The 121,896-nt window shown below is 39.4% G+C and overlaps 1 protein-coding gene and 2 long non-coding RNA genes across 9 annotated transcripts; 2 read left to right on the top strand and 1 right to left on the bottom strand.

The window, feature by feature from the left end:
• The first annotated feature begins 501 nt into the window (after window positions 1-501).
• Window positions 502-48,994, top strand: LOC130540763 (uncharacterized). Of its 6 annotated transcripts, none has more exons than XR_010109672.1 (7): window positions 502-706; window positions 5,961-8,040; window positions 8,590-21,823; window positions 26,298-26,399; window positions 32,576-32,676; window positions 37,164-37,281; window positions 39,429-48,994. It is a non-coding gene; the product is annotated as an uncharacterized LOC130540763 (long non-coding RNA). The 6 variants fall into 6 exon arrangements; XR_010109674.1 differs by having other exon boundaries at window positions 32,554-32,676; XR_010109675.1 differs by having other exon boundaries at window positions 26,801-32,676.
• On the bottom strand, window positions 31,496-38,923 carry FAM216B (family with sequence similarity 216 member B). Of its 2 annotated transcripts, none has more exons than XM_003805931.5 (4): window positions 38,800-38,923; window positions 36,296-36,402; window positions 33,581-33,701; window positions 31,496-31,873 (listed from the first exon to the last, which is right to left on the bottom strand). In XM_003805931.5, the coding sequence occupies exons 2-4, from the start codon at window positions 36,392-36,394 to the stop codon at window positions 31,674-31,676; spliced, it is 420 nt and encodes a 139-aa protein (XP_003805979.4). In that variant the 5' UTR covers window positions 36,395-36,402; window positions 38,800-38,923; the 3' UTR covers window positions 31,496-31,673. The 2 variants fall into 2 exon arrangements, with proteins under 2 accessions (XP_003805979.4, XP_008975094.4); XM_008976846.6 differs by having other exon boundaries at window positions 36,296-36,408; window positions 38,800-38,880.
• Window positions 48,995-49,675: 681 nt separating the features above from the next.
• On the top strand, window positions 49,676-67,707 carry LOC134728834 (uncharacterized). Its single transcript, XR_010109671.1, has 3 exons — window positions 49,676-57,550; window positions 66,048-66,179; window positions 67,451-67,707. It is a non-coding gene; the product is annotated as an uncharacterized LOC134728834 (long non-coding RNA).
• The last annotated feature ends 54,189 nt before the right edge of the window (window positions 67,708-121,896 follow it).

The raw sequence follows: 121,896 nt of genomic DNA, 5'->3' as shown, positions 1-121,896 counted from the left end.
TGAGTTTTTCCCCAAGAATATGATAATGATGATGATGACACCATGAGGATAACAACAACATCTACAACCACTTATTAGAAACATATTAAATAGCAGGCACTGTGCTGTATGCTATCTATACACTGCTTAATTTAGCCCCCTCAAAAATCTTATAGCAAAGTTTCATCCGTCTTTATAATTGAAAAAATTGAGCCTTAGAGAGTGAGTAACTTGCCTATGGATTATGTAGTTAGTAAGTAGCAGTGTTAGTATTTTACCATTGTAAGAGTCTTCCCTTTTTATTACTCTCATACTTTCAGATGAAAATCATGTACAAATGTTCTGATAAAGAATTATCTATTTATGTACTTATTTTTGAAATAATCCTTACAAAGTTGTTAAAAATAAATCACATTTAGTATTATATTTAACTAATCATTTAAAGACTCTCCATGTCTCCACCCAAATCTCATCTTGAATTGTAACTCCCACAGTTCTCACATGTTGTGGGAGGAACCCAGTGGGAGGTAATTGAATCATGGGACTGGGTCTTTCCTGTGCTGTTCTTGTGATAGTGAATAAGTCTCATGAGATCTGACAGTTTTAAAAATGGGAGTTTTCCTGCACAAGCTCTCTCTCTTTGCCTACTGCCATCCAGGAAGATGTGACTTGCTTCTTCTTGCCTTCCACTATGATTGTGGGAAGGCCTCCCCAGTCATGAGGAACTGTAAGTCCATTAAACCTCTTTTTCTTCCCAGTCTCAGGTATGTCTTTATCAGCAGCATGAAAATGGACTAATACAGTAAATTGGTACCAGTAGAGGGGGGTGCTGCTGGAAAGATACCTGAAAATGTGGAAGCAACTTTGGAACTGGGTAACAGGCAGAGATTGGAACAGTTTGGAGGGTTCAGAAGAAGAAAGGAATATGTGGAAAAGTTTGGAACTTCCTAGAGGCTTGTTGAATGGCTTTGCCCAAAATGCTGATAGTGATATGGACAATAAAGTCCAGACTGAGGTGGTTTCAGATGGAAATGAGGAACTTGTTGGAAACTGGAGCAAAGGTGACTCTCGTTATGTTTTAGCAAAGAGACTGGTGGCATTTTGCCCCTGCTCTAGAGACTTGTGGAACTTTGAACTTGAGAGAGATGATTTAGGGAATCTGGTGGAAGAAATTTCTAAGCAGTAAAGCATTCAAAAGGTGACTTGGGTGCTGTTAAAGGCATTCAGGTTTATAAGGGAAGCAGAGCATAAAAGTTTGGAAAATTTGCAGCCTGACAATGTGATAGAAAACAAAATCCCATTTTTCTGAGAAGAAATTCAAGCTGGTTGCAGAAATTTGCATAAGTAATGAGAAGTCGAATGTTAATCCTCAAGACAATGGGGAAAATGTCCTCAGGGCATGTCAGAGTTCTTCACAGCAGCCCCTCCCATCACAGGCCCAGAGGCCTAGGAGGAAAAAGTGGTTTTGTTGGCTGGGTCCAGGGTCCCCATGCTGTGTGCCGCCTAGGGACTTGGTGCCCTGCATCCCAGCTGCTTCAGCCATGGCTGAAAGGGGCGAATGTAGAACTTGGGTTGTGGCTTCAGAGGGTGCAAGCCTTGGCAGCTTCCACATGGTATTAAGCCTGCCAGTCCACAGAAGTCAGGAATTAGAGTTTGGAAACCTCTGCCTAGATTTCAAAGGATGTATGGAAATGCCTGGATGTCCAGGCAAAAGTTTGCAGCAGGGGCAGGGATCTCATGGAGACCCTCTGCTAGAGCAGTGCAGAAGGGAAATCTGGGGTCAGAGCTCCCACACAGAGTCCCTACTGGGGCACTGCCTAGTGGAGTGGGCACTGTGAGAAGAGGGCCACTATCTTCCAGACCCCAGAATGGTAGATCCACTGACAGCTTGCACCATGTGACTGGAAAAGCCACAGACTATCAACGCCAGCCTGTGAAAGCAGCTGGGAGAGAGGCTGTACCCTGCAAAACCACAGGGGCGGAGCTACCCAAGACCATGGGAACCCATCTCTTGCATCAGTGTGACCTGGAAATGAGACACAGACTCAAAGGAGATCATTTTGGAGCATTAAGATTTGAGTGCCCTGCTGGATTTCAGGTTTGCATGGGGCCTGTAGCCCCTTTGTTTGGGCCAATTTCTCCCAGTTGGAATATCTGTATGTAACCAATACCTGTACCCTCATTGTATCTAGGAAGTAACTAAGTTGCTTTTGGTTCTACAGGCTCATAGGTGGAAGGGACTTGCCTTGTCTTGAGTGAGACTTTGGACTGTCGACTCTTAAGTTAATGCTGACATGAGTTAAGACTTTGGGGGACTGTTGGGAAGGCATGATTGGTTTTGAAATGTGAGGACATGAGATTTGGAGGGGCCAGGGGTGGAATTATATGGTTTGGCTGTGTCCTCACCCAAATCTCATCTTGAATTCCCACATGTTGTGGGAGTGACCCAGTGGGAGGTAATTGAATCATGGGACTGGGTCTTTCCCATGCTGTTCTTGTGATAGTGAATAAGTCTCATGAGATCTGACAGTTTTAAAAATGGGAGTTTCCCCTGCAGAAGCTCTCTCTTCTCTTTGCCTGCTGCCATCCATGTAAGATGGGACTTGCTCTTCCTTGCCTTCCACCATGATTGTGAGTCCTGCCCAGCCATGTGGATCCATGAATCCATCAAACCTCTTTTTCTTCCCAGTCTTGGGTATGTCTTTATCAGCAGCATGAAAACTACTATTATTTACCTATTTTTCAGACTCAAAGTCTAAAATGTAAAGATATTCTTGAAAATTTGCCATCCATTATTGCAAGACTTTTAATTTCTTTCCTGCCACTACTTAACTGTAGAAACTTGAGAAAATTACATGACATTTCTATAGGTCTCAGTCTCTCAACTGTGCCATGAAAGAGTTGGCTTAGATTACCTCTAGGCCTCCTTGAGATTAAAGATGGTTTTGCATTATTAAAAACATTATATAAATCAAATGATTTTTTTTTTTTTTGAAATGAAGTCTCTCTCTTGTCGCCCAGTCTGGAATGCAGTGGCACGATCTTGGTTTAATGCCAGCTCCGTTTCCTGGGTTCAAGCAATTCTCCTGCCTCAGCCTCCCGAGTAGCTGGGATCACAGGAGCCTGTTTTGTAAACTCTTTATTTAAGTAGAATTGCCCCCTCTATTTTTAAATCAAATTGTCATTTTTAAAAAATCTATGTGGTTTGCTTTAAACATGATATACGTTTTCTTACATAGATAAAGGTAGATTTCAGATGTTGGGAAAAATGTGTGTGGCAGACACTATTAGCTGCTCTCCTTCTGTCTGTCCATTTCCTCTCAATCTCATTAATAGAAACTAATTTAGTTCAGCATGGCCATGTGCCCAGCTGAAAATTATAGCTTCATCATCACACATCAGAAAGATGAGCATGTGGCACAGTCCTGGCCAGTGAAATATAAAGTGACAGCTTCTGGGAAGTGTTTGCTTTCCTGATTTAAATACCACCCCTTCCTCCCTGCCCACTGTTCCTTCTTCCTCCCTGGACAAATGGTTTAGGGGACTGGCTGCCATCTTGTAACAAAGCAGACAAAAGCTACACGCAAAGGATGGCAGAGCAGAAAGAAGACCTTGATGGTATCACTGACAGTCTGGAGAGTCTACTTCTAGATTTTTCTGTCATGATTGAATAAACTGCCATATTTTCTGTCACCAGTAGGGGTTTTGTTACCAATACGTTCATAACTGATTCAGCAGGTATTGATTTTAGTCCACAACAGTAGAGTGAGATAAAAGCACGTTTCCCTTTTTGTTCTCAATCAAATTTAATCTTCCTGACTGTCCATATATTTGGTTGGTGGGACATTCATCCTCTGTCATTTCTGTGCTTTTCTGTCTTCTCAAGATTTCTAGATTTGGGGGTGGGGGAGGTTGCTTAAAAACACAATAATGGAGAAAATGCCAGATATTTGGTTCACAGTGGCTGCACTCACTCAACATTTATTTATGAATTTTCCAGGGGCAGTATAAAGAATGGGAATACACAATGAAAATACCTTTAGCTCCAAGTGTGTGGTCAAGGCTTGATCCTCTGGCTTTGGCTGGGCTGCAGACAAACTCAGACACGACCCACCAGGGCCATCAGCTCCATCAACTACAAACCTACCCCTGGAATTCTAGGCCCCTGGGTTCCTAACCTGAGTCCCAGGTTCAGGCATCCTGTAGTCTCCCATCTGGGTACCACTTGGTCTCTCCTACTGGTGGAAACCTGCAAAATCCCATCCCCACTCTTGGTCTTAGGACTCTTAACTTTCGCTGGGGTCCAGGAGCGCCTGCTTTATCTACTTTGAACAGTCCCTGCAACTCCTCCCTTTATGAAGGGATCTGTCTTACTTTTCAAGATCACAGCCAGTACTTTTATTCTATCTCAGTTATACAGATGAGAAAACTGAGGCACAGAGACCAAGGGTAAAGTCACCCAGCTAGTAAGTAGCAGAGACAGGATTTGGGTGCAGATGGCTTGGCTCCAGACCCAGTTGCTAACCACTGTATTGTGCTACTCTCTGCCTGCAACACAAAAGCTCCTTACTTTCTGCTTGGGTATGGGTAAACACATCGCAACTTATAAAAATACAGTGCTGACCTTTTTCTGGGTGAGATGTGGGAAGGGGTGTTAACTCCCAGTTGGTACTTTCCTTGATAACTCACTCTGTTTTGTATCCAATGAAGAAAAATACGTTGCTTTTAAACAATGCACTAACTTAAGCTTCCTATGTCTCAGTTTTCTCATATTAAATTGGGAATAGACATTTCTATGATGACTTTTCCTCTGTATTTTACCTCATCAAGATTCAGTGATAGGAAAAATAGGGTATTAACTAAGAAGGTTTTTGAAATCTTCAGGTAAAAAAATGTGGTATTTTAACAAGAAAATTGATACAACAGCAGATACTATAACTGGTAAAATGAATTTTAACTTTGGTGTCCCTAGATGCTCCCTATTCAGTTCTTAGTAAATATATTTCAATCTAGAAGAAAATAGGGACCCTGCCAACTAGTATTAATGCTTGCTTGCCTATTAATTGAAGCACACTTTTGGAAAATGTTGTATGTATCTGGGGAAATATAATGCATTCAGCATAAGAATAAATCTTTTTTTGAGAGAGCTAGACCTAGAGATTTTCCTCACTTTTCAGTCATGCCACAATCTTTCTGGTTTATCAGCTCCTTTTTCTCTGCTAAGCAGTGATGGTAATGCATACATTTGCCTTTTTCAGTAAATCATCCTTTTATAATTTGGCTTTCTTTCAATCTTAGATTCCCATCAGAAGGGTTTTACCTCAAGGCATATTGCAACCAATTTCCCCCATAATTAATGCCATATCTGCCTCAGAGTCCATTTCAATTCCCAAATGAAAATTGATGAGGCAGCCAACCGCAAATAAGGATCACATAGCACTGATTAAACTATCAGACTAGTTTCCAGGCTATCATGTTACAGTGCTGAATCATAACCAGAGGGTGAGTTTTCTGGTCTTTTGCAATGTATATTGCTCATAGTAAGTGTCCATAAATTGCTCTTAGCAGATGAAGAGAAGCATTTTATATGGCCCCTATCAAATTCTACCAGAAAGACTAATGATTAAAGAGGTTTGTGTTACAGGAACCAAGACTTCATAGCACATGAAAGAAAATTGTATCTAGACTTGATAAAAATGAGCCACAAACTGCTACAAAAATCACCAGGACAAGAAAAACTCACTTAGGTGTTTTTATCCCATCCACATGGAGTGTGAATGGTTAAGTCAGGTAACTGCATTTTGCCTAGGAAGACCAAATCCTCTCTCCACCAGCCTTCAATTTCAGACTCCAGCAGGGAGCTGAATTGGAGGTGGATGTGTGTGGCAACTATGCACCAGTCAGTAGCAAGAATTCATTCCTTCATCCCATTCATTCATTCATTCATTCACTCACTTAATATTTATTTACCTATTTTCCAGGTGCTGTGTGAAGAATGGAAATATGCAACAATAAAGACACCAGTCCCGGTGGACCTGATGGCCTATGTCTGGTGTGGCGGGGGACAGATAAGTAAACAGATCGTCCTATACGGGGTAGCCAACGCTATCATCTGATAGAAGTAAGCATGAGGTACCAGTCAAGTATGCAAGTATCTGTGCATGAAATGCTAGTCAAGTATTTGTGTGTGCATGTTTGAAGGCTTCCTGGAAGAGATCACTGAAACTCTAAGAGTAGGTAGCCAGGTTAAGAATGGGGGCAGAGCAGGATATCTGAGGCAGTGGAAGCAATTTGAGCAATGTGTGGAGTGGAGAGAGAACCTGACTTGTTTGATAAGCTTGGAAGGTTAAGCATAGCTAGAACAGGGTATTGGAAGAGTTTTATAGAGGAAAAGATGGCTAGAGGTAGGTTGCCAGATGTTCTCTCCCAAAATATTTGACCATCAGTGTGAGCAGGGCAGATATTAGTGTGATTATGAAAACATATATGTGTGTGTATATATATATATGTATGTATATTTAAATGCATTACATATTTCAATCAGTGATATGTGTTTTTCTAGGTATCTTTTTGGCATATTTTTAAGAAACACATTTCGAAAATTAAATGTAGGTGTGAACCCTTCGCCACACCCAAAGAACCATTCTTGACGCTCATGCAGAACATTTTATGCCCCAGTTTGAATATCTGACTTTGGTTTATCTCACTGATACCTGTAGCCCCTCCAAAGTAGTGGTAGACAGAGCTGAGACAAGAAATTTCACAGCTTTTTCCTATTGTGGAACAAACAATCTGAGTTTAAAACATATTGACTTACTGAATTAAAGTAAGTCACTCCACCTCTTAAAGACTCAGTCACACATCCAATTTTCCAGGGGCCTGTGGCCACTGAGTGTCACAGAGTGTGGAAGGCTGTAGGGGCCAGTCCAGAGGAGAGACCACATGGCCTGATTGCCCAGTAGAAATTGATATTCACAAAAGAATGCTGGCTCAAAAAAATAAATTGGAAAAAAAAAAAAAAACCCCAGCAACACAGTGAACAGGTGGCTTAGTATGGCTGGCCGTGCTTGCACTTTTTAATGACCTGATTTGTTTCCAAAATTTGTTTTAGGTAATGTATTAGTCTGTTCTCACGCTGCTGTAAAGAACTACCCAAGACTGGGTAATTTATAAAGAAAAGAGGTTGGATTGACTCACTGTTCCACAGGCTGTACAGGAGGCATGGCTTGGGAAGCCTCGAGAAATTTACAATCATGGCGGAAGGCAAAGGGGAAGCTAGCATGTCTCACATGGCAGGAGCAGGAGGAATAGAGAGCAGGAGGTGATACACATTTCAAAAAGCCAGATCTCATGAGAACTCACTCACTACCATGAGAACAGCAAGGGGGAAGTCCGCCCCCATGATCCAGTCACCTCCCACCAGACCCCTCCTCCAACACTGGGATTACAATTTGACATGTGATTTGGGTGGGGACACAGGGTCAAACCATATCAGGTAACAAAACTCCAGTCTCAAAAATGGTAAGTCAATTTTATTGCTATTATAATTCTTAAAACTGGTGTTGATGATGATGATGATAGCAGTTATTTGTACAGTAACATGCCCAAGACAAATCCCAAGAGAGGAACATAAACAAAATCAAGTGGGGAGATTTGACTTTGCCCAAGTTCTTCTCAACTAGAAATTTCTAAAGGTGTTTTGTGTGGAGTGCTGCGCTATGTGCAGTTTTCAGCTATTTAACCTCAAGGATGTCAAACTGTTGGAAGAGATTCAAAGAAGGATAATCAAACTTGGATGGAGCTGACTTAAAGAAATGGGCTAACCTCCAGAAAGAATGCCATTGAATCCAGAGAGAGGTGCCGTTGAATCAGCCCTTGCTGATGAAGCCTCTTCACTGTACTGCTCAGACCTCTCCATCCTGGTGGCAAGGGCTTAGACCATTATTCATGGTCTGACTGGCCTCGAGGTGGCTGTCTCGCCTTTGAAAAAGGGCAGACACAGAGCATGTTCAGAGCATGGAGCCATACTGTGCGATTTCTTCAAAGAGAGCTTAACCACAGGTTTGTCACAGACTCCTCTTGCTCCTTCCTTCCAATTTAGTCCTTAAATGTGGTCCAACTACAACAAGAGGGAAGTCTCACAATCTAGAATATTGGGGGTTTTGTCACTATTCATTTTTATTAATAGAAAACAAATCTTTATTCCAAATTTGTTATACTTGAAATTGCTATTTTAAAAAAATGAATTTAGGGCTGAGGTGGGAGGATCATTTGAGGCCAGGAGTTCGAGACCAGTCTGGACAACATAGTGAGACCCTGTCTCTAAAAACACTGGAAAAACCGTTAGCTGGGTATGGTGGCAGGTGCCTGTAGTCCCAGCTACTCAGGAGGCTGAGGCAGGAGGATCACTTGAGCCTAGGAGTTGAAGGCTGCAGTGAGCTATGATAGTGCCTCTGCACTCCAGCCTGGGTGACAGAGCAAGAAACTGTCTCCAAAACAAATATATTGAATTGAAAATAATCACGTAATAATCTTGCTTTGACTAAGACAATGAAACTGTGGCTTTTAAAAAAAAAGTATTTTAGCACCATATGCTCATTTGTCTTTCAGAATTTGGATTAATGAATGACGTAACTGCTTCAGGGCAACACACCCTCACTGCAGCTGCTTAGCCCAGGAAGCAGCAAGGTCAATACAAGGAGAGCCACAGGCCTGGGGAGACGCATGCCTTCCTTCCTGGCCACGTGGATCTCACTACTTAGCCCAGATGGCCTGCGAGAAGGACAAAGCCAAGCACTTCACAACACTGTCAGTTGCTGTCCTGAAGAAGGTGGCCAGGAGCTCTAGAAGGATTCAAAGCCCCAGGGATTTTTGGTTTTTATGTATACACTTCTCTATACATACTTGTTCCTCAACATCCAATCAGCCTTGCAGGTTTGTCCCCACTCCTAGCATTCAGAAACACTCAAGAGCAGAGTGGGTCAGAGCTCCCCACCACATACACAGCAGAGTGAAAGAAGCTGCCCTGCAGGACAGCTCCAGGCTCATGGCCACCCCTCCTCACATGCATACCTCCTCCTCTTCCACCAAACAACAACAAACTCCTTCACGTAGCATTCACGCCCTCCTCTTGTGGCCTCTACCTGCCATCCCACACCAATCCCTCTTTATGTCCCCACAGGTACCCAGGAGTCTCCCCTAACTAAATTCCCCACTGCTTCTCCAAATCACCCCAATCCTACTTCCCACTGAAACTAACAAGAAGGGAAGGAAGGTGTTAACAAATGAAGTCTTTGAAGGAAGTCACCCCAAGAATCTGGGCCTACTAGTCATTCCCTAAGGCTCAGCTCTTGGCATTTGCTTCGTTCCCTGGGCCATTATTTTCATACTGTGAAGAAATTTCACCCTAGTCCCATTTTGGAGAGCAAGTGTTGGTACAGTGCTGGGTAAAGACCCTGACACCAGGTCCTGGTCCCTGCCCCAGAGCAGGGGATATGAAGGGAAGCCCCACTCACTGTGTGCTCCCTCACTGACTCCTCAAAGGAATTCCAGGAAGGGTGCTTTAGTGACCCTTTGGCTCACAGAGTTAGAGTGACCTGCCCAAGGCCACCCAGAGAATGAATGGTGGGACTGAGATCACACCTGGGCCTGCCTGGCTTCCAAACCTTTTGCTATTTTCATTATTCCACATTTCTTTCCAAGGATACAGAAAGCAGGGATAGGGAGTGCTGTGGAAACAAGCAAAAAGCCTTATCCATAGTCGGTATCCAAAAAGTACTGTACCTTCTCTGACCCCTGCTTTATTTATTTGTTTATTTTCAGGGAGGATATAATAGCCAGAAAAATAAGTGAACAGAAGATTCCGGGTTCTACTTTATGCCAATTTTTCTTAAATATCTCAGTCACTAGAAAAAGATTTATTTGAAAATCTTGCTCTGAGCAGTTTCTGTCTTGGGCCCAGTTGTTTGAGGAGCCTGTTGAATTTTTAAATTTATTAGTGTTCCCATGCTTCATTCATTGGCATATATGTATATTCTCTATACTTTATAATTACAAGTAAGCTCTTGATAATAAAAAGTAACTGTCATTCTGTGAAGCTCTTTAATGCACCCAAAGATAATTTCAGGGGGCAATTGGCAGTCTAAGTTCTTGCTTTCTCTCATTTTAAAGGAGAACCAAATCAACTTAGAGTGAATTTGTTCAAATGTGGGTAAGATTTAACAGGCACTTCAGCTGCCCAGGGTACTTTTCCATGTCTCTCCAACCAACCCCACCCAAATAGCTTAGGATTGGCATTTTCTGATGAGCACAGGGATAGAGAATGAGAACGGAGTCAGGTCCTCAGGTATTCAAGGTTAGAATTCCTTCTTAACCTTGCCCACGATGCCCTATGTGGAGACATGCTACAGCAGAGATCACTTGAGAATTATCCTGTGGCTCACACTGCCATAATTAGTTATCTGTTCGGCACCTCTCAACTAATCAGAACAATGGCACATCCAGAAGTAAAAGGAGAAGAGAGGAGACAAGAATACAGCGACTGAATAATAAAATGGGTGAATCAGTTAGCAGAGCAAAAGACAGCACAGTCATAGGCTGGCTAAGGTTATAATTTTTGTTTTTTATTTTATTTTTTAGGCAGAGCAAGACAGTCTTGCTCTGTCACCCAGGCATAAGTGCAGTGGCATGATCTCTGCTCATTGCAACCTCTGCCTCCCGAGTTCAAGTGATTCTCATGCTTCAACCTCCTGAGTAGCTGGGATTACAGGTGTGTGTAACCATGCCTGGCTAATTTTTGAATTTTTAGTAGAGACGGGGTTTCACCATGTTAACCACGCTGGTCTCGAACTCCTGACCTCAAGTGATCCACCCGCCTCAGCCTCTGAAAGTGCTGGGATTACAGGCATGAGCCACTTCACTTGGCTAGCTTTATTATTAAGCCCTGTCAGCACCCACAAAGAGAAGTACTAGGATGGCACAGACAGCGGAGACGGTGACAAAGACCAAGGTTAAGGCTGGAGTTATGTGGAAAAAGAAAATGGAATGAGACCAAGCAATTGGGGATGAAGAATAAAAAGCAGAACCAGTGACAGCAGGGAGCAGAGATCAGAAGGAACAAGAAGATACTCTGGAAGAATGCAACCAAACAAGAAAAAGAATGAATTGTATGTGAACATTGAGTTTAGGGGCAAGCTGACTGTCTTAGCCAGTTCAGGCTGCTGTAACAAAACACCAAAAACTGGGTAGCTTTTAAAACAGAAATGTATTGCTCACAGTTCTGGGGGCTGGGAAGGTTAAGATGAAGCTGCTAGCACATTCAGCATCCGTTGAAGACCTGGTTCACTGATGGCGCCTTCTAGCTGTGTCCTCACATAATGAAAGGGGGTGAATGAGCTCCATTGGGCCTCTTTTATTAGGACAATAATCCCACTCATGAAGGTTCATGATCTTATCACCTCCCCCAAAGCCCCACCTCCTAATACCATCGCTTGGGACTTGAGGATTTCAACGTATGAATTTTGGGAAGGACACAAACATTTAGATTATAGCACCAGCTTACAAATCTCAATGGCTCCTGAGGTTGGCATCACGGGATTATAGAAAAGCACCATAACTGAGGCTTAGCATGAGGCTGAGTCATAAAGAGCATTTTAAGTCATGAATGTGTTATATATGGAAGACCACAGAGATGTGTCATAAGTTTTAGATGGATTTTGATACAGTATAGTTGAAATTTAGATTTTATCAGTAAAAGCCTAAGCATTGAGCTATTTGCAAGGATAACCAGTTTCCAACCATCCCAGGTAACTAAAGGATAGTCAAAAAATCACTATCCAAAGGCTATTGTTGTTTCCAAAGACACAGAGATGTAAAAGTGGGGCCACCTTAAGAAAAAGATATGGATTCCTATTGCTGGATCAGAGGGTCCATGGGGAGGGGTGGAGGTGGTGTGGAATCGCAAAGCTCGGGAGACACTGAATGCATTGAAACAAGGGTGTGTCTTGAGCTACTTACGTTTTAGAAATACAATACTGGCAGGATACTATAGGAGACTGCAGTGGGAGAAAAATTGGCCGCAGGACCAAGAATAAGGTAAGGCAAGTGAGGTGCTTATCTCTGATGTAAAATTTAAAGAGTGCTAAAACCCCAAGTTATTAATAATAAATAATATTTTAATGCAATATTTTTAGAAATAAATATGTGTGCACAAAATACATGATGAACAAAATATCAAAAAAATTTTATTATTAAAATATCAAAAATTTAAATCAAGACAGACCCAGCAGTGACAAAGGCAATATCCAGGAGAGGCTGGATGACTCAGAGAGATGTTTAAGAGGAAGGATTAAGTAACTGATCAAATGTTGCTGGAACAGTGAAAATGGGGAGTCATGGGAGTCAAGGACAAAGCCCTAGTTTATGACTCAGGGGGACCTGCCAGTCACCAGCGTAGGGCAGTGAGAGAAGAGGTAGATTTACAGGAGGATGCAGGTGAGATCTGCCGTGAGTTTGTCACATTTGAGGTGTGCATGGGATATCAAAGGGGAGGAAATCTAGCCAGTGACAGGGAATATGGACCTAGCACTCAGTAGAGAAGTCTGGGCTGGCCATAAAGGGTGGGGATTTCTCACATGTAGGTGCTGCTGGGAGCTGTGTGTGTAGGTGAGCCTGATCAAAGAGCGGGTGTGTAGAGAAAAGACAACGGTACCGAACATAATAAAAAGTAGTAATAACATTGATTGAGGCTTACTCTGCACTAGCCATTCTGCTGAGTAGTTTATAAACATTAACTAATGATCCTCACAACAACTTAAAAGGTCTGTGTTATCATTAGCCCCATTTTCCAGATGAGGAAATGGGCAGTTAGAGAGGTTAAGTAAGCCAGGGTTTGAGCTCAGCAAATAAATAACAAAACCAAGCTACAAACTCAGGAAGCCTGAAGAGAGGAGGGAGGCAGCCGGGCTCTGGAGAGTGAGGCCCAGGATGTGGATTCTAGCTTCGTGGTTTATGGGGTGTGTGGTCTTGGCCAGCACTCATGTTCTTCTGGAGACTCTGTGTCTTCATCTGTAAGATGAGGAGGAGATACAAATCTTACAGGATTGTTGTGAGGTTGAGATGGGAAAGGTGAAGTGTCTGATGCATGGTAGGTGCTCAAGATGAGCTGGTACCTAGTGCAATCATTAGGAACGCCCCAGTGTCATGCAAACATTTAAAGGGACTGAGTGAAGAGGACATTGGGAAAGAGAATATGATGGAGAGGTAAGAGGAGACCCTCTCTGAGAGATGGAATCAAAGGAAGGAAGGGGGGTGGGCACAGCAGTTTGGTTTCCTTGCTAGCTAGTGATGTCCTTAGCAGAAGCACCGGAAATGCAGTGGAGCAGTGGGGCATGAATTGATGGTTAGGAAGGAGAGCTAATGAGTGCTAACAATGCTTCCCAAAAGCTTGGCTCAGAAGGGAAAGAAAGGGAGGGATGTTGCTTGAGGGAGACACAGAGGTCAGGCAGAGCTCTCTTTTCACCCACAAATGCTCCACAATGGGAGAACTTACAACATTTTTTCCTCCCTGAGAGAAGTTCATGGAGAGTGAAAAAAAAAAAAAAAAAACACCTGATCTAAAAATAATGATGACTTGCCACTTACAATAATTTAACATATTTTAAAGTACTTTTACATCTAATGTGACGTGGAGCCTTCAGAACAATCTTATGGAGTAGACTAGGCAGGTAGCATCCCCAATTCATAGATACTGAAATGAAGACTCAGGAGAAGATTGGAGATTCAAAGATGATCAATGTGGAAAGATTAAGAGACTCCCCCCTCACTGCAGCTGGTGTGCAGAGTTGAGGTAATGGGCAGATTCCAGAATAGCCATGAAGGGGCTGTGTCTGCAAGAGAGAGTTACTAGCGGAGGAAAAGGCAAGCTGCCTGTAGGTAAGAATGTGTGGGAGGAAGTGAGTGGGACAGAGAAGGGACTTTGACTCCTCCCTGACAAAGTCTAAACCATGAAAGAGATGTCTGAAAAGGGTTGTAAAGTTTAATTTTGTATTATGAATGTTATGAAGACTTTGAAATTTCTTAAAACATTGAGATAGGAGTGGAAATGTTTGCAGTGTTTTGGCTTTTCAGAAGCCCTGGGTACATGGGTGTATTAGTTAGCATTCTATAAACAGACAGAACCAATAGGACATATATAGAGAGATATGAGAGGGCTTTTATTAGGGGAATTGGCTCACATAATTATGGAGGCTGAGAAGTCCCACGGCAAGCCATCTGCAAGCTGGAGACTCTGGGATGCTGGTAGCATGGTCAGTCCATGTTCAAAATCCTTAGAACTGTGGAGGCCAGTGGTGTAATTCTCAGGCTGAGTTCACAGACCTGAAAAGCTGAGAAGGCAAAGGTGGGGAGGGGGACAACTGTGTAAGTCCTGGATTCCTAAGGCCAAAGAGCCTGAAGTCTTGATGTCAGGAAGAGAATAGTGTACATGTCCCAGTTCCAGGAGAAAGCGAAAGGGAATCCTTTTCTCTCCTTTGTAATTCTCTCTGGGCCCTCAGCCTGACTACATACATTGAAGGCAGATCTTTCCCCACTTAGTCCACTCAGGCTCACACACTAATTGCCTCTGGAAACAGCCTCATAGACACACCCCAAAATAATGCTTCACCAGTTCTCTCGGTATTCCTTAATCCAGTCAAATTGACATCTGAAATTAGCTATCACATGGACATGGTGATATTTGGATTATATGTGGCTGGCAGTTGGGTAGCACCAGACTTGATCCCAGGTCTTCGGATGTAGAACTATCACGCTATCCACCAACCACATTGCTTTTGTTTGCAAGCAGAATTTTTGCTTTCCAGAAGTGTAGTAAAAACAAATTTTTTTTGGTTTTCATTGTGAGGATTCCAACCTTAACTCCACTGAGGATCATGAACAATGCTTCCAGAGAGGCAAAAGATTAGGGATAATTTGCATAATGCTAGTTAGTTCAATTTCATTAGATTTATTTAATAATCATTGAAGGCTGGATGTCATGCAGAACTTAGAGGGGATTGTGCAGAGAAATTAAAAGCAGGCTAAACTTAAATTGTTCATTGACGTCCCAAACCTGAAGCTATTAATGCTAGAACAGAATTAGATTCACCAGCATGTACCTGACGTGCCCTTTGGAAAGCATGTTAACCGTTTTATGTAAGAAGTGGCATTTCATCCAGGTTTACTCATTTGCATACTTGTGATTTCATTTGCATATATTTTACTGTGCAGTGCTCTGGAAATATATTCACTTATTTTATTCCCTCCTTTAAGTTCCTTACACCCTCTACAGTACCAAAGGACTTACATGACCAAATATTGAGGAAAATATTCTTGTTAGAAAGGATGACAACTATGGAGCTTCCCTATCCACCAATCTGCCATCAACATTCTCTTTGATTCTTTTAAATATCTAGTGGGCATGTTTTCCTATTTTCTATTTCCACTGCATCATCCTAGAACAGGACTTACTTACCTCCTAAACAGCCTCCTGGCTTCCAGCCAAAACCATCCAATTCAATCTATCTCCTGCTTTCTGCATACCTTCCCTAAAACACCACTTACCTAATACTCAGTGGCCTTCATAGCGATCTAATGGCATTTTTATATTAGGTTCATCACATTTCAAATTCTTAACGTCTGCCATGGTCACACTTCCAAAAATTTATAGCTGTTAGTATTTACAGCCATCTTCACTTTACCATTAAAGAGAAGTAAGACTTTTCTGACTTTGCTTTTCCCCTTCTTACATCCTCTAAGAAGGATTGTGTCCTTGCCTGCTCAGTTCCTCATGGGGGCAATGAGGAAAGAAAAGCAGAAAAGTATGAATAAGGACTGCATCAGAAGGGCTGGAAATTTCCTTTTCTTTCCTTATTATTTTTGGAACAGAAGAATATAGAGGTAGAAAGAAAAGGGGAGGGACTGGAAAGATGAGGGCTTTAAGAAAGGGTGAGATTTCAGGGAAAGACTTAGAGTTTAGAAAGAGTGGTTGGAAGTGAAACTTCTGCATAGCTTTCTAACTTGAGAGTGGCTAAGATAAAAAGTAGAGCTCTGCTGAGGTCAGATAGAGGGAGAGGACATCTAAGTATTAAAGGAAAAACAAGACATGGAGAGAGAAGTTAAGTGAAAAGTTAGGATATTGGTTTGGCCATTGTGACAATTATTGAAATAATAGTAGTATAAAAGAGATGAAAGCTTTATTTCTCTTACAAAAATGTCTGGTTTGAGGGTAGTCCAGGAGGTTAAGAGTGCTCTGTGAGATGAAAAAGGAGCCCAGGTTTCCTCTATCTTGTTGCTCTTGAAGGCATTGTCCTTGTCTATATGATCAGGGTTGGTCATCCCCTCCACATTCATATTCCAACCCAAAGAGGGAGGAGAGAGGAAGTAGAGCAAGTCTTCTTTTAAGGGCAGAAACTCTGAATTGCACACATCACTCTGTTGACATTCCGTTTGCCTGAACATCCTCAGATGGTGAAACCTACTTGCAAGGGAGGCAGGGCAGGATATTCTCTAGGTGGGCAGTTCAGTGCCACGCAAAACTCAGGAGAGTATATTACTAAAATAAATCAGGGAAGACTAAACAGAGGAACAATTAGCAGTCTCTGCACTTATAGATAGATAAACAAAAGAGCCTAAATCTCAATAAGCTTGAGTTGGCTGCAGGGAGTTTGAAAGCTAATATGGTTTCAGATTGCAGAGATGTGTGTGTTGGTTTTACAGGGGAGCAAGGCAGTAGAAAAGGAAAGCTTATAGAGTAAATCTGTATATTTAGTGTAATTGACATTGTAATATAGCAGGACACACTCTGGGGTTCATGACTCTAGCTCATAAGTATGTCTTCAGTTCAGGGGTGAGCCAACATTTTCTGTGAAGGGACAAATAATAAATATTTCAGCGTTTGTGAGCCATGCAATCTCTGTCAAATATATTCAACTCTGCCATTGAATTACAAAGGCAGCCCTAACAATATGTAAGCAAATAGGCATGGTTATTTTCCAAGAAAGTGTTATTTATGAAAACAGGCAGTGGTTCAGGTTTGACCTGTGGGCCTTAGTTTGCTGCCCCCTGCTTTAGTCTATTGCTTTTGAATCTAGTATCTGGCCCCATCTAATATAAACCTGCCATCTACTACTTACTTATCAATTTATTTAACTGAGGATGCATTCTATGCTAGGCCCTGAGATACAAAAGTGAGACATAGTACCTTAAAACAGGGAGGTATTGTCTAGAAAGGAGATGTACGAGGAAGTAATTTCAAAGCACCCTGGTAATTTCTACAATAGACGTATGGGCCAGAATCTGTAGGAACATGAGGGAAGGTATGCCAAAGCTTGCCTGAATGTCAGGGAACGCTTCTCAGAGGTAAGGTATGCAGGGACCTGAAGACAAATGGAAGTAGCCCTTTCCAAGGAGGAAAGAAATTTAAGGGGAAGAAATGGCATGTGTGTGAAAATGAAAGAGTTTGGCATGTTTCTAGCACCATAAGTGTTCAAGGAGCAGAGGTGAAGGCCTAGGAGTTCAGACTATAAAGGTCATTTAAGATCATTCTAAAGAATTTTGCTTTTTCTTATAGATAATGAGGATTATTGAGAAAACATTCAATCAGGCAGTGATGGTTTCACATCTGAGTGTTAGAGTGATGCCTCCTGAAGGAGTGTGTGCCATGGATGGAAGGGGTGGAAGACTAGAGCAGGGATGCCAGTGAGGGTTAGCATGTGTTTAGGAGAAAGAGGGCAGGGGGCTGAAACTAGTGGCCAGCGACAGGCCGGTACGTTAGTCCATTCTCACACTGCTATAAAAAGCTACCTGAGACTGGGTAATTTATAAAGAAATTATAAAGAAATTTATAAACAAAATATGTTTAATTGACTCACAGTTCTACAGGCTGTACAGGAGGCATGGCTGGGGAGGCCTTAGGAAACTCACAATCATGGTGGAAGGGCAAAGGGGAAGCAGACATGTCTTCACATGGCGGCAGGAGAGAAAGAGTGAAGGGGGAAGTGCTACACACTTTCAAACAACCCGGTCTTGTGAGAATTCACTCACTATCATGAGAACAGCAAGGGGGAAACCACCACCATGATGTAATCACCTCCCATCAAGTCCCTCCCCCAACATTGAGAATTACAATTCAACATGAGACTTGGGTGGGGACACAGAGACAAACCCTATCAGGAAGTAAATTTAAAAAATTGATTCAAGAGATTTTTGGGAGTTTGAGGTGATATAAACTCTTGCAAATTGTATAGGGAGAAGAAAAATCAAGAATGACACCCAGAATACTGACTTGAGTAACCAAGTGCATGGTGGCACTTATCAAGACAGAGTAGAGGACACAGAAGGACTAGGTTTTGGGAATTTGATATGTATTTGATATGCTTATGGAAAATCTAGGTGGAGTCTATCATGCAGTTGTCAGTTTCTTGGGAGACTAGACCTAATCAACTAAGAGGCTTCAGTGTGGGGGTGGGGAAATGCAATTTCTTACACTCCATTACATTCTGGAAAATGCAACTTACATGATCAAAATGAGCAAATACAGAAGTCCAGGGAAAATCAAAATATGGATATAAGATATAAAATCAAACCAAAGTCTGCCCATGTTTATAATAGACTTCAAATTTTGCACTACAATTCCTTATAACCAATGCAAAAAATGAGGCAGTCGCTTGAATCACTGTATCTGTAGGACAAACATCAGTTATTTAGGGGAAGCCAGTTGGTCTTGGTACTGAGACTTTCCAATGTGATGTGATGAGGAAATACCCCAACAATATCCTCACAGAAAATAAAATGTTTCATTGGACTTTATCTTTGGCTCTCAAAAGGGTCAAACTAAAGCAAAGTTGTACCAGACCACTTTTATATGGGTTCAGTCATTCTCAATTCATTCATCTTCTTCATAAAGTGCCTAGGTCAATAACCCTTCAAGGGTGTTGTGATAGAGAGAGAACAGAACCAGGTGGGATCCATATGACCTTCTGGTTCCCACCATAGCAATATCAAGAAAACAATATAGCCTTACAGACTGTTGTCGTAAAGAGGACGGTTTTCTTCTCTCATCTTATGGATTTTACTTAACTATATTTCTTTATATTTATACATTTAAATTGTTTCTCTGAAGAAGGTCAACATTACAGGGCAGATAGTTTCAAAGTCACTAGTTTTAGGCCAGAAAAACTTTTCTTGTTTAAAATGTTACAAATGGATCAGTAGAATAGCTGTTGCTATGAGCCATTAACTGGAACATGAGAATGGACTTGTACTGAATCATTATTATCCAGCACTTTTTCCTATTTCTGTAAAAAGGTTAGCTGAGTAAACTTAGAGTCTGAAATAGAAGAGGAGCAGATTATCTAAATTAGAACATATGTTCATCACTTTTCTCCTCAAAAAAGAGCATCTCTCAACAATATGTTTCATCATCTTGATTATCCAGGTTTTGTTCTTCCTATCTAAGCAGAATCAGATCCCTCATGTGCACTGTGAGAATATCCTTAGTGCTTGTTGCAGTAATCTGCATTTATTTATAATTATCCTTCAACCTTTTATGATTGGAAGATGTTGGGAATTGAGTTGGTGAAGACACACGGAGAGATATGTGGAAAAATGGGGCATATGGATATAACAAAGAGATTTACTCCACTTGCTTTTAGCTTAGGTTTCTGATACCTTTCCTCATAAACTGTTTATTCTCATTTTAAAAATTATAAACTTACATCTGGAATTAAAGACTTTTTGTAAACTATAATACATGAAAAGAAAATGATCAAAGTGTAAATACACAGCATTAAAAATTGTTATGTGCAAATACTCAGGTAGCTATCATATAGACCAAGAAATATGATTTTGGCAGAATTCCAGAAATATCCCCCACCACACCCACATGTCTCTTCCCATCATCAGTTCCTCCATGCCACAGGAATCACGACTCACTTTTATGATCATCACTATGCATGCCTAAATATTGACTTTTTGAACTTTCTGTAAATGGAATCATTGAATATATATCTTTTGTGTCTGATTTCTTTTATTCAATCTTATGTTTTTAGAATTCATCCATGGTGTTGTGTGCTATGATGCATTCATTTTCATTGCTGTGTTAAATTTCACTGTTTGAATAAATCCCAATTACTTATTCATTTTATTATGTATGGACATCTGAGTGCTTTCCAGTGTGGAGCTCCCCTGCCCCTCACTTCTTCAATCAGTCTTGTTGCTCTTTGGTAATACGATTTCCACAATAAAAAAGGGTTGGAAAGAGGAGATGAGGAGGTTTACTTACTGTCAGCCGTTACAAACCTTTTCTGGAAAACTATCTTCTATGAAGTCATTTGACCACACTTATCTTTTAAAAAATACATAATTTTAACTTTTATTTCAGATTCAAGGGGTACATGTGCAGGTTTGTTACATGGGCATATTGTGTGATGGTTTAGAGTACAATGGATCCCGTCACCCAAATAGTGAGTATAGTATGCAATAGTTAGCTTTTCAACCCTTGTCCCCCTCCTACTCTCCATCCATCCCCCCTCTAGGAATCCTCAGTGTCTGTTGTTCCCATCTTTATGTCCATGTGTACCCAATGTTTAGCTCCCATTTATAAATGAGAACATGCAGTATTTAGTTTTCTGTACCTGTGTTAATTTGCTTAGGATAATGGCCTCCAGCTGCATTCATGTTGCTGCAAAAGACATGATTTAATTATTTTTAATGGCCGTATAGTATTCCATGATGTATATGTACCACATTTTCTTTATCCAGGCCTTACCTTTTGATCATACGTGATACATAAAAAAGTGCCATGCAAAATGGTAAAACACTGAACATACTGAGTATTAGTTATTCTGTTATCACAATTTTTACACTTTTAAAACTAAGATTAACTAGTTAGCTAGCATTAATGAATGTGCACAATATCAGGTATTGGGTGCTAATCCTCCCAAAGCTCTACAAAGTAGAAACTATAATTATCCCCATTTTACAGATGAGAAACTGAGGCACAGCGGTGGAATCACTTACATGCAATCACACAGCTATTAAATACTGCATTTAGAATTCAGCCTAGATAATCAGATTTCATATTATTTTCTTAACTATTGCACTAAGTACCCTAACTAAGAACAAGCATGAGGAGAAAAGGTAGAACTTTTACTTCTGATCAGGTTACATTTGTAAGATCATATGATACTTAGTTCTTTCTTTTTTTTTTTTTCTTTTTTCTTTTGTTTTTGAGATGGTCTCGCTCTGTTGCCCAGGCTGGAGTGGAGTGGCACAGTCTCAGCTCACTGCAACCTCGGCCTCTCAGGTTCAAGTGATCCTCCCACCTCCACCTCCCGAGTATCTGGGATTACAGGTGTGCACCACCACACCCAGATAATTTTTGTATTTTTAGTAGAGATGGGGTTTCGCTATGTTGGCCAGGCTGATATTGAACTCCTGGGCTCAAATGATCCACCAGCCTTGGCCTCCTAAAGTGCTGGGATTACAGGCATGAGCCACTGCACCCAGCCAGATAAGATACTTAGTTCTGATTTAAAAACAAAACAAAACAAAACAAAACAAAACAAACAACCTTCTCACCTATACAACCACAATGACCTATGTTAGGGCAGAAGAAGGATTTGTAGGTAGGGTCCCCTGCAGCTTGTTAGGACTTCATTTTTCTCTCCCACCAGACCGAGTCCTGCAAACGTAGAAGGTCTCAAGAAAACCACTTCATCAATACTCACACAGGAGCAGATCCTATCGTCTACAGCCACAGCTTCCCAGCATTGGTGGAAAACGTCAGCTTGCAATCAGTCAGCCCGTGGTAGGTAGTCTGGGCCACAAGGTTATAAGGTAAACAGCAATGACAATCTAAGCAGAGGCATTTCATTCCACACAAAATTTGCAATGCCTTCTGTAGGACCTGCCTGCTCATCAGCACTCAATAAATGTCTGGTGAATGAGCTAGAAGAAAAAAAATATAAAACTGGCTTGACTGATTTTATGAAACTGAATCCTTTTGCTGTTATTGAGAATCATTAGAAGGTCATTCTGAGCAAAGCTCTGATCTCCATGCTTTCCCCCTCTTTGGAAATGTGTTATTCTTTGGGACCTGCTGTGGGCGTGCTCATAAACAGTGCCGCACATGGTGCTTCCTGGCAAAGCATTTGTTTGCGGTTGTGTAGACATAGCCATAAATGTGTGGCATTGTGTTCTGGCATCCAAAAGCAAAAGCAGTGAATTAAAATCCTGATTTATTTATATGTCTCCTCTCTTCAGTTGAATATCTCGTTCAGAAGAGTTATATTAATATGATTTATCACAATAAACAGCATGGTTCCTGCTTTAATTGATTTATCTTTTTCTTCATATAAAAATTCCCTATATCTGTTCTGCACCAACTTTAAATGTCTTTTTCACCCCATAGATCTTTGTTGGCACTGATAATTTCTACAGAGATCAGATTTTTTTTAATACAGTCTGCATCTTAAATCATTCATTTTCTCATTTTCTAAGTGCTGACTATAATCATCCTTACATTTACTGAAATTAGCATGAGTTTTAAACAATTAATCAAAAAAGAAGTGGAGTGGGTTTTTTTCTTTTTTAAAAAGGCTTTGCTGTTCTTTGTGGATGAAACAGTTGGTAGTTTGTTAAGAGATTTTTATCTGAGTTTAATTCCCTAGCTTTAATGTATTCTTAACTGTTCTAAATGAAATGGTTTGTCTTAAATGAAAGTGTATCTGTGGTAGCATAGTTATATCCAGTCTTTAAAATGGATCATTTCATTTCATACATGCTATAGAATCTTGAATTTCACCTTTACTCAGCTCAATTTCTTTACTAAAAATGACTCTGTTGCTCCAAATTCCTACATCAATGGATTGGCTATATCAAATTGTAGCAGTGATTGTTCATAAGTACATATTTTATAACATGTACTAATAGAGTAATAAAATATATTGCAATAACAATATGCTCTGCCTGATAGAATTTCATCATGAGACTCCATTAACACATTCAGCTGGTATCAGCTTGTGAAAATGCCTTCCATTGTGGTGGAAGGGAAATACTCTGTATGAGTGAATGGAGAAAATGGGCTTGAGAGAGGAATTTCTAGGAAGCCTAGGTAGAATGAAAGAATCAGAACCATGAATGGATGCTGAGCAAACATCCTGGACATTCATTGTGCTGCGCCTGCACTTTCCTACCCCTTAATCCTCACCCTTCACAGTCCAGAGGCTGCCCTCAAACCTGAATAGAGCTGCTCTCCTAAGCTCACCAACCAGGCTCCTACCCCCAATGGCTTAACTTACTCTATCCTACTTTCCGCATGCAAGCATTAACCCTTTCTTCTTTGATTTTCCTCTTCCCTTGACCTCTGTGAGGCTAGCTCTCCTCCTACTTTTCTAAATATTCACTCTGGCTCCTCTTGGGCTCCATGCTGCAACCCTGCCTGTACCCAGGTCCTCTCCCTAGTTCTGTTCTCTCCTGTCTGCTCTCCTTCCCTGGTTTGCTCCCCTCCGTTCACCTCAACACCACTCCCAGGGCTGACCTCTCTCCTGTGTTGTGGCACCCATGTGAGTGCCTGTGAAATGCAGGGACCTTCAACTCAACTTGTCCCAAACCAGACGATGTTTCACTGTCCCCCACATCAGCTTTTCTTCTGAGGGCCGTTTTCCCTGTGCTTTTTACTCTGGTCTCCTGTGATCCCCTTGGTCTCTTTTAGTAGGAGTTTGGCCTCAGAATATGTTAGGATATATTCCACCCACTTGAGTTGGGTTCTTCTGGCACCAGGCCTTTTGTTTGTTTTCCCTGTATTTCATCTCCAAGTTCAGTCCTCCTCATTTCAGCTCCTGGAATGTTGGGGTACACCCCTGAAATGTTTCCCTGATTTCTTTTTTTTAAAATCTGACTTATCCTGCCCAGTATTGGAAATCAGTCCTCATAACGTGTTCTCCTACTAACCTCCTACTAAAACAACTCCAGTGTTTTAGTAGGCCAACCTCCTACTAAAAACAACTCCAGTGACTCCCTATTTTCTTCCAACTAAAGTTAGTGCAGTTTCTCCATGACTAAGCCATAATTTCTTCCTAGACTTGTTTCCCACTACTTGCGTATATGTGTTCTCTGTACTTCAGCAAAAGTTAATTGCTTGTAAACATCATAGTTAATGAACATTATTCCTGCTGTCTCTCAGGTTTTGCAAATATGTGAACATATAAAATGACCAAACCACATAAGAACCACATAATATACCCCATTTCGCCACGAGATACTTAATCAAAAACTTATAATTTTGAAAAAAAGTAAACTTTTGTATTTTTACTTCTTTTAATTATGTAAATTCTCTGAAGAATTATGCTAAATTCTAAAATGACTTTCTTTTTCTGCATATTCTCTTCTTTTTGTGGAAAAGAATCTGATGGCTTAAACCTTAAAGCCTGACTCTCTCTTCCATGAATTAAAAGCTGTTTAACTTGCATGGATTATACACATATTCTTTTGATCTTAATTCCCTGACTGCATTTTCAGCTCTCTAGTCCTTCAGTTAGAAAATGAAGCCACATTCAACACCTGCTCTACACCTTTTACACACCATGTGACCCCCCAGCATGCCTCCCAGCCCCCAACCAGCCCCAGCCCCTCCCTCCCTGCCTGACCTTAAATTTTGTGTTTCAAAGACACCTCCTGAAACATGGAGCTTTGCCTTCTGATCTTTACTTTCTTACATAAATGCACAATGCAACACATATTACCTTACTAAATTTAAATAAGTTATATATTTACAAGAATGTGATTTTTTTCTTAAAGAAAGCCAGACTTCTGAAATATCACCGACTTTCAATGATACCTTGTCAAGTCATTTTGATTGTCCTTCTGGAAAATCAGATATCCAAATATCCTGCATTACATTATTATTATTATTTATTATTACTATTATTTTGAGATGGAGTCTCACTCTGTTGCCCAGTCTGGAGTGCAGTGGCATAATCATGATCTCAGCTCGGTACAACCTCCATCTCCCGGGTTCAAGCGATTCTCATGCCTCAGCCTCCCAAGTTGCTGGGACTACAGGTGTGAGTCACCACGCCCGGCTAATTTTTGCATTTTTAGTAGAGGTGGGGTTTCACCATGTTGGCCAGGCTGATCTCAAACTCCTGACCTCAGGTGATCCTCCCACCTCAGCTTCACAAAGTTTTGGGATTACAGGTGTAAGCCACCTCGCCCAGCCCATTACGTTATTCTTAAAGTAGGAAATTTCTTTCTTTAGGACTCTCCATTTATAATCAGGTACTTGGTTGCCCTCAGGTCTCCCATGATCTATGAGCCAGGAGGATGCTAAGGAACTCACACCACATAACATCTGAGTGTTTGATTCCATTGCAGTTGGGTAATTGCCTGTGACCCTGCACCTAATCTGTGATTTTCAATAGCGACAGGGATTTCTTCTACTTCTGACTTGGCTGAATCCATTGTGTAACTGGTGTGGTGTGATAGCTCTAATACGGAGAAAAATGAGTGATAATTCTCTAGAGGCAGACACAGGATTGATTTTCAACGCAGGGATTGATTACATTTCAGGCAACTGACTGTAATTTAGTGGGGGAAAGCAGAGTCAATGAGGCTGATATAATGGTTTCCTCTACAAGCACCGATGCAATTAGCAACTCATTTTAATTGAAAAGGTACAGGAACTCTTGAACACATTCCTGTGGCCTTCATCACAAAACACAGGCTGCTAGGAAAAGCCAAGGATTCATTTGGTAACACTGTAATGCATATTTAGTAATACCAAGGAAAAAGAAACCATTTTAGTAGGTTCAGATATTGCTTTAAAAGATATCATCAGTTCAACCAGCTTTTAAGTAAGAATAATAAGTAGTTTATCTACATGAGATATTGAGGGTTATCAAGGAGATATTTCCCCTACCCAAAAAAAGACTCTAATCACACAGCTCTTGCCCCTAAATTTTTGCCAAATTTTCCAAATAGAAATTTATTTTTTTAGGGTTAAGGCATATGGCTAATGAAGTCACTCCATAAATGCAAAAGGCCATTATGTTTTAGCAAACTTAAGTCACCTGGGATACTATCTCTCAGACTCTGATCCTGATTCACTGGGTCTAGAATGGGACACAGGAATGGAATTTGCATTTTCATTAAGTATCCTCAGTGAGTTGGGTATGTGGATTGTATTCTAATAAATACTGCTCTAAATATATAGATTATGTAATAATCCTAGGTATTAATTATTAAATATTTGAGACTTATTTCATATCATTTTTCCCCAACAGCATACTGGAAAATTGGAATTAAAAACAACTAAGATTCAGGAGAGGGTCATGGAGGAAAGAAAATGAGCACCATGGAACAGTTGCCTGAGAAGACAGGCTCAGGTTAGTGTCTCTGCAGGGAGCACTAATTGGGTAGGCAGAAATCAGAATAGGTGTGTTAGGGGCATGTGGTAGTCAACAGGGTCAGGACTAGGGTAAGGTGAATGAGGTTCTGATGGGATTCACTCTCAGGGCTGTGCTAGAATAAGTGTTACCTTCAATTTTGCACCCCTGGCATGTCACTCACTTCACCCTAGTCCTGGCTTTGGTAGATGCTTCTGAAATGGCTCCCAAAGAGCCCACCTTCTGTATTCATACCTTTGACCATGTACCTTTGTGTGGGACTGGACCTAGTGACTTGTTTCTATTGAATCGAACTTAGTGAAGGTGATAGGTTAAGTTATAAAAGATCGTGACTTCCACCTTACACACACTCTCTGTGTGGTTTTCCAATTCTGATGAAGCAAGTTGCACAGGTGAGATGCCCTGTTGAGTGGCCTATGTGGCAGGGCCTATGAGAGCAGCCTCCAGCCAACAGCCAGTAAGGAACTGAGGCCCTGAGTCCACCAGGCCCCAGGGAACTGAATTCTGCCATCAGTTACCTGAGTGAACTTGGAAGTGGAGCCTTCCCTGGTTGAATCTTCAGATGAGATCACAGCCTCAGTAGACACTTTGATTTCAGCATTGCGTAGGACCCTGAGCCAGCAGCCTCAGCTAAGCCATGCTTAGATGCCTGACTACAGAATCTCTGAGGTAGTAAATATTGTTGTTTTAAGACATGAAATTTTAGAGTAATTTACTATGCAGCAATCAATAACTAATACAGTGCATAAAGATTTTGGTAGTGGTGATAGGGTGTTGATTTCTGAACCTGAAGAACAATACAAACAAGGAAAGGTAAGAAGTTAATGAGTACACACTGAATCCACACCACAGTTTTTTCCAGGATGATCCTTCCTGCAGGGGTTACTTTTTCCTTTTCCTCACTTCCTCTAATCCCTGTCTTTCCTCCCAAAAGTAAACTGGAGAGTTATCAGCATTCACTGCTAAACTTTGAAATTTCTTCTATTAAATCTCCAAGATTATCACTATCATCACCCCCATATCTATCATGATCCTCTTTCCTGAAATTTGTCACAGTTACCAGTAAGAGGGTGACTGTAACTAGTAGTCACAATGCTTGTATTTTCCACATATACAAATTCTCCTCTACCCAGCAGCCACAGTCACTAGAACACAAAAATTAAAATGTTGGACATTGTAAGAATGTGGTGCAATTAGGGCTCTTATTCATTGCTAGTGGGAATACAAAATGGTACAGCCACTTTGGAAAGCACTATGGTAGTGTCTTATAAAATTAAGCCTAAATCTGCCATGTGACTTAGTAATTGTGCTCCTAGGAAACTATCCAGGAGAAATAAAAATTTATGTTCATGCAAACGCCCACATTTAAAATTTATAGAAGTTTTATGCCTAATAGTCCAAAGTTAGAAAAACTCCAAATGCTCATCAACCAGTGACTGGATAAGCAAATTGTGGTGTATCCGTACAATGGAATGCAATTAGGCAAAGAAAAGGAACAAACTGCGGACAAATGCAACATGAGGACCCTCGATAGCATCATGCTAGTGAGAGAAGCCAGGTGTAAAACACTATATACTCTGACTCCAGTTATGTGAAATTCTAGAAAAGGCAAAACTAGAGTGATAGAGAGCAGCTCAGTGATTTCCATGGGCCAGACTTTAGGGGAGGAGATTGACTGCAAAACGTTAGGGGGACATTTGGGGTAGTGAAAACGGTCTATGTCGATTGTGGTGGTGGTTATGTGACTGTATGCATTTGTCAAAATTCATTGAACTTTTAACCTCTATGGAAAACAGTATGGAGATTTCTCAAAGAAATAAAAATAGAACTACTAGTTCATCTAGCAATGCTACTGCTGGGCATCTACCCAAAGAAAAAGAAATTATTTTCTCAAAAAGACATCTGCATTCATATGTTTATGATAGCACTATTCATCATAGCAAAGTCGCAGTATCAACCTAAGTGTCCATCAACAGTGGACTGGATTTAAAAAATGTAATACACACACACACACACACACACACCATGGAATACTACGCAGCCATAAAAAGGAATAAAACATGTCCTTTGCAGCAACATGAATGCAGCCGGAGGCCATTATCCAAAATCAATTAATGCAGAAACAGACAACCACATATTCTCACTTATAAGTGAAAAGTAAACAAAGGGTACTTTTGGACATAAAAATGGAAATAATAGACACTGATGACTCCAACAGAGAGGAGAGAGGGATGGGGGCAAGGGTCAAAAAATGACCTATTGGGTACTATGTTTACTATTTGGGTGATGGGTTCTATAGAAGCCCAAACCCCAGCATTATGAAATATACCCATGTAACACACCTGCATTTGTACCCCCTGATTCTATATTATTTTTTAAAAAGAGGGAATACATATACAAGCAAAAATAGACTATAAAGCTGATTACAAAAAAGATTTATAATAAAATTACATAGATCTTCTTGAAATTAAAATATAGTAATTGAAATGAAGAAAAATTCATTGAACTTTGAGGGCATTTATTGCATATAAATTATACATAAAAATTGTTTTAAAAAACTCTAAACTGCCACATAGAATCAAAAATTGAAGTATTTCAGGTTCTGTTTCTTATCTTTACAATCATGGTATAATCATTGTTTATTTCAAATCCATCATTTAAATGCAATAATATATAGTACTACAGGGGCTGGAGACACATGAGCTGACACCGTGTGTACTGAGAGCCGACTATATAGCAGGATATTCCCTGAATTAGTTTCCATGTGGAGTAAAATGATTATTGAAGAAAAACAATACAAATGTGCTACTTTGAAGCTTACATATATGTATTATTTAAAACTCAACAGTAACCTCAGAAATTGTTTAGAACCTAGTTCAATAAAATATTTTGGGGGATGAATATTTTATCACTGATATTATTTAGAATTGCTGGCTCATGGTGGTAATAAAAAATAGACCAACTTGTAGTCAGCTTTATTATTGTTTTAAAATTCTTTCCAGTGTACCCTCTATTCCCTGCCCTTTGCGGGATAGACTTGTTGTCTCATCACCTGTCCTTGATATTCTACTGCTACTCCTCATCAACAATTGTGGGTTACTGGGACTCCAGAATAATATCACAAAGCCAGAGGCCAGTCTGACTTGAAGAATCTTTGAAAACCTCATTATTATTCAAAGAGTATTATTGATTGCCTACCGCAACCGGGGGCCATTCTAGGTGCTAGCAATTTCAGGTGAAACAGTCTCTGATCTCCAGGACTTAAGTTCTGATAATGTATATTGACATCGTGAGTGCAAGCAATAGCATTTTCTCCAACAGTTAAAAGTAGTAGCCTTTTCTAAAAGTTACAGGTTGTCCTCTCTTCCTTCCCCTTTGTTTATCTTTCTCAGTGTCCTCCCAGGTGCACCCCTTTCTCCCAGCACCATAACCAATCACATTTCTTTAAGTTTCAAGTAAGGTCTCAAGTGCAGGGGCATATTATCATCTTAGAAGGGAGAACCAACAAATAGAATCTTTTGCCCAACTTAGATCTATTTGTCCTTCTTATGGACCTGTGACATTCACCTGTCAATCTGCTCTTACAAGCCTCTATCGGATGCAAGGTGCTTCTGAGATTTTTGATACAGGGATGCAGCTTAGAATTGTAAGTGGCCTCCTTGATATTCTGCATCACTAGATAAGGCTTACACAGCAAATACCTATGCTCATCAAAAAAAAGGCTAAGATAAAAGTGCAGGCAAGCAGTTCAGAGGGGATAAAAGGCCCGTTGTGAAAACAATGGGAAGGCTAGTATAGGCCAAGTTAGGTCTCCCACCAACCTCTCTGCTTTATGAGGGCTACCACGCAGCTCATCCCAGTCCCACTGGAGTCTTTTCTTCTTCTAAGCCTATGTAACAATTTCTCACTTAGAACTGTAAAGGTATTTAGAATACATGTCAGGGCCAGAATTTGCAGAGGTCAAGAAGCTTCTTTATGATTAAGTGAATGACCCCAGCAAGGTCAGTATTAGCTTCCCCAAGACTTCTTATCAGACTAGTGGGCCAACCACACTTCCCATTCCTCCCAAAGAAAAGTCAGATAGAAGCTCGGAAGTAGTGCTGGACCTCAATACTAGTGTTCAGAATCTCATGACAATTTTTATATCTTATATGTTCATGATTGCAAAGAGAAGATAATGATTTTTTTCTGATAATAATGCAGCATATTCCTTTCAGATCAATGTTAGCACATCCCTTGTCAATAAAATTTATATTCCACCTCAACCAATTCCTTTCATAGGCATCAGCTGATTTGAATGGGGTGCCGTATTTTACAATGATGAGGAAGAAGCATTTTTTTTGTTGTTTTGACTTTACATGAGCACTGGTGACTGATTTTTAACACACACACACACACACACACACAAAATCTCTGGTGATGAAAATAACCATTAAATATAACTAATGCAATACTATTCCTTTGTATGATGAACTGACTCACTGCTTAGTATAGTTTTATGTGCTTTGCTTAAAACATTTGAGGCCACAGAAAGGTTGGACATGAAATAAAGTCTTCGGGGTTATTTCATATTCTTTTAAGAGTGTTTCTTCAGCTGCCAGGGAAAGATGTGTGCATGAATTCTCTTACCCATGTCAAGGCCAGTTACAGCTCCGTAAAATCAATTCAGCTGTGGTAGACTGATAAGTGCATGTTTCAAGATGACACAAAGTGATCAAGCCAGGTGAGAACTAGAAGAGCTTTGGGGCTAAATTAAATGCCATTGCCTGATGGGGAAGAGGAGAGGAAGGAAATGCACAGGCCAATTGTTGCTGGGATGATATGATTTTGTAAGCCCTCTATGATCAGTGTTAATCCTGTGTTGTTTTATATATTTTCAAAATGTATACATGATAGTTTGCTAGAAATGGTCACCCAGTGACAGAGGACCTGGCCCTTTCTGGTCACTTGTCCCCTTTCACTGTTTTGGGGACTTCTCTAGGAGGTTCTAATCCAAAGTAAACTTTTACTTTGAAAGCTTTAAAAGTCCTTTTACTCTACGGATGTTATGTGGAAAGGCTTGCTTACTCTCGGCTCCATTGCTCTTAAACCTCTTGGTCTTGCTGGCAAAATTTATATGAATCAGAGATTATTTTTAGGTCTGGGGTTTATATTAGAAATTATTCACTGTCATTCAACAAATATGCACAAAGCACCCACTAGATACCAGGGATACATGGGCAAACTTCCTGTTTCTGAAAATGCTGCCAAGTCTCAGTTCCTGAGCACTTGGCGCCTTTTACTTTGGGCCCTAGGTAGAACCACAGATACAGGTTGTACTGATGGACATCTTCTTGTCATGGCTGAAGTTTTCCGGGGAATGGTTCTTTGAGGAGCTACCTTGGCTGAGGCTCTCTTGGTTGAATCTCTAAGTACAAGAGCATAAGACAAGGCTTCCCGTTGAGTAATATAGCCTAGGGGAAAGAAATGAGAGAAACTTCAAAATCAACAATTTTACAAGGCAAATAAGAAAACAAAACTGCAAATATTTACTTATGTGTACAAAATTTATTCTACTCTTGTGGTAAGCATGCCCAGATTATATGATCTTTGAAGACTGGAAATGTATTTTTCTTCTTTTGTATTTCTCATTCAATAGGTTAATAAACACTTGGTCGTTGATTAACATGTCAAATTATTTGGAAAGGGACTTGAGCCATGATATTTTCGATATCAAAACTTTCTTCAAACCAGAAAGATATATTTGATCTCTCTCAGTGTTTCTCAACGTGTAGTCTGCAGACCACCAACTGGTGAATCATTGGGCTGAGGCCACATGCTTTTTCAAAATCCTTACTAAAAATGCAGATTTATGACTCTAAAGACCTTCTGAATCAGAAACTCAGAGGGTTAATCTTGGAAATCTGCATTTTAATAAGGTACCTGGTGGATTTTATGTGCACTAAGCATTGAATACTTCTGTTTCTGGATTCATTGGCTTCTATGCAATTTTGCTCTAAAAACAAAGCTACTAGATGATGCTTCTAGTGACACTTCAGACAATCATGGGGACCAGACTGAATCTCAGCTTCTCTGTTTACTATTAAATACTTGCATGACCCTGGTCAAGCTATTTAACTTGTCCATGTTTTAGTTTTCTCTTCTGTAAACTGTAGGTCATAAAGACACCTGCCACATAGAGGTGTGTGAGTGTTAAATACAATACCTGCAAAGTTCTTAGAAGAGCACCTGACACACAGGAAGTCCTCAATAAAAGGTAACTATTGTTATTGTTTTTATTAAATCAATTGCAAAAACCATGCCTTCCTTTTGTGTAAATATAAAAACAACAGCATAAAGTAGACGTGCTAAAGCCAAGTGAGTAGATTTTTGTTTAAAAAGCACTCTAGTGGAGTTAGGAGAACGGTATGATGAAGGGCAGCCAGCAACTGAAAGCATTTCCTGCAAGAAAAGGGACTTTACAACAATTATGCCTTTCGGTAAGTTGATGCTTATAATTTGTGAAGGTCTTTCACAACCATTATTTCATTTGTGCTTCATAAAATCTAAAGAGGTTGAAAGAAGAGGAGAGACAGCAGAGGATGGGGCTGAAAATGTATAATCTTTGGAGGTGACAGCTCTGGCTTGAAGTCCTAACAGACATTTATTACCTGTGTGTGATCTTAATCAAGTTACGTAACCTGCCTGAGCTTCCATTTTCTACAGCCATAAAGTGGAGAGAAAATGAGATATTGTATGTAAAGCTCTTAGCACAATGTCTGGAACGTGGTCAGTGAGCAATAAATGTAACTATTATTGTTGTGAATAAACCAAGCCTCTGAGTTTGCACACAGCAAGGAGCCGAGCTGTGCTTTGAGCCTCGCCTGGTTTTCTAAGCCCAGACCCATTGATTTACTTGATTAAGTTCTCACAAATCTCAGAGAGTTAACATTTTATCACAATCCATACTCGAATTTCTTTAAACCCTATTAATTTACCCATAAAACCTTGCTTTCCATTGTCAAGAATAAGCACTTTGAAACTTGGCTAACCAGCTATGTTGATAAAATAGCACGCCAGTAGATGCCATTGTGCTTGAATTATTTATCTGGAAACGACTTCTGGCTACAGCACGAGTTGATTCCTTAGGTGCTTAGTTTGGATCACGTAGTTAAACTTACCAAGCAGCTGTTGGTGCTGAAGGCTGTGAATGTAGCGGGTCTGCAGGGCCTCCCACTGGGGCCTGGAGTTGTAAATCCTCATAATGCTGTAAAAGTAGCGCTGTTGCCCTTGGTTGAGGGCCTGTTGGAACAGAACAGGTGATTTTGATGAGTCTGTGGAGTTCCACAGCATTCAAATTGTGATGTACTCAAAGCAAACTTTTATGGAAATAAGAGGCTTTTCTTGCTAACCATATGTTTTTTTTTTTAATGTGCAACAATTGGAAAATAACAATTGGGGAGTTTCCTCTCTTCATTTGCTTAAACAGTCTTCTGCTAATCTGTATGATGATGAAAATATGTGAGTAAAAAATTCTAGGTAATTGTCTTGAACTGAGGAACAGCTAAGGATTTCCAGGATCTTATAATTTCTTTGATCCTTATTGAGGAAAGTAGGTTGTAATAAGCTACACAGAGCTGAAGTATGCCAGGCCTCTGGACTGGTAGAAAATTTTCCACTGTAAGTTCTCAGTAAGCAAGGGAGATAGATGGATGAGTAATGTGGTAAGGGTTCATTATATCATTAGTAAAAAGGTGCCATGAAAACAAAGAATGTAAACAAGCTCCCTAAGCAGTCAAGGAAGGTTTTCTAAATGAGATGATCATCTTATCTGAGTCTTAGATGAGGAGTTTCCTTAAGGGACTAGAATACTGGTTCTCAAATGGCATGCACAACATCTGGAAACCTGTTAGAAATTCTAACATTTTTTTCTTTTTAGTTCAAAGGAACAGAGTCTGATTGTGAAAAGACTGTTAGGGGAAGATGATGGAAACCTTTTAACTATGTTGAGTTTAAGGATTAAATATTCTATGAGGAGCCACCAAAGGTCTTTATTTAAGGCAGTGGCTCTCAACAGGGATGATTTTGACCCCAGGGGACATTTGGCAATGCCTGCAAAAATTTTTTATTGTCCTATTTGGTGGGAGGAGGAGGGGGTGCTCCTGGCATTCAGTGAGTAGAGGCCTGGGATGTGCTCAGCATCCTGTAATGCACAGGACAGCTTCCCACGCCTTTCCAGCAAATGATCCAACCTGAAACACCATACTCTTAACTGACCAGATTTGCATTTAAAAAAAAATGGCCCTGCAGTGGAGAATGGGCTTGAGGAAAGAGACCATTGGTAGAGAGACCATTTAGAAGGCTACTTTCTTAAAGGTAGAAAGAAACAAGAAGTGTCAGAATTTCAATTACTATTGCATACCTAATATATCTTAAGTGTTCATTATATACGGTGCTCAGCATTTTGCATTTGCATGTATTTTGCATGCATAATCTCTTAAGTTTCAACAGTCCTATGAGATGAGCAATTGATTGTGTTCACTTTACAGATAGGGAAACAGATAGTGGCGTCAACATTTTAGAAAAATTAAGATAAAATAAGTTCACCCTAGGCCAAAAAATTCAAAACGATAACAGAGTTTTCAAAATGGGTTGATAACTATGCAATAAAAACTAAACTTAAGATAATCATATGTAAAGGTAGAGTAAGGTGACTTTTACCTGTTAGACATTTTGTGTGTGCCTGAAATCTGTGAGTTAGTGTTTTGTTTTGTTTTTGTTTTTTTTGGCCTTAAACTTAGTATCGAAAATATATCTAGAGTGAAAGTAGCAAAGCCAAGTACTTCATAATTTGAGACACTATTTCAGCTTTAGTTTCTGAAGTGGATGTTTTAAAGGATAACATATTTGAAGAGAATGAATTCCACTCCTGAATAACTAATTTTGCCTTTTAAAATGATTGAGAACAAGATAATATGAAAATTGTAAGCCAATTTCAAGAGCAGGACTCCAAAGTACAATGGGAGTTTCCATAGAAGATAAAAATCTTAAAAGTGATGATTTTATTTTACAAAGCAGAAAATGCCTACCTCTTTTCCTTAGTAAAACCCTGAACTTCCTAAATGAGAAGTAACAGGTAACATTACTAATATTTTTACCTTGTTGTCGATCCTTCCTTGAGGGTTTGGGAGAGAACTGAAATTTTTTTTTTTTTTTTTTTTTTTTTGAGACGGAGTCTTGCTCAGTCACCCAGGCTAGAGTGTAGTGGCGCGATCTCGGCTCACTGCAACCTCTGCCTCCCGAGTTCACGCCATTCTCCTGCCTCAGCCTCCTGAGTAGCTAGGACTACAGACACCCGCCACGACGCCCGGCTAATTTTTTTTTTTTTTTTTTTTTTTTTTGTATTTTTAGTAGAGACGGGGTTTCACCATGTTAGCCAGGATGGTCTCGATCTCCTGACCTCGTGATCCACCCGCCTCGGCCTCCCAAAGTGCTGGGATTACAGGAGTGAGCCACCGCGCCCGGCCAAGAACTGAAATTTTTACAGCGTATTTATGAGAATGGCTTTAACTAACTTTGACCAAAAGGACCTAACAGCTCTCCAACAGGGAGCCATAGTGTGGCCAATTAGTGAGTTTCCCATCACTGACAGTGGGTCGGCCACGAAGAGGTGACCGTCTACCAGAGCTCCTGAAATGGGACGAGTGTAGGAGGTTACCCAAGTGCTCATTCGTTCACTCATGAATGGCCTTCAACATGCAGCAAGGGCTTATTATGCGGCCAATATTCTTCCTAATGCTAGGTAAACAAAGACAGCAGAAAAAGTCCTCAAACCTTGAAGGAGAGACAGACAGGTCACTCTATCTGTGAAAAAAAAAAAAAAAAAAAAGCCGTACCTTTAGTAAGGAAGTGTCATAGATGGAGGGAGGAACTCGAATAAAAGGAAGTTGTGGAACATTCCAAAGCTTTTGTTGTCTTTTCCAGTTTTGTCCCATCGTTTATCCTATACCTCCGAGAAACAACAAAGCATAGCATAAAATTTCTTTTAGCTCAACCAATTTTGGGGATGTACTTAAGTAAATAAGTAAGCAAGTAAATGAATTTTTTAAAATGTAATTTGTTCTAAGGGATAAGAACATTTGCTCACATTTCCAAGTAATTGGACATCACCAGACTACTTAATTCCACACCTTTTCCTATTCTCACCCTTTATATATGAAACTAATTATTAATTATTTGTGAAGTTAAGGAATAATTCAGAGCCCTTGTCTTTCTAACTGTTTGGAACAGGTGTGTTGTAGAGCATACTATTTTTATAGTAGTAATTTTTTGATAATTTTAAATAATATTGATTTTCATATCTGATTCTAAAAGTAATATATATTGTTTTGGAAGATTTGGAAAAATTTAAAAATTGAAGAAGAAAATAAGATTACTCATACAAGTTGAGCATCCCAAATCTAAAAGCCCAAAATCTGAAAAGCTCCAAATCCAAAACTTTTTTAGTGCCCACAAGATGCTTAAAGGATATGTTCATTGGAGCATATTGGATTTTGGATTTTTGAATTTGGGAGGCTCAACTGGCAAAGATAATGTAAATTTTCCAGAATCAAAAAAAAAAAAAAATCTGGAATTCAAAACACTTCTGGTCCCAAGCATTTTGGATAAGGCATACTCAACTTGCATCTAACTATCCATAATTATTGTAGCATTTGGTTGATTTCCTTTTATTTGTTTATTTATTTCTATATTTTTTTGAGACAGAGTCTCACTCTATCATCCAGGCTGGAGCACAGTGGTGCGACTATAGCTCACCGCAGTCTTGAACTCCTGGGCTCAAGCCATCCTCCCACCTCAGCCTCCTGAGTAGCTGGGACTACAGGTACACACCCCACACCCAATTATTTTTTAAATTGTTAGTAGAGATAAGATCTCCCTATGTTCCCTGGGCTGGTCTCAAACTCCTGGGCTCAAGTTATCCTCCACCTCAGGCTCCCAAAGTGCTGGGATTACAGGTATGAGGCACCACTCTGAGCTTCACTTTCCTTTTATTTATTTATTTATTTATTCTGTGTACATTGTGTGTAATTTTAGAAAACGGAGATCATAATTTATACATTTTGTGCACTTTCTCAGATGATTAAATATTCCTTAAAAATATGATTTTTAGTGGCAGTGTAGTATGCCTTTATGTCATTCTCCACTTCTTGCAATTTAGATGTGCAATTTTATAGCATTGTACTATAAAACTATTAAACTTGTCATGTTTCCACTTGCCTGAGAAAGATACAGAATAATAGAGTCACATTTGCTATGATTAAGTCTCCTTTCCTGGTGATTTAGGGTTTAGAGTCTGAAGTGTGTATAATAATATGAATTTAACAATCCAGCAAGAATAGACATATTGGAATAGGTTGCCAAATCACAAAGTGCAAACCCAGAGTATTTTCCCCTCTGCTTACTCCTTTGTCTTTGTTAGCAGTGTGAATTACTGAATGATAGAAAGTAAGACCACAGCAAATCAAGCATAGTAACAATCTGCTAAACATAGATTATTATTCATACCTGCACGTATACTAACTGAAGAAAATAAATTGTAATAGAGGCTGTATGGCCTTTAGAACTAGAAAGACTTGAGTTCCTTTCCTTCTGTAAGCCTCAGCTCTCTCATCCTTAAGACAGCAGTTACAATGCCTACCTCACTGGGTGTTTGATTCACTGAAATCGTGAATATAGAATGCTCTCACTTTATGCCAGTTTCTTCTCTCTCTACCCGACCTTCACGCATGTTCATGCACACAAACACATGCACACTCATAGGTTCACAAACATACACATGCTTAAGGCGTATTGTAATACATGTGGAGACTGATTTGAGTTCACACATCGAAGGTTCCATTCTTCCAGAAGAGAAATTTATTAGGAAAACATTAGTCAACATCTCTGTGTGTACTGTTTCTGCTATATAAATGTATAAATTAAACTATAAATATTTTAGTTAGTACTGCTTTCCTTCAATGTGCACTCCAGAAACCATACCAACCAAGATATACTCCTGTAATATTCTCTGTGATTGACGCCTACGCTCTATCCTGTACTCAAATCATTTCAATATCCCTCCTCCCATTTTCCAGATCTGTAGAACAGAGAATAAATATGCTTCAAGCTGGAAAGATTTCTTCTCTCCTCAAATAGCATAAAGAAATGACTGATGCTCTTTCTTATGGCAACAATTCATGTGTTTTTTTCTGGGGCTACTGCTGAATACATTTATCTTACCTATTCGAGTGGCCTATACCTGATTAAATTTGATTAAAATACTCATGGAATTCAGGGAGAAAAACATCTACAAAATAATATATCTGAAACAAAAAGACAGATTTGCCTAAAAAGAACTTACCCTATACTGTAGTTCCCCCACTTTTAAAAGCTGCCATTCCTATTCAGTGTAGTTTTCTTACGCGGACTCTGTTTATATGCTGGTGGTGGTGGTGGAAGTCTGTTGATAAGCTGATATCCAAGCAACATCATGTGATGAAACAAAGAGCTGGGGAAATCTGGCTGCATGCCTTTCTTCACTTCTGGGTAACATTCAGCTACACAGTTTGATATTTTTTCTTCCACATTTTGTGTCTAATCAAGTGTCATCTTCTAAATCTACCATATCTGTGTTACATGCAGATATCGGGGGTAACATGCATAGAGGCAGAGATTCTAAATATTAAAGGTCAACAAATCCATCAGGGCAATGGGCCATGACATAAATATTTCCAAAATTTGGAGTCAGTAGTCCCCTTCCTCATTGCTGAGGATGATGAAGGAAGAGTTCCTGAATATAGAGGTATGGGCATGAATTTGCCTGTGGTAACCTATGAAATTATTCCATAGTTTAAGCTAAGTTCCTTTTCATTTTGTGGGGGAATAAGATATTCTCCATATTTTATCTTAATTAGAGGCTACATATGATGATAATTAACCTGTGGCATAAGACTAGAGCCCACACTGATCTCATCCTTTCTTCTGTCATAGCATTATTCTACTGGCTTCCTTTCTTTCTCAAGTGTCCTCCTTCTGAATGCCAGCTTATCTGCAAAGATGAAGAGTTCCTAAAGAAAAGGGAAGAAGAAATATCAAAAGAAAATACATTCAAAATTCTTAGGAGACAAAGGGGAAGAAAAAAGCAGGGAGATGAGAGTGATGAATCATATGCCTTAAAGAAGAAAGGCCTCAACAGATGCAAAAGTCTTGCATTTTTTCCCCAATAATTTGAATGCAGACCTCCTGGGAAATAAGCACAGCACAAACATGTGTCTTTAAATGCCAGTAAATAACATAAAATCTTTCACTGGATCTGAGAGGCTGATGATTCTTTACCAAGAGATAAAGAACAGTGGTGTGCAGAGTTGACATTGTCAATCGAGTCTTCCTCAAACGTTTTTCCAGGATATGATGAAATTCATTCTGGGTGCACTGCATCTGCTGATGTTGCACACACATGCTGAAATTCCTACCAGCTTGAATTGGACCCTACTCAATCAGGAGAACAGTAACAGATCTGTGTTTGACAGAGGGCATTTAATGTAAGGAATCTGTTATGAAAATATAGAAATCGGTTAGAGGAGTAAAACAAGAAGGGTTAGGTTATCCAAGGACTGGCAATTGCACTAAACTGTGATTGCACATAGAGCTGGAGGACAATAGGGAAAATGATTTTACCCACAGCCCATGGACACTGTGCCATAGAGGCTGCTTCCTTTGGAGAACTGCTGCCTGAGCAGCACCTCAGGAACCTGTGCTCACCAGGCACCCTTGCTTCTATGTTCTTGCCCAAACTGCTAATCTTGCTGTTGCTGTCACCACTGTTGCTGTCCGTGTGGCTGCTGCTGCTGGCACTGCCACAGGTGCAAACAGCAAGTATTTTTTAAAAATGGCTTCTTCCCTCCAGCCTTCATGTCCTGCCCTCCATTGGATGCCAGCTAGCAAGGGATTTTGGGAAATGTATTTTGCAGTCTTCCTACTACTCTGATAAACAGAAGGGTATAGAAGAATCAACATGAGGCTGACAGATGGTGGACACTCTCTAACACAAACACAAATCTAAGAGGTACCTTTGGGACCTATGAAGTCAGGCAGGAGGCTGAAGGACTTAGACATACAGTCAATGTTTACCTAACATCACTGAAAGTTGTCAATTTATAAGAAAAGAGGAAATAAGATAAAACTAGCTATGTAGATGGTATCAAAGAATGAGATCTAAATTTGTAGACATATTTTAAAATATTAAGAATGAGGGAGTAATGCATATCCTAAGTTTGGGACAAAAAATGTTTTCCCAAAGACTAGTTTAACATTTCAAAAAGAATTTAAACTGATTACAAAAAAAAAATGGAATAGAAACTCCCATAATCTAATTACTATAGGGAATACAATGTCAACTATTAGTAGAAAAGTTGTACTATTTCACAGTTAAAATATTGGTACAGCAATGAGACTCACTGCTTAAGACATTGGCTGTTTAGAAGGTGGGTGATAAAGTGTTTTCATGGAATATCAGGGTAAATGTGACCTCATGAGTGATACCAAGTGAGGAAGAGGGACTCCTGATTGGAATCCAAGATGAAGTTAAACTCTAATTCAAAGAAACCCACCTGCTAGAGGGAGAGTGCCACTGTACATCATGGAGGTACACACTTTCCCGAAAAACTATGAACCCGGAAGGAAATGCTCTGCTCACATCCTTTTGCCAGGATCCTCTTAGCTGCAGAGATGTCCATGAGGATGTCTCTGCCAGGCACAGACATGTCGCTTGACTATCCAAGCCCTCAGAGGACCTCCATGCTCCTTAAGGAAGAGAAGGCAGTGTCCCTCTCCCCACTCTACTGCTGTTTATCCCCTGGACTCTACTTAGTCTTCTAGAGTCTTGGTTGAATTTCATTTCCCATTGAGCTACGTAGTCCCTTGAGCTCAAATTTTTTGGTGGGGGAGGGGGAGTTAGTTATTCCTTATTATCTTGTTTTTTCTTTGACCTCTTCATAGAAAACCCCTACTTTTCTGAGATTCCAAAACAAAAGCTGTCATGTACACCAAACCTATAGGAGCCACTGGTCACAAAAATAGGGATATTTAGAGTCAGTCTTAGTTTGGATTATAAGAACCACTTTTAGTGAGTGAAAACTACTTGGGACACTTAGAAGCAGTGATTATTGGCAAAAGAAAAACTGGATGTGGTCAGATACGTGCTAAGACTTTGGAAAAACAGATTTCAAACAATTCGGGAAAATAGTCTAAAGTGGATTTGAGAAGGGAATATCCAGAGATTTAGTTTCAACCCTATAATCTCAAATAAAATCTATAGAAGAAAGAGATAAGATATCAAAAGAAACTAGAGTAAGTCCACTGGGAACTCACAGAGATTTCTAGACTCGAGGTCAGGTTATTTTTAAAGATCATAATTTACCAAAAAAGATTTTTCATTAGGGACTAGCAATGGTTCTCTAAAACAGATCCTAATAAGCACAACTGTTAAGTAGGAGAGTCAGTACTCAAATCCATGATTTTCTGAAATCTATGATTTCTTCCCTTGATCTCTGGAATGAAAAGGGAATTCAAGCAGCCCACACTGTGCTATAATAGAACATTATCCCTTTTATTCAGTCATTACCTACAGACGAAATTCATGCATCACAATTCTTCCTGTCCTTGGGTATGTTCCATTCCCACCTGGAATACTGCTTGGCTGAATAAGGGGAGGCTTCAGTTTCACAAAGACATATGGTCATAATTCTGGAGCAGGATATTAGTCTCACTACGCCGAGTCATGGACCTTCTAATAAAACTCCTGGAAAGTCTTCATGCAAATAGGCATCCAGTGAGCCAGTCCAGTCATCCCTTGAATATACCCAGTCATATTCAAATTCATAGTGAATATCGAAGTGTTTTTTTAGGTCCTTGGCTATAAAAACATTCTCCAAGTGTATTCTGATTTTTTAAAAAGTGAATTGGATAATATATACCATGCAGCACTCCACAATGGATTATCAATGCAACTTTGTAAATATTTAAAAGATCAATACTGATTTCCGGGTAAGATGGCTGAATAGGAACAGCTCCAATCTACAGCTCCCAGCCAGACCAATGCAGAAGAGGGGTGATTTCTGCATTTCCAACTGAGGTACCTGGTTCATCTCACTGGGACTGGTTAGACAGTGGGTGCAGCCCACAAAGGGTGAGCAGAAGAAGGGTGGGGCGTCGCCTCACCCAGGAAGTGTGAGGGGTCAGGGAACTCCTTCCCCTAGCCAAGGGAAGCCATGAGAAACCGTGCCATGAGGGACTGCGCTATCCAGCTCTGATACTACACTTTTCCCATGGTCTTTGCAACTCTCAGACCAGGAGATTCCCTCAGGTGCTTACACCACAAGGGCCCTGGTTTCAAACACAAAACTGGGGGGCATTTGGGCAGAAACAAAGCTAGCTGCAGGAGTTTCTTTTCATATCCCAGTGGTGCCTGGAACGCCAGCGAGACAGAACTATTCACTCCCCTGGAAAGGGGGCTAAAGCTAGGGAGCCAAGTGGTCTTGCTCAGTGGTTACCACCCCCATGGAGGCCAGCAAGCTAAGATCCATGGCTTGAAATTCTTGCTGCCAGCACAGCAGTCTGAAGTTGACCTCGGAAGCTCGAGCTTGGTGGGGGGAGGGGCATCCACCATTACTGAGGCTTGAGTAGGCGGTTTTCCACTCACAGTGTAAACAAAGCTGCCTGGAAGTTCGGACTGGGCAGAGCAAACTGCAGCGCCACAAAGCTGCTGTAGCCAGACTGCCTCTCTAGATTCCTCCTCTCTGGGCAGGGTATCTCTGAAGGAAAAGCAGCAGCCCCAGTCAGAGGCTTATAGATAAAACTCCCATCTCCCTGGGACAGAGCACCTGGGAGAAGGGGCAGTTGTGAGCACAGCTTCAGCAGACTTAAATGTTCCTGCCTGCTGGCTCTGAAGAGAGCAGTGGATCTCCCAGCACAGTGCTCCAGCTCTGCTAAGGGACAGACTGCATCCTCAAGTGGGTCCCTGACCCCTGTGCCTCCTGACTGGAAGACACTTCCCAGCAGGGGTCAACAGACACCTCATACAGGAGAGCTCTAGCTGGCATCTGGAGGGTGCCCCTCTGGGATGAAGCTTCCAGAGGAAGGAACAGGCAGCAATCTTTGCTGTTCTGCAGGCTTCACTGGTGATACCCAGGTAAACAGGATCTGGAGTGGATCCCCAGCAAACTCCAGCAGACCTGTAGAAGAGGGCCCTGACTGTTAGAAGGAAAACTAACAATCAGAAAGCAATAGCATCAACATCAACAAAAAGGACGACCACGCAAAAACTCCATCCATAGGTCACCAACAGCAAAGATCAAAGGTAGATAAATCCATGAAGATGAGGAAAAACTAGCGCAAAAAGGCTGAAAATTCCAAAAACCAGAATACCTCTTCTCCTCCAAAGGATCACAACTCCTCGCCATCAAGGGAACAAAACTGGATGGAGAATGAGTGTGACAAATTGACAAAAGTAGGCTTCAGAAGGGGGGTAATAACAAACTCCTTCGAACTAAAGAAGCATGTTCTAACCCAGTGCATGGAAGCTAAGAACCTTGAAAAAAGGTTACAGGAATTGCTAACTAGAATAACCAGTTTAGAGAAGAACATAAATGACCTGATGGAGCTGAAAAACACAGCATGAGAACCTTGTGAAGCGTACACAAGTATCAATAGCTGAATAGATCAAGCAGAAGAAAGGATATCAGAGATTGGAGATCAACTTAATGAAGTAAAGGGTGAAGACAAGATTAGAGAAAAAAGAATGAAAAGGAACGAACAAAGCCTCCAAGAAATATGGGACTATGTGAAAAGACCAAACCTATGTTTGATTGGTGTACCTGAAAGTGATGGGGAGAATAGAACCAAGGTGGAAAATGCACTTCAGGGTATTATCCAGGAGAACTTCCCCAACCTAGCAAGACAAGCCAGCATTCAAATTCAGGAAATACAGAGAACATCACAAAGATACTCCTTGAGAGGAACAACCCCAAGACACATAATCATCAGATTCACCAAGGTTGAAATGAAGGAAAAAATGTTAAGGGCATTCAGAGAGAAAGGTCTGATTACCCACAAAGGGAAGCCCATCAGACTAACAGTGGATCTCTCTGCAGAAACCCTACAAGCCGGAAGAGAGTGGGGGCCAATATTCAATATTCTTAAATAAAAGAATTTTCAACCCAGAATTTCATATCCAGCCAAACTAAGCTTCGTAAGTGAAGGAGAAATAAAATCCTTTACAGACAAGCAAATGCTGAGGGACTTTTGTCATCACCAGGCCTGCCTTACAAGAGCTCCTGAAGAAAGCACCAAATATGGAAAGGAAAAACCAGTACCAGCCACTGCAAAAACAAACCAAAATGTAAAGGTCATTGACACTATGAAGAAACTGCATCAACTAATGGGAAAAATAACCATCTAGCATCATAATGACAGGATCAAGTTCACACATAGCAATAGTAACCTTAAATGTAAATGGGCTAAGTGACCCAATTAAAAGGCATAGACTGGCAAATTGGATAAAGAGTCAATACCCATCAGTGTGCTGTATTCAGGAGACCCATCTCACATGCAAAGACACTTATTGGCTCAAAATAAAGGGATGGAGGAAGATTTACCAAGCAAATTGAAAACAAACAAACAAAAAAAAGCAGAGGTTACAAACCTAGTCTCTGATAAAACAGACTTTAAACCAATAAAGATCAAAAAAGACAAAGAAGGGCACTACCTAATGGTAAAGGGATTAATGGAACAAGAAGAACTAACTATCCTAAATATATATGCACCCAATACAGGAGCACCCAGATTCATAAAGCAAGTTCTTAGAGACCTACAAATAGACTTAGACTCCCACACAATAATAGTGGGAGATTTTAACACCCCACTGTCAATATTAGACAGATCAACGAGACAGAAAATTAACAAGGATATTCAGGACTTGAACTCAGCTCTGCACCAAGTGGATCTAATAGACATCTACAGAACTCTCCACCCCAAATCAACAGAATCTACATTCTTCTCAGCACCACATAGCACTTATTTTCAAATCAACCACATAATTGGAAGTAAAACACTACTCAGCAAATGCAAAAGAAGGGAAATCATAAGAAACCATCTCTCAGACCACAGTGCAAACAAATTAGAACTCAGAATTAAGAACAAAACCGCACAACTACATGGAAACTGAACAACCTGCTCCTGAAAGACTACTGGGTTAAGGCAGAAATAAATAAGTTATTTGAAACCAAAATGAGAACAAAGACGCAATGTACCAGAATCTCTGGGACACAGCTAAAGTAGTGTTTAGAGGGACATTTATAGCACTAAATGCCCACAGGAGAAAGTGGAAAAGATCTAAAATTGACACCCTAACATCATAATTAAAAGAACTAGAGGAGCAAGAGCAAACAAATTCAAAAGCTAGCAGAAGACAAAAGATAATTAAGATCAGAGCAGAACTGAAGGAAAGAGAGACACGAAAAACCCTTCAAAAAAATCAATGAATCCAGGAGGTGGTTTTTTGAAAAGATTAACAAAATAGATAGACCACTAGCCAGACTAATAAAGAAGAAAGGAGAGAAGAATCAAATAGACACAATAAAAAATGATAAAGGGGATATGACCACTGATCCCACAGAAATACAAACTACCATCAGATAATACTATAAACACTTCCATGCAAATAAACTAGAAAATCTAGAAGAAATGGATAAATTCCTGGTCACATACACCATCCTAAGACTAAACCAGGAAGGAGTAGAATCCCTGAATCACCAATAACAAGTTCAAAAAAGGTTCAAAAAAAGCCCAGGACCAGGCAGATTCACAGCCGAATTCTACCAGAGGTACAAAGAGGAGCTGGTACAATTCCTTCTGAAACTATTCCAAACAATAGAAAAATAGGAAACCCTCCCTAACTCATTTTATAAGGCCAGCATCATCTCAATACCAAAACCAGGCAGAGACACAACAAAAAAAGAAAATTTCAGGCCTATATCCCTGATGAACATTGATGCGAAAATCCTCAATAAAATACTGGCAAACCAAATCCAGCAGCACATCAAAAAGCTTATCCACCACGATCAAGTTGGCTTCATCCCTGGGATGCAAGGCTGGTTCAACATATGCAAATCAATAAATGTAATCCATCACATAAACAGAACCAATGACAAAAACCACATGATTATCTCAATAGATACAGAAAAGGCCTTTGATAAAATTCAACACTCCTTCATGCTAAAAACTCTCAATAAACTAGGTATCGATGGAACGTATCTCAAAATAATAAAAGCCATTTACGGCAAACCCACAGCCAATATCATACTTAATAAGCAAAAGCTGGAAGCGTTCCCTTTGAAAACCAGCACAAGACCAGGATGCCCTCTCTCATCACTCCTATCCAACATAGTATTGGAAGTTCTAGCCAGGGCAATCAAGCAAGGGAAAGAAATAAAGGTATTCAAATAGGAAGAGAGGAAGTCAAATTATCTCTGTTTGCAGATGATATGATTGTATATTTAAAAAACCCCATCATCTCAGCCCAAAAACTCCTTAAGCTGATAAGCAACTTCAGCCAAAGTCTCACGATACAAAATCAATGTGCAAAAATCACAAGCATTCCTATACACCAATAATAGATAAACAGAGAGCCAAATCATGAGAAAACTCCCATTCACAATTGCTACAAAGAGAATAAAATACCTGGGAATCCAACTTACAAGGGATGTGAAGGACCTCTTCAAGGAGAACTACAAACCACTGCTCAAGGAAATAAGAGAGGACACAAACAAATGGAAAAACATTCCATGCTCATGGATAGGAAGAATCAGTGTTGTGAAAATGGCCATACTGCCCAAAGTAATTTATAGATTCAGTGCTATCCCCATCAAGCCACCATTGACTTTCTTCACAGAATTAGAAAAAACTACTTTAAATTTCATATGGAACCAAAAAACAACCCATATAGCCAAGACAATCCTAAGCAAAAAGAACAAAGCTGTAGGCATCATGCTATGTGACTTCAAACTATACTATGAGGCTACAGTAAGCAAAACAGCATGGTACTGGTACTAAAACAGATATACAGACCAATGGAACAGAATGATAGCCTCAGAAATAACACCACACATCTGCAACTACCTGATCTTTGACAAACCTGACAAAAACAAGCAATGGGGAAAGGATTCCCTATTTAATCAATGGTGTTGGGAAAACTGGCTAGCCATATGCAGAAAACTGAAATTGGACCCCTTCCTTACAAAAATTAACTCAAGATGGATTAAAGATTTAAACATAAGACCTAAAACCATAAAAACCCTGCAAGAAAACCTAGGAAATACCATTCAGGACATAGGCACTGACAAAGACTTCATGACTAAAACACCAAAAGCAATTCCAACAAAAGCCAAAGTTGACAAATGGGATCTAAGTAAACTAAAGAGCTTTTGCACAGCAAAAGAAACTATCATCAGAGTGAACAGGCAACCTACAGAATGGGAGAAAATTTTTGCAATGTATCCATCTGACAAATGGCTAATATCAAGAATCTACAAGGGACTTAAATAAATTTACAAGAAAAAGCAAACAACCAATGTATCCATCTGGCAAATGGCTAATATCAAGAATCTACAAGGGACTTAAACAAATTTACAAGAAAAAGCAAACAACCCCATCAAAGAGTGGGTGAAGGATATGAACAGACACTTTTCAAAAGAAGGCGTTTATGCGGCCAACAAACATATGAAAAAAAGCTCATCATCACTGGTTATTAGAGAAATGCAAATCAAAACCACAATGAGATACCATCTCATACCAGTTAGATGGCAATTATTAAAGTCAGGAAACAACAGATTCTGGAGAGGATGTGGAGAAACAGGAATGCTTTTATACTGTTGGTGGGAGTGTAAATTAGTTCAACCATTGTGGAAGACAGTGTGGCAATTCCTCAAGGATCTAGAACTAGAAATACCATTTGACCCAGCAATCCCATTACTGGGTATATACCCAAAAGACTATATATCATTCTACTATAAAAACACATGCTCATGTATGTTTATTGCAGCACTATTCACAATAGCAAAGACTTGGAACCAACTCAAATGCCCATCAATGTTAGATTGGATAAAGTAAATGTGGCACATATGGAATACTACGCAGCCATTAGAAAGAATGAGTTCGTGTCCTTTGCAGGGACATGGATGAAGCTGGAAACCATCATTCTCAACAAACTAACACGGGAACAGAAAACCAAACACCACACATTCTCACTCATAAGTGGGAGTTGAACAATGAGAACATATGGGCACAGGGAGGGGAACATCACACACCGGGGCCTTTCAGGGGGTAGGGGGCAAGGGGAGGGATAGCATTAGGAGAAATACTTAATGTAGATGACGGGTTGATGGGTGCAGCAAACCACCATGGCACATGTATACCTATGTAACAAACCTACACGTTCTGCACTTGTATCCCAGAACTTAAAGTATAATAATAATAAAAATAAAGATTAATACTAAAAACTATGTTTTCACAGAGTGTCATTTCCTTTTGTTGTTACTGTTGTTAATAAGGATAGGGTTCTGAGACTTTTAGATGTAGATCTGGTGTTTCAGCATTTGACAAATTGCCTTGTGAAATCCTCATGTACAGATAAGTGCAGTTTGAAACTTGTTAAAATTTTATACAAAGGGGTAATGACTAATGGATCAGTGACAATTTGGATATGTTTTTGGTGGCATGCCCTGATCTATTCCATCATTTTATCAAGGACTTGAATGAAAACACAGTAGGCAAGCCTATTGAATTTTCAGATGACAGAGATCTAAATTGGATGGAAAACACTGTGGGTGACAGGATCGGGATATAAAAAGACCTTGACAGGTTAAAGTGTTGGGCTGCATTTAATAGGATGAAATATAATAACAATAAAAACAAGAATCTGCATCAGAGTTTCATTGCTAGTTAGATGAATACAGAAAGGGAATGTAGGTTTTAGGGGCTGTTCAGGCACAAAGGAAGTGAATGCAGAATGACTTAATGTGGCTGCTAGAGGGATTCACAGGCTTCATCAACAGAAATATAGTTTCTAAAACAAGGGAGAGGCTGGGATGGCCCTGATGTGCCTTGTGCTGCAGTGCAGTGCCCACATGAGGGACACAGGGAAGCTGGGATGTATAGACAAAATAAAGGTGCCATGCTATAGGATGTGCTGGCATTTATGTTAGACCTATCAACCCTGGAAAACATCTGTGGCAGAAGGGGCTAGGGATGGACTGTTATGTCACAAAAAACATTCAAAGGGAGAATAGATTTAAGAGAGGATAGATTGACTCTATATATTCCTAAAAAATAAAACTTAGGATCAATAAGTAGGAGCTATAGGGATACAAATTTCTAATGGAATGAACAGACTTAGGAAAGAATGAACTTCATATTGCCAGAAGTCTTAAGAAAAATAGGCTCACTTGATGAGGACACTGTACCGGGTGTTTAAGCATTACACTGGGTCACGGACTCTATAATCCTTTTATTCTGAAAGCCGTATATTACTCACTCACCCATCTCACCAGCACCCCCACCAGGCCATCCTGCCCTTTCCTGAAAATAAAAAAATTGGTCAATTCTTATATAACTGTTCCTTACTACATACCATTCTAGGCTATGTGTGTATATATATGTGTATATATATATATATATATACACATATATATACACACACACTCATTTAAGCCTCTCAACAATACTATGAGGTATATACTGTTAATATTGCCATTCTTTCCTATGAGCAAATGGAGGTAAATGAAGGTTAAAAACCTATCTGTTATGGACTGAATGTTTGCGTTCCCCAAATTCATATGTTGAAGCCCTAGCCCCCCGCATGATGGTATTCAGTGGTGGGTTTTTGGGAGGTGATTGGGTTTAGATGAGCTTATGAGTGTGGAGCTCCCATGATAGGATTAGTATCCATATAAGAAGATGGAGAGAGACCAGAGCCGTTTCTCTCTCTACCATGTGAGGACACAGTGAGGAGGCGGCCATCTGCAAGCCAAGAAGAGAGCCCTTACCAGGAACTGAATCTGCTGGCACTTTGGTCTTAAACTTCCCAGCCTTCATAATGGTGGAAAATAAATGTCTCTTAAGCCACCCAGTCTGTGGCATTTTTTTCCAGCAGCCCCAGCTAAGGCACAGCCCATATCTAAGCAGTTGGGAAGGAGGAGATTTGGGACTTATACTCCGGCAATCTTGCTCCATGCTGCAGCATCTGTGCCCTTTGTGGCATGAGTTTAGCGCTAAAATGAGGAGTCAGTGGAAAGGTGCTTGTTTCAGCTCTTCTTACCATTTGTGTAGGAATATCACTTTTATGATTTTTTTGGGCCCAGATATATTAAGGAGACAGAGAGGACCATGAAAGTCCATGGAAGATGGTCAGACTAAAAAGATTCAAGATGAAACCTCCATTACACATGGAATATTGCGATATGGGGAGATGGTGCACCTAAAAGTAATGGAAGATTCTTTGAAGCAAATGAAGCTATGGGGAATATGGTTTTGTGGAGGGACATCCTAAACACTTGGGCATCTGCTGAATTAGCAGGCAATGCTGACTGAATAAGCCAACGATGTCACATATAAAAACATAACACACAACATCTGCTTACAAACCAGAAATAATTCTGGGAATTGTCAAATATGTTAGCTTATGTCATAAAAACAGAAAATTCTTAGAGTTTAGTTAGTTCTAGGTTTCTATATTGACATGTATTACTGAGAATACATTCAACTGCAGGTGCCTAACAAATTGCAGCTTAAACAAATAAAAATGTGTTCTTGTCACTTTAAAAGAAATGAAGGAAAATGGTTGATGGTATTGGTTCATTGATTTGGGGGCTGGTATCTGTGATTCCCTTGGCCTTCTTCTCATCATGAAAAGCTGGCTACTTCATTCAATATCAGGATGTGGCACTGAGTAGGGAGTTTATCTTCATGTACCTTTCTCCTACCAGAGAGAAAAACTATCTCCCAGAAGCTTCCCAGGCAATTTTACCTAATATCTCACAGGCAGATGTATCAGTCAGCTGAACAAACAACCACAAAATTATCTCAGGGACAAGCAACAATACATGTTTATTTCTTTCTCATATTTCTGCAGGTCGGCTGGGATTTCTCTACTTTAGGCTGCAAGTTTTGGCAGGTCATCCAGGGAAGCTGCTCCACTCCATGTGTCTCTTATTCTTGTGTGACCTGAGCTACCCAGGGCATGCATTCTCATGGTAAAGGTCAAAAGCTCCCTGAAGGGCAAGCCTAGGTTTGGAATTGACACACTAGTCCTGCTGCCCATATTCATTCCAAGGTCAAAATCAAAGTTGCAGGAAAGTATACTCTTCTCATGGAGGTCATGGGAAGGGGGTAAATATTTGCTGAAGGGCAATCTATTCTGCCACAAAAGGACTGGATTGAGGCCGATTCCTAGGCTGGAGGTGACCTTGACCTTCCCAGAAGCTAAAAGATATTTATCGAAAACACACAAAACATTTATCCAAAACTACTGATATAGTTTGGATATTTGTCCCCTCCAAATCTCATGTTGAACTGTGATCCCCAGTATTGGAGGTGGGGCCTGGTGGGAGGTGTTTTGGTCATGGGGATGGATCCCTTATCAATGGCTTGGTGCCCTTCCCACAGTAATGAGTGAGTTCTCACTCTATTAATTCACATGAGAGCTGATTGTTTAAAAGAGCCTGGCATCTCTCTTGCTCCCTTTCTTGTCATGTGACATGCCCGCTTCCCCTTCACCTTCCATGATGATTGTAAGCTTCCTGAGGCTTCACCAGAAGCAGATGCCAGCACTGTGCTTCTTGTACAGTCTGCAGAACCATGAGCCAAACTAAACCTCTTTTCTTTATAAATTACCCAGTCTTGGGGTATTTCTTTATAACAATGCAAAATGGACTAACACAGCTGCTAACAAGGAAGAAAGAGGTAAATGGCTTTTAGATAGGCAAGGAACAGTGTTAATAGTGTCTGCTATAAGGTGGGGTTGTGATCAAGAAGGAATTTTTATAGTTTTATCCACATTTTTAAATACAAAAGCACTAACATGCAGTGTGTTTAAGCAAATAATTTTCTTTTTCTGCTTTGCACTAGGGAAGAAGATGAGGAAGAGAACTACCATTTATTATGCGCCTAGTATGTGCCAGAAACTGTGCTAGAAACTTAAAATAGGCTATTTTATTTATTCTTCGTAACCCTTTGAGATAAATATTATTTTTATAGTTTTTATGAAAGAAAACTAATGGAGACTTTGAGAAGTAACTTGACAATGTATATATATCATACAAAATAGAGCCAGGATTTATCCCAGGTTTGTTGGCACTAAGGCTTTTATTCTTTCTATTATACCATGTTGTCTTTATTGCATTTTGTTCAATTTAACAGTTATTTCTAGAACATTCTATGTGGATTCTCATAGAAGAAACTTAATTCCCCTCATACAGGATAGTTCCTTCTATACGTGAAATCAGTAATATTCTCTAAGTTATTGCCTCTTAAGGTGAAAAATAGTTCCTTCAACAATCCCTTGTATCATATGTGTAACTTCTGTGATATTGACATTTTTTAGAAAGTCTCTGTGTAGTCAGATGTAGAAGAAGAACCCTTAACCAAAACAATCAAGACTAGTAGCTGGCTGGGTAATCACAGGAAGGCAATTGAAGCAGGAATTATTTTAAAAATAATGGCTGGCCATGTTGGCATAAGCCTGTGATCCCAGCACCTTGGGAGGCCCAGGGAGGAGTTTGAGAACAGCCTGGACAACAATGTCTCTATAAAACACAGAAATAAAAAATTAGTTGGGTGCATTGCTGCGTGCTTGAAGTTCCAGCTACTAGGAAGGCTGAAGCAGGAGGATCACTTGAGCCTAGGACATCAAGACCGAAGTGAGCTATGATGGCACCACTGCATTCCAGACAGAGGGAGATTCTGTTGTTAAAAACAATAATAATAATAATAATGATAATAATGCTTATATGTTTTAAACGTATTATTTTAATTTAAAACAGATATTAATACATTCATTTTGTATTCTTTGAGTTAGGGCCAGGGCTTTTTATTTGAGCACAAGCAGCACTCATATTTGGCAGGGTGTACTAAAACTACTGTGTTAATTACAAGGAGCATTTGGAACTGTGCCAAGAGGGATCTTTGATTGTCCCAATGGCTGGAGGCTACACTACCATAGTGTTTAGTGGGCATGGACCAAAGAGGCTAAATGTCTCAATTCTGAACAGTCCTGCTAAATGAACCAACTTATCTATAATGTCAATAGGGCTCTCATTGAGAAGACTTGGATTGTTTGGCTAATGGGATTTCACATTAACTAACATAAAACACACTCTTAATGCATCATCCATGATTTCCGGTTTTGTTTCTTTAGAATGGAAGGAGATATTGTAAGACATTCGTGAAACAAATGGGATACAGGATCATCCTAGCTTTTAATTATTTTTTCCTTCTTTTGCAAGTATCCACATCTTACTGGAAAGCACTTTTTTCGTGACTCATTTATTAATTCTTCCTAGTCTTTCAAGTTAGTTTTTGTAGAAACTATTCTTGTAATCAGTAGTTTTTATAGTATTTAAAGTGTTTATATAGTATTTAATTAAAGTATGTATTTACAATAACAAGTGCAATAACATAAACAGGTTTGGGAGCACACCCATCTTGGTAAGAAAACAAAATAACTGAGACCACCATTAATTAATCAGGAGATTCCACACCAAAAATATTGATTCAGAGAACTTCCACTAAAATATGCTTCCTGGAATTGCCGTTAATGATCTAAGGAAAGTCCCTGGCAGCCCAAATTGCAGATGTAGTAGATTGAAATCTTCTGTGGTTGAATTCCCCATCAGGCTTGTTGCTTATTTTCCTTTTTTTTTTTTTTTTTCCAGTTTTGCTGGATCTTCTGCTTTTGTATCCTTTGTTTTGGTTTTTAAACCATTTATTGATTATTCAATATACAATATGAAACCCAGAGAAGAGTAGCCTAATGAGACACAGCTTTATTTTCCTTGCAGATAATGAGAAATGGCTTTTCATACTGGCATATCCTTCGCATTTTACTGCATTTGGTTCTAGTGCTCCAGTTGCAAATAGCTCACCTTGGTGAAACTGACCTGAAAACATTTTATGATGTTACCCCTAATAGTTATCCCTTGATGTAATACCTAGAACTCTGCTCCTTAACTAATGGCACAAGTTTCAAAACTCCAGCCTTCCACTCCATCTAATGTTGGAGATTAGACCTTATGGGTATCATCTTCAGCCCTTCCAAAATCTATAGGCAATTATACTATCTCTGGTTTGGCAGTTTGTCCGCAGTCGCAAGCTTGGCTCCCTAGTTATTCTGACATCAAGTTAGAGACAGTAAAGCCTAGAGATTAAGATCTCAGATGTTTGAATCAGAACAACCCGAGTCCATATTATTTTATCTGAATACCTTTTGGCAGATTTCTTAACCTCTCAAATGGTTTTAGCTTCCTCATCTGTAAGAAGATTATTTCAACAATTCCCATTTATATCAGGCTTGTTCTGAGCATTAGATGTGATAATGTAAGGCTACAGCAAGTGCTTAATCTGTGGTAAACTTGCACAGTGCTTATGTGTCAAGCATGAGTCTAATAACTTTACATATATCATGTTTAAGCCTCACGTCAACCCCATGAGCTAAGTACTGTTAGTCCTATTTGATAGGTGAAAAATCTGTAGCACAATTGGGTTTAATGACATACTCAAAGTTGTGGAGCTAAGTGGTAACCCCAGGGTTTAAACGCAGGCAGGCTGGTTCGAGAGTATGCCCTGCTGACCGCTACACTAGGCTGCCTCTATATTGGTAGCTCTTACTGTTGATGTTACTGTCCCTCCCTACATGATCTCAGAAAAGGGAAAAAAGAAGAAAGATTGAAGGTTCCTTTTCGGCACGAGGTCATTCTTCCTCCTTTCTTTTACCACTGACTTATGCTCCCCTTTCACCTTTCCTGTGCAGGAGGTAAATTTATAGCCTCTTCCTTCGGTCTTGTCACTCAAGCCCAGCTCTCCTTCTTACTGCCACCTCGCTAGGAACTTCTTATGCCATTCCATGCCTCTAATCTAGCTTTAGAACCTGACAAGGCATAAACTGACAACAAGTTTCTTGTTTGAGGCAATTAGAGCCAGTCTCCATGTGGTTTCTAAACTCCTAAATCTCACTGTGCTCTTAGAGACTGCCTTAGATTGTCAGCAGCCTTTCAAAACATGTCACCCATAGCTACACACCACATGAGTGACCAGACCAGACTCTTATGAGCCCAGTCACTTCCTATGACTTGGATATTGTACTTTATTTTTATTTTTATTTTTTAATTTTCATTTATTTATTTTTTTGAGACGGAGTCTTGCTCTGTCAACCAGGCTGGAGTACAGTGGCGGGATCTCAGTTCACTGCAAGCTCCGCCTCCCATGTTCAAGCGATTCTCCTGCCACAGCTTCCTGAGTAGCTGGAATTACAGGCATGCACCACCATGCCTGGGTAATTTTTGTATTTTTAGTACAGATGGGATTTCGCCATGTTGGCCAGGCTGGTCTTGAATTCCTGACCTCAGCTGATCCACCCACCTTGGCCTCCCAAAGTGTTGGGATTATAGGCGTGAGCCACTGTGCCCAGCCTATTGTACTCCTTTTTATACTGTCTTTGACCATGTTGGCTCTCTTAGAAGCCACATCTGGATAAGCCAAGTTAAATTATATTAAATTTATGATCAACTAAAGCATCACAAGAAAATCTTCCAGGGATGATCACCTCATCCTGTAATGGTAAAACAGATATTTTGTTACATTTTGCCTTACTAAATTTTATCTTCTTGATTTTACACTTGCATTCAACACTGTCAAAGTATTTGGTTGGTGCAAAAGTAGTTGCGGTTTTTGCCATTAAAAATAATTTTAATTTTAAATAAAAAATTATTTTTAATGGCAAAAACCGCTAGTGGCAAATACCACTAATGGCAAAAACCACAATTACTTTTGCACCAACCCTAATAATTTTGATTATGGATTATGTTATCTTTTATATTAGTTACTTCCAAATGTTTTGCATGATCTGAAAATCTTATATATGAAATGTTGATTTTTAGAAAAAATCTAGACTTTCATGGCAAACAGTTATCACTTGAAAAACAGTCATCACTTAGAGTGATGACTCACCAAGACCAAGTTATGTCATGCTTACCTCATTTCCTTTTCAGTAGGGTCATTACTCAGTTACAGGAATGCTACGCACAAACTGTACTTAACAAAATCTCTGATTATGTTGTTGGGAATAAGAATGTGAACTATAATCTTGAGGATGGTGTGTGCTAGGAGAAAGCTTATTCAACATCTCTACTAAAAAAATACTGATGAATGACTTCAGACCAAACTAGATGATGTCTGTATAGGAGCATACGGCAATTCAGCACTGGACCTTGTCTTGTTCAACTTTTGCATCAAAAAAATTGCAATGTACTGTGCATGAATCATATATAATAGTATATTCTTACTCCCTCTAGAAAATTGGGATACTTGAAAAATCTCTCACACACTTGCTGTTGTTCAAGAGTGCCTACGGTGGTTTTGATGTTGATCAAACTTACTACCTGGGATGCCATTCAGCTGGTGTGGAGATGTGAATACATGCAAAGTGTATGCTCTGAATTGCAATTCCTTCTTTATATTATTTACTCTGCCTGGTGCTTTCAAGTTCCCATTTTGTTTTTCTTCCTGGAGAAGACAGAAGCAAAATAGGAGTTGAGTGATTCTGCTCTCTGTCATTTGTTAACGTGTATTCAACATTCCTCAACCCTCTGTGTGTTTATCTGTTTCTTCTTACTTTTCACAGTTTAAAAAAAAATCCCTTTCTGTTGTTCTGACATTGTTTTCAAGTTTCAGCTCATTCTGGAATGTTGCGTGTCTGACATCATTTTACAGGTCTGAGCCACTTACTCAACCAGTTTATGGAGCACACATTCCAATGGAGAAAGATAGACAATAAACACCATAAAAAGGTGAGTTATATTATATATTATAAGGCAAGCACAGTGGAAAAAATAGAGGATCACAGAGATTTGGAGTTCCGAGTTAGGGGCTGAGTTGCAGGTTTAAACAGGTGGTCAAGGTCTCCTGGGTGGCCCAGCAGTGGGCTAATCCTTTGTGACCGATATTAATTACATGTCTCTTTCTGCTTTTTATGCATAGGCACTTATGTTCTGAATCAATTGTAGAAAACAAGAGGCTGTCACGTTTATTACCCCTTCAATTTTCCACTAACAACCCTCTCTCTTTCCCATCTTCTTTCAGTTAGGGACTAAGATCCACAGACTAAACCTGTGTCCAGTTCTTAATTTCAGCTGTCAAATAATCTTCTCTTAGCACACTGTAGGCACTTAGCAAATAGTTATTAAATGAATAGAAAAATGAATAAAGGCCACTAGCTATTATTGACTCTCACTAGCTAATAATAAAAGATAAATAATAATTGATATTAAAGCTTCTGGGAATATAATCCCTTGATTGGGATTCTTTGGAGAAATACAATGCAAGACAGAAAGTAGACAAAGAGGCTGGGCGCGGTGGCTCATGCCTGTAATCCCGGCACTTTGGGAGGCCGAGGCAGGAGGATCACGAGGTCAGGAGTTTGAGACTAGCCTGGCCAACATAGTGGAACTCCGTCTCTACTAAAAATACGAAAAATTAGCTTGGTGTGGTGGTGGGCGCCTGTAATCCCAACTGCTTGGGAGGCTGAGGCAGGAGAATCACTTGAAGCCAGGAGGCGGAGGTTGAAGTGAGTTGAGATTGTGCCACTGCACTCCAGCCCGGGCGACAGTGCGAGACTCCATCTCAAAAAAAAAAAAAAGAAAGTAGACAAAGAAACAGTAGGTGAGGGGTTTACGGTTTGGGGCTGAACCCCACCCTTCATGCAGTGCTTTGAGGAACGCCTTGAGATAGGTGGGCATCGAAGTTCACTGCCTGAAGCTGCCCCTGAACTTGGGAACTGTACACTCAGACAAGGATTCTGTGAGAATAGGGAATGGAAAAATCACCCGTGAGGTATTTTCCATGTAGCTTTTAATTTTTCAAGCGAGCTTTGCTGTCAGTCACCACAAAACAAACAGCAAGCAGTTTTTCCCAGGGTCCCACATCTTGGGCGGGCTGGACGCAAAAGGCCCTTGCCAAAAATTCCTGAACCGACTATGCTGTTAGTAGGGAAACAAAACAGCAATTCACAAATCATGGGGTTCTGACGTACTGTGTAAAAAAACTATCTGGAACACACTTTTTTCCTTGGCTTGAAATAGGCAAATGGTGGGAATCTAATGCATTCTGTATTCTGTGGACACAGATAAGGAGAAAAAGTAACTTAGAAGATAAGTGACCATATCATTTTTTGATAGTGAAAGGGTCTCTACGATTAATCAGAATGGGAAACAGGCATAAGCCAAGACTTTCTCAGGCAAATTAGAATATATGGTGATCCTATGTAGAAGAAAATACTATAGGCAAAAGTGTACAGAGAAGTGTAGGTAAAATTTAGTATTTTTTTTCCCTACAGCCCATTTTATATGCCTTTGACACTGCCATCTCCAATCATAGAATCACCACATCGCAGAGTTGTAAAGCTCAAAGTGGCCTTAGAGATCATCTATGCCCATCTACTCAAAAGAAAATCCAGGCACTCAGTAGTGTAGGCAAGCAACTGAAAGCTGGTTAGAAATGCAGAACCTCAGCTGGGTGCAGTGACTCACGCCTGTAATCCCAGCACTTTGGGAGGCCGAGGCAGGCAGATCACCTGAGGTCGGGAGTTCGAGACCAGCCTGACCAACATGGAGAAACCCCATCTCTACTAATAATACAAAAATTAGCCGGGCGTGTTGACACATGCCTGTAATCCCAGCTACTCGGGAGGCTGAGGTACGATAATTGCTTAAATCCGGGAGGCAGAGGTTGCGGTGAGCCGAGATTGCACCATTGCACTCTAGCCTGGGCAATAGGAGCGAAACTCCATCTCAAAAAAAAAAAAAAAAAGAAATGCAGAACCTCAGGCCTCAACCCATACCTGTTGAAATAGAGTCGGTTTTGACAAGATCCCAGGCGATCCATATGCCTATCTATGTTTGAGAAGCGCTGATTTAAGCCATTTAACAAATTAAGAAACTAGCATTCCAGGAGATTAAAAATCTTGGTCAAGGTCTACTAGTTATATCCAGGGCAGAATCTCATCTATTCCATCAGGCTAGTTTTATTTCCAATATGCAGTGGTTCTCCCCTGCCTACCCTATCTATAAAAGCCTGAGGCTAGCAGAGAATAGACCTGAATTCTAGGCCTGCTTTCACCTCAAATTCAGGAGAGTCACTGCCTCCAGTTTCCTTAGAGGTAAAAAGAGGAAATTTGACTATGTTGGCTACTAAGTATCCTCCCTTCAAATTCTAAAGTTCTATAGCTCTATGAGTTGTGGAGCATCTAGGTAGCCTGCAGCTAGACGAGAGGCATCATGGAAAATGTAGTGGAGGACAAGTGTCTTGATTAATGCCTTTCATGAGGAAGAGGAAGGGCATTCCAGAAGGTGAAATGGCAGATGCAATCATTTGTTCAGAGAAGGGAGTATTTGGGTACAAAGGAGGGAGGTGGTATGGGTTATTTGCAAATTAGAAGACAAAATTTAAAAAGGCATATTTAAGCGCATTCTTCATAAATTTAGACAGTGCATTAAAAAATAGCCTCTAAGTTAACAACATTTTTCCTCAGTTGGAGATAACATTTGTATTCACAGCTTCTAAAATGTTTCCTCCCCAACTTTGTGCACCTGTGGCTAATGGGCAGTATGATGGTTGATTTTATGTGTCAACTTGGCTAGACTAGGATGCCCAGTTGTTTGGTCAAACACTAGTCTAGATGTTGTTATAAGGGTAGTTTTTAGATGTGACTAACATTTATAATCAGTGCACCTTAAGTAAATCAGATTACCCTCCATAATGTGGGTGGACCTTGGTTGAAGGTCTTAATAGCAAAGACCAAGGTTTCCCAAGGAAGGAAGAATTTTGCCTCAAGTTTCCTGAAGATGAAGGAATTTTGCATTACAATCTTTCCTAAATTTTCAGCCTGCTGGCCTGCCCTGTGGATTTGGGACTCAAGGCTGCAACATTAACTCTTAGCCGAGTTTCTAGCCTGCCAGCCTTCCCTACAAATTTCAAACCTGCCAGCCCCCACAATTGTGTGAGCCAGTTCCATAAAATATTCCTTCCCCTTCCTACCCACCCCACTCTCTCTCCTATCCTATTGGTTCCGTTTCTGTAGAGAACCCTGACCAATACAGGCAGCGTCACAGATTTATCTCAACTCTTGTTTAATCAGAAGTTAATTGGCAGACAGACTTTGGGGCAACTATTTACAAGTATATGTAGGAAGTAGAAAACATCTTTATTCCCAAGTTCTGCCTCAAAAGGACAGGTTCATTTCTGGATCACCAGTCTATCTTCAATGCCCACGACTGTGCATGGTGCATATGAGGTGCTCAATAAATGTTTTCAAATGAATTCACAGTAATGCTTATCTGTGTAGAAAGTTTGGCTTAGGCAATACAATCGATTGACTAACACTTTGACAAATATTAGTCAAACTGTGAACAATGACCCTGAAAACAAACTATGAACAATGACCCTGAAAAAATCATTTCCTATGGCCAGAGTCAAAGAGAAAGTCTATTGTATTCATTTGGCCATACTGGAATTTTGAGGGCTTGAAAGAGGAAAATGGAATATCCAAGTCTCTCAATGTCAATATACCATAGTGGTTGAGAACACAGACTTTGTGGCCACAATGTTTGGGTTCTAATTCTATCTCTGCCATTTGGTATGTATGTGATCTTTAAAAAGTTACTTAAATTTTTTTTTTTTAAATCTCAGTTTCTCCATTCAAATTGGCATGATAACATTCCTGCCTTTAAGGGTTTATGTGGTGGTTGAGTGAGTTAATACAAATACAAAACTCAAAACAGTGCCTGGTATTCAGTAAACACAAGAAAAGTATTAGCTGTTATTACTATTTTCCTCTCCCATTCAATAATGAACACTCATTGTCTACAACTGTATTAAGCACTGGATATTTTAAAAAGCAAGGCAAGTCCAGGCACGGTGGCTCGTGCCTGTAATCCCAGTGCTTTGAGAGGCCAAGACAGGAAGATTGCTTGAGCCCCAGGAGTTAGAGGCTGCTATGATCACACCACTGCACTCCAGCCTGGGCAGCAGAGTAAGACTCTATCTCTAAAAAAGAAAATTAAATTAAACTTAAAAGGAAAGATAAGATGGCAGCCTCCAGACAAAATAATTAAATACTATGTGATTAATATGCAAAAAAATATATGTACAGTACTTGGGAACATAGAAGGCAGACAGGTAATTATCTAAACCAAGTAGATCATGAGGGCTTTAGGAAGAAGGTTGGAGGAATATGCTCAAAAGTCATAGTGTCAGCAAATTTGTCATAGTGGTTGTGAGTTCTGTAGGAAGGAGCATGTGGAATGAGAGAAGATGAGAGCCACCAAGGACCATGGTGCTGAAAGAGCATGTGGAGGGGGACACACCTGAAGCAGAACTCATCAGAAAGCTAGTAAGGAGACCCAGAAGAGACTCACTGCAGAAGCCCAGGAAGGAGAGTGATATGGTCTGGCCCTGTGTCCCCACCCAAATCTCATCTCAAATAGTAATCCCCACATGTTGAGGCAGGGACCTGGTGGGAGGTGATTAGATCATGAGGGCGGTTTCCCCCATGCTGTTCTCATGAGAATGAGTGAATTCTCATGAGGTCTGATGGTTTAAAAGTGTGTGGTAGTTCCCTTCTCTCTCTCTCTTTCTCTCTCCTGCCACCCTGTAAGACATGCCTTGCTTCCCCCTCACCTTCCACCATGATTCTGTTTCCTGAGGCCTCCCCAGCCATGCGGAACTGTGAGTCAATTAAACCTCTTTTCTTCATAAATTACCCAGCCTCAGGTAGTTCTTTATAGTCGTGTGAAAATGGACTAACACAGAGAGTATTTCAAGAATGAAGGAATGCAAGTCCACTTTCTGTCTCTACGGATCATAAAATATGTGGCTTTCTGTGTCCGGCTTCTTTTGCTTAGCATAGGTTCATTCATGTTGTGGTATGTATCAGTGCAGATAATCCTTGATTTATGACAGGGTTATGTCCCAAGGAAACCATCATAAATTGAAAATATTATTGAGTCAAAAATGCTTTAAAACACCTAGCCTACTGAACATCATAGCTTAGCCTAGCCTACCTTAAATGTGCTCAGAACACTTACATTGGTCTACAGTTGGGCAAAACCATCCAACGCAAAGCCTGTTTTTATAATAAAGTGTGGAATATCTCATGTAAGTCAAGCCATTGAATACTGTACTGAGAGTGAAAAGCAGAGTAGTTGTATAGGTACTTGAAGTATGGTTCCCACTGAATGCATATCATTTTTGCACCTCTGTAGAGTCAAAAAATCATAAGTCAAATCATCGTGAGTCAGGGACCGTTCGTACTTCATTTCTTTTTACTGGCAAACAATACTGCATCGTATAGACATACCACATTTTATTTATCCATTCATCAGTTGATGGTTATTAGTGTTGTTTCTGCTGTTCGGCTCTTATGAATAATGCTGTCATGAATATTCATATACGAGTTTTTGTGTGAACATATGTTTTTAATTCTCTTACAATTAGAGATTAGCTAAATAATGTAATAAAACACTATGGAACCATCAAAAAGAATAATAGAGAGTTGTGTATGCTCATATGGTCAGAGTGTTAAGTGAAAATGTGAGGTACATTAAAATGTGTATTGAACAAGCTCCATTTATAATTGAAAACAAACAAATAAGTGGATAAATATGGAAAAAAGAATGAAGGAATGACTGAGAGGAAAGTGGTTGTTCCATTTTTTCTCCCCAAATGCAAGCTCTAATTTGCAGATACCTGTAGAACATTCAAAAGGGGACCTACTAGTGTGCTTGTATTATAACAAAAAGAAAACAACAGCAAAAAAAAAAAAAATACAAAACCCACCAATTACGTCCCTTAAAGGTAATCTTATTTCACCTCTGGTGAGTTTTTCATGAATGTACAATTAAGGTAATTGCCAGTAACTAGGTGAGCTTAGTCAAATTAGGAAGTATTTGCTGTTCTAGAACTTGTATAGGCACAATTAAAAAATAAAAAAGGAAAAATCATTAATGTTCTTGAAAAGCTTCCAGTGCTTTCAGTCCTACGGTGCCACTCAAAAAATTACCATAAATCTTAGTTTTGTCCCTGTGAAGCCATCTATTCATTCCCTGGGGGATCTCTCTTCTTGCCATGTCTTCCTTTCGTTTTCTGGAAATCCTTCCCAGACAAACCCCTCTCTAGTCTGTTACATTGGAGCCTTGCCTCTCAGTGTTTATACCTGTGGGGTCATGTCCCCTGGAATCTGGATTGGCCAACCAGTTTAAGCCCCAGAAGTGTTACTGTGCCAGTTCTGTCCCTAAATCTTAAAAAGGCCTGTCAGCTTCTGCTTTTGTGCATCTGGGAACCCTAAACCATTATGTAAAAAGTCTGGCTGTCCTGTTGGAAAGACACGTGGAGAGGCCCCATAATGAGGGGGAGACCCTGAGATCCCGGATATGCAAGCATCCCTCCTAACCCAGTGGCTAAATGTAGCCACACCAATGGCCTCTGACAAGAGCAGCAGGGCTGCTACCCAGGTGAACCCAGTCCAGCTACAGAATCCTGAACAACAACAACAACAACAACAACAAACAGTTATTGTGTCTTAAGCCACAAAGTTTGCAATAGTTTGATATGTAGCAATAGATAACCCAAACAAATAACTGGCTCCTTTGCCTAAGAGAGAGAAGTAATAAAGTTTGAATTAAAACACCCTTACCCCAAAGGGTTAAGAACTAACTTCTTCATTTTCAACCTAGTACTTTCATAAGCAACTCTTTCAAGTCCCACTTAGAGGGAGTGAGATGGTTAAAAGCCAAGTGAACTTGAGTAGTGAACTTCAATGGAATTTGTTGTTTTTCAGCCCACATATTTTAATCAAAGAAGTGTCTCCTTCCCATTAAAGCTCCAAATCTTTCATTTTTCTCTCTGTCTGCTGTTTCTATGTGCATGTTTGCTGAGAAGTACACTCAAACACATGTTTATTCCCTTGAACATTTCTTTACCTACCTTTCCAGCTTTACTATTCCTCAGAAATCCCTTCCCCTCAGTGTCTTCTCTCATTTTCCTTTTGCTCTCTCTGTCCAGTGGGTCATCACAGTTCCTGGCTCTCTTGAACACTGGTTCGCAAAGTGGGGCCACTGGACCAGCAGCATCCACATCACCTGGGAATTTATTAGTAATGCAGATTTCGGACTCTACTTCAGACCTACTGAAGCAGAAACTCAGAATGGGGCTTGCAATCTGTTTTAACAAGCCCTGCAGGTGATTGCCGATGCACACTGAAGTTTGAACACCACTGCCTTAGAACAGGGGTCAGCAAACCCTTTCTTTAGAGGGCCACGTAGTAACTATTTTAGGCTGTGTGAGCTACATGGCCTCTGTTGCAACTCTTCAACTCTGTTGTATGAGAACAGCCACAGAGAGCTGTGTTCTAATAAAAATATTACTTATGAGCATTAATATTTGAATTTCATATAATTTTCATGTGTTACAAAATATTGTTATTCTTTTGCTTTTTCCCCCCAACCATTAAAAAATGTGAAAACTAATCTTAGCTCACCAGCTGCATAAAAGCTGGCAGTGGGTTGTGTGTGAACCACAGGCCTCAGTTTGCAGACCCCTGCTCTAGAACATCTCTGGTTTGCTCTTACTGAGGACACATTTTGCTGAAGAATCCATCTTTAATTCAGCAGCCTTTTCTTTCTGAGGCCCCCACGTGATCTCCTACACTCCTCAGGCCATTGGTTTCCCTTAAAGCTTTATCTTGAGGAAATGGCTCAGCTGGGACATTGGATCTGACCTAAGGAGGCCTGTATGTGTCCCTTCAGCCAGGGTCTACCTTCCCCAGCAGGACAACTGACTACGGCTCAGATCAACCTTGATGGGAGGAGATTCTGGCTACTCTACTCCCAAGACCAGTAGTGTAGTGCATGCTGAGCTAGACTGCTGGTGCTAACCCCAAATAAATCAAAGTGTGGAGTTGAGGTGGCCCCTCCGGAGTCATCCCAGGGAGGGATGATATCGGACTAGATTACATCCCCAAAGCCACTGCCACCTGGAGTCATTCTCCCATGGCTGGTGCTCCCAGGAGTCTGGATGAGGTGTCATTTGTTTAGTGCCATTCCAAATCAGACCTTCTGGGTGGTCCAAGGGAACAAGGATTATGTGTCTTGGCACAGTTGGGAGAGATTGCACAGGGAGCAGTGGGCGGGAATGCAGCAAGCGTTAGTCTTATAATTTTAAAAGAAGAAAACATGAGTCCTGCCACTCTCTGAGATGCTGACATCATTTCTCCCTCTTCCCTTCTCCTCCCAGGGGAACATGCAGACACCTTAATGGCGGCTGGTGTTTATTTTCCCAGGCTGTATACAGTCAAAAACCCTTAAAGCCATTAAGCTGCTCTCTCTGCCGCTGCTCTGAGAATTGCTGTGCTTCCAGGCTCCGGAGGTAAATGGCAAGCAGATGGGTTTTTTTTTTTTGTACTATTAAAAGAAGCAAAACATTTTAGGGCTTCTTGTTTCTGGCAGAGCTGAAGATTTTGTTATTGTTGTCGTTAAATAAGTAAAGGAGAAAGGTGTTGAATTGGCGAACTTCTTTTCCTGCTTCAGAATCAGAACGTATCCCTCTCCTGAAAAAGATCAAGAGCACAGTACATCTATCACTGTACTTCAGCTTTCCCATATGGATCTTAGCAATAGCTCTTCAGTGTGGTCCAGGGGTAGAGCTCAGCCTGAGCAAAGAGGTGGCTTCCTAACCAGCAACTGCATCACACTGTGCAGGAAAAAAAAAAAAAAAAGAATGATTAGGACAATACTTATCATCAGCAATTACCAGGAACCAGGCATTTGACACAAAAGATAATGAAATAGAGGCACAGAGAGATCAGGTAACTTGCTCAAGGTCACCCCGTTAAGTGGCCAACACTGATTGCAGTTCCAGATGTACTTGGCTCCCTGTTTCCTCAGCCCCTTTATCCTGCCTCCCAGCATTAACTAGTAGGGCCCTTTTACTGATAATAGCCCTTCAGGTACTACATACCATATGCTGTTCTAAGCACCTTACATAATTAACTAATTTAATTCTCATTGTTACATGAGAAACACCATTATTTTCCAAATTTACAAAAGAAGCAATTGAAGTACCAAGAGGAAAGAACTCCTCATAGCTAGCAAGTGACTCAGTCAGAATCTGAGCCCAAGCCCACTTGCTACAGGGCCCTTGCTCTCAACAACCGCTCTATAGGCTCTGGAATCAGATGATAGGGCTGGAGTCCCAGCTCTGCCACTTATGAACTGTGCCACCTTTGACAAGTTGTATAATGTCATGGAGCCCTCAGCTTTCTTATTTGTGACATAGGCCTAAAATTGTTGATAGTGAGAAGTACATAAATTGTCCCCTAAATGCCTACTGGCCAGGCAAGTAGCAAATGTGTAGTAAATGGAGGCTACTATTATGGGTCTGGAGTCCATCCAGGCTAAAGGGTGGGAATGTGGGTGGAGGGGTAGATGTGGATTTTCAAGACTTTTAAATCATTTTTAAAATTTTTATATTTTAGAGACAGGGTTTCATCCTGTCACCCAGGCTGGAGTGCTCACAGCAGCCTTGAACTCCTGGGCTAACGTGATCCTCCAACCTCGGCCTCCTAAAGTGCTGGGATTTTAGGCTTGAGCCCCTGGGTCTGGCCCTAAATCATGTTTAGTAATTTACTTTCCTTACAGAAAATATGCATATGTTATACAAAATGCAGAAAATGCAGATAAGGATGAAGACAGTGGAGAGTCTCATAACTCCAGAAGTAAGAGATGAACACTATTAACATTCTGATGCCTATTCTTCTGGTCTTTTTCCTATGCATATGTATACCAATATTTTTATAAAGTTGAGATTATATTGTACATTCTGTTGTATGACCTTGTCTTTTTACTTATCTATTATGAACATATTTCTGTGTCATTAAATATTCTTCTACAATATCATTTAAAAATAATATATGTTCTTTTTTGTATATATATATGTATAGTTACACTATAATTTAAAAAATCAACTCACTATTATTGGATATTCAGGTTGTTTTCAATATTCCCTATTAGATAAGTAAATCATTGATAATTCTTGCAGTAAGTATAAGAGCACAGACGTTAGCATCATTTGAGATTTTAGTCTCACATTTGAGGTCTGTATTTGGGTCCCTTTCTGGCCATATATTTACTGTGTAACCTGGAACAAATTACCCTTTCTGAGTTTCGGTTTTCTTATTAGTAAGTGAGTACCAATAATATAGTAACTACTTCATGAAATTATTGCGAGAGTTAAATTGAGAGACTTAGCAAACACCCTCAATGTGTAAATGCTGGGTCAAAGGACATGTATTATTTTCAAGACATAGGATAAAATTGCTCTATTACCTTCCAGAAGGGTTGAGCTATTTATATCCTTGACAAGAGTGTAAGACAGTTCCCATTTTCTTGGCAACCTGACAACATTAAGTATTGACATTTTTAAAACTTTGCCAACTTGACTGGCAAAAAAATACAGTGTCATTTTAATTTGCATTTCTAATCATGTGAATTTTTAATAAAGGTTTACTTATGTGGGTCACATGGTCCTGCTGACCATGGAAAGAGAAGACTGATAAGTGAACAAAAATACCCAGAATGAAGGATGGCAGAGTTATAAAATATGCAGCTGATGGGGGAGACAAGGCTTGGAAGAATGACACTTTATAAGCATATAAACTGTTCCTCTAGAGACCTGAACTCAAAATTATAGGCAGCATTGTATATTGGGTTGTCTGGGAATTTGAGGCAGCCAAGATTCAATGCTTGGAAAGGAAGTTTAAGTTGGAGGACAAACAAGGGAAATGAGCCTCTTCTTTACAGGATGGTCTGCCACACGCCTCCGAACATTTCAAGCCTGGCCCCACTCCCTACGTGGTGGGGGATCAGTTCCAACAGCCCATGTCTGAGGTGCTGTGCCCCCTACTCTCATGGTCATGGAAGGAATAGAGCAGCAGGGCAAGACTGCCATCAACTTGATGATGCAATTCCTCTGGCAGCTGACAACAACAAAGGGCAAAACAACCTCTGCCAATGAAGGAGCATAAAAACCCTGGGTGTTAGTCCTTGGCACTTCTTCATGGCTTTATTCCACGTCAGAGGAAAATAAGTAGGCAAGATGTGGAAACGGGGCTAAAATTAGCCTTCAAGATTCTATTTTACAAGACCTCTAGAGTGTCGCTCCCACACACCCACACACAAACAGTAATGAAATATATTTTCAATTTTGCCAAGCTCATCTGTTGATTGATTCCTTGCCTGGGGTCTTCTGAAATGCACTTGTTACTCTAACCTGGAATCAGGACTGCATTTATTCATTCAGTCATGCTCGACACTCTGAATGCAGTGGTATAGAAAATATGCTCTTGTCCTGAAGATGCTCTTAGTGACCTGGGGAAACCCTCAGCCACTTGCAAGTTTTTCCAACTCAGTGCTTTAGAAAACTTACAAATACAACTCTCTCTGTATATATATATATATTTTAATTATCACTGCTAGCAGGTATCAAGGAGCATTCAGTGACTCCTCCCCTCTTGAAGAACCAAAGCTGATGAAAAGAAGGCCTGGTAAGGTACAGACCCTGGGTAGAAAAAGGCACTTTTCTGTTCTGAGAGGCACATACCAGCCTGGGACCTTCCTCTGCCTTGTGCTGTCTTCACTGAGTGTTTCCAGTGAACAACTCTTAGATGCACAGGAGCTGCTCTGCTGGGTGCCACACCACTTCTCAGAACTTCCAAACAGCTCTCTCTGCTCCCACTGGGGGACATGCCCAGATATTCTCACTGCTAGGCTCTTTTTTGGGCTCCCAGGTAGCACTTCCTAAGCACCCACCTCTTGGCAGAAGAAGCCAATACATTCCCTTTAGATCTGGAGCCCATGAGAAAGAGATATTCACACTATAAAAGGAGAATCTTTAGAGGGTAACCCCAGGCATGTAATTATTATCACAAGATGTTTGAAAGCTCTGGCAGAGATTTTGACTTGCAATCGTCTGGAATCATTGCTTGGTAGACTGGGCAATTCTCCTGCATCTTTTAGGACTAATGAGCTTGGAAACAAGAGGGACACTGCCCTTGCTTTGGCATATGGGATTGTAAACAGCAGCAGGATGGACATGCTGATGGTCTAGCTTCTACAGGGCATGTAGCTATTAACTGATGGAATCAACAGCCTAACCTTGCACAACAGCCTAACCTTGCAAGGGAGAGCCCCCACCACCCGGCCTTGCTTATCTCTGCTGACCCAAGGAAGCATCTTGGGTCCCCTGTTTCCTCAAGATTTCCTCTGACTGTCCAGCCTCTCAGATCACTGATCTTGCCTGTCCTAGTTTTCTATCTTGGTACCTTCTTGTGCACCTCCAAATAACCAATCTATCCCCATGTCTCTCTGATTTCAAATCCTAACTATCTCTCAAGTCTATTCACTTCTGATTATGTTCAGCATCATCACCCTCTTTGTAGCCACCATCATCACTCCCCACGACTCTTGACATTTTGGTCTTCACATTTTCAGTCTTGTTCCTCTTCCATTTATTCTCCCCAGCAAGTCTGGGAGACCTTAAAATACTTCAATGGCTTCCTATTGCTCTTAAAAAAGTCCCAAATTTCTAACATAGCCTTACGGTCCAGGTCCTTGCACATACCTTCAGCTTTTTTCTGCCTCTGTTCACTGGGCTTCCATTAAGTTGGTGCAAAAGCAATTGCAGTTTTTGCATTGAAAGTAATGACAAAAACCACAATTGTTTTGCGTCAACCTAATAACACCTTAGCCATAGCCGTCTTTTAGTTTCTCAGACCACACTTGCTCCCTTCTCTCTTAGGCCACTCATGTTTCCCTGAGTCTAAACCACTTTCCCCATCCCCCATTTAATTCCCTGAATTGTTCAGATCTCTGCCCACAAGTCTCTTCCTTATAGATGTTCATCCTCATTTCCTTGACCAGATCAGATCCCATGCATATTCTTAGCTCTCTATGTAACATGTCCTTCATGGCCCTTTTCACAATTCATAAATTCATATTTACATTATCATTTAATTGATGTCTGCAGCCAGTTAGGCTCTAAAATACACAAGGGAAGAGATCAGAGTTTGCTTCTCACTATTCAGTTTCTGGCACATGTTTGTTATACAGTAGATAATCCATAAAGTACTTATTAAAAGAATGAATAAAGAAATGATTTAACAAGACCAGTTAGCTTTCTCAAGAAACCTTAAGATTTTTTTTCCCCAGAAATAAAACACAATCTATGTATGATTCTTCCTGATTTTGTCATATTGGATACTTCAGGTAACAAGATCAAAGAGGCCAATTATCTCTGGGGTTCCATGGATTGGGAAAACAACCTGAGTTTTTACCCTATAATGTCAATTTCATAGGTTACTGTGCTGATTTAAGGTGCATAGAGTAGGGTAACATAGTGAATGTGTTTTATTATTGACCTTTTTTTCCCCAACACCTCCTAACCTTGACCTTACTCATGAGTCCTTGTCGAAAGTTTACTCAAGGATTCCTTCAGCATCACAGGCTCATGGTCCCCTTCTTGCTGCCTCCAATCATTGGTCATTAGAAAGGTGTTTCTTGAGTGTACACACGTGTAAGAATGAACACATGTATGTGCAAAAACTGTGTATTATACTTTCATTTCCAGCGTGGAATATGACCCTCTTCACCATCCATCTACCCTAATCTTAGATTTCTAGGTCCAGCCAAAATTCTGTAAGAGTAATCGTTCCCTTTGTTGAGTAATTACAATGTGCTAAACACTGCTGAGTGCATTACATAAGTTATTTCCTTTCATACTTAGGAGTGGTGGGATGGGTATTATATTTTCTATTTGAAAAAAAATGGGTAAGAGCATCAAAGCTCAGAGACACTGATGAACTCATTGAGTGTCATCTGGCTGGCTCTGAAAGCCACACACATACTCACTATGCCATGCTGCCTCCATTTAATCCACAAAGCATTTCTTGGTCATTTTCATTCTTATCGACTTCCTCTTCCTTTGAATTGTTATATCTCCTTCTGGCTGCAACACTCTGGATTTCATTATGCTCTGTGCAAATTTAGGGAGTCCCATGTAGATTCCCTCTGTCTCCCCAGCTGTCCTTGTGCTGCAGGAGGGTAAGGGCTGCCATATCTGCCCTTCCTCACATGGAGCCAAAGTTGGACTAAAGAACATGGGGTCTGCATAGGCATATTTTGTAGTTGCTTACACCCACACTGTGGTATGAAGTAGTGGGAAGGAGGGGGCAGGAGTTCACCAGGGGAGCCATCTACATGGGAGGGGTGGTGCAGGGAACGTCCTGCAACAAGTAGGCTGCCCAGTGAGTCAGCCACGCCTTTGGAAGTGTTGTGGTAGTTTTGTTTACATTTGCACATGTCCCAAGCAGCTAAGTAATCATAGAAGAAGTATTGCTTCCATGGAAAGGGCAAGGACAGACCTCTGTGAAAACAAACTATATACATCTTGTCAATGGAATGGCATTCTGCAAAATAGAAAAGCATATGCTATGTGGTGGTGAGTGTTAGAACAACAAACCGTAGCCTAGTGACGCCTCCTGAGCAGCTTGTTTTTGCTTAATTACAAGTTGCTATAGCTCTTTCCCTTACTCAATTGTGAGCCTCTCTCCTAATTGTGTCTCACAGATGCATAGTGAGGAGGTTATTCAGCTTGTATTTACATCATTGCCCATCTACCATCAGAGTGTATTGCTAACTGGTTCTCCTTACAAATGCTTGTTGTGTTTGTTTTGTGTTTTTAATTTTATGTTCCACTGCTTGTCTACTTTTTCATTGTTTTTAATCCAAACTTCTACTTCAGCCTCTGCTCATGAATTCTCCCTCTCCCGAGTCCTTTGGGCTGCAATAATCAGGTAGGTTACTTTCTCTTCCAGGCATTTAAATGAGACTCACTCCTTTGAGTCCATTTTTAGAAAAGTAGGCCAAAGTCATAAAGAACATCCTTCCTGAGTGGTGACTTTCAGGCTCATCATTAATCACCTCCTTGTGAACAACTGGGAAAGTGAATCCCTTGTGACTCCAGGCAGGTATCAGGCAAAATCCTCTGCTGAGTCCTGCGAGAATATAAGTAATTTTATGGAATGTGAGCAAAATAAGTTTTCCATTTTTCTAATGTGAGATTTCTTTATTCCTTTTAAAATCTCAATAACTTTTGATTTTATCTTCTCAATCAATCACAGGAAATGATTCTGAGGGGTTTATATAGTCAGTAGAGTAAGAGTGCTCTAGTGAGTAGGGGGCATAAAGAGGTGTCCCTAGTCCAGTGGGAAGTGTTCACAGTCTTTTCTCAGAAATAAGACCTACCTGATGAGTTGGATTTATTAAACCAGCAGTCAACGGCACAGGGGAAGGCAATGAGCCGTGTGGACTCTTCAGTTCTAAACTGCTCTTACTTAGTTGTGACCTAGCTCCATATGATGAATTTATTATCGGTTCCAGCCCATAATAAAGAGATATTCACACTACAAAAGGAGAATCTTTAGAGGGTAACCCCGGAGTTGACATGTAATTATTATTGCAGGATGTTTGAAGGTTCTGGCGGAGATTTTGACTTGCAATCATCTGAAATCATTGCTTGGTAGACTGGGCAATTATCCTGCATCTTTTAGGAATAATGAGCTTGGAAACAAGATGGACACTGCCCTTGCTTTGGCATATGGGACTTCAAACAGCAGCAGGATGGACATGCTGAGGGTGCAGCTTCTACAGGGCACGTAGCTATTAACTGATGAGCTCAACAGCCTAACCTTGCACATTGCCATCAGGAACCAGGCCTCTCATACTGAGCCACCAACAGGAGCAGCCCCCAAAGCAGCCAGCACAGTTATTGAGCACAGGAGCCTGCAGGAGTTCTCACTGTGGAGATGCCTCCCTTCACAACCTGGCCTTTCCCATCCCAATCTTTTAGGCAGAAAATAGCATCTCCCAGTCCTGTATGAACAACCATGGAGCTGCTGAATGCAAGGATGGGGCACTGTAGACAAAGTCTGCCTATTTTATTGTACTTGAGAAGTCACCCCGGGAAGAAATCTTTAACTTAATTATGACCTAGGCCAAAAACTAAAAATAAGGGGAAAGAAAGGAGCTATGCCAATATGTTTTCAGCATCTAATTTGAAAATATTGCCTTACTTTCCAGCTGTGTACAGCTTAGAGCATTCATTCATTCATTCATTCGCCATGAATCAGAGCCTGTGCTAGGCTTTAGAGATAGAGATACTCACAGGCTGAAGAGGTGGGTGGGAGTAGGCTCATGATTGATTCTACTTCCTCTTTAGGATTTTATTTTATTTTATTTTATGTTTGTCGGAATCTTGTTCTCTCGCCCAGGCTAGAGCACAATGGCGCGATCTCGGCTCACTGCAATCTCTGCCTCCCAGGTTCAAGTGATTCTCCTGCCTCAGCCTTCCGAGTAGCTGGGACTACAGCTGCCTGCCATCGCGCCCAGCGAATTTTTTGGATTTTTAGTAGAGACAAGGTTTCATCATGTTGGCCAGGATGATCTCGATCTCCTGACCTCGTGATCTGCCCGCCTCAGCCTCCCAAAGTGTTGGGATTACAGGAATGAGCCACAGCACCCGGCCCAGGAATTTCTTTAAATAACATCACTGCAGTTCCAGTTCCAGTTTCAGTTACTTCCATTTCTGGAGGTAACTGGCTAACTGAAAGAGGAAATGTTATTGTTACCCTGCAGACTCAAGCTGAGTGGAGACACACACTGAACAGATGACATGCCAGCAAAACTTGCCCCAAAAGTTGGGGAGGGAAATGGTGCTCAACTGAAGGCAGCTGCTCTTGGGAGAGTCTTGACAGAGACCTCTGCAGCGATAGTGCCTGGCATCAGTGATTGAGGGGGAGCCATCTGATCAACTTTTGTTTCCGAAGGAAAACCCTGAGGAAACTCACTACCGTCCTCAGTGGCTGGTGGATGGATAAAGAGGTGGAAAGCAAGTTGGTAAGACTGCGGATAGTCTTTCTCTCTTTCTTTTCCTTATTTCTTCTCTCTTTTTTTCTCTTTCTTTCTTTCTTTTCTTTCTTTCTCTGTCTCTCGCTCTCTCTTTCTTTCTTTTCTTTTCTTTTTTTTGACGGAGTCTCACTCTGTTGCCCAGGCTGGAGTGCAGTGCTGCAATTCAGGCTGACTGCAACTTCTGCCTCCCAGGTTTAAGTGATTCTCCTGCCTCAACCTCCTGAGTAGCTAGGACTATAGGTGCCCACCACCATGCCCATCTCATGTTTGTATTTTTAGTAGAAATGAGACTTCTTCATGTTGGCCAGGCTGGTCTCAAACTCCTGACCTCAAGTGATCCCCCCGCCTCGGCCTCCCAAAGTGCTAGGATTACAGGTGTGAGTCACCGTGCCCAGCCAGATGGTCTTTCTAACCAAACAACAGGGTAGCTGCATGTCTCAGACCTTCTGTTTCTGCTTAACTGGTTGTAAAGAATATTCATATTGGTGGAACGAGAGGAATGAGAAGGGTGGCTGTTTGCTTTGTGTGTGTGTAACAGAGATGTAGATGGTGGCTGTGTTACATGAGAGAGGCCCAGAGGGCAGGAGAGAAGGAAGTGTCCATGCTCACTATTGCAATTTAGTGTCTTAAGATTCGTATTTTGTTAATTATTTTGCTTGGTGAAAGTGACTTAACATGTTCGAGCCATAAGAAGAGACAACCAGAAATGTGATAAAGCCAAGAAAAACTATAGCAAATGATACTCTTGTGACAAGTCCTCCCCATAATGCCACACTGTTTTCCTCAAATCCCCTCCAAAGCACATGGCAAAAGACAAAACTCCTGTCAACAATTTCAGCTGCAAGTGAGAATGAGAGGTTGGGAAAATTTATACAATAGTATGGTTCTCTCAGTTGTATTCTTTGGTTAAAATATTGTCTTAAACTTCAACAGGCCACACTGTTTGTTTCAGTGTGGTTGAGAAAGATGAAAAATCAAAGCCATTTCCTTTTACAAAAGCTTTCTGGAGGGCTGCTGAGGGTTACTTACCTTTGGGGGTGGCCCTTTGAAGGGAGACTGAGGAAGTGTAATGGAAGGAACCATGTGAGCATTGGCCTGTCTGAGAAGTTATCCATGCTTTCCCTACAACCCCTCACCTGCAAGACGCCTCTAAGAGCTGTAAAATCTTTCCCTCCCTTCTCTCCAACAGTCACAGACAGAGATTGGCACTTCCTACAAGACAGGCTTTCCATCATGTAGTTTGTAGATTGTGTAAGTGGTTCTGAGATGTGAAATGCTCTAAACCTCATTTCCCCATCATTTTCCAAAAGTATTTTTCTAGGTGAGATTTCTATCTCATAGATGGTATTGATATCTCAATGCAAGGAAAGGAGCAACTCATGCTGCCTGCTTTGACCACCCTCCCCTACACTTCATCACCATCCCTGCCTCAACCTCTGGAGCAACTGTCCCTAAAGGGCCATGGTGGTGGGGCCCCTGGCCTCAGAGCCTCCCCGCGTCACCAGGCAGCTGTGGCAGAGCCCTGAACATCACTCCTTTGTTGATCCTTGGTCTCTCCTTCTCACCTGTATGGGAAAAGAGACTTGGGCTGAGAAATGCATTCAGATTTTTTCTGGCCTGTGGTCTGTTTTCTTTCTATGGTCTGAGTGTGTAGAGTGAGCAGAAACTATGAAGAGCCATGAGCAGTTCCGGGGGAGCAGCTGCGAGCATCATGGAAGGCCTCTGCTCTGTCGGAGAAGCCGGGATCCTCTTCAGCTTGGACACTACATCAGTGACACTGGCATCTCCCCCATGCTAGGTAAAGTGGGGTGGGACCACAGGGAAGGCCGCCCTCTCCCATGCCACACCCAGGAATGTGTGTTTGGGCCCTGCTGTATACAAAGGGAGATTAGGACTAGGGGATTTGAATCTTTCAATGTTCAAGAACTTTGGAGATTATTTAATCCAGTGGTTTGCAAATGTCTTTTAGCTGTCCTTTAGCTGCAAATGTCCTTTTGCTCAGGGAAAACTATTTCAGAAGCACATTTTTGCAAGCAAAGGCAGATGTGTCTGGTTGAAGCAGCAGTAGGCTTTGGAGATAGAGATACTCACAGGCTAAAGAGGTGGGTGGGAGTAGCCTCATGAATGATTCTGCTTCCTCTTTAGGATTTTCTTTAAAATAACATCACTGCAGCTTTCAGTTAAGCCCTGGACCCTGTTCACTTAGGCCTGAGCCCAGACCCTCCAGAGCCACACAGTCCAATATGGTAGCCACTCTTGTTTTATATTTTATTTAATTTTAATTAATTTAAAGTAAGATAGCTCTATGTGAGTTAAAAATCTTTTAAATTCAGTTTCTCACACACATTATACACAATTCTAGGACCCAATAGCCATAAGTGATGAGTGGTTACCCATCAGGCAGCGTGGATATCGAACGTTTCCATCATTGCAGAAAGCTCTGTTGGACAGAAGTTCTGTTGAACAGCCTCACTTTAGAGTCTAGAATTTCCTTAAGGGGACCCTGGATTCTCTTGGGCTCTGGGAAACACAGTTAGAAAAGCACTGGTCGAATCTAACACCTGAACGAGAAGAGAAGTCCACAGAAGCAGCGTGGTTTGCCAGCCACGTGGCAGGTTATTGAAGAACTAGAGCTACACCTCAGCTCTCCCGCTCCACCCTACTGCACTTCTGCCTGACCCCAACCCCTAACCGAACTGTTCTCTGTTGCCTCTCCAGAATTGCCGTCCACGCTAAGCCTTTTGCCCACATCTCTACTGTTTAGAGAGAGAACCGAGGTCTCAGACATCTCTGAGGTTTGAGAAGGGACATTAAATTTTATACATGTGCAATCGGCTTCAGGCACTTAATAGAGACATTTAAACTCACATCAGGCCCAAGCAGATGTAGAGGGAAATACTGTCAATTAGTGAGTGGCTAATTAATCTTTCTTTGCCACATATACTCTGGCAGGGTCTAGAAAGTGCTGTTTTGCTCAGAGCTGCAGGAGCACTTGCTATGGAAACAGTGCATGATTATAATATTGATTTCTCAACTTTGTGCAGAAGCCAGCAGTGGAGGGCAGATCTTGCCAGGAGTCACCCCACAGTTAGAAAGGAAAGGGATGAGAAAGTAGAAAAATAGTTGAATTAGTGAACCAGGGCATTTTGGGTTTTCTGCTTTGCATAGAATATGCATATTTTATCCTCATAGCATCTCCCAATTTAGGTATTTAAAAGTGATTTCCTAATCACATCTTGTTATTTTTCAATCTATGTATTATCATGTTTTTTTTGCAATACACAGGTGTCCAGATTAATCAGGAGACCATTATAGATGAGGCATTGCTCTAGGACCTGGTACCTGCTTGTGCTTTGTCCAGAACTGAGCTCAGGACTTGCCCAGTTCTACCACATGTCTGAAAACTTCTTCCTTCCTGTCCACATCATTCCGTAGTTGTCTCTGAGATATGTCTATTTACAAGAAGATACTCTGGAAAGGGCCAAGTCAGAAATGACATCTTGATGTATCCAGCCAGCCAGCAGTCTCAGTAGCCGCTAAAAAATTAGGTCAGTAGTTAAAAATATTTTTACAAAGAAAAGCCCAGGCTTGGATAGTTTTATAAGAATTACACCAAACATTCAAGGAATAGTTAATAGTTTATTCAAATCTTATACAAATTCTTTGAGATAATAAAAAAAGAAAAGAAAAACTCCTTAGCAAATATGTGAGATAAATATAAACACAATATGAAATTCACATAGAGATAATTCGAGACAGAAAAAATGATTTACTCATGAACATAAATGCAAAAATCCTATAAAAATATTGGCAAACTGAATCCAAGGATATATGAAAAATATAACACACCATGATAAATTTGCATCATCCTATAATGCAAAATATATTTTGTATTAAAAAATCTAGTTTAGTTCATGAAATTAACAAATTAAATAATTATTTCAATACTATTAGATAAACTTTAAACATATGTGGTCTCCTAGCTCTCCAAAGACCTCACACTAAAATAATAGTTCTTCTTAATAGAAGGAGCAAGGAATTATTGTTCCCAGATGTTTGTACACACCTCCTCCCTATAAGAGAAGTGTACTTCCTGGTTGGCTGACATCCAGCCTGGGCCATGTGACTTGCTCTGCCAGGAGTAGCAGGAAAGCAGAAATGATGTCTACTAAGTCTTGAAAGAGGCTTTAAGAGCTAATACACTCTTCTCCCACATCCCCTCCTCAAGGGTCTCACTCCTAAATAAATGTTACTTTTTCAACTTCCATCCCAGAATAAAAAAGCATGTGGAGCAGAAATGGAATAGAGTAGAGGCCAGCTCAGTTTCCATGTTATAAAACCAAATAGACATCTTTGTTGCAGTAAGCCCCCATGATCTGGATGTTGTTTGCTATCACAATATAACTTACTCTGTGAAGATTGCTATTTTAAAAAGAGACCTACCAAAAATTTGTAGCGCAAACCATACTTACTAATAAAAAATTAACCTTACTCCCTTTAAAATAAAAAACAACAGTGATGCCTTTGATTCAACATTGTGCAGTAAGATAAGGAAAAATAAAATGTAGGAATTATAAAAGGAAACACTAAGCTTTGGTTATTTGCAGGTAATATGATTGTTTATATAGAAACTCCTCAAGAATATGGACATAATTTAACAAAACAGAGCACCTAAAATACCAACAAAATCATAATACATCCAGGAATAAATCTAACAAAATTTGTGCAAGACTTCTTTGAAATTATATATGTTATTAAAATACATTAAAGTAAACGTAAATAAATGCATATATTATTTATCTATTTATTTATTTATTATTATTATTTTTTTTTTTGAGATGAGGTCTCACTATGTTGCCCAGGTTGGTCTCGAACTCCTGGGCTCAAGTGATCTGTTCACCTTGGCCTCCCAAAATGCTGGGATTACAAGCATGAGCCACCACACCTGGCCTTATATTTATTTTGTGTACATATAATATTTGTGATAGAAGGACACAATATATTAAAAGTTTGGTCATTCTCTTCAAATTGCTCTATAAATAAAATGCAATTCCTTTCAAATTCAATCCAGAGCTGTTTGCAGAACTTGATAAGCAGATTCTAAAATTTTTATGGAAAAATGAAGCACAAGAATAGCTGAAACACTCCTGTAGAGGATGAACAGGATGAGGCGAGCTGTTTTGCCAGTTTTCATTGCCCTGTGTATATAATAAAGCTTTGATTAATTAAGAGAGCATAATATGGCACAGGAACATAGGATAGACCAGTGGATCAGCACAGAGCGTGTAGAAACAAGCCCACACATAAAATGAAATCTAGTATATAACTGGAATGTCACTGTGGATCAGTAAGAATGGGTTGCTCAATAAATGATGCTATGATCATTTGTTTTCTATATGGACAACAACAACACAAAAAAGAATACACAAAAATAAATAAAAGGGAAAAAGATTTAGATATGGAAACCACAAACTTAAGACTTTGGGGAAAAATATAGAATATTACTATGATCTTGGAGCAGGAAAAAAATGATGAAAACAAGACCCAAAAAGCACAAATATAAATGAAAAGATAAGAAAGTTAACTGAGTTAAAATTAATAACACTTCTTAATCAAAAGATTCCTAAATGGAAAGATAAGCAAAAAGGAAAAAAGTCTGCCTCCCCCAAAAGCAGTGGTAAAACATAGGAATAAACACTTCACGGAAGAGTCAGCCCAAATAGCTATTAAATAAATGAAAAATGTTCAACCTTTTAAATAATGAAGATGTTGCAAGATAAAACCACAATGAGTTAAAGTTTTATACTAAAATGTTGGTAAGGATGGAGATCATTGCAAAACAAACTGTATATATATATGTATGCTATGTAGCTTTCTACAACCACTCTGGATAACAATTTGGTCATAGTAAAGTAAAAATATGCATATCCTATGACCAGGAAATCACACACACACACACATACAAAATGCACACGCTTATGTGTACACACAATCCCTAAAAATGCCCTTGAACAGGGGCACCCAGAGATATGTACAAGTATATTCATAGAACCATTATGTGTACTTAGCTACTATTACAACCATTAACACGGTTGAAGCCCGCAAACAAAAAATTAATGAAAAAGCAAGATGCAGGATACACATACTATGGTTTATATAAAGATAAAAAAATAACAAAAGTATACTGCATATGGTTGAGAATAGCCAGGGCTGACTATATAATTTTTAGGCTGGGGGCAATATGAAAATGTGGCATCCCTTTGTTCCAAAAGCAGGGGAAAAGCTTTTTTCTTTCTTTCATGGTCTATCTCTGTAGGATAATGGCCATAGTATCTTGATAATTCATAGAAAAAAAAAACTATATTAACTCTAAACATTTGAAAAAGCACTCAACTTACAAAATACACAAAGAAACCATTTTTAACCCATTGGATTGACAAATAGAAAAAATTGATAACACACTCTCTTACCAAGACACTCTCAAATAGTGCTAATGGAGAAATGAAAGGACACAGCCATTTTCAATAATAATTTGTCAATATCTTTCAAAATTTCACATCAAATACCCTTTGATTCTATGGGAACTTCTCCTATATGTTTGAAATTATACATGTAAAAGGATGTTAATTGCAGCATTTTATAATTCCAAAAGATTGGAAATACCCTAACTAGCCTAAAGCAAGAGAGAGGTCATGTCTGGGTCTTTGGAAGGATAATGGAATGATACGTTATGCAACCATTAAAATATTGAGGTAGGTCTGTCTGTGCTAATAAATGATCACCAACATATATTGTTGAGTGGAAAAATAAAAAGAATCTTTGCAAAAGAATATGGCTAATATGGCATCATATTTGTTGGAGAGTAAAGAGTGAGGGGAGAGACAGAGAATATATATTTGTTCATATATGTGTACTATGGTTTGATGTTTGTGACTCTCCAAATTCATGCTGGAAGTCCCCAGTGCAACACTATTAAGAGGTGGGTCCTTTAGGAGATGACTTATTAAAGATTAGTGTGCCTATGAAAGTGATTGAGGGAGAGAGTTCACCCTTTTTGCCCTTCTACCATATGGGGACACAGAAGGGAGACACCCTCTTGGAAGGAGAGAGCAAGCCTTTACCGGACACTATAGCTGCCGGCACTTTGATGTTGGACTTCTCAGACTCTGGAATGGTGAGAAATAAATTTCTGTGGTTTATAAATTACCCAGTCTAAAGTATTCTGTCATAGCAACCAGAGTAGACTAAGACAACATACATCTTCTGGAATGATAGAGTAGGTAACAGTAATTGCTCTTTAGGAAGGAAACTAGGACTTTAAAAAACACTTTGCGCACTTAACATTTTAATTTGTGTGCACGCACTACTTTTTAAAAAATAATATTTTAAAAAGTGGAAGCTTACATTATGCGTTTACATTATTGCCAGTTTATTATCAATGAAAAGCTACAATATTATTTCAACTACAGATAATTATTAAGAAATAAGAGGACCCCAGTGTGCCTGCTGAACAAAGAGAGAAGGACATTTTGGAGACCCTAAAACATTCTACATTGGCTTTTGATGTGTCTGAAGTGAAACATACATACTTCCCAGAGAAAGGTAGTAAAACAACCTGTAAACTTAAAGAGAAAGAAAAAAAAGCCCACAAAACTCTTCTTTTTACATATGTTGTTTTCCTGGTAAAATATGCTAGTGATCTAATCACCTAGTATATTTTGAGTACCCACCATGTACTACACGCTGTGTTAGAGTGTGAGAAAGGGGGTCTATAAAGGAGAGCAGGGCATAGTCTCTACCCTCCAATCTAATTAGGAAGACAGGCCACACAAGAAGCACTATTGTTCTATCTGTAAAAGGTTCCATTTAGGCACGTGATCTATGACCACCTCTAACTTTATTTTAAAATTCTAATTAGCAAATAATACAAGACGGTATAGTTTTAAGAGTGTTGGAGTATGGGTCTTAGTGCTGCAGAAATTTCACAACAGGGAGAGTGTGGAGACTGGAATAATGGAAAATAACCTATTCTGGTAGGGACAGCTGATATGGACAGATGGATGGGATTTGGCTTATCTGGAGGACTATCTTGCTATTGCAGTTTTTCTCCATCTTCACACTGTAAGATGTCTTTCCTCCTCTGTTTACGGCATGGCTCCTGCTACAGCCTTCTGTTGTTCAGCTCAAACAACATCGGTCTTGACAGTGGAGAGTAAATGTGAAAGTTGGAAAGTAGCAACAGGCATAAATAAATATGCAGACTTATCGTCATTTTATATTTATTTTGGAACCTTTAGTAAAGAAGGCTTGCATGGGCCTCTTTTCATTAAGTAAGTTGAAAAGTAAAAACAGTCAGGTAGACAGACCTGACTTAATGTTGATCATCCCCATCGCTTATGAGCTGTGGAACCTTGGGCAAGTCATTGGGCTACAGCTTACTAACCAAAAAGTAGGGAAAATAACCACTGTGTAGTGTTATTATGAAGATTACATGAGACAAAGGTAAAGAATATATATTAGATACCTAATAAATCAAAGCCATTCACTTTTATTATTATTCCAAATCCAAGTTGCTTCTTTCTTCCCCAGGACATAGGTCCGGGTCTCAGATTCCCCTATCAGGATCTCCTCATCCATAGATCAGCACACAGCCCTAGGCCTATCTACCATCTCTTAAGGTTAATCCTTTCATTTTCAACTTACATTAATAATAATACTAATAATTACAACTACTCTTTATTGATTACCTCCTATCAGCCAGGCACTATGTGCTAATCAGCCTGCATAAATTAATACAATAAAACCCTTCTGCTATGAGTTTCTTAAAACATTTAACTCACCATTTATGCTTTCTTTATCATAGACAGCAAAACTGAAAAGTAATTTGTTCTAAATCACCTTAAAATAAAAAAAAAAATCCAAAATTATTTTATATGTCTAGCTGGGCATTGTACAAAAGAAATTGGCAAAATATAATTCCTGTCACTAAAATTTACTACTTGAGGAAGTCAAATCAATATCTTATACACTGAGGATAGACCTATAATTATGATCTGCAACAGCCAGAATCAATCTTGCAGAGATGTCAAAAAAGAAAAGAAAAAGACAGAATATGTAAAACTTCCATTAACAGGAATCTAACTAATTATACAGTAAAATAAAACTCCCTTTCTCATCTTCTCTTCATTTTCTAGTCTCTATTCTTAGAACGAAACACACACACACACACACACACACGCAAAACAAAAAAAACAAAGGATAACAAAACTTCTCGAAAGGGATGTAGACGATGTTGTTGATGCTGTTTGAATTCTGGGGATGTGCTGATGGGTGGCTGTCTTAGGGGGATAGTGACTGACAAAGTTGCCAACAGACACAGACAAAGAATACACATTCCTTTCCTTTAAAGGATTCAAGCAAGAACTTTGCCGCAATAAGAGTGGAGCACAGGGCAGGAGGTCCGGCAGCAAGCTGATGTTTGAAGACGTGGTCTCCTTAGCCCCACATTTCCCATACCAGGGAATGAACGGCAGAGGATATCACCACATGAGGCTGACCATTTGCTCAGTGTCCTTCCAGACTGTATCTGGGTCTTCCTAGGTTCGCGGGGGAAGCAGGCTTGGGGGAGGTGTCTTTTTACCTGTGCGGCACTTCTTTACAGTTTCAAGAGAGGGAAGTAGAAATTTTTGCTATGAGTCCACTGCTTCTGGTGGACTTAATAGTTTGCTACACAGAGCAAACTATTATTCGACTGTATGAGAATAAGAATGCATTTTGCCCTAGGGATAATTATATGCTTCTTTCATCTGCTTAAGAGCTAGTATGAGTCAGTCCTGCTCATTGCTGGGTAAAGGATACAAACTGTATTGAAGTAGTCAATCCAGGAGTCTCTGAGGTCTGGCCACCCCAAATAGGATCACACTTCCATTCTGCTTGAAGTCCAGTTCTCACTGCTAAACTTAGCAACATTCAAGACTGAAAGATACAGTTGAACAGGTTATGCACTGCACAATTCTAGGGGACCTGCTGTTTTATTATGGCCCTGGATTCTTCTCAGACTCCTATTCTTCTGCCTCCCCTGTGATTGCTTAATTCCATCTCAACAGGTTAGGATATGTGTTAGTCCATTCTCACGCTGCTGGTAAAGACATACTCAAGACTGGGTAATTTATAAATAAAAAGAGGTTTAATGGACTTACAGTTTCACATCGTTGGGGAGGCCTCACAATCATGGCGGAAGGCAAAAGGCATGTCTTATGTGGCAGGAGGTAAGAGAGAGAATGAGAACCAAGCAAAAAGGGTTTCTCCTTATAAAACCATCATATCTCGTTAGACTTATTCACTACCATGAGAACAGTATGGGGGAAATCACCCCCATGATTCAATTATCTCCCACTGGGTCCCTCCCACAACACACAGGAATTATGGGAGCTACAATTCAAGATGAGATTTGGGTGGGGATACAACCAAATCATATCAGGATAATAATCAAAACCACTGTAAGATCTCAGTGATCAAACGTGAGTAAGACCTATTCCCTATTTTCTACTTTATTCAGGTAGAAAATAGATAAACACAATAAATATCATGTTCTAGGATCTTAAAACAAGATGTGAAAGAAAAAGTATCTCTGCTTTATAAAAAAAAATTGATTCCACAAATTCAATTTATTTGGGATTTTGCATTTTACAATTTTAATATCCTATTGTAATCACTGCAAAGGAAAATAGACTCTGTCTCTTGCCTGTCTCCTCACTTCATCATCCTTTCCACACTGGAAAAATTTTTTATGAGGTTTTCTTTCAGCAAGAGTTGGCTCAATTTTAAGTATGTGAATCAAGAACCTGTTAGCCTAAAGTGAATTGTGGTTTGGGAGGTTAATTTGTAATTCATGTCTCCTGATAATGCAGGAAGGTATGAATAAAGATTATACAGGGCACACACAGTATTAATACATTTTAAGCAGAAATGCAGATTGCATTGAATTAACAGGGATTCAGCTATGCCTCTCTCAGGCTGGGATTATTACCCTTTCCTCAGATTGCTATTAGATTAGCTAGTCTAATGTCCCTGATTCCAAAATACAAGTGGTAATTAATCTCATACCCATTTATTTGAAAACCTACAGCAAAAGCAGAGGTTAAAGCCTTACACATTTCATGAAAGACTAATATTGAATTAGAATTACATTATTTACTACAACACTCTGGTGTGAGCAGCAAAATTTCCATGTGGGGCTACAGTTCTTTTTTCTCAGATTTCTCAAGTTCAGATAACACAATCTATTTTATCTCAGTGTCTCTCACCAACTCTTTCCCCATTGAGAGTATATTAAACAGACTTCTCATCCAGGGAAGGAAAAGGTTCAAGGACTGAACACCTTGAGTGGGAGGAAATAACAATTGAACCAATTAGCCCTTTTATAACCTCCCTCTAGTTTGAAGACAGGTTTTGTTCTGACTTCTTTATACTGAGAAATTTTTTATACGTGGTAATCATTATTCTATAATTACATTAAATGCCAGCTTCTGTGATCTCTCTTGAACCCCATAAAGCTGTAAAGCAATCCACCTAGGCCATGATGAACTTTCTAAATTAGACACAATATACTGATTTAATGTGAATATAGCTAAAGCCTAGTGGGGGTGGCTGATCATATTTGGTTATAAATGTTAACAAATGAGCAAAGAAGGCTTTAGTAACTGCTCTTTCTCTTTTTCATACACACACACACACACACACACACACACCCCTTTCACTAGCTAAATTGCTCTCAAGTATAATTTTCAAAATGATGAAAATCATGACTCATAGCAATTGAACACAAGTCAAAAATTTTGTTTATTTCTTTATTTAAAGGGTAAACCAATAAGATGTTAATGGAGAGTTTGAAGAATTCAAAGACCGAGCAATCAGAGATATTTAAATGTATTTGCTAATAAACACAAAGCTGGTTAATACGCTCAAAGGCAATAAAATGTAATATTTGGCGTAATCTTTCCACAGGCCAGAAATCATGTATATCCTTACCAGATAAAATCCATTTACATTGCTAAGAATAAGAATTACATACACTTCTCTCATTTTCTACAACTTAATTCCACCTCGACAGAGCTCAAAAATAGCCCAGTCAAAAGAAACCAACCAAAGGGTGCAACCTCTATAGATTCCAATGTCCAGCATTCCCAGAGTGAAGACAGTAAACCAAAAATAAAATCCTAAGCCCTCCCCAACTGATCAAATGGACACCCTCTTGGCCAAGGGGACCCCAGAGAAACCTGAGAAATGGAATTCCTGATCATGATGGGAAGGGAGGTTAGACATGCCCTGTTATGCCCTCTTCCTTTTGGAGTTTAGGAAGAACTGACCAGCACTAACATTAAAATAGAGATTATAAGACTGGCAAAACAGACTCTTTGTGGCAATAAGATACCAAATTCCAACCTGACTATGGTAGAGCACCACATGACAGACAGTAGGCCCTGAAGGAAATCAAAATATCTTACCCCATATATATTTCTTTGACATATTTTGAAATGGCCCTGTAAAGCCATCCTTTGTGGGGGAAATTTGCATCTGTAGAGAATCTTCATTAATATAGTCAAGGCTTTCCCAGACCTGGGAGAGATTTGCTAAGAGTCTGGCACCTTTTACCACTGAAAAGTAAGTATTTACCATTTATTCTTTCTGAAGGCTGTTACCTGGAGGCTTCATCTACATAACAAGAATCTTGGCTTCCACAATCCCTCCTCATCTTAACTCAAGCATTTCTTTGTATTGACTTCAAGTCTTCAAACAAAGCTTAACTCTTTCAGCCAATTACTAATCAGAAAATCTTTGAATCTGCCTATGATCTGGGAGCTCCACCTGCTTCAAAATATCCCACTTCTTTAGGCTGAACCAATGTATACCTTTCATGTATTGGTTTATGATGTTACCTACAATTCCTGTCCCCTAAAATGTATAAAACCAGCCTGTAACCTGACTACCTCAGGCACACTTTCTCAGTACCTCTTGAGACTATTCCCCAGGCCATAGTCACTCACATTGGCTCAGAATAAACCTCTTTAAATATTTTACAGAATTTTTTTATTTTGCTTTTCTCCCCCTTGTCAACAACACTTAGCTATCTCTGTTGCCCATTTCTAAGAAGGATCATTTTTCTGGCAGTCAGCTAAAGCCAACTAGTCATACTGTGATTTCAGAGGAAGAGAAAAAGTAGTTGGAGGAAAGATCAGGTGGATCAAATCCACACGTGCCTGGGCTAAGTAAAGCAAAGACTGAAATTCAGGAACATTCAGAATCCTACAAATTTAGAGCTAGATAGGGCTTTAGAGATCACCTAAGACTTTCAGTTTACGGAAAATAAGTCTTAGACTGCCTTCTTGGCAATTGAAAGAGGATGTTAAACCACTGCTCAGGGTCCTTAGGCTTCTGGAGTCTGCCTCAGGAAACTTATTTCCTCCTTGGTATAAAGAATCTCCTTTTTCCTTCTTCATTCACACTCTGTGCTACCTATGAAATGTTTCATCTTTTATTGAGGAATAATCAGAATCACAATGCACAGAAAATGTATCATTTATTAGGTTAATATATCTCTTTTTAACCATGAATGCACACTCTAAAATTTTTCTTAGAGAGGAGTAGGATATTTAAAATGGTTTTTAAAGTAAACATTTTTGTATTTCAAATAAATGACATGGAATAGTATGGAAAAAATAGCTTTATAGGTGGGTAATAGGATTCAAACATCAAACTATGTCTTTGACCAGAGACAGGAATAACCTCTACACCTCGGTGCCCCCCACTCCCAAGTTCAGGTCCTAGATCTTTGGAACAATTTTGTTGGGTTGGCAATCCAGCATTTGTCTATATCCTAAACAGAGAAACTAGTCCCCAAAACTGTCACATAATTGAAAAGAACAAAATGCTCAGGAAAAATAAAACATCTCATTTTCATTTCTGTTTTATCTTTTATTTCCAAAAGGAGTGCTCTTTAAAATTTATCTTTTCCCACATATTTTTATGTATAACTCACTCAGATCTGGGGATCTGGGGTAGTGTCTATATTACCAACTCCTGCACATTCAATAATGATTAAACACAGAATCGTGTAGCTCTGTGTCATTATATGTATGTTATGTAATTGGTAGATTAAAGATATTTATTAATTAAAATTATATTGATGCTGGTGAGAATAAGCAGCTTCTCAAAATTTATAGCTCATAAAAAGTCAAATTCTGATTACTATAATTATTTCTTTCAAAATGTAAAGTACATGAATTATTCACATAAATGAGTGAAAAACAGAAAAAAGCAGCAGAAAATGAACCTTATTTGTCATCTTGACATTGTCTTCAAGTCTTAGGCTAAATTGCTATTATTTCATTTTGTGAAATTGAGCTCATGTCTGTCAATACTTTAGAGGTGTGAATAGAATGAACAAAGCTGAGTGGTCACCCCAGATTCAATTTGGAAACTTCATGAAGAGAAATATTTATGTAAATATAGAGTTCTGAAGGAGCTGATATTTGTTTCTTGGGCATTTTGAGCGTTTCTTTCTGAACACCTCTCATTATGTCTACATCCCTCGCTCCCACCACCCTCATCCACAATAATTATTACGAAGAACAAAGAACTGAAGCCTGCCTTCGTGTCACAGCATTCACCATCTTAATACCTTGCTTTTAGAGAGGGATTTTCATTTGCACAGCACTTTCCATAAGGTTCTGTCCTTGGAGCTTCACAGCTAGCCTCCCTGGGAGATAAGGTAGGTATTGCCGACTCCCTACAGGGGAGCTGAGCTGTTCAGGGACTGCACAAGGCCACATTTCCAGGAAATCATAGTGCTGGAAGTTCAGCCCATGTCTTCTCATTTCAAATCTTACATCCTTATCAGAAATTGTCATTGAAAATGATTAAATTGTGAATAAATATTTGTGACTGTTAGCATTCTCTAGCCTTGGTTTTTATGATAAGTTCCAGGGATCAATACTTGCTAGCTCTAGGCTCACCACAGAAAACAGTGCAGTTGTTTTACCCCTAAAATGCAGTAAAGCACACACACACAAAATGGAATAATTCTTAATGGAGAAGATATTCCACCCCAATAGGGATAGATAACCCATTCATTGCCACAGAAATGCAGTTTGTTCCAAATTTAGTTAGTAAATTCAAATAATTTCTTTCAACTGCTAAGGAAACCTCAACTAAGCAAGACCATAAAGCCATGTTTTTTGCCTGAGAAGAAAAGAGCCTGATTAAAAGAAAACAAAAATATAAATGGGAACACAAAATGTGAACTTACATTGTTCAAATATTGGCACTATCAGAGGTTAGATTCATAAGAGAGGAAACCTTAGCGTACTAGGAAAGCAACACAACGTTTCTTCTTCTCCATTACATCTGAGGTAATAAGAAACGCTGATTCTGAGACATCAGACCGACAATCACCCACAAATTGCTCTTGACTACCCAGCAGGGACAAAATAATATTAATTTTATAATACAGCAAGTAAATGTCTTCCTTAGGAAACAAAGTAAGGTTCTGGGGACAACCCTCTTCTGTTGCTTTTACTTCTAAAGGTAGCAATCCTGTTCATCTGAAAGGTACATGGACCAACAATCTAATTACCTTCTGGTTACTCCAACTCCAGAAGTAGCCACTTGTGACTCAAACCCAGAATTAAAATAAGTTTTCTGGCTTTTACAGCTGCCGTTTCCAGAGTATGTCTTTTGCCCTTATGTGAAACATCAAAGCACATTGCTTGCCTTACAGTGCTTTGAATGAAAATACCATTAAATGATTATGTTTCAATGTCAAAATTATGACTTTATATTTTAATTTTCATTTTTTCTCAGTTCTTTGCTTCATCTTGAGGATATTGTGTTTGTTAGGCTCTTTCAGATGCAAAAAATAGAAACGGGTGCCGGTTCCTTTAGTTAAGGGAATACGAAGAAAAGTATGAAAAACAGGATGCTCTCTCCAAAGCACAGAGCTAGGGGTCACAGAGAATTGCGACACTGTTCATTGCATACCGCCTACAACACCAGCTCTGATAGTTTGACAATAGCTTAAGGGCATAAACAGATTTTTTTTTTTTTTTCTGGGCCAAGCTTATGTTTCAGTTCCTGCAGCTGCTTTTTATTCAACTGCTTCTTTTTGCTACTTTTATATCAACTTTCTTCTTCTCTTCCCCTTCTACTCTTCACGCTTCCTACTCTTCATACTTTCTGCTTTCTCAGGGCTCTGGTGCTTCACAGCCTCTGCACACTGTCTTCACGTTTTGTCTCTCCAAGCCTGAGTCACTCTGCACCCTGCTGACTTCATAGGTCTTTCATTCAAACTCCCCTGAAGAGACCCTGTCCAAGCCTGCTAGTTCTTATGCATATGGCAAGTTGTTGTGCAAAGCTGTTGTGCCAGGCACCCGGAGGGTCCCCCTCAGCCAGCTCACAGATGGTAGAGACCTAGCCCTGGTCTAGTCTGCTGAGGCTAAAGGAGCAAGGACATAGAATAAAACATGGTGACCCATATTAAAGGAGACACTCAGAAGAGAGGCTGGGGTGGGTACATTACTTGGACATCTCAGAAGAGACTGGTGAGATCTACAGGTAAGAATGTCCTCTCGAATATTCTTCTATCCCAAATTGTATTACTTCAAGATTTTGATGAAGATAGAGATGAGGCCAAGGCAATCTTATGTGATAATTCTGAATGTGATTTTTCACCTAAATATGAACTAACCCCTAAAACAGGAAAAAGTCTCAGAAGGTTGACTCCCTGCAATAAGAAAAAGTTGGCATTCCAGGGAAAAGGCAAATAGTTATTACTTTTGTAATGTGCTGCATGATGAAGCAAGTATTCAATTCAACCAGCAATTAATCAGGTTGCCAACAATCTGCAGTACCCCTTTAAGATGGCATGATATAGCCACAGACTAGGGCCATTGTGTACACACTAAGGCCAAGCTATAAATTCATCTCACACACATGTTTTCAAGCATTCCTTCATACCTATACTCACATTCACTAAGGTTACCAGTTTCAATAAAAAATGGATCTATTAATAAAAATTGATCAGAAATGTACCTATATGAAATGGGACATATACCAATCACTATAATCAAATCTCACTTTATATGTTACATTAAGTTGTAAAGCTTTTTTTTTTTTTTTTTTTTTGAGACAGTCTCACTCTGTCACCCAGGCTGGAGTGTAGTAGCGCAATCTCAGCCCACTGCAACCTCTGCCTCCCTGGTTCAAGCGATGCTCTTGCCTCAGCCTCCTGAGTAGGTGGGACTACAGGCCCGCGCCACCACTCCCAGCTAAGATAGTAGAGATGGAGTTTGCCCATGTTGGCCAGGCTGGTCTCAAACTCCTGACCTCAAGCAATCCGCCTGCTTCAGACTCCCAAAGTGCCGAGATTATGGATGTGAGCCACCTGGCCCAGCCAAGCTGTATAGCTTTTTACATTTTAAAAATTTTCCCCAAACTCATCTTTGACTTCTAAATTAGGAAAATGTATATATATTTTTAAAAGTGAAGGTCACATCTTACTGAATGTATACTTTAGCCTGTTGTGTTCCTTGATCCATAGATTACTCATGACTCTAACTTTGTTTTCCCTACGCAGTCCTTTAACATTGAGGTTGAAAAAAAAAATTGACCTGGTTTCTAAAAATGTATAGTAGCAATTTCTTTGCTGGGGGGAAAAAAAGAACAAAAACATTTCTACCTAACAATAGGTATTGTTCTCTTACGGGAAGTAAAACGTCATGTCCAAAGCATCAATTCCCTTATTTAAAAATGGAGAAAATTCTTCATTCCTGATGACAACATTTAAATTAAATTATTTCATCAAAATCAGGTGATTTCTCAAAGCACTCAGAGCACAATATCTGACTTTGCAAAAGGAAATCACCTCACTATGTATTTGTAGGCTCTTGGGTCAATACAATGAAAAGTAATTGTATTGAATACCAGAATTCTAAAATAATTGTTTAAAAACAGAAATACGACTTATATCCCCCCAAATTTATTACCATTTCCCTCAGGAATTTAGAATCCATTTATATTTTTCAAGTCTCAATAACCAAAAATAATTTTTTAAAGATCACTAGAAGATACTGGGAAGATGAAAGTTAGATAAAATACTGCTTATATCATGAGTTTATAAAAAGATGTTCGATACTATTCAGCACTTCTGCACTGCCAGGCTGGTAGACAATGCTACTTGGAAATCAGACCTATAGTTATCAATTGCAATGGGTTAAATGGTGGCTCCTCCAAAAGATATGCACATTATCTAAAACTTCAAGCTTGTAAATGGTACTTTATTTGGAAACAGTGGTCTTTGCAGACATAATTAAGTTAATCATCTCCAGATGAGATCTTTCTACATTATCCAAGTGGGCCTTAAAGCCAATGCGACGTGTCCTTATAAGAGAAGAAAGAAGATACAGAGAGAAGAGAAGGCCGTGTGAAGACAAAGTCAGAGATGAGAGTGATGCTGCCACAAGCCAAGAAAGGCTGACAGTCACCAGAAGCTGGAAGAGGCAAGAAAGGATTGTCCCCTAGAGTCTCTGGAGACTGTGGCCCTGCTAGTGACTTGATTTTGGACTTCTAGCCTCCAGAACTGTGAGAGAATACATGTCTGTTGCTTTAAGCCACTCAGTTTGTGGTCATTTGATGTAGCAGCCACAGGAAGCTAATATACCAACCCTTCTGCACGGACTGGAGGCCTGTTTTGAGGCACTAGAAACCCTAGAATGTAGTACCCAGGGAGCAAATTAAAGTTGAGTACATTGCACAGGACTACCGTATGTGAAAATACCCATGCACAGCTCATATCACAACAGCAAAATAGAAAATCTATATTATCAGAAACAATCCTTGCCTACATCAGAACCTTATATAGAGGACACATCATACAAATCAAACTCTTAGAGACAAACAAGAAGCAGTTTAGATTAGAAGTTTCTGAAACCACATTCCCACGAAGAATAAATCCAAAACTTTTCAGCACAGCAGACTTCCAAATCATTCATTCTACAATTCAAGGAACTTTTTATGAATGGTTATTTTGTCCAGGTACGGTGCTGGGTGCTGGAAATACAAAGTGAATGATATATAATGTAGGCACCCCAAGAGTGTATCATCTACTGGCATAGACAGACAAGTAAATTACAATGTAATGCAATTACAATACAATGTGGTAAGTAGATATTAAATTTGTTATAGAAGCACATGGCAGGACATCTAAACCAGACCTGGTTGTGGAAGGCATTTTAGAGGAAGTGACATTTGAGTACAGTTTTTTTTTAAAGCAGAATTATGACTTGAGGATAGGTAATGATATTCCAACACGAGTAGGAATATCCTCAGATGGGATGTGCCGACCAACCTTAAAATGGCCATGTATGTTCCCATCACGGTAAGTTCCCAAAAAGGGTTCTGACATCAGAGATAGTATCAATGTGATTCTCTGCATTGTTTAGACAGTAGAATAAAGTATACTTTAGAGACTGCTCCTGCTCTAACACTTTTTTCACTTCCGGGATCCCAGAGTTCCTATAAAAGAGCTAGTGCTGTTTAGTTTTAGTTGACTCAATTCCATTGTGCTTATTGACCACCTACCAAGTGAAGTTTTGACCATGCTTAGCTGTTGGTAGTTTATTTGCTATTACTATTACTATTATTTACTAGAATTACTTAGGTAAATAAGACCCAGCCCATCCTTGTAGAAAGCTTAGAATATTGTAAGCATGAAGGTGAAAATATTGCTTTAGACTCATAAACCAAGCATGAAATGCTACAGATCATCACAGAAGGAAAAGATTATATCTAACAGAAAAGAATCAAAGACAGCAGGATAAAGTAGATGGCCTTTGTAAAGGACCTTGAATAATGGATAGGATGATGAAAGATGTTGGAAGTAATGTCTTTTTATGGCACTGTGTTTTATATTTAGTTTCACGTTTGCTAATTCTTTATTAAGATCCAACTTGCCTTTTATAAACTTTTTTGTAGAATTAATCTTACACACTCCTCAGCTTTAGTCATTTGGTATAATGACATTTGGCCTGTGAATAGGCAATCATTCATTGGCTATGAAGTGAGACAGAAAGCAAAAACTTCTGCCAGAAAGAAATCTTCTCTCTATGATCCAAGGAGTCTATCACCAGTTCTTAAAGTTCCAGCATCAAAGACATTGCTTTGATTTATATCAGCATAGTATGTCCCCTTTTCCATTTCTAATAGTTACGCTTTTTATTTGTTATGTCTCTGATTTTTCTTGATCAGTCTTATCAGAAATTCGGCTATTATATTAATCTTTCCAGAGAAATGTTTTTGTTTTGCTGATCTCCATTTTTTTTCTGTTTTAAATCATTTGTGCTGTTATTTGAAAATAATTTTTATTCTATTTCCTTTGGTTTTATTCTTTTATAACGTGACTTCTTGATATGAGCACCTAGCTCATTTAGTTTGCTTTTCCTTTTCTGCTACCAGCATTGTCTGTACGTATTCCTTTAAACATTACTTTTGCTTCCTCCTGGAAGATTTTGCTATCATTTAGATATAAATATTTTCAAATTTCATTTCCTAATACACATGGTTATTTAAAAGCGTTTGTCAAGAACAGTGAAGGGTCTGAGATTTCATCCTACTTACAAGCTTATGAGCTAGTCTGCTAGAATGCTAGATGCTGGCAAAAGCCATGAGACGTCTGGGTCAGAGACAAAGGAGGGCTTATTATTCACAGCAGTAATTGTATCCAGAATATCTGCAATTGAGCCAGTTCCCTGAACCCCAATTCTCTTAGGCCAATACAAAAAGGGCCAGGTGATGCCTTCACATGCAGTGGGTTACATTACAGCCGTGGAACCCTGAGATTAGAAAACCCAAATATTTTGTATTGGGCCGCTGAATCTTTGCCTCAAAGAAAGGCATTTTCCTTATTTTATTGTGCCATAATATAAACAACTTGGCCTTTGCTCTGGAGGGAGACACTATATTTTCCAAGGCTGTTTTTCACTATGCAAATATCCATGAAAAGATATTCCAGAAGAAAGGCAGTCAGTGCCTATGCTCTCAAGACACAAAGAAACAAAAGAGACCCATAGAGAATTGTCTCCCAATGGCAAGTTTTAGAATTTCCAAATTATAAAGTTTTAAGTTTTTGTCATTGCTCTTGATTTTTAAAATCTAATTAAAAATAATCATGATCAGGATTGTAATTCTTTGAAATTTGATGAGAATTGCTTTATGACCTAGTATATGGATAATATTTAGAATTTTTCCACATATATTCGGAAAGAATGTTTAAGATCAATTTATGGATTTCAAATTCCAATCTGTGATGTATTAGGTCAAATATTTTTTTAAAATATTTTTACTAACTTTTTGTCTGCTTAATTCCTGGTTTATATCCAAGCATTGTGTGTCTTATTTAGGCGTTTGTCTAGTGATGGGCTACATATGGATTTTTGAAATTACGAGCAGATAATCTCTATTGTGTAACTGGTGAGGTTAGTATGCTTCTGATTGTTTGACCAATTTCTACCATTTTATCTTGTGCTATGTACTCTGAATTGTCTGTGCTCCTCCATTTTCTTCTTCTTTACTTTTTCTTCCTTTGTTCCCTCTTTGGATTGATTAGGGTTTTGTTGCGCTTCTTTACACTGGTCACAAGTTACGCAATATAGGTCTATTTTCTTAATGGAATAATTTTAAATTTTAATGTGTATATTTTACTTTTTAAGAGTTTCAAGTTAAGCAATTTGTCTACCCTCTTCTAGGACAATACATGGAATTGGGACACTTTAAATCAAATCATCTTTTTCCACATCTTGCATGTTATTTTTGTGTAGTGTTTTTGTTCTACCTTGCAATTTTGTACTTTTTGTACCTTTGTACAACAAACTGGACAGTATTATTTATTTTTATATAGTCAGCATTTCTTGACTTACCTACATGTTTACCTATTTATTTTCTCAATATTTCCTCTTACATCTGCCTTTGGGGGTGGGGGGAGTGGTTTTCTTTTCCTTGAAATATGTCTTTTAGATGTCCATTTAGCAAAAGTCTACGGGAAGTAACTTGTACTTTTTTGTTTAAAAATATCTTTATTTTGCACTCATGTCTGAATGAAAATTTAATATGGTAAGTATTTGGTTGACAATCATTTAATTTATCTATGAAGATTTTGTGAAGCCTGCATAGAGAGTGGGTCTCTCCAGAAAGGGTTAAAGTGGTCACAAGGTCCTATCAACCCAGCACCCCTTGAACTAGGTATCTTGGCTTGGGATCTTGTAGGTAATATGAATTTGAATCCCAGATCTATCTGAGAGAAAGCCTTTATTACTAATATCCAATGAAGCCTTCCCCACCACCCCCCCGCATCTAGAGCCTAGGTGGATCATTTTCTAGTACGTGCCTTCATCAAGATTATAACCCTTTCAGGTTCCCAGCTGGATGTGGAGTGTCACTCCTAGCTACTCACATTGCATGGGCCTAGGTCTTGTCTCCTGTCCTTCATGTCGCTCTTAAGTATCTTGACAGCAAGATCCACTAATGCCCACAGTGCTCTTACAGTTTTGCTTTTGATTACCCCTCTGCTTGCACAGTTTATTTTTCAACTTGTCCATGAGGAATTTCCCTTCCATTTTTGTGAGCTTAGATCTATATTTAAAAGGATATTTCTATTAAGGAAAATCATGTGACTAGCCAATGGAGTAAGAAAGTCAGTGATGCGTGAAGCTTGCAAGTCCTGCTCTTAAAGAAAAGGAGAATTCCGAGTTCCCTCTGCTAACTCTTTTCCATCCTTCCCACTAGCTGGAATGCCGATAGGGTAGGGAGCCATTTTGATGAGACCAACAGACCAATAATGAGAACACTCTAGGGATATCACAGCAACAAGGTAGAAGGAGCCTGGGCTCCTGACAGCTTCACAGAGCAGAGCTGCAGCTCCAGTTTTGGCTTTTGGACTAGAAATAAATTTCTGATTGTTTAACCACTGTTACTGAAAGTCACTGTCATACTAGTTAATACTATATAATAATATAGCAGGTTTTTAATATGGAAAAGATAAGAAAGAACATAAGTATAACCAGAGATGATTATGGTGTAGTGAGGAGGTGTCCAGAAAGAAGATTTTAGGGGATCTTCAAGCTGTCCTCTGGCTGTTCCACAGTTTTTTTCAAGGGCTAGCCTTGCTGTTTGCAGAAATGTTTGTCTAACAGAATGCACTAATGTGAATTTGTGATCCTTTATATATTTGCATTTGCAGAGTTTATACTCATAGGCTCTCTATTTTTCCTTAGCAAATATCCACATTTAATTAGCTTCCCCAGAGGGAATTATGTAGTCATAATTACTGCCTCATATTCTGAAGAGGAAGGTGTGGGTGCCTGAAAGGCATGACATTAAAATGTTTTCTCCAGAAGGTGTACTTTTTTCATCTAAAGTAAAACTCTTTCCAAAAGATACGTTTGCTATTAAGTATCAGCACTTCTTTAAATAATATAAATTAAAGACTGGTAGAAAGAAATATAAACAATTATGCGTGCCCATTCCGAGAACCATCCTAGTTTACTCCTATGCAGCACTGGCTAATCTAGCTTTTGTATCTTCACGGAATTAAGGAAATGGAGATGAGCTGTAATAAATACAGTGACTCATGACATTCATTTATCAATAAATTGGTTTTTATTCAGCAATAACAAGTTACTAAATGAGCTAGGTTCTGAGGAGAGAGCAAAACTTTTTAAGACACAATCTCTGTTTTGAGATATTTATAGTATTTCTATACTGTACACAATCTCTGTTTTGAGAAATACTATACACAATCTCTGTTTTGAAATATTTTAGTTACAATATGTAACTAAAACACGATCTTAAATACATACAACATAGATAAAAAATGACAAATGTCAGAAGGGAATGGATGAGTGCTCTGTGAGTTCACTGCTCAGCGTTGCCCTATCCCTCTGATTATAACAGCACTTGCTTCTTGGTATAATTTTTAGCCAGATCTAAGGTCTTCAGGGTCCTTAGATCTTAGATCTTCAGGATACTTAGCGCTTGGTTCAGCTCTCTTGAATGTCTTCCCTTTTTCTAACACTGAAAAGAAAAAGCCTTTCTTTTATTTCAAAAACAACAACACAAAGTTGGAACAGCTTAAACCATCACTTGTGGTGGCTTTCGAAATGAATAAGCCATGAATACTGCTTCTGAGTTATCATAACCATTAGGAGCTACAAACAAACAAAAACCTGAATCAATAGTTAACGTCACAGTGAAATAACGTCTCGTTTCTTCTTTCTAGAGGGAACTGCACAAGACACTTCATTCTCTTTAATCTGCTCTACCCCGTCATATACCATTGTTTATGATGCTAACAATTATGATGGTGCAATAGCACACTCAGTGACTCATCAGCTCCCGCCTTCCAGAGGCACTCAGCTCTCACATACACGGTGAGTAATGGCTCATAGAGACATTGCTTAATATCTGTAATCAGTTTTAGTCTGATGCAATTCTCAAAATGCATCCTTCTTTTCCAATAAATGATAAATTATAAGGCTATTGTCTGGCAAAGAGAGTCATTTTTCCCAGCCAAAGATTTATTTCCCAACCAAGCTGCTTTTGAATCCTTGAATGTCACTTTTAGCTGTTTCCAATCCTCTAAACAAGTATCTGCCAATCACCCGGACGTGTGAGAGGCAACGCTAGGGTATATAGTTATTTAGTGTGAAATGTTGCCATCAGAATTGAAGAGATGGTCTGTCTAAATCTGAAGGGGTGGCAAGAAGGAATTGAGGAGGCTATGGAAGGGGGAAAAAAAGGAATGAGTAGGAAAAATGTCATACAGGCACAATGAGGCAGAAAATTTCATATGACTTCATCAATCTGGGCTAACCAACAAAAAATTATGGTTTTTTAAAATGAGGCTAAAGTCTTTGAATTATCCTTGGAAAAGAATTTCCTAAGTAAAGAAAAACTGTAAATGAGATTGCAAAGAGGCTCTTTAATCTGCACCTAAAAATTCTTTACATCTTCTAGTGGTGTCTGTTTGCAAAAGCAAAGATATTTCTTGCTTTCTTGTCCACCAAAGCAGCCCTCTCCAGCAAGTCTCACTTGACAATTTTCCATTAACCACCATTTTTTGTCACTGCACGATATAATAGAATAGAATTTAAAGGTTGCATAATTCAGGTTTCTCACTACAGAATTATTTTGGATTAGCTATCTGTTAGCTCATTTAGGATGAATATGTTAATAATTATTATTTTGTAGCTCTACAATATTACTTTGGTCAGCACCTTGCTGATGAAGAGTAACAATATAGGTAGTAAAAGGACCTCAGAATATTTACAGAACTAGGCAGGGTGTTTTTGGTCACAGATGGATGCCTGGACTTCAGTGTCACTTCCATTGCTCAAGGTTCCATGAGCCCAGCACAGTCATAGGTTTGATGGGGCACTGGAAATTATCACCTCACTCGATGTTCAGTTTTATCATCTTTTCATTTTCTTACTACCTTCTAGCCACTATTTTATAATGATTTTCATGGCTTTGTCTTTCTCTACCTCTTCCATTTAGTCATTTCCCACAAGATCCATTTCCCTTCCTGTTCTACATTTTCTTTTGGTGATAGCACCACTTCCATCGTTGCAGAGGGCCAGACTTTTTAATCACTCTGCTGATGGTTGTTAAGTCTATACTTCCTGACTTAACCTGGCTTCTGAGCCTCAGCTATATTTCCAACTGGAAGTTTCTACCTGCATATGTTCCACAGGCACCCAAAACTTGATATAATTGAACTAAACACATCGGCTCCTTCTGCCCTTAAACTCGTTCCTCCTTTGTTCCTTGAGTGACACCATCAGACGCAGTTGCTTCAGCTAAAGACTCCCCCCATTTCTTACCATCTGATTGTTAAGTCAGATCAATTTTATCTTCAAAGTATCTCCAAGGTGTCTCTCCAGTGTACCATTCTCATAATTTGAACTAGAGACTCCTTACATAGCTGTCAATTCTCCTTACAACCTGATCCCAACTAATCATTCCGGTCTTATAGCTCACCCATTACTCTACCACACACCTCAATGCTATGTAATTATGTGACTATGGAACCCTTCTCATGTTTGTTAATTTCTCAATACCTCAACTTTCTCCTCTGTAAAATAGGGAGAATAATAAGCCCTACCCTAGAAATTTGTCTTGAGAATTACAGGAGACAATAGATGTAAAGTATTCAGTATAGTACCTGGCCCAACCAAAGCATTATATGTGTAATCTCCTCTTCTTTCTCCCTTTTTTGCCCTCTTCTTTCTCCTCCTTCTTCTTCCAAGTGTATAGTATGTAATCTAAGAATTTATTTTACTTATTTAATTATTATTTTATTATTTATTTATTAAAATCTTTATTTTGGCATAAACTAAAATGAAAACATTATCTACATAAAACTTGACCCTTTAACCATATCACATTCTATGATCTAAGTCTCCAGTTTTCCCCAAACAGCAGTAACTATACTACAAAATTTATAATTATAACTACTTTTAGGGAAATAGTGGTGAACAAACCAGCCAACAGATGTGTAAGCAGAAAAACCTTCCTCCCTATCCTCCCCACTACCACTCTAGAAGATTTCCAAACAGCCCAATAGAGTTGCCACTTTGTCACATAGAACCAGAAAAGGCCAGCAGGGTCAGGATACCAATACCTCATGGACATTAAAATATCACTGGAAATGGAACAGAATAGAAAAGATTTTGTATTTAACAAGATTCCTTTCAGGGAGAGTTAATGGTAGTAGTGGTAGCAGAGGCAAAGGTAGGGGTAAAGTGTGGGGTCTCCAAAGCACATGCTTGAGTAACAATAAATGCTTGCCATGTCATCTTCTAAGATTTGTAGGTAGATGGGCTTTGTAGGGTAAGACTTTGGGTTTTCTGAATGGCAAATGTGATTTCGTGGCTGAAGCTGAATTGTTGCAGACTAATGCTTTTCAAATTTCTGTACACATCAGCATCTCCCAGAGGGTTTGTTAACACATAGTGCTGGGCCTCCCTCCAGAGTTTCTGATCCAGTAGCTCTGGGTTGAGGCCCAGGAATCTGAATTTCTAGGGGCTTCTCAGATGAGGATGAAGTTGTCGATGTGGAGAACATACTTTGAAAACCATTGAGAAGATGCCGATCCTGCCAATGCCAGCAGTCCTACTCTGCTACTTCTCCACCCTAAACATCGTATTTTTTAAAGAGAATCAGTTTGATGAATGACATGTTATTAGCATTCTTGATATTCCTAACTACTAATTCTTTCAGAGTACCTGCATGTCTGGATCCAGCCGTGACTACCAACTAATAAATAATAAAGCCACTAGTTTCCTCTCTTCCTCTCCTACATTCCCTACATGGCATTGATCCTAAAATGGCTACCTTCACATCACCCAGGGAAAAAAAGGAATTTAGGCACAAACATAAGAAAACATTTGATAAAAATATTACTTTTGTAATTTAGTAACCTAGTGAGATATAAAAACATATTTTATCTGTTTCAAAAGTTGAATTTCATCAGCGTATGGCGTATGCTTCATTATACTGGTTAGTGATGTCTGTTACAAACAAGGTTCCCAAATGCCATGCCAGCTTGCATAGTTCTGAGAAAGAGGTCCAAATATATTCCATTGCATTTCCCAATTAAAATTGTTCATTTTGGAGTGAAGTTGTAAGAATGATTGGCCAGGCAGCCCACTCTTTTATTTATAGTCCTTTCAAATTAAATCTGAAGGCATTTCACTGATGATTTGATTCTGATTTTTTTTATGTTTCTCACATTCAATAAACGTCAAATTGCTGGACAACCCCGACTCTATCTTACTTAACTTTAATTCTCCAGATTCTAGCATATGCCTGGCACATAGTAGGTGCTTAATTCATTTTTTGTCAATTAAAGGGAGTATGGGTGATACTTTTACAATTGAATTATGACCATCCTGAGGGGACTTTTCCCATATGATCCACTGCTTTATAGTCAGCCATATAACCAATCAGACCCCAAACCTTCAACAAAAAGCAGAACTATAGACAAAGCCACCCATCAGGGCATGAGTGGTGTTGGGATTACATTAGTCAATTGGATTGAGCCTTGTTCTCACAAGGGAAGGAGATTTCACAGTTCTCTTAATTACCCATGTTTTATTGCTAATATTCACAGCCCTTTTTTCAAAAGACCTGAATCCAATCCATTTAGAATGGACATTTCTCTTAGAAAAGATCCAAATAATATTATTTGTAGATAGTCTTTTTTAAAAGATGTTGAAGTATATTTAAGGCACAGACATAATCTATATACTTGATAAACCACCTACAGTAAATGTTACTGGGTGTTCCTTTTGATGTTAAAAATGTCGGGCCAGGTGCAGTGGCTCACGCCAGTAATCCCAGCACATTGGGAGGGGCTGAGATGAGCATATCACCTGAAGTCAGGAGTTCGAGACCAGCCTGGCCAACACGGTGAAACCCTATCTCTACTAAAAATACAAAAATTAGCTGGGCGTGGTGGCGGGCTCCTGTAATCCCAGCACTTGGGAGGCTGAGGCAGGAGAATCGCTTGAACCCAGGAGGCGAAGGTTGCAGTGAGCCAAGATCACACCATTGCACTTCAACCTGGGTGACAAAAGCGAAACTATGTATACATTTTAAAAATTGTGATTAATATGACTCTCCTGTTGAGGAAAGTCTGGTATAATAAAGGGCCTGACTCCATTTTTGGTGTCTGCTGCTGACAGCTCCGAGCTCCACTGCCCTCCCCTCCTCTCTGTCACTCTGTGGAAGCTGATGAGAGGGCCCCTGCGCTTCCTCTTTGGCACTGGCAGGAATGTCAAACCTGCAAGCTCTCATCCCTGCGTGTGGGAACCCTCACCTCAGCTCTTTCGCTAACACCATGAACCCCAGGCCAGGCTCCTTTCTTTGCTCTCTTAAGCTATTTTTGGAGCTGCTTGGGAGCCTGCCCTGCTGTCCCCAGAAAGCCTCATTATGTGAGTAAAAACCTTTTCCTACCTTCTTAGTGCATGTGTGACAACATCAGTCTCAACATCTGAACCAGATTTTGGGTGGAGGAACCATTAATCTCTGCAAAGTTACCAGAAAAACTGGTATCTGGAATATATAAAGAACTTTTGTCATTCAATAATAAGAAAAAAATCTAATAAAAAATAGGCAAAAGATTTAAATAATCACCTCACAAAATAAGACACATAGATTGCACATAATCACATAAAAAGATGATCAATATAATTCATCAATAAGAAAATGCAAATGAAAACCATAATAAGATATAACTACACACCTAGTAGATAGCTAAAAAAATTTTTTGAAATAGGGTCTCACTCTGTCACCCAGGCTGGAGTGCAGTGGTGTGATCATAGCTCACTGCAACCTCGAATTCCTGAGCTCAAAGGATCCTCCCTCCTCAGCCTCTTGAGTAGCTGGGACTACAAGTGTGTACCATCACAACCAGCTAATTTTATTATCAGTTATTATTATTTTTATTATTGAGATGGAGTCTCACTCTGTCGCCAGGCTGGAGTGCCGTGGCGCAATCTCGGCTCACTGCAACCTCCAACTCCTGGGCTCAAGCCATTCTCCTGCCTCAGCCTCCCTAGTAGCTGGGACTACAGTCACGCACCACCACGTCCAGCTAATTTTTGTATTTTTAGTAGAGACAGGGTTTTACCATGTTGGCCAGGATGATCTCTTGACTTCATGATCCTCCCACCTCGGCCTCCTAAAGTGCTGGGATTACAGGCATGAGCCACTGTACCCGGCCTCAATTATTATTATTTTATAGAGACAAGGACTTGTTCTGTTCCCCAGGCTGGACTCAAACACCAGGCCTCAAGCAATCCTCACCGCCTTGGCCTCCCAAAATGCTGGGATTACAGGCATAAGCCACCACACCCGGTCCTAATTTTTTTTTCTTTAATGACAATACTAAGTACTAGTGAGGATGCAAAGTAACTGGGACACTTACACGTTGCTGGTGGGAATGGATAATAGTACACCCATTTTGAAAAACAGTTTGGCCGTTTCTTACAAAGTTAAACATGTGCATGACTTACAATGCAGAAATTCCACTTCGAGGTAAGAGGAATGAAAACGTATGTATACAGAAAAATCTATATGAAAAAACTGACTAACCAAATGTCCATCAATTGCTGAATGAACAACTTTGGTATACACATTAAATAAAATTCTCTTCAGTAATAAAAAGATCAACTACTGATATATGCAACAACACGGGGAATTTTAAATGTATTATGGTAAATGAAAGAAGCCAGACTTAAAAGTCTACCTAGCATATGGTTTCATTTGTATGACATTCTGGAAAAGGTGATACTACAGAGGGAAGAAACAGATCAATGGTTGCCAGGGCCTGAAAGTGGGAGGAAAAGTTTGACTTCAAAGAGACAACAGAGAATTTTGGAAGGTGATGGATATGTTATATCATTACTGGAATGGTGGAGGTAACATAACATTTGCATCTGTCAAAACTCATAAAACTGAGCACAATATGTACTGTATTTAAATTGTACCTTGTAAACCTGGCTTTAAATAATTTGTGATTCTTACTAGTCAGTGACTTCAACACCATTTTAGCCAACTTGTATGAAATATATAGCACCACTATTTCCAAATGTATTGCAATGCTTCTCTCAAATGGAGAAATGCAGGAACCAAATAAAAATCATACAGTTTTGTGCAGTGAAGACACAAAAGACAAAAACATTTCCCCCTCCTTGTCTGCCACCTCGTCTTCAACCTATTTCCCTTTGCTGTTTCACGGTAGTTACAGTGAAGATTAAATCCTACCTTTTTAGACTGCTCATTGAAGATTAAGTAAATTCAAGGGTTGGCATGAAAACATTCTAAATGGTTTGAGTTCATTCAACATTTTGCCTAATAGCATTTTTGCTCATATATCTTATCAATTAAGGGGTAATTTTAGATAAGTGAACATCATTAGAAGGGTGCATACTAAGTGTGGATATTGAAGCACTCATATGGCCTCATCAAGAATAATTTGATTAAATAATTTGGACAGATTCTGTCTCTTTATAATTCTATGAGGAACAAAAATGGGAGAGCATCAGCTCCCTAGGGGAATAAATGAAATAGATAATGCTGTGGTCAAATGAGCAAAGAGAAGCACTTTACTAAAGATGGGGCTTTCTGTCTTCATTAGAAAAATTGAAGATGTTCTAAAGAACTCCATTAAGGATAATGGTGTCTCTTAGAAAAACTGTGTGCTTCATGGCTTAGGTACTTGATTAAACGGCTAATTCACCCTCTTTTTATCTAATTGATCTTGTTTTCTTCTCCTTCATCCTGCCCTTGAGATATCCCAAAGTAGATTACACGTAACCACTAACAGCTTCTTTCCCTTACTCATCCAGGCACGCCAAACTGTGTACTGCTATCATAGGTCCTCTCAATACCTGAAGATGATTGACTGGATTCTGGGGGTGACTACACTTCCTTTGGGAAGACAGCTCCTAGTTTTCGTGCATGGGAATCCCTTCTGAAAACGTAATTGTCTGTCATGGAGAAAAGAAAAAAGTCTCTGTCATACTCACTCCCCTTCTTTTCGAGGAAAAGGTCCTTTACTATTGTGGGCAAAAAGGGACTCATCCCTTGATCCATATCCATATTCCCATTGAGCCCTGTAGGGAAGATTCATCTCCAGAGAGGGGTGGAGGATATCCATGAGCAAACATGGCAGCCGCTTGGCAGTTTCAAAGAGGCCTTGAAAATAAATCTATTTCTATTTTGCCCTTCATGATGTGTGATGTAAGAATGCTTTCCAACCACTCCCTGTTGCCACACTGATGGTTGATGACATTTATGTACATAGCACCGTCATTCATTCATTTCAGACATATCCATTGAGCACCTGCGATGTGTTAGGTGCTCTTTTAGGCACCAGCAATACAACAGAGAACAAATAGACAATAATTAGTCCCTTGGGAATTTACATTTCAGTAATGCAGCTAGGTAATAAAAAGATAAGTAAGACACATATATACATTTAAATTATAAGTAAGTATTTATTATTATTGCTGAAAACAGCAGTACATTGGAAAACAAGAGAAAATCATATAAAATAATATAAAAATAGGAAAAATGATTCAAAATAAGATTATAAATATTAAAGACAAAGCAGTTTCATCATTGTCTAAGTGACTGATATGGTTTGGCTGTGTCCCCACCCAAATCTCAACTTGAATTGTATCTCCCAGAATTCCCACATGTTGTGGGACAGACCCAGGGGGAAGTAATTGGATCATGGGGGCCGTTCTTTCTCATGCTATTTTTGTGATAGCGAATAAGTCTCATGAGATCTGATGGGTTTATCAGGGGTTTCTGCTTTTGCTTCTCCCTCATTTTCTCTTGCTGCCGCCATGTAAGAAGTGCCTTTCACATCCCGCCATTATTCTGAGGCCTCCCCAGTCCTGTGGAACTGTAAGTCCAATTAAATCTCTTTTTCTTCCCAGTCTCAGGTATGTCTTTATCAGCAGCATGAAAACGGACAAATACAGTGACATATCCAAAAATAATAATAGAACCAAGTGTACATGGATTTAGTACATTATTACAAAATGTTCTTAAAATAGTCCTGAATATTTGAAAAGTTAGTGCATTTCAAGGATAAAGAATATATCCCATGGAAAATTTCTGTGGAAAACTCAAAGTATTTACAAAATTTTAGAAAATAATGTTCTCTTAAACTTGTTCATAATTATATTTAGTGTCCAGAGTGCACAAAACTTTGTAACAAACCCAAGAAATTTTGTCCATAGCTAAGTTGTTCTTTGGGTCAGGAATACAAGTACTATCACCCAGACATTCTCAAACATGAGAGAAGGCATGCTCCATGAACCTCACTTGAAAAATACTCAAGACTTGAGGACAGTATCTTTTCAACCACAAGTGAATCAGAATCGAAAAAAAATCAGAAATGAAGAAGCTATGGTAAAAGACCTGACAGTCAACATATAATCTATTTATTAAATTCTATAAAATGGATGGAATTATGAGGACAAAACATAATATATACGTAAAAACTGGAGAGTTAAGAGAAGAGGAGGCAGGATAAGTATAAGGGGATTAATTTTCTCATATTAATAGTGTGAAGTCAATTGATATGGCCTAACATTTGAAGGGGTGGCCTGCCCCTCCACACCTGTGAGTATTTCTAGTTGGGTAGGATGAGAGACTGAGAAAGGAAATAAGACACAGAGACAAAGTATAGAGAAACAACAGTGGGCCCAGGGGACCGGCGCTCAGCAAACCAAGGACCTGCACCAGCACTGGTCTCTGAGTTCCCTCAGTTTTTATTGATTATTATCTTCATTATTTCAGCAAAAAGGAATGTAGTAGGAGGGCAGGGTGATAATAAGGAGAAGGTCAGCAACAAACATGTGAGCAATAGAATCTACGTCATAATTAAGTTCAAGGGAAGGTACTATGACTGGACGTACACGTAAGCCAGATTTATGTTTCTCTCCATCCAAACATCTCAGTGGAGTAAAGAATAACAAGGCAGCATTGCTGCAAACATGTCTCGCCTCCCACCATAGGGCGGTTTTTCTCTGATCTCAGAATTGAACAAATGTACAATTGGGTTTTATACCGAGACACTCAGTTCCCAGGGGCAGGCAGGAGACAGTGGCCTTCCTCTATCTCAACTGCAAGAGGCTTTCCTCTTTTACTAATCCACCTCAGCACAGACCCTTTACGGGTGTCGGGCTGGGGGACAGTCAGGTCTTTCTCATCCCACGAGGCCATATTTCAGACTATCACATGGGGAGAAACCTTGGACAATACCCCACTTTCAAGGGCAGAGGTCCCTGCGGCTTTCCGCAGTGCACTGTGCCCCTGGTTTATTGAGACTAGAGAATGGCGATGACTTTTACCAAGTATACTGCTTGTAAACATTTTGTTAACAAGGCACATCCTGCACAGCCCTAGATCCCTTAAACCTTGATTTCATACAACACATGTTTTTGTGAGCTCCAGGTTGGGTCAAAGTGGCTGGGGCAAAGCTACAAATTAACAACATCTCAGCAAAGCAATTATTTAAAGTACAGGTCTTTTTCAAAATGGAGTCTCCTATGTCTTCCCTTTCTACATAGACACAGTAACAGTCTGATCTCTCTTTCTTTTCCCTGCAACATTGAAACACATAACCAAATACACATTCACATCATGATTCGAAACTCATGTTGTTTTTCATTATCTTCCTTTAAACTTGGAGAAATATTTTAGAAACTCATAGCACTCATGGTGAAGAAATGTTTTCTTCTACTATGTAATAGGATCTTATTTTAGAAAATTATACCTAATCATCTTGATCTCTGTATAAATGCATAGAAAAATAACACAGATAATGTTCACCAGATGTAGGAAATGATTATTTCTGGGTGGCAGGATTTGGAATAATTTACTTTCCTCCTTTAATTTTTCTATATTGCTTGACTAGTCATAATGAGTACATATAATTTTTTATGTGAAAACAATTAATTTACAAAAGACATGCCTATAATCCTTTATTCAAAACCCTTGGGACGAGATATATTTCAAAGTTAGAATTTTTCAAATTTTAGAAAAATAATAGGGTGCTTATGGAACATCCTTCGAGAGTCTGGGCCAGCATCCCCAAATCAAGCATGTTAATATCACTACGGCAAAAATAAGAATATTCATACCAAAAAAATGACTATAATTAGCTTTTCTAATGTCAGTTCAGGTCAGGTGTTATCAAACTGATAAATGATAATGACTTTTAGGCAAATCAACAAAAATTTTTTTACTTTCAGGGCTCTTTGATTATATATAATAGTTTTGTGGATAAGGAAATATGGATCATTATGCACCAGTTACCCACTTTTCAGGGTTTTGCTTTCTTTGGCTTTGGTTTCTTATAGTTAATCATAGTCTGAAAATACAGTACAATAAAATATTTTGAGAGAGATTACATTTACATAACTTTTATTATAGTATATTTCTGTAATTGCTTTATATTATTACAGTCTGTAATAATACATTCTGTCATGATAATTATTACATGACTGTAATAATATAAAGTCATGGACCACATATATCATGGCGGTCCCATAAGATTATAATGGAGCTGAAAAACTTCTACCACCTAGTGATGCTTTGATGATCCATACCCTGTGTAAGTCTAGGCTAATGTGTGTGTTAGTGCCTTAGTTTTTAACAAAAAAGTTTAAAATAAAAAAAATTAAAAACAAAACAGTTTATAGGATAAGGACATGAAGAAATAAATTATTTTCATACAGCCATATAATGTGCTTGTGTTTTAAGCATTTATTACAAGGGTCAAAATGTTAAAAAAAAATTTAAAGTTTGTAAAGTGAAAGTTAGAGTAAGGTAAAGGTTAATTTATTATTGAAGAAATTTAAAAAATAAGTTTAGTGTAGCCAAAGTGTACAGTATTTATAGAGTCTACAGTTATGTACAGTAATGTCCTAGGCCTTTACATTCACTCACCATTCACTCACTGACTCACCCAGAGCAACTTCCAGTCCTGCAAGTTCCATTCATGGTAAATGCCCTATACAAGTGTATCATTTTTAATCTTTTATATGCTATTTTTGCTGTACCTTTTCTACATTGAGTTACACAAATACTTACCATTATGTTACAATTGTCTACAGTATTCGGTGCAGTAACATGCTGTACAGGTTCGTAGCCTATGAGTAATAGGCTACACATATAGCCTAGATGTGTAGCAGGCTATACCATTGAGATCTGTGTAAGTATACTCTACAATGTTTGCAAAATGATGAAGTCGCCTAATGACAGGTTTCTCTGAACATATCCCCATCATTAACAATGCATCACTGTATTAGTTACTATTGTTAATCTCTTACTGTGCCTAATTTATAAATTTATGAATTAAACTTTACCATAGAAAAAATCAGTATATAGAGAGTTTGGTACTTATTCACTGTTTCAGGCATCCACTGGGGTCTTGGAATGTATCCTCCCTCAGATAAGGGGAGACTTATTTAATTTGAATGTCCGCTTAATGTAAGCAACTTAGCATCCTCCAATCATCCTAATGTGTTTGTGTTTTTAATCTAGATATTATGGGTAGCTCCTCCAATTCTTTATTCTCCACCTATTTTGCAAGCCACACAGTCATCTCCTTTCTGCTATATACACCTTTCCTCACCCCCATCTTTACCCCCTCACTTTCTGGGTTTCATCAGCATAGGAAGGCAGGGTGGCAGAGTGGGAAATATTCTAAACAAGAGAATTAAGAGAGTTTATTTTAGCTCTGCCATCTAACAGCTATGTGACTTTTGACAAGCCAGTGTCCTTGATAAGACTCTCCACACAGCACCAGACCTTTGTAGCACATATTACATCTAATTATACTTAGATATAAATAACATTTTATATCTAATTATTCAAGAGGTCAGTTGTAAAGGAAAAGAAGGGAGGGATTTGTTAAATAAGAACAACAGTGAGTGGCCGGGGCGCTGGGCTCAGGAGCTATTTGTCTACAAGTCTCAAGTCCACTTCAGCATTAACATACAGGCTTTGTTAGTGTCATAATCAAAACAAAATCTCTCTGCTTTCAAAAATATCTGTCAGGTCTTTTTATCTGCCAAGCTCTTTGATGTCAGAATATCCTAGGTTACCCTAACAATACACTTCATTTCTTCATGTTAGATAACTGGACACAAGTGTCAAACTAAATCAGGATTTAACTTGATGTTTTATGAGATCCAGTTGGATTCTAAACTCAGTTCTCCAGATCTATAAATGTACATATCATCTAATAAAGAAAAATAAGTGTCCCAGAAGTTTTCAGTCCTCCATTTCCATGAATTATTCAAATAAGTTTAGAAATAATGAAAATATGAACTCTACCTGCTAAAATTCCTATATAGTAAGCATGTAAGCATATTCATCAGACTTAGATTTGGGTAAAATAGCCTCATTCTAAAGAGCTTTTAGCTATGAAAGCAACGAAGCTGTGCTAAAGGATCACTTAAAGTCATAAAAAACAGTTGAATTGCTGAAGCTCCGTCAGCAGAAGCTCTGGAAAGACCGTATGGAGGAAATTTCCAACTTAACAAGACTTTTGCCTATTAATAAGCTGCAATGGGAAGTCAGGCACTTGGGTTGCTGACTGACATGGAAAACTTTTCAAACCACACATCCCTTTGGTGGGTTACTTTTAACAAAGGGAAATTCTGCCATGGATGTCTGGTTGCATCTGACAACTGGGGTTGCCTATGTAAGAGACGCAAGATTCAACGTGGCACCATCGTTCTCATGCATCAAAGGAAAATAAAATAGAAAGAAACCAATGGCTTGTTTTCTCTGATTGGTGTCCAAATTACTGAGAGAAGTTCTATCTTTAAATTTTCTTAAGTACTGTGAGTACTGGATTAGTACCAAGAGGGTCTGTGTTTCTGGGCTTGTGCTCAAACCAGTAACCTCCTATTTCTTAGGCCACAAAACATAATGACTTCTGTGATGTTGGAGGCTCTGAAAGCACAGGTCTGGGGGACTGGACTTGGCCATGCTGCCAGACCATGCATTGAGTTCAACAATCCTCATCTTTTCAGAATCTTAGTTGGGATCAACTCAGGCTTATGCACTCAGAAATAAGTGCATATACACACACTAACACACACACACAGAGTCTCAGCAGATGGGTTATTTTCTTTTTCAACAAACCAATTCATATCTCTTACAAACATGATGCCACATCAGCATTTCTTTCAGCCTGCAGAGTAGTTAACCGGATGCTGCCAGCATGAAAGCTGACAGTTTATTACTTAACTACTGGAAGAATCAATTTCTTCTGTAAAATTAAATTCTTGTCCGTGAATACATCTCAGGAATGTTGTGATGTTTAGGTGAGTGTTTTTGTGACAGTGCCTTTTACCTTAAAATCCTACACCAGCATTCCCAATGTGTCCCAAAGGAGATAAGTCTCCAAAAAGGTTAATAGGTATTTTGCAAAAATAAAATAAACGAATTCAATTGCCAGCTCAAATTAAGCTGGGGAAAGCTTAGGTTAAGCCAAGTGCCTTTACTGGAGAGCATACCAGAGCCTGTAAGTCCCTAATGTGCAATAAGGATTTCCAAGGGAATGGTATGCAATGCAGTACTGCCCAATGTGCCTTACCTTGGAATTATTTTTCAATAAGCATCTCAGGAGATATTTTCTGGGACACACTGAACCTTAAAAGGCGAGTCACGTTAGAGCGGGTATAAGATGAACTGACCAGCCTGGCGGGAACCTTAATGGAATTAACCTGAAAGCATAGCAACATCCATGTTTCTGTGCAAAGGGGAATCTATTTTCAGTTTGGAGCATCAGTCATAAAAATATTTTTCATGCTGGAAAGTAGGTAAGAGCCTCATCACTTCTTCACAGTTTAGACAGGACACATAGGGACAGAAGGCTGATTACACAGTGCTGCTCAGGGTAGACAGCAAGGCTGTGACATTCCTAGGCTGACTGATAAGTGACTAGTGGGAGCCATTTGCAGAGCATGTTGGAAGATGCAAAACTCCCTTACAGATAACATTGAAAAAAAATCTTATTTGAGAATTCCATTGAAAAATTTATTATGTGACTACATCAGCCTTGAAAAACGTGTAACACATTAGCCAGAAAAGGGTTACTAGAACATGGATGACTGAAGAAGAAGAGAAATCCAACAAAACCAAAGAGAAAGTCTCTTAAATGTGCGTAGATTCCAACCAGCAGGGATGGAAAATCGGAAATTATGAGAACACTGTCATATTGTTTCATTTTATAAATTATTCTTAAATTAATCATATGCTAGAATACATAAAATATACATTTTATGGAGTAGATTCATGATTATCTTTCATAGTGTGTTCATAAAGCTTCAATTCTTCCAGATGTTATTGTAGACAAATATCTGGACAAGAAGAATTCCATATTCATGCATAGAGATCCCAGATCGGCAGCCTCCCTTTCAGGATTTGGTTCTAACAGTGGTGTCTCCCTACAGATGATGTTACTATTATTATTTACTTTTGTAAGCCTAAGAGCAAGTCCAGGCTTATTAACCTGGGAACATTAAATAAGCATTAATGTTAATGCAACTAATAGGCTAATTAGTTGCTAAGGGTGAAGTTAACATAATAATGTCCACTCCCAGGTTAACATTTGAATCAGAAAAGTTGATATTCCTCATTCCAATTATTATTATCCAGAATATTCTAGAGCTATGTTATGAACTTAGTATAGAAAATAATAATAATAGTAACAGCTACCATTACTGAGTGCCTACAGTATACAATATGTCCAAGTGGTAGAGCCAGCATCTGAACCCAGGTTTGTTCACCAAAAACCTCTCCACTCACCACACGGACTCAGGAGGTACTACTCCAAGAAAGTTTTGAACAAAGTTAATAGTGAAATTATGCAACCATTGGCCAAAACTTACAACCTTCACCTCAAATGATCCCAATGCCTCAGGATTGTGGTTTGTCAATGACTGGCTTATAGAAGAGGGTATAGTTGGGACCCTAGGATTTTAGAGTACCTAAGTGTTGGGTTTTTTCAATATTAGCAAATGGGTAGACTGATAGCAAAGACTAGGATTATTGAGAACGCACCTAGAGAAAAACGATGTGGTTTTCAGATGGAGAATGCAAGTCTGACTAATTCTTTGGTTTTTCTGAAGGAATAAATAAGGAAGGGGATTGTGTTAACTGCTGAATGTAAACTATTTATTCTAAAAAGAAAGGTTGAGAATCTTTCACCCCCAATGCAATTAAAAAAGAGTCATCGGCCAGGTGCCGTGGCTCACGCCTATAATCTCAACACTTTGGGAGGCCAAGGTGGGTGGATCACCTGAGGTCAGGAGTTCAAGACCAGCCTGGCTAATATGGTGAAACCCCTTCTCTATTAAAAATACAAAAAATTAACTGGGCACGGTGGTGCACACCTGTAATCCCAGCTACTTGGGAGGCTGAGTGGGAGAATTGCTTGAACCTGGGAGGCAGAGACTGAGCAGGAGAATCGCTTGAACCTGGGAGGTGGAGCTTGCAGTGAGCCGAGATCATGCCATTGCACTACAGCCTGGACAACAAGAGCGAAACTCTGTCAAAACAACAACAACCAAAAACAACAACAACAACAACAACAAAAACCATCATCACTGATTTGAAAGAAAAAAAAAAGCTTTCTCTGGAGAAGGATTGATTTGGAGAAGAAGCTAAGAGTACAAAAAGTTGGATGTAATAATGTAAGAATAGAGCTTCCCAAGACACAGGAAGTAGTATCCATTTTATTTAACATATCTATAACTTATCCAAATGAGGGAGTAGCAAGATATTACCATCACTACAAACAATATTAGACCTTACTGAGAGCTAAATATTGCATCAACAAAGATGAACTGGAATGAAATGTTGTGAAGATTTCATAAAACCAGGGACATGGAAGCAAAGGTAGTATGTGAACTGTAATCCATGCATATTAGGAAAGAGTCTAGTAGCCCTGTCCACTGCCTCCTGGGGACATTTGTTTGCCCTGTTCCAACAGCCCTGCCCCGCAAAGTGGTATACATCACCAGAAACAGCAATAAAAGGGAAAACAGAAAAAGGAAGTCTACTTTCTCCCAACAAGATCTAAACCCAGAGAGCATAAGAATGTCCTCTAGCCAAGGGAGAGGAGGTGGAACAGGAAACAAGAAGGAAATTCCCATGCCCACTTCCCTGGTACAGGCTTCTGAGGTTAAGTCAACTACAAAAGGGAAAAAGCCTTAAAATGAAGGAGAAATTAAGATTGTGATACTAGACTACTCTAAGTACTTAATATCTGAAAGTGATTCAGAAAGGTCTGGGGTCTGCCCAAAATTTTACTGATGGTCAAAGAAGAACAATTCAGTAACACAGGTTTAAAAGGATAGGGCAGAGAAAGAAAAAAGCTGTTCTCTACTTGCATTTTACTGAGTTCAACCTGTTGAATAAATGGGCAGTAACTACAAAATCCACCTGTTACACCATCTCATAGCTGTCTATGTTTTTCCTTCATAGCTCTTACCAAGGTTTGAAATTAAATATTTATATTATTATCTAATTCATCTTTTCCCCAACCAGATGGTCAATTTTATGAGACCAGACACCTTGTTTGTTGTCTGTTTTTTTGTTAATTGCTGTGTTCCTACAATGTGCTTCACACAAGGTTGCCATTGTGTAAGTATTTGTTAGGGAATTGAATGGGAATTGAAAACTCTATAAAATTCCAGTTATTGGATCTTAAGAAAAACATGACAGAGCTATAAGGGTTCAGAGATGATGTTTAATTAGATGAGGAGATTTATAAAACACTGTTTAAGGACGGAATAACAGATTAGGCTTTAGAAATGGGAAATGCAAGTGGACATGGCTAAAAGAGACCAGAAAGAGACTGACATGGATAGGGTCGATGTGAACTAGTTAGCCAAATCCCCAAACACAAAAACCAGTACTTACAGTTTCAATTTATTCTTTTAGAATATATTAATCTAAGAAATGTTCCAGCTAAGAGTATATATACATTTTTTTAAAGTATAAGATACATCCATCAATAAGAAGTTGGCAGGGGAACTACAATGTTTTAGACCAAATGTTTGAGGTTCTTTGAAAAAAAATCTTACTCTCTCATAAATTATCTCCTTATCATTATTAGAAAACAGTCCTGAGTTGGGTCATCTTAGGATACTGATCCTAAACTGTGATTCCTATTTGCTTACGAATTCTAATGGGCAGTGGTAAAGTTATCAAGTGTTAAATACTTGGTTATCCCTGCGTTTAGAAAAAAATGTGAATAGGCCTTTAGCCAATTAATTTGAATAAGCTCCCTAATGGGTAATGTTATTGTAGCAGTTACTATGTGCAACAAACCACAACAAAACTTAGCTTAGAACAATCCTAGTGTTTATTTTGCTTATGAATCTGCAGCCTGCCCAGGCTCAATGAAAATAGTTCATTTCTACCCCATTTGGTATGGGTCAGGGCAGTGAAAAGGCAGTGGGGGCAACCAGAGGCTTGTTCACTCGCATGGCTGGTGATTGATGCTGGCTGTTGGCAGGGAACCTCAGTTCCTCTACATGTGGGCCTCTTCATGTAGCTCCTCCACATGAACTAGTTTAGGCTTCTTCACAGCCAAGTGGCTGGGTTTCAAGAACAAGCAACTGAGAGAAAGAGAGAGAAAGAGGGACAGAGAGAAGAAGCAATGCAAAGGCTGTATCACTGTTATGACCTAGACTCAGAAGTCAAATAGCATTCCTTCAGGCATATTGGTCTGTTGATTGGAAAAGTCACGGGGCTCTGACCAAATGTGACAAAAAGAGACAGTCCCAGGCCCTTGGAGGGAGGAAAAGTGCATATGCATATTGGTGCAGCTATCTTTGGGAAACACAATCTGTTACAGCTTTACTAGAAGAAAATCCTGTTCTTAAGATTTCCTATTTATCTATGGAGAGAACTAAAAACCAAGTAGAATGGTAAATAGCAATCGATAGAGCTGAAATGTATTGTCCAATATGGCACAAGCCTTGCACTTGAGTCAATCATTTCAAATATTTACTTATTATTTAGAAATTGGTAAATAACTTTTTGATAGGTAAATTTTGCAAGTAAATTTTTCACTAAGAATTCTAATTTGAGACAATATAAAAAGTCAGCGAGAATTTTTTTTAAGTAAATAAAGGCAGAATTTTAGGAAGCTCAAATGATCTCATTAGCATCAGTTAGTAAATCAAACCAGTATAGCTTTCCCAAGTCTTGGTATTACACTCTGTGAGTTTTCAGTGCAAAGCAATAGGCCAACATTTACTTTTAATGTTTAACAAAGAAAAATAAAAAGTATAAGTTACCTTATGCTTAAAACAAAATTAAAAATTATGTTGAGAAAATTCTCTGTCAAAATTAGACTACCCTAACATTTTGAAATGGTGGAAATAGAATAATAATGTTATGAATAATTAGTGTAATATAATGAATAATGATTTAGAATGAAATGGAAAAGATAATAGAAACTCCAATGCTCCAACATATTTCTCTCTTCCGTATTTATATCCTTATGCTACTTATGCCAAGTTATTACTTGTAGTCATTCTCTCTCTCTCTCTCTAAACACACACACACACACACACACACACACACATATAATTTGAATTTTTAAATCTTGGTTTCACACTAAATATGTGTTCACCCCAGGCTCCTAACACACTGAATGCTGTGGATATTTGATGCATACTGAAAAAATTGAATGACAATAAAGTGAGGTATATTTTGTACATTGTTTACGGCATGTAAACCTTAAGAACTTTGAATAGTTGGTTGGTTCGAAAGAATCTCTTTTTGGACAGAGAAAAGAGCTTTGCATTGTGGATTTTTTCTCATCTTGCAACTATAAGAAAGAACATGTATCAGGTGGGTGGGTGATGCTTGAGGAGGGGAAAGAGTACTCACTTCGCTTTATTGCTCACAGATTACTTCAAATTATCCTCACAGGCATCTGCCTCAATTAACATCCAATCTATTACTCTTCTACTTTTATTCGCAAGGAGGAACGTCTTTATAGCATGGTTGGTTTTGCTTCTCCCCCAGTAAACAAAACATCTTGCTAAATTACTTTTCACAAAAGCCACTTTTAGATAGATATTATGTTTTAAGATAAAAGCCTGAGGAACACAATGCTGAGTTTTTTGAAAAGGAAAAACGGTACACAAGGCCCTGAATGTTTCCACACAATACCCAGAGTACCCAAGAGTTAATCATGGGAGGTCCGGTTTTCAATTCATTTAAACTGGCTTGAATACCACCTATGACCTAAGCAACATTAATAAACCACTTAGCAGCTCTGAAACTCAGTTTACTTATATATAAAATGGGAATAATGCTCCCTGTCTTGCAGGACTGTCGCAGGAATTAAGTGACATAGCATGCAAGAGTGACCAGTACTAAATAAATAATCCATGCATACTCTTTTATCACTTTTCCCCAACTTGATTGCTACATTTTTCTGTTTTTATTTTATTTTTTAACATTTCTGTTTTGTTTTTAATGTGATAGGTGAAGAGTTTGAAATTACACACACAGGCACACACACAAATCTTTCTCCTTTTTAAAGGAACTTTCCTTTCTCCTTCTTTCCTCTTTTCCTTCTTTCTCTTTTCATCCCTTTCTTTTCCACAGATGTTTTCAGTATTTGCTATGTGCCAGCCACCAATTATCCAGTGATGAGCAAAGCAGCAGGTCCCTTTCTTTACGCTGCTTAGCATCTATTAGGAGGAAAGAGCATTTGAATAAATAAATAATTAGACTCATCTATCGTCACAGCTGAGAAAGAACGGTGTTCAAAGTTCTGGAAGTGATCTTCACAGACAGGATGGTCAAGAAAGGCCTTTGTGAGGAGGTGATAAATAGAGAAGTAAAGAAGAGTGTGCCGCTTAATCTCCATTTAGAGATTGCACTCTATTCTCTGCCTTTCTCGACCTTCCTCATGCTGGGGGTGGGGCCAGGACCCTGAAGATGGCGTTCCCTATGCTCCCTTGACCTCAGGCTTGCTGGTGGGTTCTGATGAAGTGAGACAGTGGCTAAAGATTGAGGGGCAGGAGGATAGAGATCAGGGTGTCCCATGATTTGATGTTACATCTGTGGCTGTAGCTGTATCCCTCCACAATGACAGCTCCCAACAGAAGAGCCCTTCCCCAGGGTTCCAGATCATAATGGGCTCAGACAGTGCCACTTCCTTCCTGTCTTTACTTCTTCAGCCCACAGGCTGACCATGGCTTCGGGATGTCTCACCCTTTGAGATACGAGTTGGCAAGACTGGTTTCACAAGATACAGGTCACATAGACGCTGTTGATAAAACAGGGTGCAGTAAAGAGGCCAGCCAAAACCCGCCAAAACTAAGATGGTGATGATAGCAATCTCTGGTCGCCCTCACTGCTCATTTTACACTAACTATAAAACATTTGCATGCTCAAAGGCACTCCCACCAGCACCATGACAGTTTACAAATGCCACGGCAACACTAGTAAGTTACCCTATATGTTCTGAAATGGGGAGGAACCCCCTCAATTCTGGGAATTCTCCACCATTTTCCCAGAAAACTTATAAATAATCCACCCCTTGTTTAGCATGTGATCAAGAAATCACCATAAAAATACCAACCAGCAGCCCGAGGAGCTGCTCTGCCTGTGGAGTAGCCATCCTTTTATTCCTTTACTTTCTTAATAAACTTGGCTTTTGCTTCACTCTGTCAGCTTGTTCTTGAATTCCTTCTTGCACAAAGCCAGGAACCTATGTGGCCTCCCCAGCTGAAAGTTCTCGAAGTGACCTTGATAGACAAAGTGGTCAAGAAAGGCCTTTGTGAGGAGGTGACTGTTAAAACCTAAGTCAGACAATGTCATTGCCCTGCTCAAACCTCTGCAAGTTCTCCAGTTTTGGGGTTCACCCTGTGATGCCTTTATTATTTGTCCCTAACCCAGCCCTCACCTTTGAAGTCTCTTCAACTTGGCCCACCTGGTGTGAATTCTGTTTCTAGCCTAGAACCTGAGTGTTACAAAAAGGAGATCCACGTGAAGGAGTTGGAAGGAGCTGTACAAAAGAGGAAACAGCATGTGTATGAAGGTCCCAATACAGGAAAAGCCTGGAGTGTTTGTGAAGTTAGGAGGGCTGTGTGGCTGAAGTCCCACTAGCAAGGGGAAAATGGCTTGAGATGGTTATGGAGATGCAGGCAGGGTCAGGCAGTTAGAGCCTTGAGGCTACCTAAGAAGCTTGGGTTTTACTTTATGAGTGAACTCACAAGTTCTCACTCTTATAAAGAAGGCAAGTTACTTGCTAATTCAAATTGCTCTTTATTTAAGTAGGAGGACAGAAAGCCAGGAATGAATGAGGAGCTTTTGCTTCTCAAGAGGAGAATTATACATATAGATATAGACATACATAATCTTTCTGTTATCATTGTTGTTATTCTTTTCATAAAAGGCTTAATTTAGAATGCATACCTAGAATAAAATGTGGTTTGGACTATAAAAATACACTTTACTGTTTTGAAATCTTCAAGCACAGTTTTATTTCTATCATGTTGTACTTTATAAAGGTAAGGGATTATTATTACTGCTGCTCTGATAAGGTCAAAGCATATATTTTTTATCAGTGGATTAGCTCCATTTATTTCTTTATTGCTAAGCATAGTCAATTTATTTTAAGCTTACTTCAGTCTAAATCAGTGAATCTGTACATCCTTCTGTTCGTCTACTTGCCATTGAAACATTATCTATCTAAACCAAAGCAGCATGAAACCACAGAGACTAAGGAGCAAATCTCTACAGTGGGTCCACATTGTCATTTTTTTCCTATTCATTTCCAAGAGATCTTTGCATCTTCTGCTTAAAGGATGCACAAACCAGACCTCTCCCTCAACCATCTGGATGGCTGCAACAGTGCTTTTCATCACTGCAAAGTAAACTTTAATTCCAAGAAAATGTACCCTTTGCCATCTTTCTCCTTCCTCATTGTCCACTTCTTAACTTTCCTCTCAATCTCTCCTTTTTTACACTTGGCTTAAGCCATTCCTGGAGGTTACTGCTCCTGGGAGCTGATTTGGATACCTTCTTACATCAGCACTCCTAACTGATCTAGCACTGTCTTCTCTGTATGGTACCAGATTAATCTACCTACAACATCTTTTTCCTCACTTCACAATCCCCAAATTTTGCTATTCACAAACCCAAAATGCCTTTTCTTTGTTTACATCGAAAGATCCAAACCTTCCTGCCTGACTTTTAAGACTTTCCTTATCTGCCTCCAAATTTCCTTTGCATCAGGCCAACAACTTTGGAATCATCCTTTACTTCTTTTGTGCTTTCACATCCTACACCCAATCTACTAAGAAAATTTTGTAGACTCTACCCTCAAAATATATATAGAACCCAACCACTTCTTATCACTTCCAAACTACCACCACAATCATCTCTACTGGATGACAGCTTTTTCCTACTATCCCTGCTTTTATCACTGCAGCCCA

The sequence above is a fragment of the Pan paniscus genome, chromosome 14, assembly GCF_029289425.2.
Source record: "Pan paniscus chromosome 14, NHGRI_mPanPan1-v2.0_pri, whole genome shotgun sequence".
Taxonomy (NCBI): Eukaryota; Metazoa; Chordata; class Mammalia; order Primates; family Hominidae; genus Pan; species Pan paniscus.
Note: the sequence above shows the minus strand (reverse complement) of the source record. Positions and strands in the feature narration are given on the sequence as shown.

What these genes read in the sequence shown, in the direction of transcription:
- FAM216B (XM_003805931.5), bottom strand. Translation starts at nt 36,394, where the DNA reads ATGGGACAAAACTGGAAAAGACAACAAAAGCTTTGGAATGTTCCACAA. An exon ending in ATGACACTTCCTTACTAAAG is followed by an intron (nt 33,702 to 36,295) that starts GTACGGCTTTTT and finishes CTGTTCCAACAG; the next exon opens with GCCCTCAACCAAGGGCAACA. An exon ending in TCAGCACCAACAGCTGCTTG is followed by an intron (nt 31,874 to 33,580) that starts GTAAGTTTAACT and finishes TCTTTCCCCTAG; the next exon opens with GCTATATTACTCAACGGGAA.